General features: G+C 43.6%; 2 protein-coding genes across 2 annotated transcripts; both read left to right on the top strand.

Moving 5' to 3' along the window:
• The first annotated feature begins 31,343 nt into the window (after positions 1-31,343).
• LOC122540595 (transmembrane protease serine 2-like) lies at positions 31,344-84,965 on the top strand. Its single transcript, XM_043676509.2, has 13 exons — positions 31,344-31,526; positions 48,274-48,511; positions 51,299-51,409; positions 55,426-55,539; positions 55,672-55,801; positions 59,277-59,375; positions 60,684-60,727; positions 64,996-65,161; positions 69,225-69,403; positions 71,220-71,318; positions 77,007-77,149; positions 78,360-78,512; positions 82,862-84,965. The coding sequence occupies exons 1-13, from the start codon at positions 31,512-31,514 to the stop codon at positions 82,874-82,876; spliced, it is 1,506 nt and encodes a 501-aa protein (XP_043532444.2). The 5' UTR covers positions 31,344-31,511; the 3' UTR covers positions 82,877-84,965.
• Positions 84,966-96,549: 11,584 nt separating this feature from the next.
• Positions 96,550-139,345, top strand: LOC122540540 (FXYD domain-containing ion transport regulator 6-like). The gene is made up of 9 exons (XM_087976338.1): positions 96,550-96,722; positions 121,736-121,789; positions 123,072-123,095; positions 128,494-128,514; positions 129,642-129,716; positions 129,822-129,858; positions 131,176-131,225; positions 136,384-136,429; positions 138,740-139,345. Exons 2-8 carry the CDS (start codon positions 121,741-121,743, stop codon positions 136,413-136,415), a joined length of 288 nt encoding a protein of 95 aa, XP_087832464.1. The 5' UTR covers positions 96,550-96,722; positions 121,736-121,740; the 3' UTR covers positions 136,416-136,429; positions 138,740-139,345.
• Positions 139,346-144,179: the final 4,834 nt, after the last annotated feature.

The raw sequence follows: 144,179 nt of genomic DNA, 5'->3' as shown, positions 1-144,179 counted from the left end.
CACTCTCTCACATGCACACACTCTCTCACACACACACTCTCTCACACACACACACTCTCTCACACACCCACTCTCTCTCACGCCCGCTCTCACACACACACCCTCTCACACACACACTCTCTCACACACCCTCTCACAAACACACACACACTTACACACACACTCTCTCTCACACACTCTCACACACACCCTCTCACAAACACACACACACTTACACACATACTCTCTCTCACACACACTCTCTCACACACACTCTCTCACACACACACACTCTCTCACACACCCTCTCACAAACACACACACACACACTCTCTCTCACACACTCTCACACACACCCTCTCACAAACACACACACTCTCTCTCACACACTCTCTCACATGCACACACTCTCTCACACACACACACTCTCTCACACACCCTCTCACAAACACGCACACTTACACACACTCTCTCTCACACACTCACACACACCCTCTCACAAACACACACACACTTACACACATACTCTCTCTCACACACATTCTCTCACACACTCTCTCACACACACACACTCTCTCACACACCCTCTCACAAACACACACACACACTTACACACATACTCTCTCACACACACACTCTCTCACACACACTCTCACAAACACACACACACTTACACACACTCTCTCTCACACACACTCTCTCTCACACACTCTCTCACACACCCTCTGACAAACAGACACACACACGCTCTCTCATACACTCTCACACACCCTCTCACAAACACACACTCTCTCACACACCCACTCTCTCTCTCACACCCCCTCTCACACACACACTCTCTCACACACATTCTCTCACACACTCTCACAAACACACTCTCACAAACACACACACACGCTCTCTCACACACATACTCTCTCACACACACACACACATACACACTCACACACATACACACACACATACACACTCTCACACACACTCTCACAAACACATACACACCCACACACATACGCACTCTCTCACACACTCTCTCATACACACACACATACACACACTCTCTCTCTCTCTCTCGCTCTCTCATACACACACACACAAACTCCATGGATCAGGTTGTCCCTCGTTCTATGAGCCTTGGCGCACACAGCCAGGGAGGGCCGGAGCAGATGCAACCAGGTCTTGGATATTGACCTTGCAACATGGAAACTAATTGCTTGCTCGTCTTTTCAAAGATTTTATTTGAGGGTTAGACGCCAGCCTCCTCCTCCTCGTCTACCGACCCTTATCACAAAACAACTCCCATGAAAGCTTGCAAAGGATGATTTGCCCCTGATCTGCAGGGTCAGGACTACCCCAGCCTCCTCCGGAATTATATGGTGAAGATTAAACTTGCACAAAGTGAAAATGAAGTGTAGTGACTGCTCCGATATGAGGAATACAAGCAGCCAAATAAAGCACAGCATGATCCCACAACATTGCTATGATAATAGAGCACAGATAGAATACAGAACAGGACAGCGCAGGAACCGGCCCTTCAGCCCACGATATTGTGCTGAACACGATGCCGAACTAAACTATTTCCTTCTGTCTGTTCTTGCTCCATGTCTCTCCATTCCTTGCATATTCATGTGGTTATCTAAAGCCCCTAACGTATCTGCCTCCCCCCCGACCCCTGGCAGTGTATGCCAAACTCCTACCACTCCCAGTATTAAAGATTTGCCCCTTACATCTCCTTTAAACTTTCCCCCTCTCACCTTAAATGCATGCCCCCTTGTGTGAGACGTTTCAACTCTGGGAATAAGATTCTGACCATCAACCCTATCTATGCATGTCATCATTTTACAGATTTCTGATGATATAATCATCAGCTGTTATTGAAGTGAATTGGGGAGGGAGTGGGGTTTGTCAGGAGAAGATGTAGGCCAGGAACTGTGGAGAACTCACCTGCTCTTGTACAACCAGACAGCACAGCAAGAGGCCATTCCACCTGGACTCTTTGAGGGAGCTTTCCAATTAGTTTTATTGGCCTCCATCCTCAATATACTTCCCCTTAACTGAGCATTATTCCAAACCTCTTCAAAAACCCCTATGGAATGTGCTCCCAGGCAATGCATTCCATATTATTTGAAATGTCCATGAGACTGTTTACATCCAGCAGACAGGTTAGACAGGGCTACCTTGGCATAAAGCCTTGGCTGTGGTTGGCGCTGAAGACAGGGCAGCATTCCCTTTAAACTCCCTGGTGTAGATTCAAAGCCACAACATTCTGAATCAAAGATGAGAGGTCTATTCATTGATATTTCTCATTGACCATGCTCCTGATCACCAACCTAATATCTCCTCAAATGGTTCAATATCACACTTTGTTTTAAAATGATGCTGATAAGGATACTTCTTATGTTAATGGGTACGACACAAAGCTACTTAGCAGTGTGCAGTTCTTGTCCACCATACAATAGGAAACATGCAATTGCCCTGGCAGGGTTGCAGAGGAGAATCAACAGGATGTTGCCTGGGATGGAGCACTTTAGCTTTGAAAAGAGGCTGGATAATAGATATAGATATAAAATTCCTACAGTGTGGAAACAGGCCCTTCAGCCCAACAAATCCTTACTGACTCTCAGAAGAGTAACCCACCCAGACCCATTCCCCTATGCTCTACATTCCCCTATGCTCTACACCCAGACTAATACACACCTCTGAAAACTATGGGCAATTTAGAATGGCCAATTCACCTAACCTGCACATTTTTGGAATGTGGGAAGAAACCCACACAGACACGGGGAGAATGTGCAAACAGACAGTCACCCGAGACAGGAATCGAAACCAGGTCCCTGTCAGGCAATAGTGCTAACCACTGAGCCACCGTGCCGCCCCACATACTTGATAAGCTTGAATTGGAGCATAGAAGGCTGAGGGGGTTCTGATACTGGTGTATAAGATTATGAGGGGCATGGATTGGGTGGATAGAGAGCATCTGTTCCCCTTAGTTGAATGGTCAATACAGGAAGACATACTTTTTAAGCCAGGAGGTTTAGAGGGGATCTGAGTAACTTTATTTTTCATGCAAAGGGTGGTGTGAATCTGGAATGCACTGCATCAGAGAATGGTTGAGGTGGACAACCTCACAACCTTTAAAAGTATTTGAATGGGCACTTGAAATTTGTAACATTTAAGGCTATGGGAACTGGAACTAGTGTGGATTTACAATAGCTTGGGTAGTGCAGACTTGATGGGCCAAAGGGCCTTTTCTGTAATGTATGATTCTATAAACATAAGTTAATGCACACCACAACTGAGACCCCTTCACTGTGCTACTGAAACAAGCAGAGAAGGAAGCTATCTAGATCCATGCCCAGCAACTGCTGAGTAGATAGAACTAGCGTCCATACCCTGGGATAGAGAAGAAAAAGAATCCCACCTAGGAATTTCCTTCATTTTCCAGTGCTGATCCCGATCCAAAGAATTCTGCTGGAAATTGCATGGACACAGACACTAGGATTGGGGTGGATTCTGCTGCTTTCTGTGGCCAAGTAGCTGGCCAGAACTTCCTTTTAGACTCATATGAATGGAGACTGGCCATTGGAGCCATGAAGTAGTCCAGTAGGGGAGAATGTTTCTGATATCGATGGAAACATTGATATTGCTCATGGATTCTGGATCAGTGGTGCTGGAAGAGCACAGCAATTCAGGCAGCATCCGATGAGCAGCAAAATCGACGTTTCGGGCATAGAATCTGTTGTAGCTAATAGGGTTTAGTTTGGCTCAGTTGTCTGGACAGCTGGCTTGTAAAGCAGTGTGATATCAACAGCATAGGTTCTAATTCCCATCATCAGCTGAGGTTACCATGTAAGACTCTCCCTCTCAACCTCTCCCCTTGCTTGAGGTGTAGTAGCTCTCAGGCTAAGTCACCACCAGTCATCTCTCTCTAATGAGGGAGCAGCTCTATGGGCTGGTAAGATTATGATGACTTGATTATGGCTAATTTTATTTATTGGATAAAGAATGATTAATCAATACAGTTGTTAGGTCTGTAATTATATAGTTGTACAGTAGATGAATGTGCATTTTAGCTTTTTTTCTGTATTTGCGATAAAATGGTCCATTTTCCTAAAATGAAAACGATGCATTTTGGATCCTTGTGAGCACTTTATTTCATCAGTTACTGAATATCTAATTCATGTTTTTTAAGTAAATAAATCTAGCAGAAAACATTTATCTGGATTAAGTGCAAAATCTTGTTGGCTGGATTAAGTGCAGGTGACTGAAATGGTTTAACTAATGCAATACAAATGGTTAGTCAGCAATTGCTATTAGCCAACATTTCCAGATAAGGACAGCATCTCAAGCCATCGAGAAGGAGAGAGATTTTTGGAAGGTTCCAATTACAGGACCCTACAGGAAGTCAGCAGAACTAGAACTGGTCAAAGAGTTGTCAGGAATCAGATCTACACCTTCTTGCCTCTATCTATCTATGTTAATATTTCACCACAAGCTCTGACCTTGTTCAACACCACTGTTATTTATATTTTCCCTGAAACTTAATTCACTCTTCTGTATTTGTGATTGAACAGAGGCTGTTTTCATAATACTCACAGACACATCCCAGTTATACCACATGTATGGGGGAGGGGAAATGCATTTTCAAAACAGGATCAGGAAACTGGCACCTGGATAGATCCTGAAACCCAACTCCAAATGAATTGCATTTTTTGTCACAATGGTATTTGAATTGAATTTAATTTAATTTATTGTCACGTGTACCGAGGCACAGTGAAAAGCTTTGTCTTGCGAGCAATACAGGCAGATCACAGAGTTAAGTGGCACAGATAAGTAACTGATAGGTAAACAGCGACAAAACCAAAAACAAAGGTACAGGCGAATGTTTCATGTTGGTTCTCCTTCCTGGGGCAGGTCTATCAGATCCTCCATTTTCCGGCAGGTCCCAAGCCTGGGGCTCGCATAGGCTGCTTCCAGCTGGCCTGGCCTTCTTCTGGGGTGGTCGGATGGTCGTGGGCACCACGTGGTCTGTTGCGTTCATCCAGTAAGCCAGCTTTGAGGTTCGGAGGAGCTTCAAACCTGTGAGTTTAGATAAAACATAGTTATTAGTAATTTTTAAAAGTATACTATTAAGTTTAAAGAGTGTAGAACAATTGTAGGAAATAGGAAACTGAGATCTGCATGCAGGACCTTGCAAGGAATCATAGTCATAGAGCTAGGGGTGGCACGGTGGTACAGTGGTTAGCACAGCTGCCTCACAGTACCAGAGATCCAGGTTCAATTCCCGCCTCAGGCAATTGACTGTGTGGAGTTTGCACATTCTCCCTGTGTCTGCATGGGTTTCCTCCAGGTGCTCCGGTTTCCTCCACTGTCCAAAAATGTACAGGTTAGGTGAATTGGCCATGCTAAATTGCCCGTAGTGTTAGGTGTAGGGGCATGGGTCTGGATGGGTTGCTCTTTGGAAGGTTGGTGTGGACTTGTTGGGCTGAAGTAATCTAATCTAGTCATAGAGATGTACAGCATGGAAACAGACCCTTCAGTCCAACCCGTTCATGCTGACCAGATATCCCAACCCAATCTAGTCCCACCTGCCAGCACCCGGCCCATATCCCTCCAAACCCTTCCTATTCATATAACCATCCAAAAGCCTTTTAAATGTTGCAATTGTACCAGCCTCCACCACTTCCTCTGGCAGCTCATTCCGTATATGTAACACCTTCTGCATGAAAAAGATGCCCCTTAGGTCTGTTTTATATCTTTCCCCTCTCACCCTAAACTTATGCCCTCTAGTTTTGGACTCCCCCATCCCGGGAAAAGACTTTATCTATTTATCCTATCCATGCTCCTCATGATTTCATAAACCTCTATAAGGTCACCCCCTCAGCCTCCAAAGCTCCAGGGAAAACAGCCCCAGCCTATTCAACATCTCTCTATAGCTCAAATTCTTCAACCCTGGCAACATCCTTGTAAATCTTTTCTGAACCCTTTCAAGTTTCACAACATCCTTCCAATAAGAAGAAGACCAGAATTGCACGCAATATTCCAACAGTGGCCTAACCAATGCCCTGGACAGCTGTAACATGACCTCCCAACTCCTGTCCAATCCGGCGCCATCTTGCCTTTGGAAATAAAATAATAGGAGTTGCCAGACTGGCATCAGCAGCAGAGGTAGGCAGTGGGCACTTTGGGGTCTACCATTGCCATGCCAAGGAAAGCTGGAAGTTCTTGATGGGATCCAGACAGTAAACGTAGTGGAAAGTGGCCTTGGACACCAAGGTGAGATAGCATACTTGATCTGGGGCTAATTGATCCATCAGATTTTATGAATAAACATATATGGACTCAAAATCTATTCTGCCCAGAGAGCTTAATAACTATGAATTAATATCTTTGCATTCATCCAGAAAAAAAGGATAGAAATCTTTTTTTGTTCCAGTCTGGCCTCTTAAGAACTCCTGAAAGAGCTTCAGAGGTTGTTAATTGGCAACAAGTGTATTTCCTGTTCCGTCCTTACTGTCACGTCCTTGAGAATTACAAACTGTCTCGGAGATGGCATGATCCAAAGCCAATCTCTGAGAAAGGAATTTTCAAACCATAACAACGCGCATTACCATACCCCCACCCGACAATTGAAAATCAAGTTGGAGTTCTCGAAGGGGGTTTTTAGAAGACATTTCCCTCAAACATTTGGAGCTCATTTTTGAAGGTGAACTTTCCAGTCCTGCATTTTTGATCAAGAATTATTTTTAAAGATTTTTTTTTCTCATTTTAAATGTTGTCTCGTTGGCTGTGTGATTGAGAAGCCACTTGTCAAGCTCCTGTCCTGACCAATCTTGCTTAAGCCAAGCTCCTAATAAGGAATCAACTTGCTCTGTACTTTAAATCAATTCCACTCCTACATAGTTTCTGTTTCACTTCCTCTTCCTGTTCTTCTGCAGGTTCTCATTTCTAGTTCTTTAATACAGCATGAACTTTTGTGACCCTGTACCTGAAACTCAGAGTAAATGCAAACAATGCTGCATTAGAATTCAATAGCTGATATTCAATATTTTCAAATCAAGAAATAGTTGGACTAAATGACATGAGCATTCCTGACAAAGTTAAAATTATGTCATTCAATAAATCCAGACTAAAAACTAATAAAACACTCTAAAATCTGCTGTTAAAACCTAATGATAATTGTAAACTTGAGATTCGAATTCTCAATTGTTCTCCTGATCAGCCTGTTATCCTGCACTAATGTTCTCCTGATCAGCCTGTTATCCTGCACTAATGTTCTCCTGATCAGCCTGTTATCCTGCACTAATGTTCTCCTGATCAGCCTGTTATCCTGCACTAATGTTCTCCTGATCAGCCTGTTATCCTGCACTAATGTTCTCCTGATCAGCCTGTTATCCTGCACTCTCTTATGTTCTGCTGCTTATTCCTAAAATCCTCCAAGTGTTTGTAATGATGGAGAAGGTCTGCATCATAACCAAAATGACAGTGGAGCCCAATTTCAGAAGTTGTACTCCTGAATATTGCACCCAACATTTTCAACATGGAGGGAATGGGGGCATGGGGGTATTTTGCACATTTATAGTTTGCAGCAGCATCTGGGCAAGCTCGAGAACAGCTGTCTTCAAACAGATCCAGCTTTCACTATGGGGACGTTCAAAGCATGACCTGTGCAGTTTGCACTTTTCAGACCTTGCCATAAGGCCAGCAGAGTTACTTGGAGTGGTAAGGGCCCTTTTGGATAAGTCCAGGCACTTTGGAAGAGGTTGCAGTATCAGAAAGAAAATGCTTGTGATTTCACTGCTTCTGTTGTGATAATCCTGAAAGTTAGAGTTACAGATCATTCTGCTATAACATGACAGTTGTGTTCCTCTGCAACCTCATGCTATAGAAAATCACACTATGGGAAATCTCTATAGAAATCGTGTTGTAGAAGATTGCGCTATGGAAAACTTGCTATACCTGTGCATCAGAAAGTTTGTGTTATGCAAATAATGCCCACAATTCATCAATCACCTTATAGCCAATTCGCGCTGATGAAACTCATATTATAGCAGAACAATCTGTGCAGGATTTGTGCGACATCACTAATTTCATAACCTTAGATTATTACGGTGGGGTGCCTGTGAGCTTCCATTTTGATTCCCAATTTCAAGTATTTATCAAGACTTTGAAATGGGCACATGAATACGAATACTTGTTTATATGAGGGTCGATGTAGTTGAAGGAAGGCAAATATAGTCCTTTTTTAACAATAAAGTGTTTTTAAAAATGTTAATTCATAAATTGAATCTGAGAACTTGGATCCAAACTCAAGAGGACACTTAAAGAAAAAAGATTTTAAAAGATAACTTTGCACAGTTTGTTTTGTATTGATTAAAGCCTGTTTTTGGAAACTGGAGAGTTGGATGATTGATTCTGCTGAGAGATGGGAGAACATGCAATGAAATGTTAAAGAATATGTCAAAAATGATTTCCGACCTCACATTGCAGAGACAGTTATGTGTAATAAACACTGGCCCTTTCAGCAACAGCCATATCTGCAAAACAAATTAAATAATCACAGGGTTTGAAGATGGGACATGCCAAAACAATGAAGATTAACATTCGCTCTGCCTCCAATGCAATTATATCCTTCCTTAAATATGAAGGCTAAAACAACACAAACCTTTAACGGGCAAATGTATGCCTGGAGAGGATTAAAGTGATAATGCCTGGCCATACTGTGATTTTAAAACAAAGGTGAAAATTCTTAACAGCTGGCTTTATTGGGTGAGGAGCCAGCATAGGTCAGTGAGTGCAGGGCTGGTAGGTGAATGTGACTTTGACCTAAGTTCTTACTTACACATCGGGCAAATCCCCAGTTTTGGAAACCTGACGTTGGTGAAAATGCCTGAAATGGTCACATTTAACAACAACAGGTCCGATGGATATTAACAGGAGTCAGGCCTGCTGCCCCTGGAAAGGGTTTGGAGGTAGTCACAGAGGCTGTCTCACCAAAACTCTGTTTACTTATAGCAAGACTTCCTTATTTTGTACTCCCATCACCTTGCAATAAAGACCATCATGTCATTTACAATAAAGACCAACAAGCCGTTTGCCTTTCTGTTTTTGCTGTACCTGCGCATTGTCCTCCTTCGTAAAAGTGTGCCAAGTCTCTCCGAACATCAATGTTCAGAAGTGCCACATTTTCTAAAGATATTCTGCTTTCAGTTTGAATTGCCAATGTGAATAACCTCACACTTCCACCCATTAGTCTCTATCTGCTGCTTTGTTGCCCACTCACTTAACCTGTCTATTAATCTGTCTCTGTTTCTTTGCAGCTTCTTTCTGACTTCAACACTTAGGTTCAACCTAGTCTTGTATTAGCTGTAAACCTACGTATGTTAGTCTTGCCACCTCTTTCTAAGTAATTGTCATAGATTGTCCCAGTTCCAGTTCCAACCTTCCAGCTCAGCACTACCCTCATGACCTGTCCTACCTGTCCATCTTAATTCCCACTTATCTTCTCCACCCTCATCTCTGACCTATCACCATTACCCGCCACCTCCATCCACCTATCGCACTCTCCCCCCCCAGCCCCACCCTGCTCCCATTTATCTCTCCACTCCCTAGGCTCCCAGCCTCATTCCTGATGAAGGGCTTTTGCCTGAAACATCGATTCTCCTGCTCCTCGGATGCTGCCTGACCTGCTGTTCTTTTTCCAGCACCACAATCTCGACTCTGATTTCCAGCATCTGCAGTCCTCACTTTTGCCTCATGGATTGTAAACAGTTGAGACTTCAGCCCTTAACCTGGCAGTAGTCTGTTAGTTACTGTTTTCCAGTATGAAAATACCTCTCATCTCCTAACTAACCCCATATCACCCCATGAGGCTGCACTTTCCCATTAAAGCTTTCGTGTGGTATCTTATTGACCTTACGTTGACATTGCCCAAAACACCATTGGCCAATTCAGGGATACCCCTCAAAACACACATCAACAAAGGGAAACTCCTCCAGCTCAAACCCAGGATGCCACTTTCTAATCTTGTCTTCTACTGCACGGGATTGTAAAATAATGGAATTCACATCATGCCATTTGCAAACCCATCCTGTCTTGTGCCAAGTTTCTGAGGAGGCTGAGGTAGGAAGTACACATGAGGCTTGGCTCAAGCTGACAATTACAGTTCACTTCGTTAACACTTTGTCATTTTTGTGACCTTGTTCCTGAGGCTTTCATCGCACTGAGAGTATAGGATGTTTAAAATCATTTCTCTGTTTCTTGATAAGAATATTTTGCAAAGCAAAAACAAAAAGACATCACATTTGTGGGAAGTGTCAGTGTTAAGCTGCATGGGTGAAACTTTATTCCTTTAGTGTGTGTGTATACGTGTCTCAACATTGGGGAAGTGGATTCCACAAGAACTCGCCCACTACTTCCAAAACTGAACAACATCTGTTGCTCACTGTCTCGACTCACAATGGGGACTGATTCCTTAGATAAAATAGTGAGGAGTAGTCCATGACTGCATATCTTGTTCCTCATTAGTCATTTCTAAGGAACAGAGAGAGAGCAGAATGATGGAGGGAGAAGTAATTGTCCGCAGCATCTTTCCCCATTGAAATATTAAAAGCTGATTTTAAAAATAGGTTCCAGTCTAGAAAAAAATCTTTCATTTTACTCTGTCTTCTGGTCTCCATATACTACCTGAAACCACTGGCGACCTAGTCCTTGATCTCCACCCACTTTGTTTAGAAGAGCTTTGAGGCAGAAATCTAAATGTCTTCAGGTGACAACTCATTTTCATTGGGGTGAGCAGATCATGGTGAGAGATGGTTAAAAGATATCTAGGTTTTAGTTTATTCAAAATGATTTCAGGAATTACATGCCATTCTAGAAAAAAACAACAATATTTATCTGGTGAAAAATCTTCTGCAAAATTGCATTCTCCAAAATTACTTTCCATTGTTTCATTTCTCTGCAATTTTGACAGAAACAGACATTTCCTGTATTTTCTACGAAAAGAGGAATTCACTTCAACCAGGCAGAGTTCCCCACTGTTCTTCACACACTGTGGAAAGTTTCAGAATTCCTCAAAGCCCAACAAGTCACATCAACATGGTGAGAGAGAACTATATTGTTCTTGGGGCTATCAGCAGGATTAATCCCAACACCCTCAGAATCATCAACTGTCAGTGAAGTTGTTGAGTGAGCTAGACAATGGTCACATAGCTGATTTGATAGAGTAGGACTATTTACAGTCTTAATAATCATAAGATCTAATGGCAATCAGTAAACATGAGTTTAAATACAACTTGTGTTCAGTTTTGATAAAAGTCTGGGTATAAAAAGGCAATTTCAGTAGAAGTGGCCATGAAGATATTCGATTGTTGTAAAATCCCAACTGTTTATGAATGTCCCTCCAGTGAAGCAATCCTGCCAGCTTTAACTAGACAATCATTCATGGTGCTCAATCTCATTCACAGCCACAAGGAAATTTGTAACCTAGTGGAGAACAGGAGTCCTTTGTAGGACTCATCTGATTTTCATTGCAGTCCAAAAACAAAATTCAAATCAGCCTTGAAGTTCATGGTGTAGATCAACTCTGATCTAATTGATTGCCAGACCAAGATTGATGGGCTGAGTGGTCTACTCCAATTCTCACAGGGACTGTCTTACACCTTGTGCAGCCTCTATTGGCATAGCAGTGATTGGGAACTTTGTCCAGACAGAAGATTGTGATCTCTGCTGCTTGTGTCACCAGCATAGTTTGGTGTCAGCCATTACTCAGTTGATAGAAGTCTTGGCTTGGACTCACTCTGTGGACTTGAAGACCTCACCTAGACCAATACTTTCATGCCACATTGTTGGAAGTGCTTTCTTTATAATGAAATAGTAAAACAAAGTCAGAATGACATCAACAACACCATCACACCTTGAACAAGAGAAGCAGAGTACACCCTAGCATCTTTTTTCCTATCTGTTGGAGCTCACTGTGTGCAAATTGAGCCATTTCTTACTTTACAAAAGTGATTCCATTTCAAAAGTACTTTTCTTGGCTGTAAAATGCCATGGGATGTTCTGCAGTGATGGAAAATGAGAAATAAATTAAAGTCTTTCTTTTTGGATTTGCAAAAAATCAGAGTAACAGTTCTATTAGGAACTTGGCTATGAATCAGAAATGGATTGAAAGAGAACACAGTCGGGAAGTGAGGAGCAACAGAAATCTTTTTAAATGTGTGTGCTCTAAAATTACAGTGAGCAGCAGGTGTCTAACTTATAGCCAGTCCAGAATTTGAAGCCTGCTATCCAACACAGTCACGTGGCAACTAAAATTATCCACAGTTGGATTGAGAAGTGTCAGCAAATGTTGTTTGAATTCATTGTTGCCCTGGAGACAAAGCTTTCTGACCCTGCACAGAGCTGGCAAAAGAAACATATCAACATGACCAGGCTGATGAGTGTCCTCACGCACCCACTCCTCTCCTCTCACTTAAATGGCTCCCTGTTGCACTAAGCTCATGTTGTAACAGTCTCCTGCTCAGCCTCCAACTTCCACCCTCTACAAACCCAAGCTCATCCAAAGCTCTGCTGCCTATATCTCAATTTGCAGGAAATCTTGTTCCCCTATCAAGTTTGTGCTCGCTCTTTGCTTCCAGTCTAAAAACTCTTTGAACTTTTAAAAATCTCCATCCTGTTTTCAAATCTCTCCATGGTCTCTCCCAGTTCCCCAATTTCTGTTGCATCTTCCACTCTCCGAACCTTGGGAACAGTTAAAATTCTGACCTCTTGCACGTCCCCAATTTTAATTGCTACATTCTTGGCAACCCTCTTTTCAGCTGCCAAAGCCCTCAGCTCTGGAAATAGCTTTCTAACACTTTCAGTTCCCTCTCCTCCTTTACGATGCCCCATAAAATCAACCCCTTTAACACAGTTTTTATTAACCTGCCCTTATATTTCCATTTGCGGCTCCTATCAAATTTTGCTTGATAAATTTCCTTAGAAATGTCTGGGTTTTTTTAACTACTCCAAAGGCACTATGCAAATGTAGATTATTTTTGTTGTCTTGCTTTTCAAACGTGAGAACACCTCAGTATTGTCTTCCAACCTGGCAATGAATTCACTTTCAACAATACACATTGCTCTGGAATGCCTCCATTAGCGAACACAGGAGCTGTTTTTTTCAGCCTGGCCATTTAAACTCAACTAATACTTTTAATATTCAATTTCATTTCAACTCATTTGCAATACAAGTACAATTCCAGAGGTTCAGCATTCTCCAACTCTACTCTATCCTTTCTTTGAAAACCTCCTGAAATCATCCCCATCCAACTCCTTCCAATGCCACCCTTACCATTCTCTACTACGCTATTTGCCCCAACTCTACCCACTGCATTGAGCTCATAAAGCCCCCATCCCTCACAACCAGATACCCTCAGTGACATTTTCCCACACCATGCTACCCTCCCTTCCTTCAATGCCAACCTTCCTCCTTTGTAAATAATCAACTTGTACCCCCAATCCGTCTCCCCACCATCCTCAGAACCTCCAGCCAGGGTAACTTAGTTGTTTAATACTATTTTTTTCCACTCTTATTCTCTCCCAATTCCCTTCCCCTCCACCCCAGCACCAGCAATCATTGGCAGCTACACATGAATCCACACGACATATAATCTTTCTACTTGCAATTCTTGTCCACCAAATCAACCAGCAGGCAGACAAAAGCTGTATATCACTGTTATTACAGGTGAAATATTTGAATTTCTTCCATCTAGAATGCCAAAAACATACATGGAAACATGCAAGTTCACCTCTATGCCAGTTACCATCCTGAGTTTGAAATATATCACCATTCCTTCACTGTTGCTGTGTCAAAATCGTTTAGGAATTCCCTCCTTAAGGGTATTATGGGTCAACACACAGCAGGTGGATGCAGTAGTTCAAGAAGGCAGGTCACCCCCACCTTCTCAAGGGCAATTAGGGACAGGCAATAGATGTAGCCTTGGCGAAAGTGAGGACTGCAGATGCTGGAGATCAGAGTCAAGATTAGAGTGGTGCTGGAAAAGCACAGCAGGTCAGGCAGCATCCGAGGAGCAGGAAAATCGATGTTTCGGGCAGGAGTCCTTCATCAGGATAGATGTAACCTGCCAGTGACATCCACATCCCACAAGTAAATTTTTTAAACATTAGTTTGATCTTGTCATCCTAACATGGCATCCGACAAGGTAATTTTCGGGGCCACTGCTTTTAACATACGAACATAAGGAACGAGGAACAGGACCAGGCCATTTAGCCCTTTGAGCCTACTCTGCTATTCTCATCCAATTTCAACCTCAAATCTACATTCCCATCTACCCCTGCTAACCTTTCACCCCCTTTCTTAATGACAATCTATCCACATCTGCCTTAAAAATATTTAAAGTCTCTGTTTGCATCATCTTTTTCGGAAGAGAGACACAACTCTTTGGGAGATTTCTTTTGCTGAATCTCTCATTTAAATGGTAACCCCTGCATTTTAAACCATATTTCCAAGTTCTAAATACCCCCAAATGCTGAAACGTCCTTTCCACCTAAATGCAGAAATATTATTGTTTATGAATAATGTCTTTCCACATCATGTACACTCACGTGAGCCCTGGCTCTGGTGACAACATTCATTGACAAAGTTGGCTTGTGATCAGATATGATCGGTCCCAACATGAACAGTAATTCAGAACATTACCTAGATTCAGGAGAAGCTGGTTCAACACTTACACTTATAAAATGGCTTAATTTGAATAAGGGTGACCCAGTGTAATTGTGGGTACAGGCATGGATTAGTCTGCTGTGAATTTCAAATAAACAAATATTAGCACAGTGGCTCAGTGGTTAGCACTGCTGTCTACTCTCGGGCGACTGTCTGTGTGGAGTTTGCACATTCTCCCTGTGTTCTCCTCTGGTTTCCTCCCACAATCCAAACATGTGCAGGTTAGGTGAATTGGCCATGCTAAATTGCGCATAGTGATCAGGGATGTGTTGGTTAGGTGCATTAGTTAGGGGAAATGTCGAGGAACCCCAGGTCAGGGAATGGGTCTGAGTGGTTTTCTCTTCGGAGGATTGGTGTGGACTTCTGGGGCCAATGGCCAGTTTTCACACTGTAGAGATTCTATGAGAACTAAGACTAGTCATCGTTGGGATTGGTTGTTGCAAATTGGCACTTTTATGGGTAATTAGATCGCAGTAAATGGACAATCCAGGATCAATGTCTGTCCTGAAGTAGCAGGGTTAGACAGAGCAAGAAGCAAGTCCCAACATCAAGCATGGGACAAGATACAGCTGAATTTGAGCATAATCTGTGTGTCACTGGTGAAGAAAATTAATGTTGAAGGTAGTGCATGGGGTACCAATGATGTGGGGTGTGTTGACCTAGATGGTGCTGAACATTGAGAGTTATTAGAACAGCACTTATCCAGGCAAGTGGGAAATACATAAGGGAGGGAAAAGCCTAGTGGTATTATCACTGCGACTATTAATCCAGAGACCCAGGTAATGTTCTGGGACTTGAGTTCAAATTGTTATAGACCAGGCCAGATCCCTTCAAAACATTTCAAGAAAGTAGCCCAGACCTTAACTTTGCTAGTTGTTCTAAGCAGGTGTACAATACATTTTGTTTGTATTCCCAAAATGCAATATCTCACATTCATTCATAAAAACCTCCATTTATCACTCCTCAGCTCATTGACCCAATTGGTCAAGATTGCTTTGTAATCTTAGATAATTCGCTTCACTGTCCACTATTCCACCAATTTTGGTGTCATCTGCAACCTTACTAATCATGCCTCCTATATTCCAGGAGGGATGCAGCTGGTCAAACCACTTAATCTCAAACACAACAGAACTTATTTACAAGATTACCGATTGAAACACAAACAAAACAGAAAAGAATATCGAATAACTTAATCTGTCTGAAAACCCAGCACATTATCCCAACTTAATAATGCTGTTCCCAGTACTTGCAATAATTCCCATAATCACCCCTTGGCATAAACGGTAAAATCAAACACAGGGTCTTATAGGAGAGAAGCCAGAGAAAAGCTGAGCTGGGAGAACTGGCCACTCCCCTTTCATTGTACAAGTTTTGATTTAAACGTGAAAGCTTTTTGCCTGAGGCAGTATCTGTTAGGTATTATCAAATTGGCCCTGAAACCCTTCAGCTTAACTTTCAGAGTCTGTATCTGTTACGACTTCTCTGAAAACAATACCAAGGACAACATAACCTTGTTAAAGGAGCAGTGTAATCACAAAATCCTACCACAGCAGGTGGATTCAGTAAAAAAAATCTGGAAATAAGAGTCTAATGACCGTGAATCCATTGCTAGTTGTTAGGGGGAAAACCCATCTGATTCACTAATCTCCCTTTTGGAAAGAAACTGCCATCCTTACCTGTCCTGGCCTACATGTGACTCCAGACTCACAGCAATGTGGTTAACTCTTAACTGCCCTCTGGGCAATAAATGCTGCCCAGCTAGTGACGCCCTCATCCTGTGAAAGAATTTTTTTAAAGATTCCATCACACTCCTGATTTGTACCTTGTCAGTGGTGAACAAGCTTTGGTGAAGCTCAGAAAGTTAGCTAATCTCCACAGAATTCCTAGTTTCGGGCCTGCTTCTGTAGCTATAGAATGTTTTGTTAAATGCCAAGTTCTGATTTTTGGGTCCCTATGGGTTTGGGGTTTGTGCTTGTGCACTGGGATTACACTGACCTTTACAGATCTTGTAACCAGCTCTCCACAGCTGATGCAGAAATATATGCAGTCTAGTCCCATCCCAGACTGTTTTATAACAAAAGAGCAAAGCATTTAAAATATGTTGAAAGAAAACAGAACCAATGACTATTCAAATTAACTTTCTCCTGGGTTTTACCCACTACAGTTCCCTGGAGGTTAAATTTTAATTATTGGAGACTTCAAGGCAACTCTGATTAAACCTTCCCTCCCTTGCATTTTGTCATGGAGTCATAAAGCAAGGAAGCAGACCTTTTGGTTCAACCAGTCCACGCTGACCATGTTCCCAAACTAAACTGGTCCTATCTACCTGCACTTGGCCCATATACCTCTAAATCTTCTTCTTCATGAACTTAACCAAATGTCTTATAAATAATGTAACTGAACCCGTATCCTCCACTTTCTCTGGCAGTTCATTCCGTACAAGAACCAATCTCTACGTAAAAAAGTTACCCATGTCCTTGTTAAATCTTTCTACTCTCACCTTAAAAAAATTCCCCCAGTCTTGAACCCCCCTCATCGAGGGAAAAGACCCTTGTCATACACCTTATCAAAGCCCCTCATGATTTTAAAAACCTCAATAAGGTCACCCTTCAACTCCTATGCTTCAATTAAAAAAAGTCCCAATCTTCTGAGTCCAGTTTTATCTCTCAAACCCTCCATTCCTGGTAATGTCCTGGTAAATCTTTTCTGAACCCTCTCCAGTTTAATAATATTCTTCCTATAACTGGGTGACCAGAACTGCACAAAGTACTCCAGCAGAGTCCTCACCAATGTCCTGTACAACCTCAACATGATGTTGTAATTCCTGTACTTAAAGGTCTGAACAATGAAAGCAAGCATACAAAATGCCTTCTTAACCATCATGTCCACCTGGTGTGATGCAAATTTTAAAGAATTATATACCTGAACCCTAGCTGTCTCTATTCTACAACATTATCCTGAGGCCATACCATTAATTATGCAAGTCCTGCCCTTGTTTGTATTCCCAAAATGCAATATCTCACATTCATTCATAAAAACCTGCATTTATCACTCCTCAGCTCATTGACCCAATTGGTCAAGATTGCTTTGTAATCTTAGATAATTCGCTTCGCTGTCCACTATTCCACCAATTTTGGTGTCATCTGCAACCTTATTAATCATGCCTCCTATATTCTCATCCAATTTATTTATATAATTGACAAACAAAAGTGGAACCATTACTGATCCCTGTGGAACACCACAGGTCTCCAGTCCGAAAAGCAACCTTCCGCCACCACCCTCTGTCTCCTACCATCAAGCTAATTTTGTATCCAGCTAGCAAGCTCACCCTGAAGCCTATGTGATCCAACTTTATTAACTGGTCCAGCAAGCAGAACTTTACAAAGGCTTTTCTAAAGTCTAAGTAAACAATGTTTACCACTCTGTCATCATCAATCTTTTTGGTTGCTTCATTGAAAAAGTCAACCAAGTTTGTAAGACACTATTTTCCTCGTACAAAGCCATGCTGAGTATCTTGAATCATTCTTTGTCTCTCCAAATGCATGTAAATCCTATCTTTCAGAATCACCTCCAACAATTTACCCACCACCAATGTCAGACTCACAGGTCTGTAATTTCCAGGATTTGCCTTATAGTCTTTATTAAACAATTGCACAACATTAGCCATCCTCTAGGCCTCCAGTACTTCACTGTGTTTATAGATGATACAAATGTTTCTGCTAATGACCCTGCAATTTCCTCCATAATTTCCCACAATTTCTTGGGACACACTTGATCAGGTCCTGGAGATTTACCTACGTTTATGCTTTTTAAAACCTCTTCTTCTTCTGCAACGTGAACTGTTTTAAAAACATCAATATTTATTTCCCTGAGTTCTCTAGTCTCCATTTCTCTCTCAACAGTAAAAACTGATACAAAATATTCATTTAATATTGCTCCCATCTCCTGAGGTTCAGCACAAACACAACCCCAATGATGTTTAAGGGATCCTACTCTCTCTCCAGTTGCTCTCTTGCTCCTAATGTATTTGTAGAATCTGTTTGGATTATCTTTAATCTTATCTGCCAAGGCTATCTGATATTCCCTTTTTGCCCTCCTGATTATCTTCTTAAGATTGCCCCTGCACTCTTTATACTCTTCAAGATAGTCAGTTGTGAATGCTCTTTGTTTGAATGGGATTTCCCCACATTCTGAAAGGGGAATTTGACAGTGGATCCCAAGTAAGTGGGAAATTTTGTCAGCTTCTTATGAATAAAACTGATTTCCTTTTAGAAACAGTAGAATCACTGGGACCTTACCATGGCAAATAGTTTCAGGAAAGCACCTCTGGAGTTGGTGGCTGCATTGACAGGGCTCCACTTTTGACAGCTGTTTGTTCAGCTGTCCCACATTCTACAGTTCACTCCAGAAACCCCTTGGCCTCTCTCCTCATAAAACCGAAAACTTTCACCAACTTTTATGTGGCGAAGGAGTCCAACTTTGATTAACATTTTTTTTTGTGAAACACTTTGAGACATTTTACTTTTTAAGATGCAATATAATTGGTGTAATTGTTACAGAGCCAAGCTTGAATACAGTCTCATTCTGTGAGGTATAAGCATATAAGGAACATTACTCTGTATCTAACCCCGTGCTGTCCCTGTCCTGAGAGTGTTTGATAGGGACAGTGGGTGGAGAGTTTTACATTCAATGTAATAGTGTAAAGAAAGCTTTACTTTCAGTTTAAAATAGTAGAGAGAGCTTTACTCTGTATTTGACCCCTGTGTTGTCCATGTCCTGAGAGTATTTGATGGAGTCAGTGTAGCAGGAGATTTACTTTCAGTTGAGAAGAGCAGAGGGAGAGTTACTCGGTATCAAACTCTGTGCTGTCCCTGCCCTGGGAGTGTTTGAAGGGACAGTGTAATGGGAGCTTTAATCATTTCCTGTATTTGGCCTGAACATGCTTGACACTTTATTTGGAAAACCTCATATTCTGCATTGCAGAAACAAAATAGAAGGCACCTACCTGGAGGATCTAAATTAATTTGCATGGCAAGATGCTGAATCAGTTCTGTCTGTGGTCACTGACCGAAAATGCTATTTGGGATTTCCTCCTCCAATTATTCCAGTAATAATACAGGGAGACTTTTTACTGGGTAGAATGTGGGTGGTGTCCTTTTGAATTCTTCATACACTTGGCCCCCACCAGAGTGCATGCAGCAAGTACAACTCCACATGGCACATGCAGAGAAAATATATAGATCAGTCCCTGAACTCTCAGTTGGTATCTGTGCCATGTCTGGACTCTGCATATTATGGGAGCATGCCATGCTCAAACTGGCTGACACATTTTGTAAATTAGAACAGTGACTTCCCTCCACAAAGTACTTACTGGCCGTAAACCACTTTGTAACATCCTGAGGTGCAACATAAATACTGCTTCTTCCTCTTCTTTTTGCCAATACCCTACTCAGCGGTAATGCCCTATGTCTAAATCATGGGCAGATAATGAGTGGTGGTATATGCTTACCCAGGACATGAAACACCGTTGTGTCCTTATTTGTTATCCCATCCCCTTCCAACCAGGATCACCACACAATGATCAGGATCAAGAATTCACAATAATTTATTGATCACCTTTCTCACTGAATAGCAGAGCAGGCTGGAGGGTTGAATGGCCTGCTACTCTGTTCCTGTTTCTATGTCCTTATGTTCACCCTCATATCTCCCACCATCCCACTAGGCCACCAACTGTGGCTCCTTGAACTATGGCCCCAAGTCAGGCCAGTTTTGCAAATCCAGTTATAAATATCATCCTCTTCCACATTCCACCTTCATGTTGGGTTTGATTCACTTATTTCTCACTATTATCACTTCTCTAAGTCTACAGCTCATTCCAAATCAGCTAAGGCTGGATGGAAGTCTGTGAGGTTGTTATGTGATTGCCTTCATTTAATAATGGGCTCCAAGCCCCCCTCTGCCACATATATCCCATTGGCCAACTGACATAGTACCACTCAAGGGAGTCATGGTGGTCATAATACCCACAATTCTTTGCACCTATGAAACCATTCTAATCCATTGGCTTTAACTTTGCACTAAAGCTACACTGTATCCTGACACCATTGCATATTTAAGATACAAATAGAGTTATTTTTAATCAATCTGTTCAGACTGCTGATGCTGGAATCTGAAATACCTAGGCACTGGAACATCAGGCTGAGGGGTGACCTTATAGAGGGTTATAAAATCATGAGGGATGTGGATAGGGTAACGAGACAAGGTCTTTTCCCTGGGGAGTCCTGAACCAGAGGACATAGGTTTAAGGTGAGTGGGGAAAGATTTAAAAGGGACCTAAGGAACAACTTTTTCACGCAGAGGGTGGTGTGTGTATAGAACGAGGTGCCTGAGGAAGTGGTAGAGGCTGGTACAATTACAACATTTAAAAAGCATCTGGATTGGTATATGAATAGGAAGGGTTTGGAGGGATATGGGCTAAGTATGGGCAAATGGGAACTAGACAAATTTAGGATATCTGGTCAGCATGGATGAATTGGACCTTAGGGTCTGTTTTCGTGCTATACATCTTGACTTTATGACTCGATAGGCCCAAGACAAAGCAAAAACAAAGGAGGACTGGTGACACAAAACTACTTTAAGCAACCCTTATCAAGTCCCACATACTGGCAAATACTATAAAGGTATCAGGATCATCTGTTGAAATACCCCAGGACTGGAACTAGCTAAATTATTCTTGTAGAGAGCCAGCGTAGACACAATGGACCAAATGCTCATCTTATAGGCTGTAACCAATTTAATTAGCTCTGGGTCTCCTTGGTGACACGTGCCACCTGGTGGAGAGGATGGTGACTAACAATTACCAAAGCATTTTTTTCAACATTAAACCAAGAAAACCCACAACTGACAGCAGCTGCAAATGAATATCCCCGACCTTAAAATATTTTTAAAAACTCAACAGCACTGTCAAAAGATTAGATTTGACACACTGATAAACCTAACAGAAATTAATTACCAAACAACTCTGCTCTTTTACTAAGATATCTTTTTTTTAAACTTGTGTCTCACATTTGTGAAATGTTTACAATAACAAGAAAAAAAAGAGGGATTTAATCAGGCATTGCAATGATAATATGCTGATATGTTCAAGACAGGAATTATAATCTATGTTGTTTTCATGTGAATATTTTATTGCATTTCTACACCCTATCAAAGGTGTTTGAAGAAACAATGCACCTGAGACTGTCCTTTATTTCCCTTAAGCATCTTGATATTAACCCTATGAAATCAGTGTCCAGTGATATAGAAACCAATAGATGATATAACACTGAGAGGAATACTCAATTTTTGTTCTTAGTTATGTTACTTGACAGGGGAGGAAATTTCATAACTTCAAGGAGTGCTGCTCTGAGTGAGGGGCTAATACATATGTACACAAACGCAAGGTCCTAAAAATATCTAAATTGGTGAGACATTGGCATATGCCATGCTCATGAGAGGGCTGTTCATTTCTGTTCAGGTGAAAGAACAGCACTATCTGTATAAGTGAGAGATCTAATAGAGGGGAATTATGTCATACCTCTACAGGTAAGTGGTGTGTTCATATCTACAGTTGGGGGTGTATGCTTATATCTGTACAGGTGGGAGGTGTTTTCATCTCTGCACATACCTGTAGAGATGGGAGAGTTCCGTTGCCAGTGAGAAAAATGTTAATGTTGGATAATTGCACACATTATGGTCTTGCCCAAATTGATTCACAATTCAAATGTCAAACTGAGCAAATCTTTCCACTGTTTGATGTCTCCCTTTTCTACTTTTCAGTCAAGGCTCTTTTCTCCATGTATCGCTAACTGATAGAATTGATGCTTACTGGAAATTAGAGTCTTCTTGTCTCATTCCATAACAGTGCTGCAAGCACAAGCACTGAACTGCAGTTCCCTGGTTGGCTGACCTACTGATGCTGATTGTCAACTACCTGACCTAGTCCCAGTCCCAGACCCATTCCCCTAAGTACCTTCCCACCCCAGGCCAGTCCAATCCAATCCAAATGTGTGGACACTGGTGTTAGGTAGGTTTGTTATAGTTTCTGTGGTCAAATAGTAATCCCACAATTCCTACCTAAACTCTGACATGAAATACATTTGGAAAGGATGCTGGGGTCCATCCAGCTTCTCTACACCATTGGTAATTGATGTCTTTAATATGATGAATCTCATATACACTGAAGGTGGTGTTGGTTGGGGGGGGGGGAGCGTTGGTGGTGGTTGTATATTTGTTCATCTGCAGATGGATATGCACACTTACGTTACACAGTTACGTTACAAACTGCACACAACAGCTGACAGCAGCAAATTGATCTTGTTCTGATTCTAGTCCTCACATCAGTTGAGCTGTAAAATCCAATCAATTCTCTGAGACCAAGGGGAAGGATGAAAAAACACATTTCCGAGCCCTCATCTACAATCCCTGTCCCCCCCCCGAACCCCAAATTTCTGGACAGGTTCAGTTTTTTATTTAGCCTGTGGTTACAATGAGGAAATTCATTCAATTTCAAGTCGGGGCTGACCTTTAGAAAATTAGTGTCCTGGACAATCTTTATAGGACACCCTTTCTTTGAATTAATATGTGCAGTTATATTAACAAAAGAACTGTAAACTTATTACTGTCTAAACCAAGTCATGTCCACTCGAGTCACTCCGCACATAGGTTTGTATCTTTAGGTAAGTCTAACCTGCAACTGATGCTAAACACAGTGGCTGTAATTTGTTACAGATCCTGCTGAGAGATTCAGTTGCTATGGCAGCAAGTATATTTATCTGCATGTTGCAGTTTGGAGCCATGGAATTTCATAGAAGAAATTCCAATACCTTTCTCATCACATAACTGACCAGAAATCTCTGTTACCTACTTCCTCCCTCTGGTGTGTGTCAAAGGATTTACAGGTTTGGCTGCACCACCAATTTTCTATGGCCTTCACACCCTGGGTCTAGACTTTACCTGCCCCTGCTAGGTGTGTTTCTGGCAGGGTAGGACGTAACACTTAAAATAGGGCAGGTGCCCACACTCCCATGATTTGGAAAGTGGGCACATGCCAAGATCGGCAGCCCTCCTGCCAAATGTCAACAAATAGTTAAGGGCCGGTTGAACTTGTTGAAAGCTGAATTGACTCACAGAATTATAACAGTGCAGAAGGAGTCCATTCAGCCCATCGAGACTGCACCAGGTTTTCAAATGAGCATCTTTACTGAATCAAATCATTTACCTGTTCCCCAAGCCCTCCCCGCTGTGACAATCCAATGTCCCAGGAATGCCTCAATGGAACCTGCCTCCACCACATTTGCAGTCCATTCCATACCCCAACCACTCGCTGGCTGATAAAGCTTTATCTCATTGATTCTCATCAATGCTTAAAAATCAGGTTAAATCTATGTTCCTCTTGTTTTTTGTTTCTTTTATGAGCAGCAACAGTTTCTCCCTAAGTATTCTGTCCAGCCACTCATGGTTTTGAAAACCTCTATCAGATGTTTCCTCAGCCTTCTTCTCTCCAAAGAAAACGGTCTCAACTTCTTCAATCCGCCCTTATAACTGAAGTTCCTCATCCCTGGAGTCATTCTCGTAAACTACTTCTGCATTCTCTCCAATGAGTTCACATCTTTCCTGTAATGGGGTGCACAGAACCATACAATACACCAGCTGAGGTCTACCAAGCATCTTGTACAGGTTTAGCATTACCTCCCTGCTCTTGTACTCCCTGCCCCTATTAATAAAGCCGAGAAAACCGAACACTTTATTAAGTGCTCTCTCCACCTGGTCCTGCCACCTTCACTGCACAGCTTTTTTAGAAATTGAATTGGCAGAATGGAAGGGTTTGTGTTGCCCCATTCCCCCCTTCACCCAGAGGACAGTAACCACCTTTCCCTCCTCCTGTCAGGACCCTAAAAGCTAGACAGTTGCACCCCTCCCGGATCAAAGCTCCCTAACACCTGGGTCTGGGGATCTACTGGGGCCTTCACCCTGGGTCTGGGGATCTACTGGGACCTTCACGCTGGGGATCTACTGGGGCTTTCATCATGGGTCTGGGGATCTACTGGGGCCTTCACCCTGGGTCTGGGGATCTACTGGGGCCTTCACCCTGGGGCTGGGGATCTACTGGGCCCTTCACCCTGGGTCTGGGGATCTACTGGGGCCTTCACCCTGGGTCTGAAGATCTACTGGGGCCTTCACCCTGGGGCTGGGGATCTACTGGGCCCTTCACCCTGGGTCTGGGGATCTACTGGGGCCCTCACCCTGGGGCTGGGGATCTACTGGGGCCTTCACCCTGGGGCTGGGGATCTACTGGAGCCCTCACCCTGGGGCTGGCTGTAGTTCTGACAATGTCCACTACCAACCCTGGTGTTGCCAGGACTATTGGAGGTTTTGGCCAATCAGACTTGCTGGCAGCTCCAGAGGGTGGAAGTGCTGGGACTGAGGGGCAGCTCCCACTAGGCAGGACTTCAGTCCCCACAGGGTGTTACAGCTGTGGAGCGGGAGTGCAGGCAAGCTTCTCATCAGCCTATCAGTCCACCTCCAACCCTGCAGAAGGACCTGGATCTAGAGCTTTTGCCTCAAATGCAGGGACACTACCCAAAGGAAGAGCAGGTACTAACTTTGGAGGCTTCCCTTTGTGCCTCCCTTCCAAAAGGATAGTAAGTACGCTGTTCCTGCCTTGGCTTTAAAATCTATGTCTCAATCCCCTTGTACCTCTCTCTGAGGTGTTGAACCCTCTCTCCCCTACTACCGAAGCCAATAGATTAATAAGATACTGTCTCCCCTGCCACCCACAACCGTAACATATTGTGGAAACTAAACTCCTGCTGAGTGACACCTGCCAATCAGACACAGACCATCCAATAACCTTTAGTTTCTTCATCAATGACCTTCCCTCCATCGTAAGGTCAGAAGTAGGGATATTTGCCAATGACTGCACAATGTTTAGCATTTGTGACTCCTCAGATACTGAAGCTGTCCATGTTCAAATACAGCAAGTTCTGGATAATATCCAGCTTTGAGATGATGGATGGCAAGAAACCTTCACGACACACAAATGCCAAGCAATGACCATTTCCAACAAGAGAGAATCCAATCATTGTCCCTTGATATTCAATGGTATTATCAACACTGAATCCTCCTCTATTAACATCCTGGGTTACCATTGATTCAGGTCAGAATTGAAACAGAAATACTGCTCTTACAAAAGCAGGTCAGAGGCTGAGAATTGTACAGCAAGAAACTCGCCTCCTGACTCCCCCAAAGCCTGCCCACTATCTACAAGGCACAACAGGAGTGTGATGTAATTCTTATCTGGAAGTGTGCAGCTCCAACAACACTCAAGAAGTTTGACACAATCTAGGACAAAGCAGCCTTCTGAACTGGCACCCCAACTAACACCTTGAATGCTCGTTCTCTCCACCATCTACACTCAGAAGCGACATTGTGTACCATCCACAAGATGTACTGCAACAACTCACTAAGGGTTTTTGGACAGCACCTTCCAAACCCATGACAACTTTGATCTAGAAGGTCAAGGGCAGCAGATACATAGGAACACTGCCACCTGCAAATTCTCCTCCAAGCCACTTACCATCCTGACTTGAAAATATATTACCTGTTCCTTCATTGTTGCTGAGTCAAACTCCTGGAACTCTCCCCCTAACAGCATTATGGGTGCACTCACACCATCAGAACTGCAGCAGTTCAAGATGATGCCTCACCACCATCCTCTTCCAGGCCACAGGAGATGGGCAATGAAAGCTGACCCAGCCAGCAACACCCTTGTTTGATCAATGAATGACAAAAAGCAGAGTGACTCACTCCCACATTTAGATATATTTTGAAAGACTTCCGACCTTTAAACACGGTTCAGTGATCGTGTATTAAATACACAGTTCCATTTATTTGCTGTGTGAATTCATTTAGTTTCTTTAACAACCTCACTGGATTCACCTAAAGTCCACAGCATGCTTGTGAATTGTGGGCCTTGCTGATATTCTTGCTGGTCAGTGGTGCTGCACCCTTGGCTGGGAGGCACTGTACACTCTATTCTGTGCATGTTGTAATCACACTCTGCTCCTACCTTCAAGTTACTCGCCATCCCACATTCCCAACATATTCCGCCCACTCACAGCTACCCATGCAAAATGCCTCCAGCACATTTCACAAGTATTTAGATGAGCCATAGCCTGCAAAGTTATGGATCTAGTGCTGGAAATTGGGGTTAGGATAGATAGATGCTTGATGACCAACGCAGACACGATGTGCCAAAGCGTCCTTTCCCATGCTGTATAATCTCCACGACTTTTTATGACAGCAAGATGCCATTCTGCCCCTCATATCCATGTCAGTCCTAAAGAAAGAGCAATCCAGCCAAATTGCACAGCTCTTTCTTGATTTATGACAGTCAAGTACCTTTTAAAGTACTTTTTAAATGTAATGAGGGTAGCTGTAAGCATCACCTTTTCACCCAGTGAGCACCAGACACCCACCCACCACTGGGTGGAATGATTTCACTTCCATTATCCACTGGCCTTTCCACCAATTGCTTTAAAATCTATGACTGCAGGTTTAGACTCCCATGCAAATGGTGATAGGTCTTTCCTACCCACTCTATCTAAGTCTCTCATTGTTTTAGATGACTCAATTAAATCACCCATCAGTCACTTCTGGTCTGAAGCAAACATCCCCAACTTGTCCAGACTGTCGTGAGTTTGAGAAGATTTGTAGCTCAGGTTGGGGTTCTGGATATAGGTTTGCTCACTGTGCTGGAAGACTCATTTTCAGATGTTTCGTCACCATACTGGAAAACATCATCAATGAGCCTCCAGATGAAGCTTCATTCAGAGGCTCACTGAAGATGTTACTTAGTACGGTGATGAAACGTCTGAAAATCAACCTGTCCAGACTCTTCTCAGACCTAAACCTCTCCATTCCTGGTCACATCTTGTGTCAATCTCTTTTATATCCTCACAGGTCATATCCTGCCTGTAATTTGTGACCAGAACTATATGAAATACAGTACTGTAGCTGCAGAGTTGGTAAGTGTGGTGCTGGAAACACGCAGCAGGTCAGGCAGCATCCAAAGAGCAGGAGAGTAAAATTTTGGGAGTAAGCCCTTCATCAGGAATGTGCCCAAAACATTGACTCTCCTGCTCCACAGATGCTGCCTGACATGCTGTGCTTTTCCAGCAGCACACGATTCAACTCTGATTCTCCGGCATCTGCAATCCTCATCTTCTCCCAGTGCTGTAGCTGCGGCCGAACTGATGTTTCCTACAGTGCAATCTCCCTTCTCCAGTGTTACATGTCTTGTCTAATGATAACTCAAGAAGGCAGAATACTGAAGATGTTGGAAATCTGATGCAAAGACAGAGAATGCTGGTCAAACTCAGCAGGTCTGGCAGCAACTGTGGAGAGAGAAACAGAGTTAAATGTTTCGAGTCCAGTATGACTCTGCTGAACCAATTCTAAAGAAACATTATACCACACTTGAGATATCAACAAATAATAAAACTTGCAACCCCAGACTGGAATTCCGTGTTGAGAAGATGAGAGTCAACGCCACTTGCCAAGGTATTTGCTGCTCCCCTATTATTTACCATCTGTCTGAAATTAAATTACTGACTTCACTTTCTTTTAATTTGTCTTTTATTACCCCGCAATAATTTTTTTATGCAGCCTCCCACTCCCCACTTATTGGCACCCTGCATGTCAGTTGAAACAGAAGTACTGCACCTATAAAAGCAGGTCAGAGGCTAAGAATTCTATAGTAAGTCACCTCCTGACTCCCCAAAGCTTGTCCAGCATCTACAAGGCACAAGTCAGGGGTGTGTTGGAAAACTCCCCACTTGCCTGGATGAGTGCAGCTCCAACAACACTCAAGAAGCTTGACACATCCAGGACAAAGCAGCCATCTCAATTGACAGCCCATCTAAAACCTTGAAAGTTACCCACATCACCAATTCATTAGGTTAGCCCAGTCTGAGAAACAAAAAGAGTTTCCGTTTTCAAGAATGAATCAGTTTCTGGTCTGCATTTGTTGAGGGCCCCCTTGACAATCCAAGGATAGACCAACCAGCAGCAACCATGAGCCTGACCCTGATCCAGTCCAGTGGCACTTTACCTGATACCATCACATTGAGCCAATCCCTCCAGTTGTAGCTGTGACAATTAGCAGCCAGCCATAACTGCCTCTCAGTCAGTTGTCTGAGGGCAGGGGGAAGGACATTGATGTGAAGGCATTACACATGCAGAGAAAATGTTTCCACTTCTGTGGGGAAATCCGAAAGCATCATAAGTATTGGTCAGTTGCTGATACATCCAATGGGATCTTCAGGAGAGATTTCTTTTTAACCTAGAGAGTGATGAGATTGCAGAACACAGCCAATGGTTGAGTTGAATGGTGCTGCTGCTTTTAAGATGCAGCTTGGTAAACACGAGGCAGAAAGTAAAATGAATTGTTGAAAGGGAAAGGTGCTGATGATAGGTCATTGAACTGAAATATTAACTTGCTTTTTCTCTCCACAGATGCAGTGAAACCTGGTGAGTTTTGCCAGTACATTCTGCTTTTTCTATTTCAGATTTCCAGCTGCAGCAATATTTTGCTTTTGCATTATTGTCAAAGATTCATTTTTAGTGAAGGGGCTGCGGCTTTAGCTCAGCTGAGCTACCAGTCTAATATCCTCTCCATCTTCTCTGTGGTATCAAATAAAAACAGAAAATGCTGGAGAAACTGAGCAGCATCTGCAGAGAGAGAAACAGTTAACAATTCAGATCAATGACCTTTCATCAGAAACACTAACTCGGTTTCTCTACACAGTTACTGCCAGACCTACTGAGGTTTTCCAGCACTTTTTGTTTTTATTCCGGACCTCCAGCATCTGAGGTAATGTTGCATTAGCATCTGGATAAAATTTTCCAACTCCATTGATGCCTCAGCCCAACCTGCTGATAATATCCTTGTCCACCAGACTGGTGCTATTGCCTCCAGTCTGTATTATTCCAACACTGGTCCTGGATCGTAACAGATTTCCACCCTCCATAAACTGGAGCTTATCTAAAATTCTGCTGGCTATGTATTGGGCGGTACGGTGGCACAGTGGTTAGCACTGTTGCCTCGCAGCGCCAGAGACCCGGGTTCAATTCCCGCCTCAGGCGACTGACTGTGTGGAGTTTGCACGTTCTCCCCGTGTCTGCGTGGGTTTCCTCCGGGTGCTCCGGTTTCCTCCCACAGTCCAAAGATGTGCAGGTCAGGTGAATTGGCCATACTAAATTGCCCGTAGTGTTAGGTAAGGGGTAAATGTAGGGGTATGGGTGGGTTCGCTTCGGCGGGTCGGTGTGGACTTGTTGGGCCGAAGGGCCTGTTTCCACACTGTAATGTAATGTATCCTAATTCACATCAAGTTATCTTCAGCTCTGTTTCCAGTTGGGTTTAGAGGTCTCTTCCTCATGTTCAAATCTCTCCGTGGTCTCCTCTAATATACCCCCTTCCCTCCACAATCCAATCCCCTACATTAACAACCTCCTCCTGCCCTTCAAGAACTCAGAGTCCCTGCAATTCTGGCCTCTTGAGTGTCTTTAATTTCCTTCTGCCAACACTTCCTGTATTCACTCAGCCAGCCTCCCACATCACCACCACTGCACCCTGGGTATGCCCTTGTCTTCAGCTGCCTGGGTCTCTTACTGTATAATTTTCAGCCTATCCCTTTCTTTCTGGTCTCACTTAGAATTGGAAAGTTCCTTTCTGCTGCCTCTACCTTGTAATGGCAGGGACTGGGCTGAACAGAATGGTGTAACTGAGAAGTGTTGGGTAAATTCATTGCCACTGGTCTTCCTTATTGAGATAAGTCAACACTATTGATAGCAAAAGAGGCAGGATCCCCACATGAAGTCTTCAGTAGATGAACAATCTTATCAATCTTGATAAGCAGAATAAGTTTATTTTTTGGTACTTAATAACTAGTAACATTACATTGAGATCTCTTGTGGAGCCATCAAGCTTAACTTAAGTGTAAGTGAATATTACTGTTAGAGCTACACTGACTTAGAACTTGAACAGCTTAAATCGAACTGAATACTGTAATACGCTACTTCGACAACGGATTCACTCATTCCAATAATAGTCCTTTATACATATTCTCACTCAATCTGTTTATGGATATTGTTACACTGGAACAGGTGGGACTTGAACCCAGGCTTTATGACTCAGAGGTAGAACCCTTATGGATGGAAGTTATTTTGTGATGTTGGTTACTCCCTTCAGGCATTAACTCCCTTATAAACTAGCTGTCTGCTTTCAGATACTCCCAAAAATGTTTCTCTTCATCTGTCTCCTCATGCAATTCATTGCCAGACTCTCTTAGGAAGTACTCCTGTGAAAAAAAAGCCACAGGACTATTTCTTTACTGCTTTTTATATAAATATAAATATAATTTATCATCATTTAAAGTGTCTGGTGAATCTTGAACGCGCGTGCTAATTATCCTTTCCCTGCTGCAGCCACTCACAGGTAGATATTGAACAGGTGTGGCAGGATGTTCATCATACAAAAGCAAACTTTTCACGTCAAACTAGTTCATCAACTTTGATTCAGCTGTAGCCCAGGCTAGCAGCCACCTCTTTCCTCAGTCAGAGCACATTCTACAACTTGGACAATGCGGGACAAGACTCTGCAGTTCCTGAGCTTTACGTGAACCCTTAGAAGTGTTCGAGCTGCTGGGACTGACTCTGAAGCTGTACCCTCAGGTTTAACAGACAACACAACCTCAGGACTTCAGGAATGACTTCATACCCAGTAGGTGACTATGCTTGATCTGGGGTCTGACCACAGTGATCGTAATATTCTGTTTTTGAAAACAATGCTTTACTGTGAAATTCAGGAAGGCTTTGAAATGCATAATTTCTGGATTAAGAATTCATGGGGAGATTCCTACTAACAGGAGAAGTGTTCAGTCTGTCATAGTTCAATAAAGCAGGAACTGGTGTAATAAATGTAGGTGAATAGAGTTAAATATAACAGAGTTTGGACACAGGTCAGTGTCTGTGATAGAGAAGAGAGTTTGTTATTCCTGCATGGAATGTGGCTGTTGTTGGTTAGGCCAGCATTTGTTTCATTTACCTAATCGTCTTGAACCGACTACCTCAATCAGCTCTTTTCAGAGGGCGTTATTAATAGTCAAATATATTGCTGTAGGTCTGGAGTCGCATGTTAGCCAGAGCAGGGGAGGATAGCAGATTTCCTTCCCTAAAGGATATAAGTGAATCAGATTTTTAAAAAATATATTCATTAATGGGATATGGGTATTGCTGGCTAGGCCAGCATCTTTTGATTATCTCTCATTTTCCTGCAGAAAGCGATGGTGAGCTGCCTTCTTGAGATACCACAGTTCTTGAATTATGCATAATTCACGATGCTGTTAGTGAAGGCGATCCAGATGTTTGACCCAATAACAGTGAAGGAACAGCAAACTTCACCAAAGATCCTCAGACAGCACCTTCCAAACCCACGACCACTTCCATCTGGAAGGACAAGGGCAGAGGTACATGGGAACACCACCCCCTGCAAGTTCCCCTCCAAGCCCCCCACCATCCTGACTTGGAAATATGTCGCCGTTCCTTCTCTGTCACTGGGTCAAAATCCTGGAATTCCCTCCCTAATGGCATTGTAGGTCAACACACGGAAGGCGGACTGCGGCAGTTCAAGAAGGCAGCTCATCATCACCTTCTCAAGGGGCAACTGGGGACGGGCGATAAATGCTGACCCTCAAATACTTTAAAAAGTCATGGCCAAGTCTGAATGGTATGTGGCTCAGAGAGGAACTTGTAGGTAATAGTGTTCTGCTGCCCTTGTCCTTGGTGTTGGAGCTGGCAGTATAGAAGATGCTGGAAAAGCTCAGCAGGTCAGGCAGCATCCAAGGAGCAGGAAAATTGTCGTTTTGGGCAAAAGCCTTCCTGATGCTGCCTGACCTGCTGTGCTTTTCCAGCACCACTCTGATCTAAACTCTGATTTCCAGCATCTGCAGTCCTCACTTTTGCCAACTCACAGATTCGACAACTCACAGAATGAGAGAATTGTTACATTGCAAAAGGATGACATTCAACCAATCATGTCTGCAAGGGAACAAAAATCACAGGCTCCAATGCCGCTTCTGGTCTGGACCTCCAGCCCCCCTAGAGTCTCACACACCAGTCATTGGATCCTGATAGAAATCTTGGCACCCTGGGCCCACCCATCTTCACCTTCCCTCAGTGTCATTCTCCTGTCCTTTCCCATAATACTGCAGATTGGTTTGAATTAAATAACTAGCCAATGCCCTCTTCAATGTCTCACCACACGTCCAGGCAATGTAGACAAGACCCGACCCACATCTTGTTTGAAAATGTTTCTTCTCACACTTGCTTCTTATCCAGGATCTGTCCTTATGCTCTGTTTATGTGCAGAATAGTTGCTCCCTGACTGGTAGTTTTAAGGTCACCAAACTTGAGACTAGCTCATTCCAGACCTATTCATTAAATTCAAAATCTATTAGTTGCTATGGTGGGATTTGAGCTCACACTCCCGGGGCATCATCATCGTTATTGTCGGCAGTCCCTCACCGATGAGCATGATGCTCTTCCACTCTCAGGGTGAGTCCATAGGTGGCTGTACAAACCAAAAAAGGCTACTGCAGGCTCTGTTGCATTTGGGGCAGATGGTGGTCATGGGAACGGGGTGGCTGGGACATTGGTGTCGCAGCATGTTCCTTTTGCTGTCTTCAAGTGGCTTCCATTTTTTCACAATGATAAAGTTTGAGGTGTCCAGTGCTTTCCCGAATACTCCTCCTCTACTTTAGTTGGTCTTGGGCCAGTGATTCCCAGGTGACTGTGGGAATGTTGCACCCTTAGGGCATCATCCTGGGTGTCACAGGAATGCTAGTCCATTGACATAACCAATACATTGCATGGTAGAGAAGGACTGTGCTCTTAAGAATGTCTGTGCTCAGGAGAGTGATTGCGCACATAGGTTGGGTCCCTAAGCTTCACCAGATTTATACATCACTGTTGGGAATTTTACTTTAAATCCATTGTTTGGGCTTTCACTTAACATATTGGATGGGACACCATGACTTGTTCTTATCATGGGGCCCACTGGCTCCAGGACAGACCTTACCGCCTGCACATTTAAATCGCAATAATAAAGATCAAGAGATTTGGTCTCCTCATTTCAGTTCCCTATGATCTCAAACCTTCAGCTTTCATTTCTGACAAACTGAGATGGGAATGGCGAAGAGAGGAGTTAAAAATTGAGGCCAATACACAGACTAACTAAAATAAACCTTACCCTAGATGTGCTTTGCTTTTGGGGAATTTGTGACATTTTGATAAACAAACAGCAAACTTGATCACCTGAAGACCTCAATTGTTTAGTTTTGCCAAAGAGAAAGCTGGGGAAACAGCTGCTAAATCAAACTTTTCAAATGTTGTCGATCAGCTCCCTCCTGTTTTGAATCCTAGCTTCAACCAGTTGCCAATCTGGATGAGATTAGATTCCCTACAGTGTGGAAACAGGCTCTTTAGCCCAACCAGTCCACACTGACTCTCCAAAGAGTAACCCACCCAGATCTATTTATTTATTCCTGACTAATGCACTTAACACTAGGGGCAATTTAGCACGGCCAGTTCAGGTAACCTGCACATCTTTGGAGTATGGGATGAAACTGGAGCACCCGGAGGAATGCCACGCCAACACAGGGAGAATGTGCAAGCCCCATACAGACAGTGATCCGAGGCAGGAATCAAACCTGGGTTCCTGGTGCTGTGAGGTAGCAGTGCTAACCACTGAGCCACTGTGCCAGCCTAGTCTTCTTCACTGTCTGACATAACTCATCAAAGTTCAACTGAGGTATTCAAGAAGGTTTTAGAAGATCATTTAGATTGAAATAAGGTGTAGGGGTATTGGGGAGAAAGCAGGAAATTGGCACTAGATAGTGTTTCTTATTTGAAGGGCTGGCACAGAACAACAGACTGAATAGCCTCATTCAGCACCATACTACTTCTGGAGTTCTGTAAAACAGAAAGAACAGTCAGACCTTCACAACCCATGGGACATCACCAAGTGCTTTGTGGCCCAACCAAATAGTTTGTTTTGAAGTGGCGTCACAGTTTAATGTAAGAAATATATCAGGAAACTCCTTCTATAGCTTTATTGTAATGGCCAGCCAGCTTCATTCCGTGATGTTCATTGGGGGATCAATATTGGCAAGACCAGATTCCCTGTTCTTCTCTGAATTGGTATCATGTGTTCTTTTACATCTGCCTGAGAATGCAGATGGAAACTTAGTTAATATCCCATCTGAAAGATGGTATTGTATCTCTAACAGTGCACCCTCCTTTAATACTGCACTCGTGTGGCAGCTGTGAGTCTTGTGGCCAAGTCCTGTTGTGGGATTTGAACCCAATCTCCACTGAAGTGAGTTTGGCACATAAGAACAGGAGACTATTCAGTATCTCGAACCAATTCCACCATTCACTGAGTTCATAAAAAGACTACATTTGATGATCCCAGTATTAGACAAATTTTAATCACTCTTCATTGTTGGTCTTGTCTACGGTGGCCTATTTTATTCCCTGAACCTTTCCATCTCTGCCTCTCTACTTTTAAGACACTCCTCAAAATCTACCCCTTTGGCCAAGAACTTGGTCATCTGTCTCACCATCTTCTCACTTATCTTGTTTGTTCATGCTCCTTTGGATTATCGAACTGCTACATGAATGCAAACTGTTAGCTTACAATGAAATTCATAAGAAGTCATTAGGACAGAGTTTTAAGGAGGGCCTTAAAGATCATTGGGGGGGGGGGGGGGGGGGGGGGGGGGGGGAAGGGAGGGGGAAGAGAGAGAAAGAGAGAGAGAGAGAGGGGGATTGAGATGGTATTCCAGAGTATGGCCACCAATGGTGGAACAAAGTATATTGGAACGTTCAAGGGGTCAGATTGGGACAAGTATGGAGTTTGCTGTGCGTTGTAGGTGTAGAGAGGGTGATGACGATTTAGAGGACCCACATATCTCAGGACAGAAACCTGTTTTATGCAACTGACTGCTAGTGTTTTCCTCATCCTTGCCATGACGAAAAGCTGGCTTCTGAACAATGGAGACTGACACACTGTTGTGTGAAGTTGCTACATACGACCACATAAATAGACAAAAGGTTTGGGATTTTTGCAATATCCCCAAATGTGGGATATTTGACTGCAAATTTATGGCAGTGGGTCCTGCATATGCACCATAAGGGGAGCTTGTGGTGCCATGGTAGTTCCCCTAATTCTGGACTAGGAGGCCTGGGTTCAAGATCCACCTGCACCAGAGGTGAGTCATAACATAAGTGTACAAGTTGATCACAGAAGATATCTACCCTTTGACATTAAAGTAGAACATCATGTACTGACAGGGGAGGGAACCAGGAAGGGAAGCATTTGACAAAGACTGTATATCTCTCATAAATGGGCAGATGTCAGATGAAATGACATCAAAAACATTGGCTAGTGTGACAAGTCAATCTGCTTAATTAGCTGAAGTCATGATTAGATTCCTTACAGTGTGGAAACATGTCCACACTGACCCTCTGAAGAGTAACCCACCCAGTCCCATTTACCCCTGACTGATGCACCTAATGCTATGGGCAATTTAGCATGGCCAATTCACCTGACCTGCACAGTTCTGGACTGTGGGAGGAAACCCACGCAGACAGGGGGAGAATGTGCAAACTCTACACAGACAGTCACCCGAGGCTGGAATCAAACCTGGGGCCCTGGTGCTGTGAGGCAGCAGTGCTAACCACTGAGCCACCAGGCTGCCCAGTCATCTTGGGATCATAAAAAAAAATTAAATGCAGTGAATGTTGTAAATGAAAGCTAAAAATAATCAGCAAACTTTGAGAAATCTGTGGAGAGAGAAACAGGGATTAACATTTCAGGTCAAATAGGACTCTATTTCAGAACATTAAACTGTTCCTTCCTCTTCACAGATGCTGCCAGATCTGCTGAGTATTTCTGGCATTTTCTATTTTTATTATTGGTTCTGGAGTCTTTAGTTTTCCATCAATTCTATGTAGAATCTTTATTGATTTGCAATTTCCAATAGGAACATTTAGTTCTTTACTTTTCTTTTATCATCACAAATGTCTACAAAGATTATAGAACTTGAGGGGTGTCCAGTGTAGGACATGAGTGGAGCTGATGAGCTTTCTGTGACAATTGTAATGGTTGCCATTAGGCAAATTTTTGATGTAAAAATTTTATTGAATTCCAACTTCACCACCTGCCATTGTGGGATTAAAGCATGTGCCTGAGAACACAATGTGAGTCTGAGATTCTGCATCTCTGGTCTGGTGATGTTACCACCACATCACTGCCTCTGTAAAATTGGCTACAAAGTGCTTTAGACAATCGTGCAGCAACACATTGTTGTAGTAATGTAGGTCTTACCTATTTGTCATGAATGAAGCTGAAAGTGTGGGTTCTGAGATTAGGATCAGCATTCTGAGAGATATATTCAGTTGCCTTTGGGGCATCCTCTTGTTTCTGTGGTTTTGTTTTGCTTCCTTCCAGTCCCTATATTAGTGCTGTAGAGTCCGTGACTGAGTAAATGCCAGAGGATTTGAGCGCGGTTACATGTATTATAGCATTCCCTTAGTTTATATAACCTCCAACAATTTATCAAAGACAAAATGCAGCTTAAACAGTCTTAACAGTGTTTAATTAAGGAGTATAGAATTAAGGAGAGGATAGAGATTTGGATTACAAACTGATTAAAAGAGAAGACAGAAAATTGGAGTTAAGTATCTAAGGTTTGGAAACTGGGTCTCATAGGATTCAATCTGAGACCACCTGTATGGTTTGTTTATATCAAAAAGTTGGATACAGTAGCTGAAGGGTGTAGTTCCCAACTTGTAAGTTATACCAAAATAAGAGGCACAGTAAATCACTCTGAAAAATAAAATGGTTGTTGATCAGGTGAAATGTGACAAATATGCAATAGATAAAATTAAATGTCAGTAAATGTGATTGATACATTTTGTTTTAAAAATCAATAATTAATTATAACAAAAACAGAAAGTGCTGGAAAAACTCAGCAGGTCTGGCAGCATCTTTGAGAGACAGAGAGCAGAGTTAATGATCAAAGTCCAGTGACTCTGCTTCAGAACTGTCATTCGGTGCAGATGCTGCTAGGCTTGCTGAGTTTCTCCAGCATTTTCTGTTCATGTTTCAGATTTCCAGCATTTTAGTCAGGAAGTATACTTTGCTTGGAGGGGTATTAAAAGAGGAGAGCAAAAACAAAACATAAAGCAGCTGGTTTACAGGAATATCAAATTGGGTCAGGAATTGAGCAACTTCTTAATTTTGCAACAAATGCAGCAGAGCTGGCCATTGTCAGAGTGGGTCTTCAATATTAACGTTAGACCAATATTTGATACAGACCTGACCAGCAAGGTACAAACCTCATCTAACAAGATAAAAAGCTCCCATTTCAGGGGAGGTTCCTTCAAGTGGAAGATCACAGAGATTAAAGAATCGAGTTCATAGAATATTAAAAGTATCACCAAATCAAATAGATACAACCATTAAAGTAAACAGGAAAAATTTTGGAAGTTTCTGCAAAGGGAATAAAATATGGAATTGAGGAAGCAATGACAAATCCACATAAAATGTTCATCGGACACACGTGTGAACAGGTTTGGGTTCCTATTAGATGGTGAATGTTGAGGAATTAAGTGGCGGGGGTATGGTGCTGCACCCATTTACATGGGCAGTGCCTGGTCTGTGGAAATTCCAACACAGACATAACAAATTGAAGAGAATTCGGGGGGAGTTTGATCAAGTGTCTGGATTGCTTGTCCCATGACATTACCACTCCATCACCACACCTGTCAACTCCACACTGAATCTGCAGAAGCCACATGTAGCTGCTTTGTAGTCCTTAGCATACAGTCAATAATTATTTGGGGGGTACCTTTAAAATAGGAAAATATCACATAGGAGCATTATCAAATGAAATTTGACACGAAGCCAAATAAAGAAATATTAGGGCAGTTGACTAAAGACTTAATCAAAGAGGTTGGTGTTAAGTGGGGTATCCAAAAGGAGGAAAGAGGTAAAACATGGGGATTTGGTGACTATACTCAAATCATAAGCAGCTCAGGCAGGGACCCTTGCCTCTCCCTGTAGCTATAACTTTCTCCAGGCCTACAGCACCTTCCAAAGACACAATCTTGAAGGTAACAGATGCATGGGAACACCATCACCTCAAGGTCTCCTCCAATCCACACCACGTCTGGACTTGTAAATTAGATTAGCTCTATATCCCAGATATTGATCGGCTTCAAAATTCACCATCTATCACAATGGGATCTGAAGTAATATTCCCTGAAGATTGACACACTAGAAGAGAAATCGCTGGAGAAACTCAGCAGGTCAGGCAGCATCTGTGAAAGAAGAGTTGTTGTTTTGAGTTCAGTGATCCTTCTTCAGAACACAACCAACTGCAATTTCCCCTCACCACTACCTGATTTGGAAACACATCGCTGTTCCTTCAGTGTCACTAAGACAAGATCCTGGAATTCCCTCTCTAACAGCACTGTCAGTCTACCTGCACCAAATGGACTGCAGCAGTTCAAGAAGGCACTCACTACCACCTACCCCAAGGTCAGTTAGGGATAGTTATTTATTGGCGTACTAATCAGCGATACTTACATCCAGTTTGGACTTTCAAAGAACCTGCAATGTTTATTCCTGATTTCCTTTGCTGCATCATTGTGACACCACCTTCAGCTGCCTGTTATCTCAGCTCTGAAATTCCTTTCCTAAACCTCGCCACTTCTCTACCTCTCTTACCTGCTAAACGACTCTGCTTAAAACCTACCTTTTTGACCAAATTTTTATACACCTGTTCTAACATCACCAAAGTTAATGTGTCAAGGTGTATTTCATCACCCAGTTATACAGGTTCAACTTGCAGGTGCTAGATAATGTAAGAGCAGGTTGTTGTTTGAGTATCATATTTGCATAACCTCTTTGTATATTGCACAAGAAGTGTGGCCAATTTTCCTGTTAGTAGGTGAATCATACCTTGGTGTTGCCAAATGTAGTTAATTTTATTTCAGGTGGTTTAATTTCATGAACTCCCAATTCCAAATAGGCACACCCAATCCTCCCACCATCAGATTCACAAGGTATTGATACTCACAGCAATATGAGGAAACAACGAACTTATCTGTTAACTGATAGAATGTTTACTGATTGCATATGAAATAAAAATGATTTGAAAACCCCAATCTCAATGACTGCTTTAACTCCCCTTCTGCCTTTTGCTCAGAGTAGTGTCATCGAGATTAACCTTTAATTCTTTGGAGAAGCATCTCCAGGCAGAGTAGATGGGGAGAATCCTTTCCTCTTAGAAGCGTCTATAACCAGGGGACACAGGTAGGGAGTAGAAATTTATAAGGGATTTGAGTGAAAAAAAATCACCCATACGGATGTGGGTATCTAGAACTCACTGCCTGAAAGATTTGGGGAGGTAAGAATTCTCAAAATATTTTTAAAAAGTATTTAGGCAAAACATTTAAAATAGCATAGCATACAAGGTTATAGGCCAAGGACTGGAAAATGGGATTAGAATAGAAGGGTGCCTGATAACTAGCACAGACATGATGAGCCAAAGGGCCTCCTTCCATTCTGTAAAATCTCTGAGACTCTCAGATCTGAGGCAACCTGGGACAGTTGTAGCCAGATTATATTCATGTAATGAAAGACTGCAACATGACAAGGTTTATTACATAAATATCTGCATTTTAACTATGATGCACAGAGCAGGGTGTGCCTACATGAGACAATGGGAGGTATCACTTTGTAGCTACAATATAGAAAGGCCATCTACACATGGAAGGTTGTGAATTGTTTGTCAGTGTTGTGGGTGTTCTGCTTTGTTTAAAGTTACTAATGTTACGTTGAGGATCCCTGAGGAGTTTGAACTCCTGGTCAAATAGCAGCAGGTGTAACCTTCTATATACCTGAGAATTTTGGAAACGTTTTACAGGAATGAACAAAACTGATGAACTGCAAGACAAGTGCTGGTCATTGACATCTGGCCTGGTTTGTTTTGTTTGAACCTACTTTGCTTTGGAAGTTATAAGGGACTTGGCACAGGATGCGAGGATCATCTAGTAAAAGGTCAAACCTCTCCATCTACTGTCAAAACTGCTCATTGCTGGTTGACTAGTGAACTCTATCAGTTTGACTCAATAACACACCCTGCACTGAATCAGGAGATTATGAAGTTCACATCCCACTTCTGTGATTTGAACGTGTAATCCAGGCTAACTTGGCAAGTGCAGTAATATAGACATATTGGAGATTCTGTCTCAAATGATGTTAAACTGAGACCCTGTCTCTCCTCTAAATGTCAGGGCACCCATTGAAGAACAGTATTCCCGCTAACCAGGCCAATATTTACCCCTCAATCAACATCTTTTCAAAATAAAAATGATTTGGTTGTTGTCACCATGTTGTTTCCGGGAGCTTGCTGTGTTCCAATTGGCTGCTATATTTCCTACATAACAACAACAACTTCATTAGCTGTAAGCTGTTTTGTGAAATGCACAATGTCAATTCTATGGTGTGGGATGTTGGATGGACTTGGGCTTGCAGAGAATGCAGGATGAGAGATGTCCAGTTGAGATGATAGTGACCTTTAGAGATGGGCATATGCCATCATTCCTTGGTCTGGCCAAAATGGGACTCCAGACCCATAGCTATGCGCTTCACTCTGAGTTGCCTTCTGAAATGGTCTGTCAGGTCACTCAGTTCAAGGGTAATTCGGGATGGAAAATAAATGCTGGCTTTGACAGTGATGTTGCCACCCTCCCAAATAAAGAAAGAAAAAAAAACACAGCTGCAGTTTTTCAAATCGGGGTGGAGGTGGAACTGGATGTCTATTGTTCATAGAATCCCTACAGTGTGGAAGCAGACCATTTGGCCCATTGAGTCCACACCAACGCTCTGAAGAGCAGCCCACCCAGACCCACACCCTTATCCTATCCCTGCATTTCCCATGGCTAATCCACCTGGCCTGCACACATTGTTTTTTTTTTAGTATGGCCAATCCAACCAACCTGCGCATCTTTTGACCATGGGCAGAAACCAGAACACCCAGAAGAAACCCACTGGGGGGCATCATGCAAACTCCACCCAGACAGACACCCGAGGCTGGAATCAAACCTGAGTCCCTGCCACAGTGGCTAACCACTGAGCCACCATACCACCCATACGATTGGTATTGGGTGTTGAATGTGATAGGTATTGGATGCTTATTCCATCTGAACTTCAAGTCAGGGTAGAATGGAAGAAAAAGTGCATGCATTAACATAGCACCTTTCCCAACCACAGCTGCTTTTCCATCTGTGAAGTGCTTCTGAAATGCAGTCATAAGTTGCAATGCCATAAGATATAGCAGACAATTTGTAACAAGCCCCCACAAAGAACAAGGGGTTAAACCCTCAGTTAATCTAGTGACATTGTTTGAGGGATTGACCAGAACACCAGGGACAATTTGCCTACTCTGTTTCAAAATGATACCATGGTATCTCTGATGGTTCAGTATCTCAATTAGTGAACAGCACTCTCTGCAATTCATCACTCCCACAGTGTTGCACACTCAAGCTTCACCGAAATTTTCATGCTGTAGTTTCAGGAGTGGAACTTAAACTCATCCCCTGACCTTCAAACTCGGAGAGGCAGAATGTGTACAGGATGCATATGTATTGATTAATGACAGTGTGAGTTCCCTAACACTGTGAGCAGCAGTATTAAAGTGACCACCAGAGACCTGAGCAACAGTATTCAAAATAAACACAATTCCATTCTATAGAAACTTGACAAACACTCCCAATTTGTTTCTAAGGTCAAACCCAGAACAGCTAAATGTCCAACATACGTCAAATCACACCTTGTATAATAACTGGTACCTCCCTCCTCACTCTTACTCAGACCAGTGTTACTTGCTATAAATGGTTGACCTGTCATGGGTGTCACAGTGGAGACACTGTTTTAAGCAATTCATTTTAATATGAAAAGCATCTCACGCAGTAAAGGCATTTCCTCTGCACGTATTCAAGATTAGATTTCACCTGATTATGAACTATTCAAAAATGAGGACTGAGGTTGCAAATCATTGCATGATCAGCAATAGTATCCATTCTTAATTTTTCTAATTACTAATCAGAATGCACTGAACTAAACCTGGATTCACAATTAACCACATGTTGAATAATGTTCCAGACAATCCTACACTGGACTGCAAATTTGCCCTTTCATATACAGAATTAGATTAAGTCAATACTACTGGGGAGTGTTGCTGAACAAAGAGACCTTGGAGTGCAGGTTCATAGTTCCTTGAAAACTGAGTCACAGGTAGACAGGATAGTTAAGAAGGCATTTGCTATGCTTTCCTTCATTGGTCAGAGCACTGAGTACAGGAGTTGGGAGGTCATGTTGTCACTGTACAGAATATTGGTTGGGTCACTCTTGGAATATCGTGTGCAATACTGGTTTTCCTCCTATATGAAGGATGTTGTAAAACATGAAAGGGTTCAGAAAAGATTTTCAAGATATTGCCGGGTTTGAGCTATAGGGAGAGGCTCAAAAGGGTGGGGTTATTTTCCCTGGAGCGTCAGAGGCTCAGGGGTGACCTTATAGAGATTTATAAAATCATGAGGGACATGGGTGTGGTAAATAGACATGGTTGTGTCTCATCTAAAAGACAACATGTTTGTCAGTGCAGCCTTGTCTCAGTATTTCACTGGCTGTCAGCTTGGATTTTGTGCTCTATAGCGATTGGAACCAGATGGATCTTGTTGACCACCAGATCCTTGATTGGGGCTATTAACCCCAGTCAATCAGGATGTCCTGGCTGACCAATTTAGACAGGATATTGATTGCCTGCCCCTCTTCCGCGGTTACATCCGAGCCCTGGTGTCTCTGGAGAAGAAGCACATAGTGTCCACTAACACCCTTGAACTGTTCAGGGAGAGGTGTGCACCGCAGGGAGTGGAGTGTATTATTTACCCCTCTGACTCTATTTTGACTTAACCCCTGCCCTCCTCTTCACTGTTTGATCATGTAGCATTGTCCTTTGATGAGAAGGACACTGCTTGTCACTGGTCACCCTGGTGTTTTCTTCCATCCTCATGAATAAAGTTTTATGCACTCGTTGTTTATTCACTGTGTCTTACACCTGCACACACACACAAAAAAAGAAAAAAAAATGTAAACAGGGTATTTAGGAATCTCCTTACTTCAGGGACTGACTCTGAGCTGACTGGCCACAGCCAGTGTACTGTGAACAACTAAATAAAGGATGACTTGGCGAGGGGATACTGGCCTCTGTGCAGTTATTTTGTGCCCACTGTTTGGGGCAGGGAGAGGACCAACAATCTTTTGACCCAATGAACAGCTGCCCACCAATTCATGACTGGCACTGGGGCCTGTGTGAGGCCATGCTCACAGTCAGCCATGTTAACGAGCAATAGTGTGTTCATCTAACCTCTGCGATTAAAATTATAGTTGTGTCCATTTGTAACCAATCTCCTGTAGTCACTGAATGAAGATTCACAGACCATGGTTGCGATTTGCCTTTCTGAAAACACCACTTACACTGACTGATTGTTAGTGCTTAATGAGACGTGTGTATTAATTGTTGTTCATTACTCTAAGTTGCTGGTTTCCAGGGCAGCCAGAGGTAAGCAGATATTTACAGATAGTTACATTGCTGTTAAATGTCAGTGCATTCCCATCATACTGATTAGGCTCTAATCCTAAATGTTGCCTAGTCACTGCAGCAGTCATATCACCAGTTAAGCATACCTCTATTTCAAGTTCTCCTCAGTTTCTGTAATCTTCGGTAATCCTTCATGGCTAGATTGTGGAGCAAATCTTATGTGTGCAAAAATAATTTGAGTCATAAAATTCGTTGAAGTACGTTACAAATATTTTGACTTGAAATTTACAGGAAGTGTACTGTACAGCGTTTTAGGTGTCTTAACACAATAGTAGTATTCTTAATATTTAAAATATGCATTCCATGTCTGATATACAGCCAATGGGTACATCATTTCAAATTTAAAAAGACAGAAAATGCATGAGAAATAGACTTTTCTCTATAGACCATGATCCACGCTATAGTGCCCTAATATCATTTCAATAGTCTCTATGTTCAACATTGTACATTCATTGTTAGGCATACTTCTCAAAGAGTTCTACAGAACCCATCCCTCTGTTCACAATGCTTGAAAGGCCTGAGACAGCAATGTTTCTCCATTGTATCTACGAGGCATCTGTCCTAAGCTTTAGTGCATTGTCAGCGTGTTGTCCTGTAATTTGGAATGTGCCGAAATGCAACTCTTGGTCAAGGGTAATGCTTGCTCTGGAAGACTAGACATTTTGGGCAGAGCAAAGAGTATCTTTCATTGAGTTGATGGTCCCCCCAACTGCAGGTTATTTTCATCTCAGTGTGTGTCCTTGGGAACAGCCTGAGCATTCCAGAGTCCTGTGTCACAGAATGTAGGAATCTCCAATGGTCATGAGCCCCACCAGTCAATCAGTGTGAGTGTATCGTCATAGAATCCGTCAGCTTGAGGTTAATGAATGCTGTTCACTTGTGTTGATTCTCTTTGGGAACACTATTTTGTTCACAATGTATATTAATGATTTAGCTGAGGAAACTAAATGTATAATCGCCAGGTTTGTAGATGACACAAAGCTGGGCGGGAGAATGAGCTGTGAGGAGGATGCAGGAGGCTTCACTGTGATTTGAACCATGAGTGAGTGGGCAAATCTATGGCAGATGAGGCATAATGTGGATAAATTTAAGTTTATCCACTTTGACAGCAAAAACAGGAAAGCAGATTATTATCGGAATGATGATGGATTGGGAGAGAGGGAGGCGCGATGAAACCTGGCTGTCCTTAAACATACTCGCTGAAAGTAAACATGCAGGTCAGCAATGAAGAAGGTAAATGGTGGTTTGGTCTTTATAGTGAGGGGATATGAGTATAAGAGCAAGGATATGTTGCTGCAATTATACAGGGCCTTTGTGAGACCACACCTGGAATATTGTGTGCAATTTTGGTCTCCTTACCTGAGGAAGGATGGTCCCTTTATGGGAAATGCAACAAAGCTTTACCAGGCTGATTCCTGAGACTGCAGGACTAAACTAACTAAGAGAGGCTGAATTGGTTAGGATTATATTTACTGAAGTTTAGTAAAATGAGGGCTGTTTCATAGAAGCCTAGGAAATTCTAACAGGACAAGACAGGGTAAACACAGGAAAGATATTCCTGATGACTGAGGTGCCCAGAACCAGTGGTCACAGTCTAAGTACAGGGGTAAGTCATTTAGGAATGAGATAAGGAGAAATTTCTTCACCCAGAGAGCAGTGAGCCTGTGGAATTCTCCATCAACACCTTGAATATTTCCAAGAAGGAGTTAGATGTGGTTCTTAGGCTTAAAGAGATGGGGTATGGGGAGAAAATGGGAGTGTACTGAGTTGGATGAAAGGCCAATTAGCAAACTCCTGCTCCTTTTTTTTGATGTTTCTATAAATTAATTTGACCTACTCGTTGACATTGGACCTGCATATCTCAAACTCTGGAATTTGCCATTAACAAAAACTGATCTCAAATATCTCCACGATCACGTCAAACAAAATCCTTTGCCATGAGTGAACAAGGAAAATATTTTACATTTTTCAAAATTCCAAACAAGGGTGCACTCTGAAGCTGCAGGTGCTGAATTCAGGATCCACCCAAAAAGACGTCATTAACGCTACCTCTCTTTCTCTGCTGTTACTAAGAATCATCAGCCCACAGCACCAAACGGTTTTATTTGTAAAACAGCCTCACAGAAGCTGAATTGGAGCGTGGAGAGATATCATTTTTCAAGGAGTAGAAGAAAGTTTATATTTTTAATCAACTTGTAATACCACGTGTTCAAGGGAGATCTGCACCTCGTGGCTCAGAGGTAGGGATGCAACCAAAACATCACGAGAGCTCTGGGCTGTGGTCTATGTGACTACATCCAAGATCCCAAATGGTTTCACAACCAGTTAAATCTTCTTGAAGTGCCATCATTGATGTGATGTAAGAAAAGTAAGGGTCAAATTGCCTACAATTAGATCTCACAAAACACGTAAAGTGTCAGATTATCTCATGTTGGTTTATTGGTTAGGACATTGGCATTAGCAGGCTAAAGCCCCTTGCTGTTCTTTGAAACCTTGCAATGGGGCCTTCTTACATTCACTTAAAAGGTCAGAAGGCTTCTGGCTGAATGTTTTTTCCAAAACACGTCACTTCTGAGAGTTCAGAACTCCCTCAGCACAGCCCAGGGAATGAGCTGAAGACACTGTAATGGGATGTGAAATCACAGCTTTGAGACCTTAGGAACTAACCAAATTATTTTAACCAGCTCAAGTTCCATTTACTTTCACTTGGTGAGTGTTTGTTTTACCATTGTAACCTTTCCCATCTCTGTTAAATTGAGCTGTGATTGGCTTTAAGGAGGTGACTTATCGAAACCACACTGTACCTGACCAGCAGCAATTGGTTGATGTTGAGGCTGTCCGTCCACAATTGCATAATGTTCGATTTTGTCATTAACATTACTCACCTTGCCATTCAAAAATATGCACAATTACTTACCAATATTTGCCAAGAACTACTTTAATCCTGACAAGTATGTGGCAACTCTTTGTTTATTTGCATCTTTCCATCAACAAGCCATAATGCTAACAAAAGGCTTTGTCCAGAGGCTCACTGAAGATGTTACCTAAGGTTGTGACAAAACATCTGAAAATGAACCTTCCAGTTCAGCGAGCAAACCTATATCCACAAAGGCTTGAATGTAGGCCATTGTCCTAGTATTTATTTGCAACCTCAATATTTTCCTTTTGCTCCTGGGGCACTTACAGTGAGTTGAATTATAACAACCAACTGCAATTTATATGGCACCTTTGATATCAGTAAACCTCCCAATGTTCCTTTCAGCAGATGTTTCCAAGCAAAACCACATAAAGCTTTAAAAAGGGAGGACTGAGAGAAGTGAGAAGAGGTTTAGCAAGGCAATAACTAAAGATTAAAGGTAATACCACCATAGTCCAACACTTTCATTAGAAAGAGATAACCGATGGGGAGTTCAGGCTCAGGGTCACCATGCCTCTAGCGAGGGCAAGGTTAAGAAGGCAGGACCTCATGGTGACCTTAGCCAATGTGAGAATTAAACCTGCACTCACTCTGCATCACAGACCAGCAATGCAACCCAAATTCCCTGTCCAGACCTCCTCTGTAATGCCCAGGCATCAACACCTTACATTGGGCAATGAGATGGATATCAGTGTGAGATATCATTCTGACAGGCAACACATTCTGGCACAATGTGTTTCTGTCTTGCAAACAAGGGCCCAATAAGAAGACATTGAGAAAGGTATCTTTTAAAGTCAAATATCATTCTTTCATTGCAGAATATTTATGAGAATTACTTGCCTGAGAACGTTCAACCGCCTGCAAACAGTAACACACCAGGACCATATCCTCCGCCACCTTATCCCAACCCAGGAGGATACCAGATCCCACCTTATCCTGGCACTGGATCTTACCCAACACAGCCATACCCTAATGCAGGAGCGGGAACATACCAACCCTATTACATTCCTTCTGCGGGCCCCAAGCATCCTCCAACTCAAGTCATCCAGAGTAATGGTAAGTTATTGAATATGGATGTGGAAGCACCATCAGTCTATTTGTGTGTATGTTAATCTCTGTGTTTACTTATCCACTGGACATTGGTGAGGCCACTTTTGAAATACTGCATTCAATTCTGGTCTCCCTGCTATGTTGTGAAACTTGAAAGAGTTCAGAAAAGATTTTCAAGGATGTTGCCAGGGGTGGAGGGTTTGAGCTGCAAGGAAAGAGTGAATAGGCTGGGGCTGTTTTCCCTGGAGCATTGGAGGCTGAGGAGTCACCTTATAGAAGTTTATAAAATTATGAGGGGCATTGATAGGGTGAATAGTCGAGGTCTTTTCCCCAGAGTAGGGGAGTCCAAAACCAGTGGGCAATGGTTTAAGGTGAGGGGGGATAATTTAAAAGCAAGCTAACAGGAAAATGTTACACACAGAGGGTGGTGAGTGTGTGGAATGAGCTGCCAGAGGAAGTGGTGGAGGCTGGTACAATTACAACATTTAAAAGGCGTCTGGACGAGTACATGAATAGGAAGAGTTTAGAGGGATTTGGGCCAAGTACTGGCAAATGGGACTCGATTAATTTAGGCATGGATGAGTTGGACCGAAGGGTCTGTTTCTGTGCTGTCATCTCTGTGACTTTATGGTTAGTGCGGGTGTGTAAGTGCATGTTAGTTTGCTAATATAAGTGCATTAGCCTGTGCATGAATAATTCAGTCTGTGAGTGTTTAATTCTATCATTATCATGCATTGCTTTAGACTACAAAGCAGGTAAAAATCTACCTTGCCACAGAAGATCCAGATTTGCAGAGTAAACCGTAACATATCACGACATCTGTGAGTGTGTAACTGATTGTGTGTGCACAGAAGTGAGTGCTGTGCTTAGGTGAAGTAAAAGCTGGCAACTGTGATTATCGATATATTTTTCTAAGCAAGCACATCTCAAAACCCATACAGAGACTCCAAATGCATCACCCCACTGTAACAGCCCACTGTTTTCTGTAGGTTGCGTCTTTGTTTCCCACTTTAGCGTGTGTGGGAGTTACAGAATATTCTTGATGAAGATCACCCTTCGGAAGATGTGCTCATGAATGAAGTGTCCTATTTCTGGGATTTGCAAACCGAGATGTTCAGTGTGGGCATGAGTTTGTGGCTGGGAGACATTGAATGTCAGAAACATTATAACTCAAAACCAATCTTTCAGTCTCACAGTGAATTAATGCCACATACATTGTATCTTGCACTACTATCAAAAATTGACAGGTTCTCATTCCCCTGATGCACTCAGTGGCTAAGATGCAAAACAGATGATAATTATCAGGGAAAGTTGAACAAACTGGGGTGTTTTGGGGGCTCTTAAGGTGCAGTGCCCCTATCTCTAGACCAGGAGATCTAGGTTCAATACCTATCTGCTCTGGAAGTGTGTCATAACACCTCTGAAGAGGTTGATTTGAAGATATTCAAACTGGGTTCACTTCTTTTGAGATACAAAACTGACTAGCTAATAAAAACTGAGAATGCTGGAAAACTCAGCAGGTCTGTGGAAAGAGAAAGAATTACCATTCTGAGTCCAATAGGACTCTTCTCTAATGTGATCAGACTTGCCACGTTTCTCCAGCACTTTCTTTAGTATATGACTTTGCTTTTAGAAGAGTAACAGGTTACCTAGTAAGATTCTTAAAGGTTTGAGAGAGTTTGATAGATTAGATAGAGGGAAAATGTTTCACGTTTAGGTGAGGCCAAAATGATCATAAATATAAAACAACCAGTAATAACTCCACTTGCGGATTCAGGAGCAATTACTTACCTGGAGAGTAGGGAAAATATGGAACTTACTGTGACAGGAAGTAATAAAAACTGCATAACACATTTAATGGAAAGCTGGACAAATACATGAAGAGGAAAGGAATTTCTTAATAGTGGAATCTCAAAGGTAATAAACTGGAGATAATTGCCTGTCAGTGAACGTGCCATGGGCAGCACGGTGGCACAGTGGTTAGCACTGCTGCCTCACGGCGCCAGAGACCTGGGTTCAATTCCTGCCTCAGGCAACTGTCTGTGTGGAGCTTGCACGCTCTCCCTGTGTCTGCGTGGGTTTCCTCCGGGTGCTCCGGTTTCCTCCCACAGTCCAAAAATGTGCAGGTTAGATGCATTGGCCAAGCTAAATTGCCCGTAGTGTTAGGTGAAGGGGTAAATGTAGGGGGAATGGGTCTGGGTGAGTTGCTCCTTTTCGGAGGGTCGGTGTGGATTTGTTGGGACGAAGGCCTGTTTCCAAACTGTAAGTAATCTAAATAGCCTTAGGGTAAATACGATTGGAGAGGTGAATGTACACCTCAAAGGCTGGTGTTGAGGAAATGTGTTTTGACTCCTGGGGCACTGGCACCAGTACTGGGGTAAATACTGGGCTGTAATGTTTGGATAGCCTGAACTGTGCTGAGACCAGATTTTTTGATGAATTGTATAACTACAGCAGGAGAGAGGAACAAAAGAAATCCTGTTCCAATGTTCCTATGAATAGGCAGATTTAGGTGAAGTAAGATGGAAGAGCAAAGAAGCTGGGGGACAAATTGATTTCTTCTGTGAAGTAAATTCTGTTGATGATTTGGAGTTACCCTCCATAGACATTATGGGTGAATTTCTGTGGTAATCTCCCCTCTTGTCCACTGCAACCCTGCTTCCCAGGGTTTCTGTCCCTCCTATGTCAAATATACATTACAGACTTGGGAAAAGACCAATTGTGTTTTCAATGGATAGGGAATGGTGTGATTCCTTGCTGCATCACCATAATCATTGCTCCTTTTTTTGTCAGTCCCACACAGAAAGCCCGGAGGTATCTGTAATCCAAAGAGGAAGACTTACTGTTGTATCATTTCTCTCTTCTTGATTTTATCTGTGCTGGGAATTGGAGCTTGGATCATTTGTAAGTAACCATGGTAACTTGACCTGTTGGTGAGAATTGCAAATGTCAGTAGATGGCAAAGCTGCTAATGATGGTGGGGGCATTTGGGAAGGAGTTGGGTGTCAAATATAAAGTTTAAACACTCAATGAAAACTCAACCGTCACACAGATGCATTTAACAGGTACAGGGTGTCCTTGATTTGTGAATGCTCGTAGTTACGATGACAATCCCATACAGGGATGTAACTTTAAAGATCCGATATCCACCTATTTCCTATATATTATCCTATATTGTGTTCTGACTTGTGTATAAATCAAGCTAAGAATGGACTCAAGAATGGAACCTGTTCTCAACATGGCACTGCCTATACCCTATAACGGCAGAGAGGGATGGACTATAACCGTACTAACAGGTGTGATAAAATGTGCTTTTAACAGGGATTTGTTCTGTCCTGTTTCTCGAGCAGAGGGGTCTTGTAAACCTGGTGCTGAGATGTCTGCTCCATGGAAAGCAGAGTAAGAGAGCTTTGGGATTTTTAAAGTAGACAGAAGACAATGAGTGGCTCACACAGATCCAGGGATTTAGTTTTTCCTTTCGGTTGTTGAGTTGGGGTTTTGGGGTTGAAGCTGCTAAATACAGCTTCCTCTCTGCTGCTGCAAAAAGTTTGAGCTCTCTCTGTCTCTCTGCTGCTAGATCCATCTAGTTGGTGTTCTTTATCCTGGACTGGAGCAGATAGCAAGTGAGGGAAATCTGTTTTGCTGAATTTGCCTTTGGCAAGGGTGTGATTATGGAATGCTACTGTATTGGAAACATTGATGAGTTAAATAAAACATTATTTTGTTGAGTACTTTGATAGAGTCAAAGTTAAACTGTCTTTTCCTTTTGTATTCTAACCTCAGTGTAAGGATGAAGTGCATTTTGCTTTAAGCCTAGTAGCTTAACCAATCAAATCATATCTGGAACACAGCGCCTTACAATTTCCCTTAAACAAGATAAAAGTAAGGGTCTAGGCTACCTCCTGGATATATTTTGAGGGGGTTTGGTCTGGTCCAATACACAAGGGCCTTAAGTCTGTTCTACAATTCAAATGATCATACCTGATCAAAATTGCACTGACACCATTCATTTGAGCTCACATGAGCTGCCTGTTATAATTGTTTATGTGCAATTGCACTACATTATTTTATCCTTCTTTTGGGAACCATATGATGCTTGCTGTGAGAAATAAATTGACAAGGTGTCATCTGTACTTGTTAATGGAGATTTCAGAAACTCACGTCACGGTGGCAGTTGTAATCTGAAGAATTCCCTCTCCAAGGGCAACCCAGGGCAGGTGGTGGAAGAAGGCAGCTCACCACCACCTTCTCAAGGCCAGCTAGAGACAGACAATAAATGCTGGCCCAACCAGAGACTCCCACATCCCACAAATGAATATAGAAAAAACAACACTCTCATGCCAGACGGATATATTTACAGATAGGAGGAGGCCATTCAGCCATTCAAGCCCATTCTGCCATTCAGTTCCATCATCTTATCCGTGTTTATCTGCCTCTGATCCATAACCTTTACTGACCTCACCTAAAAATCAATCTCAGTTTGAAATGTTCAGTTGATCCTCAGCTTTAACAAATGTTTTGGGAAGAGGGTTCCAGGTTTCTGTTATGTTTATATGAAGATGATATCACAGCTTAAAAATGTGTTGCTGGAAAAGCGCAGCAGGTCAGGCAGCATCCAAGGAGCAGGAGAATCGACGTTTCGGGCATAAGCCCTTCGTCAGGAATGAGGAGGGTGTGCCAAGCAGGCTAAGATAAAAGGTAGGGAGGAGGGACTTGGGGGAGGGGCATTGGGAATGCGATAGGTGGAAGGAGGTTAAGGTGAGGGTGATAGGCCAGAGTGGGGTGGGGGCGAAGAGGTCGGGAAGAAGATTGCAGGTCAAGAAGGCGGTGCTGAGTCTGAGGGTTGGGACTGAGAAAAGGTGGGGGGAGGGGAAATGAGGAAGCTGGAGAAATCCGCATTCATCTCCTGTGGCTGGAGGGTTCCTAGGCAGAAGATGAGTCGCTCTTCCTCCAGGCATTGTGTTGCCATGGTCTGGCGATGGAGGAGGCCAAGGACCTGCATGTCCTTGGCGGAGTGGGAGGGGGAGTTAAAGTGTTCAGCCACGGGGCGGTTGGGTTGGTTGGTCCAGGTGTCCCAGAGGTGTTCTCTGAAACGTTCCACAAGTAGGCGGCCAGTCTCCCCAATGTATAGGAGGCCACATCGGGTGCAGTGGATGCAGTAAATGATGTGTGTGGAGGTGCAGGTGAATTTCTGATGGATATGGAAGGATCCCTTGGGGGATTGGAGGGAAGTGAGGGGGGAGGTGTGGGCGCAAGTTTTGCATTTTTTGCGGTTGCAGGGGAAGGTGCCGGGAGTGGAGGTTGGGTTGGTGGGGGGTGTGGATCTGACAAGGGAGTCACGGAGGGAGTGGTCTTTCCGGAACGCTGATAGGGGTGGGGAGGGAAATATATCCTTGGTGGTGGGGTCCGTTTGGAGGTGGCGAATGACGAAGGATGATCCGATATATCTGGAGGTTGGTGGGGTGGTAAGTGAGGACTAGTGGGGTTCTGTCCTGGTGGCGATTAGAGGGGTGGGGTTCAAGGGTGGAAGAGCGGGAAGTGGAGGAGATGCGGTGGAGAGCTTCGTCAACCACGTCTGAGGGGAAATTGTGGTCTTTGAAGAAGGAGGCCATCTGGGTTGTTCAGTATTGGAATTGGTCCTCCTGGGAGCAGATGTGGCGAAGGCAAAGGAATTGGGAATATGGGATGGTGTTTTTACAGGGGACAGGGTGGGAGGAGGTGTAATCTAGGTAGCTGTGGGAGTCAGTTGGTTTATAGTAAATGTCCGTGTTGAGTCGGTCGTCCGAGATAGAGATGGAGAGGTCTCGGAAGGGGAGGGAGGAGTCTGAGACGGTCCAGGTAAATTTGAGGTTGCGGTGGAAGGTGTTAGTAAGGTGGATGAACTGTTCAACCTCCTTGTGGGAGCATGAGGTAGCGCTGATACAGTCATCAATGTAGCGGAGGAAAAGGTGGGGGGTGGTGCCAGTGTAGCTGCGGAAGATGGACTGTTCCACATATCCAACGAAGAGGCAGGCATAGCTAGGGCCCATGCGGGTGCCCATGGCTACTCCTTTGGTTTAGAAGAAGTGGGAGGATTGGAAAGAGAAGAGTGAGGACCAGTTCAGTCAGTCGAAGGAGAGTGTCAGTGGAAGGGTACTGGTTGGTTCGGTGGGAAAGGACGAAGCGGAGGGCTTTGAGGCCTTCGTGATGAGGGATGGAGGTGTATAGGGACTGGATGTCCATGGTGAAGATAAGGCGTTGGGGGCCAGGGAAGCGAAAATCATGGAGGAGGTGGAGTCCTCACTTTCTCCTAGTTGAAGATGATATCACCCCTGAATGGCCCAACTCTCAGGTTAAAGTTATGTAACTGCTCGGTCTGGTCTCTCCCACTCCAGGAAACAGTTTGTTTCTATGAATACTCTTGAATCCTCTAGTTATGTGACAGAAGATCACCTTCTGACCTTCTGTCTGTCTATGTTTTTGGGGAATCCTAGCTTAGTCAGTTCAACCTACGCTGATGATTTAATCTTTTACATTACATTACATTACATTACATTACAGTGTGGAAACAGGCCCTTCGGCCCAACAAGTCCACACCGACCCGCCGAAGCGCAACCCACCCATACCCCTACCCCTACATTTACCCCTATACCTAACACTATGGGCAATTTAGCATGGCCAATTCACCTGACCTGCACATCTTTGGACTGTGGGAAGAAACCCACGCAGACACGGGGAGAACGTGCAAACTCCACACAGTCAGTTGCCTGAGGCGGGAATTGAACCCGGGTCTCTGGCGCTGTGAGGCAACAGTGCTAACCACTGTGCCACCGTGCCGCCCTGTTCTCACCCTGTTCTTTGTATAATCTCCAAGAGTGTACAGTCTCCAACTTGGTTATTGATGCCACTTGATGCCAATTGACGTTGTTTCCTTCCACCAGTTAAATTTGTGAAGGACATTCCGACTACCAACATTAGCCATTCGTGTTCATCCAGAGTGACCAGGTGTGATGGAGTCCGTGAGTGTACAGACAACAGCGATGAAGTGGGCTGTGGTAATGTTTCTCAATCATTAATAAAAATCTCCCACTTTAATGAAATTAAATGAATGTATTAATTTCCACCTGATTTTCTCTCCCTCACCCCCACCACCCTCCCCTCCACCTCCTGCAAACTCCACTATGCAGTGAGATTCCAAGGGTCCAGCTCACAACTCGAGGTCTATGGGTGGAAATCCCAGCAATGGTTACCCGTTTGTTACACAGCCTGGAACACATCTTTGGCAGACAAGACGTGTCGACAACTGGGGTTCAGGAGGTATGGGCATTCAGGGATTAAAGATGAGGTTTGGGATGTTACTGGCTTGAAAATTGGTGTGGGTGGTATGTACATTAAGAATCTGTAAGTGGTAGATGGTAAAGGAAGAAGTTCTTTTGATCAGATTGGAGTACAGAAGTGGATCGATTGTTCAGTCTTCATCTCTGCCCATTGGCCAATCATCGCTGCCGTGAAGAGATAACAAGATGGTCACTGTGCAGTGCCTCCTGCTGGAGAGTGTGTTTGCACACAGCCAATTAAGCCCTCCCAATTCTACCACTCTAACAATATAGACTGTGTCAGTTTACACGTGAAAATTATGTGTGTGGTAGACACCATGTGGTCTGAACCCAGCAAGGGTCTGTATATGTTCTAATGACCCAGATTTCCTTAAAGAATTGATTTTGTTACCAAATAAACACAGAAAACGTTGAAATGCAGCAGGTCTGGCAGGATCGGTGGACAGAAGTAGCATTAATGGTTCAAGTGGTTAAGACACCCTTAATCAGCAAAATATTAACTCAGTTTCTCTCCACACACACCACCCTCTGCATGAAGAAGCTACTCCTTGGGTCCCTTTTATATCTTTCCCCTCTCACCCTCAACCTATACCCTCTAGCTTTGGACTCTCTAACCCCAGGATGAAAACCTTGGCTATTCATCCTATCCATGTTCATTATTTTGTAAACCTCTATAAGGTCACCCCTCAGCCTTCAATGCTCCAAGGAGAAAAGCCTCAGCCTATCCAGCCTATCTCTCAAACCATCCAGTCCTGGCAACATCCTTTTAAATCTTTTCTGTACTTTTTCATTTTTAACAATATTCTTCCTATAGCAGGATGACCAGAATTGCACGCAGTATTCCAAAAGTGGTCTCACCAATGCCCTGTACAGTCACAACATGACATCCCAACTCCTATAACTCAATGTTCTGACCAATGACCACATTCCTGATGAAGGGCTTATGCCTGAAACGTCGACTCTCCTGCTCCTCGGATGCTGCCTGACTGCTGTGCCTTTTCTGGCTCCACCCTTTTTGACTCTGATCTCCAGCATCTACAGCCCTCACTTTCTCCCTCTGACCAATGAAGACAAGCATTCCAAATGCCTTCTTCACCACCCTGTCTACCTGCAATTCCACTTTCAAGGAACTATACACCTGCACTCATGGATCTCTTTGATCAATAACACTCTGCAGGATTCTACTATTAACTGTATATTCTCTGCCCTGGTTTGCCTTACCAAAATGCAGCACCTCACAATTATCTAAATTAAACTCTATCTGCCACTCTTTGACCCATTAGGGCATCTGATCAAGGTCCCATTTTACTCTGAGATAATCTTCACTGTCTACTAAATGACGTACTTTGGTGTCATCTGCAAACTTATTAAACATGCCTCCCATATTCAAATCCAAATCATTTATGTAAATGACAAAAAGCAGTGGACCCAGCACCGATCCTTGTCTGACACTGCTGGTCACAGGCCTCCAGTCTGAAAAGCAACCCTCTACCACCATCCTCTGTCTCCCTCCTTTAAGCCAATTTTGTATCCAATCTGCTAGCTCCTTCTGGAACCCATGTGAACTACCTTACTAACCAATCTACCACGCAGAATCTTGTCAAGCGCTTTGCTGAAGTCCATACAGGCAACGTCCAAGGCTCTGCCTACATCAATCTTCTTTGTCATCTCTTCAAAAAATTCAATCAAGTTAGTGAGCGATTTCCTATGCACAAAGCCATGCTGACTATTCCTAATCAGTCCCTGCCTTTCCAAACGCATGTCCCTCAGAATTTCTTCCAGCAACTTATCCACCACTGACATAAGGCTCACTGGTCTATAGTTCTCTGCTTTTCTCTTACCCCCTTTCTTAAATGATGGCACCACATCAGCCACCCTCCAGTCCTCTGGCATCTCACTTGTGGCTGTCAGTGATACAAATATCTTAGTAAGGGGCCAACAATCTTTTCCCTAGCTACCCACAAATTGGGTCCCAGGAATTTATCTACCATTATGTGTTTTAAGACCTCCAGTAGCTCCTCATCTGTAAATGAACTCCTTTCAAGACATCACTATTTATTTCCCCAAGTTCCTTAGCTTCCATGTCCTTCTCCATAATAAATATTGATGCGAAATATCTATTTGGTATCTCACTCATCTCCTGTGGTTCCCCACATAGATGGCCACACTGATCTTCAAGAGTGTTTATTCTCTCCCTAGTTACTGTATTGCCATTAAAGTGCATGTAGAACCTCTTTAGATTCTCCTTAACTTTATTTGCAAACATCTCTCCTGAGTAGCCCTTAATCTGGTTTCATGGTCAAAAAATGTGGTGCTGGATCTGGCAGCATCCGAGGATCAGGATGAAGGGCTTATGCTCGAAACGTCAACTCTCTTGCTCCTCGGATGCTACCTGACCCGCCATGCTTTTCCAACACCACACCTTTTGACTCTGATCTCCAGTATCTGCAGTCCTCACTTTCTCCTGACTCTGGTTTAATGTTGACTTGACCAAGATGCTGTCATCGGTAATAATAGTTCCTCTCTATCTACACTATCAATTCCTTTCTAAGCTCTAAAAACCTCAGTCAAATCCACTTCTCACCCTTCTGTACTCCATTGAAAACAAATCTAACATATAATCTCTCTTCATAACCTAGCCTATGGACCATGAATGATTTTCTGGTGAATTAGTGCTGGAATCCATTCAATGCTAATACATCCTTCGTAATGTGCGGTGCCCAGAACTGTACAAAACACTTCAGTTGTGGTCTGATAAGAGATTTATATCATAGCAAAGTTTCCTTCTTTATATCCAAGCCCTTGAGATGTAAATGTTAATGCTTTATTAACCAAAAATGTTTCCCCTCCTGTGATGGGTACTAAGCAGTAGGTTAAATTTAGGAAAACTGGATTATGTGAGAACTTTCTCACCCAAAAGAGACAGAGTTATGGAAAGAACTTTGAACTCACTGCATTAAAATGCAGCCTAGAGGAAAGTGGAAAGATAAAGAATTAAGTGTTGATTGATTGAAATTGAAAGTGGGATTTACGTTCATCCAGCTCTCTCTCAGTCATTTCTGAATCACTTGGTGTAGAACAGCAAGTGGTGCTAGAAACAATTCTGCATTTCACATATTGGGTGGCATGGTGGCTCACCGGTTAGCACCGCTGCCTCACAGTGCTAAGGACCTGGGTTTGATTCCTGCCTTGGGCAGCTGACTGTGTAGAGTTTGCACATTCTCCGTGTCTGCATAATGACTAGCAAGACTGATTGAACAAAGTGGCCAGTTTCTGTCTTCAATGTTATATGTGATTGCACTATTTGCTATGTTAAACACATTACATAGCTGATTTTATAAGCAGCTAATGTTTTTGTTGTAAATGAGAGGGACAGCAGTATTTTTGAGAAGCGAACATACTGATGTTTTGCCTCTTGAACTAGCCTTTGTTCATCTTGTGTAACTATTTGGCAGTTCTTTCCAGTCTGGGAAAACAATCAATGATCAGTCTTCAAGCCTTGTGGTCAACTCAACAAAATCAGGAACAAAAATACAAAGCCTCTTGAGCAGCAGGTATGTGATTGGATGTTAATGAGGTGGAGAAGCTGGTGTTGGACTGGGGTGGATAAAGTTAAAAATCACACAACACCAGGTTATCGTCCAACAGGTATATTTGGAAGCACTAGCTTTCGGAGCACTGATCCTTCATCAGGTAACTGTGGAGCAGGATCCTAAAACTCAGAATTTGCTATAATTTTTTCTTATGATCCTGCTCCACAGCTATCTGATAAACAAGCGGCGCTCCAAAAGCTAGTGCTTCAAATAAATCTGCTGGACTAGAACCTGATGTGGTGTGATGTTAACATTGGGTGTGAAATAAGACAAAAATTGGGGGTCTGGTCATGGAATAAGTTTCTACATCAAGGATGGAATTATAATAATAAATTAGATCAATAATTGCAAGATTAAATTATCTCTGTAAGAATCCCAGCACATGAGGGGTGTGGGACTGAGACACACATACCATGAAGCAAGCACTGTCTGATGCTTGACAGAGCTTTACAGCAAACAGCCAGGTTTAGATCCATTTGGGCTCCGTGCGGTACAAAGTGAGCATCTCCCAGACAGTACTCCTCCTCCAGGTTCAGAGGAATCTGATTCCATTTACTGCATGAGTGAAGACAACAGACAGGGGTTGCACCATGATCTGTGGCCCTTCTCCGCACTGGCTACATGTATGTATTAAATTTGAACTCAAAGAGTGAGGCAGATAACTGCAGCCCGTAGAGCTGAACTCCAGCACAATCAGGAGAGGAAGCAGGGTGGCAGGGTGGAATGGTGGCTCAGTGGTTAGCACTGCTGCCTCACAGCAGCAGGGTCCCAGATTCAGTTCCAGCCTTGGGTGACTGACTGTGTGGAGTTTACACATTCTCCCTGTGTCTGTGTGGGTTTCCTCTCACAATCCAAAGATGTGCAGGTCAGGTGAATTGGCCATGCTAAATTGCCCACTGGTGTTAGGAGGGAAATGGTTCTGGGTGGGTTACTCTTTGGAGGGTCGGTGTGGACTGGTTGAGCCGAAGGGCCTGTTTCCATGCTGTAAGTAATCCAATCTCATTGCTTTAGGGAAGCAATCAGATTTTTTTCCTAAGGGTAGATAATTTGGCAGAGTTTGAATGTAACATTTATCACTTATAAAAATACAGTCAGGTTTTCTCACTTGATTTAAATTTTTTATTAAAAGAACCCAAGGCTACAGCTCAATTATTTACAATGACCTATCTTTGTCAAACTGATTTGTAATGACTTAACTCTGTTACATTGATTTGAATGGACCTGTTTGTGTTTTGTGCTGATGTCATGTGAATTACCTTTGTGTTTCAGTGCGCAATGTTCTACCAGAGATACTGTTTCTCTCAAATGCATTGGTAAGATTTCCTCCTTCCAGCCAAACAACTGATCCTGCACTTGTGTTCATTTAGATTATTGGTGTTAGACAATTAGATCCTTTCAAGTCAGGAAATGCAGTTCCATCTAATAAACCCAGAACCCGTACAGCCTAGGATTATGTACGGAATAAAGTTCCCTCTGTACTGTCCCCATCAAACACTCCCACGACAGAGACAGCACAGGGTAGATACAGTATAAAGTTCCTTCTGCACTGTCCCCAACAAACGTTCCCAGGACAAGGACAGCATTGAGGTTAGATAGGGAAAAAAGTTCTCTCTGTACTGTCCCCAACAAACGTTCCCAGGACAGGGACAGCATTGAGGTTAGATACGGAATAAAGCTCCCTCTGCACTGTCCCCATCAAACACTCCCAGGACTGGAAACCACTCAGAATTAGACACAGAGTAAAAGGTCTTCTACAGTGTCCCTATCAGACACTTGCAGGACAAGGTCAGCACAGGGATAGATAAAGGGTAAAGTCCCCCTATACTGTCCTTTAGAAATACTACAAGGCCAATAATGTTCATAATATTATTTAGCAAGATATACAAAGCTATGGGTCAAATGCTGGAGAACTGTGGAAAGTTGTACTCGAGTAGAAAGATAGTTGATTTCACTGGCACGGACTTGATGGGGCAAACGGCCTTTGCCTCTGCTGCAGACGTTGAGGATTATAATATTGCCAGACCAATAGTTTTAATGATATGACAGAGCCAATCACCTTAGTACAATGGAAGCAATTGTACAGGTAATGCTATAGATTTGATAGTATAGATAAACTTTTCAATAATTTTGCACAGACAGTATTATTAATACTAGCAAGGTTTATTATGATTACCGAGCAATAACCGCAGTGGCAACATCCCAAACCCTGATTGATATTAACCTTCTAGACCTGGGTGTGCAAAGCACAATTTCAAAATATGCTGATGACATAAAATGTTGTGAGACTGATGGAAAGATGGCATAGCCAGGCTAGTGAAGTGGACAGACACGTGGCAGATAAAATATAAATCAGAAAAGAATGGCAGGGAAGCAGGCAGGAGGAATTAGTAGATGCTTTATACAGAGCTCCCTTCAAAAAAAGCCACCTGTGGGTTTACCTACACCAAACGGGTTCAAAAAGACAGCTCCCCACCGTTTTCTCAAGGGCAATCAGGGAAGAACAATAAACACAGGTCCAGTTTGTGATGCTCAGATCTCCTGAATTCATAATAAAAAAGGAGAGGGGTGCAGGAGCAGGGGTGTTTGCAGATATATGCGTTGAAATTATTGAGAGTGGGCAGGGAATTTTGAGAAATGCCCAATGAGGTTTGGTGGTGCAGGGTTTGGGGTGGGGGAACTGGGGATGTGTTGCCTGCTCTCAGAAAGCAGCATGCTCCTCACCTCCACGTTCCCAATGCTGATTCTCGATTTTCGGGATTCATGATCATAGTTACTTACTATAAGCAGTCGACAATTTGTAATAACTTTCTGACACTTTATTGAGTTTGTTAAGAAGCAGCAGTTCAGACATGATACATTAATTAATTAGATAAAGCAACTTTACAATCATGGCTTTACAATCATACAGATGGCTGACTGATACAGAGAACAAACAGAATGTGTTGGTCTCATTAAAGTTACAAAGGTAGCATCCTGCTCCCTCCCAGAAGTATTAGGGAACTCTTCCCTGGTTCTTTCACCTTTTCATCCAGTCCACGTTCCATCTGGAGAAGACCTGAGGACCTTTTGATGAAGATCATCCCCTGAGTAACATTACCTACAAGATGCTGATAAGTACTGCCCTCTGCCTGCGAGCACTTATTGTTCTAATTATCTTAAAGAGCAGGCCATCTCCTCTGTGTCAATTAATTGTCTGAACCATTTTGGCCAATAGACATGGGCAGCCAATTATGATGTTGATTGACTATGTCCTCTTGCCCATTTGCATGTGAGGGTTACTTTTCATTCTTTCTAAAAGTAAAACCTTCTCATTTATCTAAAACAACTCAGCAATAAGAAGGTTCATTTGATGCCTGATAAGCAGCTGACATTAGGTAATTGTGCATTTTGCTCTTTGTGTTTCTTCTGATTCTTCCCTTGCATTTTCCCGTGAGAGGATTTTGGAAGGTCACTTACTGCTGTAATAGCTATTAAATGAAATCTCATGATGCATAGTAAATACAAGGAAACTTCAGGTTTTAGGGGGACCCAATTTCCAACATGGGTCCCTTGATCAAACACTGCGGGTCAGTGTAACAGCCCCATCTGCTGGTCAGTCACTACCAATAACAGCAGGACAAGGCCCTTAATTGACCCATTGATTGGCAGCAGGAAGATTGTCCTATGGTCTTATGCTTCAGAAACAAATGAGCAGAATTAAACCATCAGGCCCATCGATTCTGCTCTGCCATTCAATCATGGCCAATATGTTTCTCAACCCATTCTTCTGCCTTCTCCCTATAACTCTTGACCCTCCAACCAATCAAGAACCTATCTATCTCTGTCTTAAAAACACTCAATGATTTGGCCTTCACAGACTTCTATGGCAAAACGTTCCACAGACTAATTACCCTCTAGCTGAAGAAATTCCTCCTCATTTCATTTCTCAAGGGTCATCTCTTCACTCTGAGGCTATGCCCATGGGTCCTAGTCTCTCCTCCTAGTGGAAACATCTTCTCCATAGCCTCTCAATATTCTGTAAGTTTCAATTAGATCATCCCCTCATTCTCCTAGGCTCCATAGAGTACAGACCCAGTGTCCTCAACTGCTCCTCATATGATGGGACTTCATCCCCAGGATCATTCTTTAAAATCTTCTCCAAGGCCAACATGCATCCTAATTGAGAAACAAGTAGGAAGGCAAAGCAAACCTCACCCATGACCCTCCCCTCTAACAAACTCACCATCAGAGAGGGCATTATATTCTGCCCTCTGATTCTAAGCTGGATGATTAGTGCATAAACCTTGAACAGAAACTGTATGGAGGTCATGGTGAAGGAACACATGGCCTTGGTTATTTTATACACAATGTCATGGAAAGGTCAATGGAACATAGGAACATGGGACAGGTCTGGCAGCATCCATGGAAAGAAAGCTGAGTTAACGTTTTAAGTCCAGAGACTCTTTATCAGAACTGGACTTGAAACAGTACGTCTGCTTTCTTCCCGCAGATGGTGCCGGACCTGCTGAGTTTCTCTAGTACTCTTTTTATTTGTCAGATCTCCAGCATTTGTGGTTCTTTATTTTATTAGTAAAAAAAAAATCACATAACACCAGGTTATAGTCCAACAGGTTTATTTGGAGTTCTTCCAAATAAGAATAGTGTTGGACTATAACTTAGCATTGTGTGATTTTTTAACTTTGTCCACCACAGTCCAACACTGGCACCTCCACATTATTTTATCAATGTAGGAGCAGGAGTAGGCATTTCAGTCCCTCAAGCCTATTCCACCATTCAACGAGATTGAAGCTAATCTCTAGCCGAACTCCATATACTTGCCCTTGGCCAATATCTCTTATTATCTCTAATTAACAAAAACATTATCTATCTCAGTCCTTTAATTTGGAAAGATAATTTGTGAAATCCTTGGCTGCCTCCAATCCTGTTGATGTAATAGGAATCTCCAGCAACAACAAACATAAACAACCTTTTATTTTTATTAAAACCAAAAGAACTGCAAATGCTGTAGACCAGAAACAAAAGCAGAAATTGCTGGAAAAGCGTAGCAGGTCTGGCAGCATCCGTGAAGAGAAATCTGAGGTAACATTTCGGGTCCGATGACCCTTCCTCAGAACTGATGATGGCTAGGAAAATGGAGGTTTGCATGCAGAAGATAGGGTGGGGAGTGGGGATAAGGAATAAGTGATAGACAGGGACAGAGCCCATAGTGGGAGAAGAACAGTTGGACAGACAAAGGAGTGGATAACGATTTGCTTGGGAGGGTGAATAGCTGTTAATGGACAGTGTTAATGGCTAACAATAGGTAGTGTTTAATGGCAGACTGTGTGATAACAAGGCCTGGTGTGCGGAGTAGGATGGCTAGGACATGGGAGAGTTCAGGCCCCAAAATTAGTGAACTCAATATTGAGTCCAGAGGGGCTGCAGGGTTCCCAATCAGATGATGAGGTGTTGTTCTTCCAGCTTGCGCTGAGATTCGTTGGAACTCTGCAGCAAGCCTGAGACAGAGGTGTTGGTCAGGGAACAGGGCGGTGCATTAAAGTTGGATGTCGCGTTCACTTCCAAACAACCTGTTTGTTTGCAGACTGTGGCAAGAAGATCAAAACCTCCACAAGAATTGTGGGTGGAGTCCCAGCTCAGTTGGGGGAGTGGCCTTGGCAAGTTAGTCTCCATTACAAGTCAAGACACGTCTGTGGTGCAACGATCATCTCACAGGACTGGATCATCACCGCAACCCATTGCTTCTTCGAGTGAGTAAGAACCTGGGCTCTTTTTGAGGAGACAGTGATTATGTTACTCTTCAGCCATCATACAAATGAACAATATTGTCCAAAGGGGATTGTGAGGGGTTGAGAAGGTGTGGGGAGGGGTTGGGGATGGAGGAAGCCCTAAGTTAAGTGAAAGGTCAACGGTGGGTTCTTAAAAAAAAATCATTCACAGAATGCGGGCATCATTGGCTCGGCCAGAGTTTAATACCCAGCTCTAATTACTCAGAGGGCAGTTGAGTGTCAACCAGTTGTTGTGGGTCTCGTGTCATGTGTAGGCCAGATCAGGTAAGGATGGCAGTTTCCTTTCCTCAAGGGCATTAGTGAACCAGATGGTTTTTCCAACAATCCACAATGGTTATGTGGTCATCATTAGACTCTTAATTCCAGATATTTATTGAATTTAAATTCCACCAAATGCCATGGTAGGATTCAAACTTGGGTCCCCAGGATAGTACCAGGGTCTCTAGATTAATAGTCAAGAGTGTGGTGCTGGAAAAGTACAGCAGGTCAGGCAGCATCTGAGGTGCAGGAGAATCGACATTTCCAGCATAAGCCCTTCATCAGGATTCCTGCCCTGCTGTGCTTTTTCAGCACCATACTCTCAACTCTGATCTCTAGCATCTGCAGTCCTCACTTTCTCTCTGGAATAATAGTCTAGTGATAATACCACCAGACCATCACATTCCCTCAGGTTGTGGGCCTGGATGAGTGTTAAAGGGAAACCCTAAAGAAAATTTCAAAACTGAATCTTTCTGAGTTATTTCTGGCCTTCAATCCAGACTGCAGGAAGTCTAGACTGGTGGGGATCATGCCAGTGATACCAAACATCATTCAAACCTTGGGTTGAAGTAGCAAATGAAGCTCGGGTGTGATTGGGTATGAGGGGAGCTCACAGCTGAGGAATGGGCATTTTTGTCAATGAGCAACATTGAGAGAGGGAGGGAGTAGGAAAAACAGGAGAGAGTCAGAGAAAAGAGGCAGCAAGCTGAGGAGAGGGAGTGAAGATCCTTGCCCTTTGTAAAACCAAAAGAACTGTGGATTTTAGCGAATTTTGATAAGAATTGTAGCTCAGGTTGAGGTTTTGGATGTAGGTTTGCTCGTTGAGCAGCAAGGTTCATTTCCAGACATTTCGTTACCCTACTAGGTAACATCTTCAGTGGGCCTCAGGCGAAGCAATGCTGAAAATTCCTGCTTTCTATTTATATGTTTGGGTCTCTTTGGGTTGGTGAAGTCATTTCCTGTGGTGAAGTCACTTCTTGTTCCTTTTCTCAGGGGGTGGTAGATGGGGTCTAACTCGATGTGTTTGTTGATAGAGTTCCGGTTGGAATGCCATGCTTCTAGGAAGCTGCATCAGAACATTATTTCATTGAGCCAGCACACACTGCAGCACAGAGGAACTACGCAGAGCAGAGAAAAATCACCTACACCATGTCTTCAAAAAGAATGGGTACCCAATGAACACAGTCCATCGATTTCTCAGCAACAAACCCAAACAAGCAGACAAAACACATCCAGAAACCCTAGCCACTCTCCCCTACATCAAAGACATCTCGGAAATGACTGCCAGTCTACTCAGACCCCTTGGCATCATGGTAGCCCACAAACCCACCAACACACTAAAACAGCAGCTAATGAACTTGAAAGACCCTGCACAGACAATGAGCAAAACTAATGTCATTTACAAAATACCCCGTGCAAGAACTGTAACAAATACCACATTGGACAAACAGGGAGAAAACTAGTCACCAGGATACATGAACACTAACTGGCCACGAAAAGACATGACCCTCTCTCACTAGTATCCTCACATACAGATAAGGAAGGACACCGCTTCGACTAAGATTGATGAGGGCAGAGCAGTAGATGTGATCCATATGGACTTCAGTAAGGCATTCGACAAGGTTCCCCATGGGAGACTGATTAGCAAGGTTAGATCTCACGGAATACAGGGAAAACTAGCCGTTTGGATACAGAACTGGCTCAAAGGTAGAAGACAGAGGGTGGTGGAGGGTTATTTTTCAGGCTGGAGGCCTGTGACCAGTGGAGTGCCACAAGGATTGGTGCTGTGCCCTCTACTTTTCGTCATTTAAATAAATGATTTGGATGCGAGCATAGGAGGTACAGTTAGTAAGTTTGCAGATGACACCAAAATTGGAGGTGTAGTAGACAGCGAAGAGAGTTATCTCAGATTACAACAGGATCTGGACCAGATGGGCCACTGAGAAGTGACAGATGGAGTTTAATTCAGATAAATGCGAGGTGCTGCATTTTGGGAAAGCAAATCTTAACAGGACTTATACACTTAGTGGAAAGGTCCTAGAAAGTGTTGCTGAACAAAGAGACCTTGGAGTGCAGGTTCATAGCTCCTTGAAAGTGGAGTCGCAGGTAGATAGGATAGTGAAGAAGGCATTTGGTATGCTTTCCTTTATTGGTCAGAGTATTGAGTACAGGAGTTGGGAGGTCATGTTGCAGCTGTACAGGACATTGGTTAGGCCACTGTTGGAATATTGTGTGCAATTCTGGTCTCCTTCCTATCGGAAAGATGTTGTGAAACTTGAAAGGGTTCAGAAAAGATTTACAAGGATGTTGCCAGGGTTGGAAGATCTGAGCTACAAGGAGAGGCTGAACAGGCTGGGGCTGTTTTCCTTGGAGCGTCGGAGGCTGAGGGGTGACCTTATAGAGGTTTACAAAATTATGAGGGGCATGGATAGGATAAATAGACAAAGTCTTTTCCCTAGGGTCGTGGAGTCCAGAACTAGAGGGTATAGGTTTAGGGTGAGAGGGGAAAGATATAAAAGAGACCTAACTTTTTCATGCAGAGGGTGGTACGTGTATGGAATGAGCTGCCAGAGGATGTGGTGGAGGCTGGTACAATTGCAACATTGAAGAGGCATTTGGATGGGTATATGAATAGGAAGGGTTTGGAGGGATATGAGCTGGGTGCTGGCAGGTGCGAATAGATTGAGTTGGGATATCTGGTCAGCATGGACGGGTTGGACCAAAGAGTCTGTTTCCATGCTGTACATCTCTATGACTCTATCTATGACTCTATGACTGGGACAACACACCCATCCTAGGACAAGCCAAACAAAGACACGCACGAGAATTCCTCATGGCATTCCAACCGGAACTCTATCAACTAACACATCAAGTTAGACTCCATCTACCACTCCTGAGAAAAGGAAAAGGTAGTGACTTCATCACAGGAAATAACATCACTACAGGAAATGACATCACGAACCCAAAGAAACCCAAACATATAAATAGAAAGCAGGAATTTTCAGCAATGCTTTGCCTGAGGCCCACAGAAGATGTTACCTAGTAGGGTAACGAAACGTCTGGAAATGAACCTTTCAGCTCAGCGAGCAAACCTACACCCAGAACTGTGGATGCTGTAAATCAGAAATAAAAACAGAAATTCCTGGGAAGGCTCAGCAAGTCTGGCAGCATCTATGGAGAGAAATCAAAGTTAAAGTTTCAGGTCCAGTGACCCTTCCTCAGAACTGATGGTAGCTAGTAAAATGTTGTTTTTTTTTACAGATAAGAGGGTGGGGGAAAGGCCATAAGGAGTAAATGACTGGATAGAGCCCAAAGAGAGAGAAGAATAGTTGGACAGACAAAGAAATGGATTACGGTCAGTCTGGGAGAATGAATATCCATAGTGAACGAATAATGGTTAACGAAGACTGATGTGTAATAGCAGATCACGTGATATCAAAGTCTGGTGTGTGTGTGGGGTGGGATAAGGACATTGGAGAAGGTGCCTCAAACCCTAACATTCTTGAACTCGCTGTTGAGTCCAGAAGGCTGCAGGGTCCCCGAGTGGAAAATGGTATGTTGTTCTTCCAGCTTGCTCTGAGATTTGCTAGAGCACTGCAGTAAGCCTGAGACAGAGATGTTGGCCAGGGAACAGGGTGGGGTGTTGAAGTGGCAGGCAACGGGAAGCTCAGGGTCTTCCTTGCGGGCAGATCTGTGAAGCGGTCACACAGTCTATGCTTTGTTTCCTTGCGATTTGTTCCTGAAACCGATGTTGCTTTGATTCCAGAGATGATAGCTATCAGCCGATTTATTGGAGAGTATACAGTGGTTTCATTTCCCAACGGGAACTATACAGAGCCACTCTCCGTTCTGTGTCGAGGATTGTTGTTCACAGCAGATACAGCTCAGACACCAATGACAATGACGTTGCTTTGATGAAGCTCTCAAATCCTCTGCAGTTTACAGGTACTGTTCATGGTAATGATCATTAGCCCTAACCAATGTCCAATCTATTACCATTCATGTGTCAGTGTGGTCTTGGTGGAGCAAAGGGCCAGTTCCTGTGCTAGACTATTCTTTGTTATTTGTTCTGTTATTACCAAGCCTCAGGACTAAGAAAACTCTGCAATGTGACACATTCACTGCACCTCCACACAAACCATTAGGTCTCACTTACAGAGGCTACCATCAATGATTCAAATTAGACTCATAGAGTCATTGAGAAGTACAGCACAGAAACAGACCCTTTGGTCCAACCCGTCCATGCCGACCAGATATCCCAGCCTAATCTAGTCCCACCTGCCAGCACCCGGCCCATATCCCTCCAAACCCTTCCTATTCATATACCCATCCAAATGCCTCTTAAATGTTGCAATTGTACTAGCCTCCACCACTTCCTCTGTCAGCTCATTCCATGCACATACCACCCTCTGCGTGAAAAAGTTCCCCCTTACGTCCCTTTTATATCTTTCCCCTCTCACCCTAAACCTATGCCCTCTAGTTCTGGACTCCCCCAGCCCAGGTAAAAGACTTTGTCTATTTATCCTATCCATGCCCCTCATGATTTTATAAACCTTTCTAAGGTCACCCTGCAGCCTCAAACACTCCAGGGAAAACAGCCCCTGCCTATCCAGTCTCTCCCCATAGTTCAAATCCTCCAACCCTGGCAACATCCTTTTCTGAACCCTTTCAAGTTTCACAACATCCTTCTGATAGGAAGGAGACTAGAAATTATGCTTAGAAATGCTTTCCATCACCAAGAAGCAGAAATGTATCAGTCTCAGTGAAACGAGGTTTCCTTCTAGACTGTCATCATCTTTAACACAAATTCAGTGAGGCATGGGTTCAATGCAGAACACGTTGCCTGCTACACTGTCCCCATCAAACACTCACACGACAGGAACAGCACAGTGTTGGGTGTAAAACACAGAGTAAAACTTCCTCTACACTAACCCCATTGAAATCCCATGACAGGAACAGTATGGGGTTAGATACACAATAAAGTTCCATCTACTCTTTTAAACTGAAACTAACACTCCCTCTACATTGTTGTCATCAGCATTCCCATGACAGATAAAGCACAGGGTTAGATACAGAGTAAAGTTTCCTCTACTCTATTAAACTGAAAGTAAAGCTTTCTCTATCCTTTTTAAAACTGGAAGGAAAGCCCCTTGATGCTGTACCCATCAAACACTCCCAGGAACGGGACAGGACAGGGTTAGGTGCAGAATAAAGGCTTCTGTCGTCTTTTAAAGTTAAAGCAAAGCCTGCTCAACACTCTTAAACTGGGTGATATAAAAACTAGGGGGTTTTTTAAGTGAGTGAAGAAATGATTTGAAAAAGACATGATGGTCAACTTTTTTATACAGAGGGTGGTTCATGTGTGGAATGAACTTCCGGAGGAAGTAGTGAATGTGGGTACAGTTATAATGTTTAAAAGACATTCCGATAAATACATGAATAAGAAATCCTTGGAGGGATATGGGCCAAGCTCAGGCAGGAGGGACTAGTTTGGTTTAAGTTTATGGCTGGCATGGATTGGTTGGACTGAAAGATTTGTTTCCGTGTTGTATGACTCTATGGCTGCAGGTGTACACGTGACTGCGTGTGTACATGTGACTGTGTATGTACGCATGACTGAGTGTGTACATGTGACTGAGTTTGTACACTTGACTGAGTGTGTACACGCGACTGCGTATGTACTTGTGATTGTGTGTGAGCAGAATTATTTGGTTGCTTGACCCTAATTTCCATGATGTGACTGGCCTTATATCTTTTCTAGATAAAATTAGACCTGCCTGTTTGCCAACCTATGATCAACAATTTCCAGACGGGATAGGCTGTTGGATTACAGGATTTGGTCACACAGAGGAAGATGCACGTAAGTAAGAAAACGTCAATCGATGGATCAGAGGTACTCGGAGGCTGGGTTATGTGGGTCAGTTAGTGTGGTTGGCTGGATGGCTGGTTTGTGATATAGACTGATGCCCAACAGCCTGGGTACAATCCTCACATTAGCTCAGTTTGCCATGAAGGTGCCTCCATCTCAGCTGCTACCCTCACCATCAGGTCAGAAGTGGGGGTGTTCGCTGATGATTGCACAATGTTCAGGACCATTCATGATTCCTCAGATACTGATGCAGTCCACGTTCAAATGCAACAAGATCTAAATAATGTCCAGGCTTGGGCTGACAAGTGGCAAGGAACATTCATGCCACACAACTGCCAGGCTACAACCATTACCAATAAGAGACAACATAACCATTGTCCCTTGACAGTCAATGGTGTTAATATCGCTGATTTCCCCCCCAAACTATCAAGATCCTGGGGATTATCATTGATCAGAAACTCGATTGAACTCACAACATAAATACAGTGGCTACAAGAGTAGGTCAGAGGCTATGAATACCGCAGCAAGTAACTCATCTCCTGACTCCCCAAAGCCTGTCTACCATCCACAAGACACAAGTCAGGAGTGTGATGGAATGCTCCCCACTTGCTTGAATGGGGACAACTCCAATAGCACTCGAGAAGCTTGACACCATCCAGAACAAAGCAGCCCACTTGATAGGCCTCAAATCCACAAACATCTACCTCTCCACCATCAACGCTCAGTAGCAGCAGTGTGTGCTATTTGCAAGATTCACTGCAAGAATCCACCAAAGATCCTCAGACAGCACATTCCAAACCCACAACCACTTCCATCTGGAAGGACAAGGGCAGCAGATACATGGGAACACCACCACCTTCACGTTCCCCTCCAAACCACTCACCATCCTGACTTCAAAATATATCGCCATTCCTTCAATGTCGCTGGATCAAAACTCTGGAATTTCCCTCCCTAAGGGTATTGTGGGTCAACCAACAGCAGGTGGACTGTAGCGGTTCAAGATGGCAGCACACCCCAACCTTATCAAGGGCAACTAGGGACGGGCAATGCCAGTGACACCCACATGCGGCAAATGAATTTTTTAAAAACTGAGGTGTGGTGACCTGCAGATTAAACTCACCACCAGCCATCTCCCTGAGAGAGTGGACCTAAGGTGACTTTCCCTTTACCCTTCCCTAGTGTCCCGGAGGTTACACAGACACAATCCCTTTCACTAAATTTAACACCAGTACACATCAACTTTAATTCAATGAGACAAACATTGTTTACCTACAGTTTTTCTGTAAAGGAATAGCCACATTTTCTTTCAATTAGCCTAATTTATTTTAAATTATCTCCTCAAAATATTGTTTGAAAGGTTATAGTTCTCTGCCATTGTGACAGAAGGTATTACAATTCCTGTGGATCTGTAGCAAACCCTTGCTTCCTGTCATCTCCATTAGATTGGAACTTGCATCTCACATCTTCATTGCAAAATCCACCTTTTTGTTTGGCGGGTGATCAAAGTTTCTGGGTGATGACCATGGCATTGACTTTGAGTAACTGACAAAAGAAAAATGTACTGAGAGCCTTGGTTGTAAATGTTTTCACATCAGAGTAAAGTCATGAAGGCATGAGGTCATGAGGTCATGAAAAGTGGCAGCAGGAACAGGCCAGTTGGCCCCTCAAGCCTGGCCACTATTCAACAAGATCATGGATGATCTGCCCCAGGCCTTAACTGCTCTTTCATGCCAGCTCAGTACAGCCATCAAATTCTTGATCTTTCAAAACACTATCTAACTCCTCTTTAGATGCACTATAGTCATGTAGCCTCCACAACTCTGTGCGATAAGTAATTCCAGATATTCACTTCCCTCTGGGAGAAGAAATACCTTCACATCTCAGTTTTAAATGTTTGTCCCATTATTCTTTGAGATTCTTCCACTAATGGAAACATCTTCTTAACCTTTCCTCTTCAGAATTCATAGAATCCCTACAGTGTGGACATAGGCCTTTTGACCCAACAAGTTCACACTGACCCTCCAAAGATTATCCCACCCAGACCTAGTCCCCTACCCTATTACTCTACATTTATCCCTGACTAATGCACCTTACCTATGCATCCCTGAACACAATGGGTAATTTAGCACGGCCAAGTCACACGACCTGCACATCTAGGACTGCGGAAGGAAACCGGAGCACCTGGGGGAAACCCACACAGACACGGGGAGAACATGCAAACATCACACAGACAGTCACCCAGGGCTAGAATAGAACCCATGTCCCTGTCAATGCCATGTAGCAGTGCTCACCACTGAGCTGCTGTGTGACACTATTTAATCCTGACTCTGTCTTCTGTGTGTTAACCAAATCTCAATCTGTGCTAATACATTAACTTCAATGCTATGAGCTCCTATCTTGTGCAATAACCTTTTATATGGCACCTTATTGAATGCCTTCAGAAAATCCAAATACACTACATCTACCGACTCTCCTTTATCAACTCTGCCTGTTATATCCTCAAAGAATTCTAGCAAATTTGTCAAACATGATTTCCCTTTCACAAAACCATGTTGACTGTTTTTAATTGTGTTAAACTTTTCTAAATGTCCTGTTATTTCTTCCTTAATAACAGACTTTTGCTTTTCCCCAGTGACAGGTGTTATGCTAACGGGTGTATAGTTTCCTGCTTTCTGTCTTTCTGCCTCATTGACCAGAGTGTCACGTTCACTATTTTCCAATCTACTGTCACTCTCTGATCCACTGAATTCTGAAATATTTTGTCTGATGCCTCCAATACTCTGCAGCCACTTCCTTTCAAAGCCTTGGATACAGACCGATAGGTCCCAGTGATTTGTTGTCAGTCCTATTAGATTGTAAAATACTGTCCCTCATGATAAAGATTGTTATAAGATCGTTCCTCCCATTGCTTATTTGTTTTCTTTTGGATGTTTATTGTGTCCTCCACCATAAGACCAATGCAAATCTTTGGTGCAAATTATCCATCTATTACCTGTACCCCATTGTTAATTCCCCAGTTGTATCTACCAAGGGTCCGATGTTTTTCCTTATGTATCCATAGAAGCTCTTGCTGCTTGTTTTTATATTTCTTACCAATTTACTTTCATCAATTTTTTTCTTCATGATCAAATTTTAATCATCTACTGCTAGATCCCACAAACTTTCCAATCTTCTTGCCCATCTCTCATTTTCGTTGCTTTGAAAGCTTTAGTTTTTGATTAGATTCTCTCTTTGACCATCTTTGTGAACTGTAGCTGATTCATCCTCTTATCAAATCATTCTTCTTGACTGAAATGAATTTCGCTGATTATAATTAAATATCTGATGAAATGTCTGCCTCTGTTCATCCACTGACTTTCCCCTTAGTCTACTTTAGATAGGTCTTCCTTTATACCTGGGTAGTTTTAGTTTTATTCATGGGAGATGGGAACTGCATTTATTACCCATCTCAAAGGGCAGTCAAGAGTTAACCACATTACTGTGGGTCTGGAGTCACATAAAGGCCCAGACCAGGTAAGGATGGCAGTTTCCTTCCCAAAATGACATTAGTGAACCAAGTGGGTTTTCCACAACAATCAGCAATAGTTTCATGGTCATCATTAGACACTTAATTCCAGATACTTATTAAAGACACATTCCACTGTCTATTGTGGCAGATGGTGGGATTCAAAACTGGGTCCCAGAACATTACATGGGTCTCTGGAATAAGTGTCTAGTGCTAATTCCACTAGGCTATCGTTTCCCCAGTAGTAAGCTGCTGTTATTTAAGTTGGAAGTATTAGTTTGAGACCCATGTTGCTCTCCCTCAAACTGAATTTGAAGTTACAATTGTTGTGAATATTATAATTCTTAATTTATGAAATCTCATGATACTCCTACCTCATTACACAATTCTAGGTCTAAAATAGCATGTTTCTGGGTAGGTTTGAAAACTTTCTGCTCTATTAAGCAATTGCTGATATGTTTTAGAAATTTGTCTTCCATGTAACCTTTGCTTGTCTGATTCATCCAGTCATTAAAATCACCCATGACAATTGTAGTGCCTTTCCCGCATGGCGCCATTATTTCCCAATTTAAACCTTGTCCTCCAGTGGGAGAAATCTTCAGGAGCCTATGGACAGCACCTAGCTGAGACTTCTATCCCTAGCTATTCCTTATTTCCAGTAAAACTGATCCCATATCATGATGTATTAGACTGATATCATTACTCAGAATCACACTGATACTGTCCTTTGAGTCATAGAGTCATAGAGATGTACAGCACGGAAACTGACCCTTTGGTCCAGCCCATCCACGCTGAGCAGATATCCCAACCCAATCTAGTCCCACCTGCCAGCACCTGGCCCATATCCTTCTAAACTCTTCCGATTCATATACCCATCCAAATGCCTTTTAAATTTTGCAATTGTACCAGTCTCCACCACTTCCTCTGGCAACTCATTCCATACACATACCACCCTCTATGTGGAAAAGTTGTCCCTTAGGTCTCTTTTATATCTTTCCCCTCTCACCCTAAACTTATGCCCTCTACTTCTGGACTCCCCCATCCCAGGGAAAAGATTTTGTCTAATTATCCCAATCCATGCCCCTCATGATTTTATAAACCTCTATAAGGTCACCCATCAGCCTCCAACTCTCCAGGGAAAACAGCTCTGGCCTATACAATCTCTCCCTATAGCTCAAATCCTCCAAACCTGGTAACATCCTTGTAAATCTTTTCTGAACCTTTTCAAGTTTCACAACATCCTTCCAATAAGAAGGAGACTAGAATTGCACGCAATATTTCAAAAGTAGCCTAATCAATATCCTTCATTAACAAAGCTGCCCTGTCTTGTAGAGCTCTCAGTGTTGGTCACCTTGAAGACATGGAACTTCACTTCTCCAACACCCTGAGAACCTGCACTCCTCCAAAACCCCTCTAATGCTGCACACTCAAACATAGAACCAGAGAGTCATAGAGTCATACAGCACAGAAACAGACTCTTCGGTCCAACCAGTCCGTGCTGAACATAATCCCAAACTAGACTAGTCCCACCTGCCTGCTCCGGGCCCATATCCCTCCAAGCCTTAACTATTCATCTACCTATCTAAGTGTCTTTTAAACGTGGGAACTGTGCTCACATCCACCACTTCATTCCACATGCGAACCACCCTCTGTGTAAAAAATTGCCTTTCATGTCTTTTTAAAATTTCTCTCCTCTCAGCTTAAAAATATGTCCCCAGTCTTGAAATCTTTCCAATCATGTATCCAACCAAATGTCTTTTAAGCATTGTAATTGTACCTGCATTCTCCACTTCCTCAGTACGTATCTGAGTTTATTGTGCTACCATTGGTGTTTGTGCCTCCAGTTGCCTGGGCCCTAAGCTCGGAGCTCCCTCCTAAACCTTTTTTCGTCTCAACCTCTTTCCTCCCTTTAATGGCTCCTGAACCTCCACCTTCTTTGATCCAGCTTTTGGTCACCTGGGCCAAATATCTCTTACTATTGCATGGGAAGCATCTCGGGATACTTTGCTATGTCAAAGACCCTAAATACAAGTACTTATGGTTGTTGAGAACCCCTTCCTCCCAACTATTGTTTAAATTTCAGACCTTGTAGGCCACGTCATTCTGAGTCTGTGGCTGAATAGCAAATCCCATTGTAACATCCTGAGCTTAACCTTTCATGCAACGTATTTCAGGTTTGATCTCCGACAGACTTATGGAAGCTTCAGTCAACATAATTGGCACTAGGACCTGCAACCAGAGAAACCTTTACAACGGCGCAATAACAGACCGTATGGTCTGTGCTGGTAGAATCTCTGGGGGAGTTGATTCTTGTCAGGTATGTGACAGTCAGAAACCACAACATCTGTCTACTCATTTCTGGGACCCTGGGTTAGAATCAATGGACTGGCTGGATTCCTGCTCTGTAAGCCTTAAAGATCCCAAATGAACTGAATAACCTCGAACTAATTGTGATAGGAACAAAAGATGCTGGAAATCACAGTGGGTCAAGCAGCATCCACAGAGAGAGAGCAAGCTAACGTTTCGATTCCAGATGATTCTTCACCAGCATCTGCAGTAACTTGGTCCTAATTGCAATGGGTGTTTCCTGAGCTGGCTGCAAGTGGGTCATCTCATTCACAGAGTTGGGCATGCAATGAAATGCTGACTCCATATGTGATTGGCGTAAGTGGTATCGGTTGGGGCGGAGGCTATTGGTTGGGAGGATGTTTTGGTTTGATTCTTCACCATAAAGGAGACAGCTCCGACATTGCAGCACTCACTCAACACTGCAGGCTAGATGCTCACCTCTGGAGCAAGGAAGGCACATTCTTTGAACCCAAACATGAGGGTGATACTTACAGAGCATTTCAGTGGAAGATCCATTGAAGTTTTTGGCTCAAAACTGAGATGGCTCTGACCAATTTGTAGAACACCTTGATTTGCCAGGTCTAAGAAATGAATTTTCGGAAAGTGAGGATGGCTGTTAACTCAGCACCAATTCCCCACGTGTGAATAGGGCGGCACGGTGGCACAGTGGTTAGCACTGCTGCCTCACAGCGCCAGAGACCCGGGTTCAATTCCTGCCTCAGGTGACTGACTGTGTGGAGTTTGCACATTCTCCCCGTGTCTGCGTGGGTTTCCTCCGGGTGCTCCGGTTTCCTCCCACAGTCCAAAGATGTGCAGGTCAGGTGAATTGGCTATGCTAAAAATTGCCCGTAGTGTTAGGTGAAGGGGTAAATGTAGGGGAATGGGTTTGGATGGGTGCGCTTCGGCGGGTCGGTGTGGACTTGTTGGGCCGAAGGGCCTGTTTCCACACTGTAAGTAATCTAATCTAATCTAATCTAATCTAAAAAAAGCCTCCCAATGTTCCTCCAGTTCTGTGCACTCGCGTTCCACAATAAACATTCCAGGATAAACATTCCTGTTATTCCCAATTAAACAAGTTGGCTGGTGCTTTGAGGGTAAACCAAAGCTTTGCACTGGGATTGTGGGTCTGTGTTCTAAGCAGTTTCCATTTCACTGTGAACTATTTCTCTTTAAACCAGGGTGACAGTGGTGGGCCTCTTGTATGTGAAGTATCTGGTACTTGGTACCTGGCGGGAGTTACGAGTTGGGGGATTGGCTGCGCTCGGATAAACAAGCCAGGAGTTTATGCCCGGGTGACGCAATTCACCGACTGGATCTTCTCACAGATGGAGGTACCAACTCATCCTTGTTACTGTGGCAACTAGCAAGAATATTTTGCGATATGAACAATCCAGACAATAAGAGCCCACAGTTTAGGACCATATTTAATGTAGGGAAATGCCCTGAGGTGTTTATAGGAATGAAGTCGGATGATGGGACAGCAGAGGGAGTCAGAAAGGCCAGACTGGGAGTTGCATCCAGAGCTCAATGGGTTAGAATAAAGATCAAAGAACATTAAACCACAGGAACAGGCCCTTTGGCCCTCCAAGCCTGTGCTGACACATGGGTTGTGGGCCAGAGAAAGTTACAAAGATTGAGAGGTGGAGATACTGTGGAGGGATTTGAAAACAAGGAGAACAATTTAAAATTCAGGTTCTATTATGTCACCTTAGACAGTAGGTGCGATCCTGGTTTAATGACTCATTTTGAAAGTCACATGCTGACAGCGCAGCATACCCTGTGTTGGGACCACAATTTTTCACTTTATGGATATAGGTTTGCTCGCTGAGCTGGAAGGTTCCTTTTCAGATGTTTCATCACCATACTAGGCAACATCTTCAGTGAGCCTCCAAATGAAGCACTGGTGGTGTAGCCCGCTTCCTATTTATACATTTGAGTTTCCTAGGGTTGGTGATGGTGAAGTCAAAGGGATTTTTTGCTTTGGATTGACTTGGATCCCATTTACAACCCCCAAGAAAAAGAACAGGAAATGACATCACCATATGACATGATGTCACCACAGGAAATGGTGTCACCAACTCTTAGAAACTCAAACATATAAATAGAAAGCAGGCTACACCACCAGTGCTTCATTCGGAGGCTAACTGAAGAAGTTACCGAGTATGGTGACGAAATGTCTGAAAACGAACCTTCCAGCTCACTGAGCAAACCTACATCCAGAACCTCAACATGGAGCTATAAATCTTCTCAAAACTCCATTTTCACTTTATACATTAATGATCTAGATGAAGGAACTGAGGGCATTCTGGTTACATTTACAGACAATACAAAGATAGGTAGAGGAACAGGTAGTATTAAGGAGGCGGGGTGGCTGCATAAGGATTTGGACAGGTTAGGAGAGTGGCAAAGAAGCAGCAGATGGAGTACAACTTGGGAACGTGTGAGACCATACACTTTGGTAGGAAGAATAGAGACATGGACTATTTTCTAAATGAGGAGAAAATTTAAAGTCTAAACTGCAAAGAGACTCGCAAGGTAAACTTGCAGTTGAGTCAGTGGTTAGGAAGGCAAATGCAATGATGGCATTTATTTTGAGAGAACTTAAATATAAAAGCAGGGAATTACTTCTGAGGCTTTATAAGGCTCTGGTCAAGTCACATTTGGAGTATTGTGTGCGGTTTTAGGCCCCATATCTCAGGAAAGATGCACTGTCCTTGGAGCGTGTTCAGAGAAGGTTCACAAGAATGGACCCTGGAATGAAAAGCTTCACATATGCGGAATGTTTGAGGACTCTAGGTTAACACTCGATGGAGTTTAGAAGGATAAGGGGGGATCTAATTGAAACATATAGAATACTGAATGGCCCAGACAGAGTAGATGTTGGGAAGATATTTCCATTGGTAGGAGAGACAAAGACCCAAGGGCACAGCCTCAGAATAAAGAGAAGATCTTTTAGAACGGAGATAAGGAGAATTTTGTTCAGCCAGAGAGTGGTGAATTTGTGGAATTCATTGCCATATAAGGCTGTGGAGGCCAGGTCATTGAGTATATTTAAGACTGAGATAGATAGTTTCTTGAGTATCAAGGGTTATGGGGAGAAAGCGAGAGGAAAGGGTTGAGAAACTTATCAGCCATGATTGAATGGCGGAGCAGACTTGATGGGCTGAATGACTTAACTTCTGCTCCTATGTCTTATGGTCTTATGAAAAAGCCTGTGTTGGTTAGAGAGCACAGGTGTTGATGGATGAATGGGGCCTTGAGGTAATGATGTGTGAGCAGCAGTGAGTTAGATAAACAAGGTATGAGAGTAAGGAATGAGTCTAGGTTAAGCCTTTGGAGAGCTCTCATTGCAGACTCCCTTGTCTTGTACTTATGCAAACCTAAGACATCGAAACAGAAGTAGGCCATTCAGCCCCTCAAGCCTGCTCCACTATTCAATAATTTAATGATAATGGGCAATCTGTTTGTGTTTTGCATTTCACGTACCTACATACCCTGATAATCCTCAATCCCCCTGTCTAAATCAATCTATTCACCTGTGACTTAAAAATATCCAATGGCTCCAAACTCCATCACCTTCTGAGGCAGAGTTCCAGAGACTCTGACAGAAAACATTTCCCCTCATCTCTGTCCTAAAAGGGTGACCCTTAATTTTACAACTCTGAGCCCTGGTTCTGTGCTCATCCACAAAGGGGAAACATCCTTTCCACATCCACTTTGTCAACTATTCAGGATCTTATACACTTCAATCACTCACTCACAATCTTCTTAACATCAGTGGAAAACAAGTCCAGTTTATCCAACCTTTCCTCAAGGCAACCTACTCACTCCAGGTATTAATCTAGTAAACCTCCTCTGAACCATCTCGAATGCATTTACATCCTTCCAATAAGAAGGAGACCAAATCTGTGCACAGAATTCAAGATGTGGTCTAACCAATACCCTACATACATTGGTTAATGCACATATTTCTAAGAGTCAGCAGCATTAAGCTGGGCTGCAAACACATTAGTATTTCCATTTTACACCTTTTATCACCCACAGCTATCAAACCAGAGAAATACATTTCGAACAATAGTCACTGTCATAATGTAGGAAATGCCATGCGAATGCTCACGAACAGCAACAAGACATCAACCAGAAAGCCGGCTTCACCGATCCTGATTCTGGTTGAGGGAAAAGTACTCTGCTCTTATTTGAGAAGTGCCAAGGGATCTTTGACAGAACCTTAGACAGCAGGAGGGACTCATCTTAATGGTTCATCTTAGAAGTTGAACTTCTGGCAGTGTAGCATACCCTCAGTACCATACTGGGAATTTTCACCTCAATTTTAGCCTCCACATCTAGGAGTGAGTCTTGAAAAAAAATCTTCCGACCACGTTTTCTTTTGACTATATTCAAGTTTTGTGCCACCAAGTGTCTGTAAACTTTCTGACTCAGCAATAAGGGTACTGAGCCATGAATGGCACCTCCTATAGATGGGATATCAAACTGTTTCCTTAGTTATTTGAGAATCTGGGTCATTGTTTGAATAATAGGAGGATTTCCTCCAGGTTCAATACGTTGGTTCAAATAGGTTCAATATTTTCCGGGTTAATTTGAAACACAAAGCAACATTCATCTCACTGGTGTGCAATGGCTGTCATAGTTACTTAAGTAACATGAATATACTTGCGAAAGCCTTCAATATCTTTCAATGATATATCAAGCATTACATAAACAGAAATATTTATTATCGCCACTTCAACAACTCTCCAACTTTAGCTGTTCAGAATAAATTGCCAGTGTATTGCCCACACTACAAGGTTAAAAATTTATCTCATGATGAAATTGGGAGACTTCATAAAGTCACCCTACAGTGTCAGCTTAGGCTGAAGCCCTTTACATTTTAATTGGGGATATACACAGAACAGGGAGAAGGCTATTCAGTCCCTCAAGCTTGCTCCATCATTTAGTCAAATCATGATTAATCTCTTAATACCCTATCCCAGGCAAAACAATTTTTATTCTCTGTGTTTGTGTAAATTGCTTAAGCATTAATCTTGACATGATATGCGGCCAAAAATCATGATGAAGGGAAGACCTTCACTAATGTCTAAAGCAAGCATGTCTCTAATTTATGTGTTAATTCCACAAATAGGTAAATGTGAAAGGTTGGTTTTCTACCATGAAGTGTTACAGAGGTAATGGATAACCAGAAGGTGAAGCCATTAGATTTCAAATAGGGCTTGGGGTGGAGGAGCCAGACCCTGACTTGTTCAAGAGATGAGTCCTGGTGATTGCACTGTTGTCCCATGATTTACAACAACAACCCGCATTTACATAGACCTTCCAATGTAGTAAAATGTCCCAATCCATTTGGCAAGACAGAGCATTACTAAACAGGTTTTGACACTGAGCCAAAAGCAGGGCAATTAGGGAGAGACAGAATTCTAGAGTTAGGATCTGTGTCAGAGGTCACCAGTAAAGTCCATGTTTGTGGGAACACAACTCTGTTCCATGTACTGACAGATTTGGAAACCATTGGCCCAGACCATAGTGAGTACCTGCTGGATATTGTTTTGTGTGACCTGCCTACTGCCAATCCATAAGAATGAGACCAATTTCTAAATAATGGTGAAATTGATGCTATAGAGTGACATTTTCCTCAGATTTAATGTCTTGTATTTGCCTTTTACAGGCTAACAGCAACTAATGAAAAGGATGGGCTTTGACCACACATTGGGTGTGATTGAGGTTGGCGCCTCTGATTTATGCTGCTTTTCCAAAAGACTGTCACTGGGGATTTTGGATTTCCCCCAAAGCTCGTTAAAGTACTGTATATGTTTAATGAAAAATAGAGATGGTAACTGTATAAAATGTGTATTTGCTTAGTCAATATAGAGAAAAATGATTCATTAATCATTAGATGATACAGATCTCAACCCAGTCTTAAGATAATCAAAACTTTCCTGACCATGACTATTATCTTAAGTCGTGTTATTTCAGGAACTTTCTCAGATCCTCATAGTTTCTGAGGGTTAAAATCTCAAAGACTCTGTGTGTGCACTGGCTGCACATTAAGTTAAGATTACAATTTAAGAATTGCTGCTTTGGGCTCAATCCAATGGCAGTATGCACCCAAGATTGCACCTGGTTTGCAAAATGTATATATATCTAAATATATATTCTCAGGTTTCCATCAAATGTTGCCAAATTTAAAAAAACACCCTGCTGTGAACAAATACAATCTGGCAGGAATTTTAAAAAAATGTTTGCTATAAAAATATTCCTTGATTTATTTAATAATTGAAATTTGGTGCAATTTGGTTACTGAAAATGTGTTGCTCACAAACCAAAGAATTTTTAATCAGGTTATCCATCATCTGTGAATAACCTGATTTTTAAATGAGCAAATATGACTGTTAACTTAAACAGGAACTACTTGCTTGACGCTTTGGGGTACAGTAGTCAGTTTCTTAGTTTTTTTTAAAAAAGTAAATATTTTATAAAGTTTCTAAAATGTGCAATTAGTATTCTGCACTCAAAAGAACTATTTAATTGCTGTAGCCACCTTGAAATCTCACAGTGATGCACAATTGACAGCAACTTGCCATGGTGATACCTTAGATCTGGGGTGTGGCCAACGTCATGTAGGGGGTAGGTGTTGTTTGAGCTGGTGCAAAGAAAACTCACAACAAACCAATTTGTGCTTAAAGTTCTGCCATATTTTGAGAACTTTAAGCGCAAATTGGTTTATTGTGATATTTTTTGCTAACATGTCGTTGGCCACACCCTAGATCTAAGGTATCACCATGGCAAGTTAATTTCAGGTGAAATGCATTTAATGAAGAGAAAGGAATCTTATAAAAACGTATGAATATTCTGCCAGCACCACCCTCTTAACATGTCATGGCAATGCCTAATCCCATTCCAATTATGTTAGTGCGATATAATTAAGCTTTACAAGTTAAACAATTACAATAGAGGAGGATGGAATTACAGAAACAGGAGGAAGCCATTCAGCACTTCAAGAGAATTCATTAATCAATGGGTGATACAGATCTCAATCTGGTTTTAAGGTTATCAAACCTCTCCTGACCAGGACCATCATCTCAAATGATGTAATTTCAGGAATTTTCTCGGATTCTCATGGTTTCTGAGGGTTAAAATCTCAAAGATTCTATATGTGCACATTTAGTGAAATCCTGAGCTGTATCTTAACCCCATTTACTCACCTCAGTCCTATACCTTTTAAGAATCTTAGCCTGCAAAAATCTCATAATCTCATTTTCAATATTTATTAATTGAGCCAGCTTCTGCACCTTTACCATCCCTCACATGAAGGAGGATTTAATCTCTTCTATCCTAATGGCCTTGCTCTTATTTCATTGACAGTCCACTCCCCTCGGGTTAACTCAAGTCTTCAATTTGGCGCACTTAGCTAATGTACTGAGAAGTATAAAATCTACAACAGATTATGCACTAATTTTGTTAAGTTCTTTTGAGGTATTTCCCTGTGATTTCTAATTGCTGAATATAAGACAGAAAAGAATGTTTTCTTAAAAGAAATGGAAGAATCTAATGATTGGAGGTTGAGTCCTTGGCCTCTGAAAACAGTTTATAAAATACTGATCTGCATCCATCGAGTGCCAATAACTCCTGGAAACCAATCAGAACAATATGTTTGAAGTGAATCTGATCAAACATGAATAAGGATATAATTCTGTTTTTTTTTATTGTAATTATGAAGATGGTGCATTGATTTGTGTTTTTCACTGAAAATAAAGTGAGATACGTTTTAATTCCTATTTCAAAGGGATTTTTGTTCATGGAGCAGAATAAAAATATTAGATGGGTGTATGCCAGTAAGAACAAAGCACTTCCAATTCCTTTTGCATTTTTTCTCCCTGTCCTTTTTCTCAAGTGAAATCTTCAGTGTCTGACCATTCCCAAAGCCTTTGGCCCTGCCTTGCTATTAACCTGGTGAATGATCCATAAGTGACCATTCAGCCCATCAAACCTGTTCTGTTATTTAGTTAGATCATGACCAATCAGTGTTTTAATTTCACCTACCTGCCTTGATGCTGCAATCCTTTCTCAACAAAAACATATCAATTGCAGTTTTGAAGTTTTTAGTTGATCATTCATTTTTAGTAGCTTTTTGCAGGTAAGAGTTCCAATACATTCTGAGAGAAACACAACTTCTTCCCATTGCTTCTGAAAGACCCAGCTCTAATCTTTAGGTTAAACCTCAATGTTCTGGACTCTCCAGGGGCAATATTTTCTCACTATCCACCCTAGCCAAGTCCTTCAATGAACTTAAACACCCCATTTAGATCATCCCTTTGTCTTTAATACTAAGATGTAGTCAATCCAACATGGATTCACAATTTAATATTATTTTGTCCCGTTATCATTCTGGGGACTATGTGCTGCTTTGTAAGGCAAGTATACCCTGAGTTCAGAATTGATTGCAACGTCCACATGGGGTCGCTCCAGAACACTGCACATTACTGAGTATTACAATCTCTGATTTTCAAGGTTGCTATTCCATCCATCTTTTGAATTGTAAACCTACCCGTCCTCCAGCCTTTATTCATTTTGTATCTAAACTCCCAATTCTCTCTGCACCACCAATTTCCAGCTTGTCAATATTTACAGGATGTTCTGACTTGTCTTTCTTAGATCCAAAGTTATTCACCTTTCCAGGCAAATTCAGTAGAGATATGGTGTATGAGGTCATGGTTCTGAAAAGGTTAACGTTGGGGACTGCATTAGGCTTTACTTAATCTGATGGATGTCATTCAGGTTCACGTAGCGATAAGGCAGACTATTTTCGATTCTTGAGGACTGCAGACCAATATCCCCAGTCTTTCTAATATTTTCTAACAAATGAATGTAACTTGTACCCATTTGCCATCATGCAATGAACTACACCTTGTTCAGACAAGGCTAAGATTCACTTGTGGATGATCTGCTATTGCTGGAAACCAATGAGACACTGAGACCCAGTCAAAGGGAAAATAATCTTTCTCCCCACAAACAGCACATGTTGCGTCTCACTGCCTTCCTGAATTGTACACCCAGAGGCAGGACTGAAATGCATGGGGTCTTTGCACACTCGAATTGTACTTCGAGCTGAAAACAAACACAGCAGGTCTGGCGGTATCGGTGGAGCGAGAAACAGAGTTAATGCTTCAAGTCTAGCTGTTGTGTTGAGGGCAATATTACATTCATGTCCAATTCTGATGTAAACCATAATGGTGCATGCGCTTTGATGGTAAACCTGTCACTGTGGGCGGCACTGAATCTCTGGCCTCTTTGTTATTGACAGAGACTGAGGTGACATTGAATAAATTGGTTGGAGATTCACCCCCACCCCACAGTCACAAATTTCCTGACAGATGGCTTTGGGGTTTCGCCAGCAGAGATGAGGTTGAACTTGTCCAGACATCCTTCTACGCTCTGAGTAAGGTGTACCTTGCCTTCTAGCTGAGCCCTACATTTGGAAACTCTCTCTTTAAACCTCCCAGCTTTTCCTTTAATTCCAGCTCCTTGACCAAGCTTTTGGACATCTGTCCAAATGTGTCTTTTTTTGACTCAATGTCATTTTAAAACAGAAAGTGCTAGAGAAACTCAGCAGGTCTGACAGCCTCGGTGGAGAGAGAAATGGAGTTATCATTTTGAGTCCAATATCATATTTCTTCAGACCAATTTCATATTGTCTGTTTACACTCCTGTTAGGTTCTTTGGGACATTTTACAATATTAGCAGTGCCTATATATTTACACACATATGTTGTTACACCACAGTAGTGAAAAATATCTTATAGGACAGGAACAATAAATAGAAGCAACATTTGGTCTGTTAAGTCTGCTCCTCCAATAACATCATGGCTGACTTTCTGACTTCTTCACTCTCTAACTCGCCCCACCTATCCTTTGATACGTAGACAAACCAGAAATCAATTAATTAATCACAACCCTTGAACTCACTGACGATCCACAACCCTCTGTGTTTGGGAATTTTAAAGATTCATCACTGTCTGAGTGAAGAGATTTCTCGTCACCTTAGTCCTAAATGATCGGTCCCTTATCCTGAGACTGCGGTCCCAACCCATCCTGTGTCCCAGATTCTGTAGCTGAGGAGAAATAACCTCTCAGTGTTGATTCTGTAAAGACCTTTCATAGCTCAATTTCACATTCTTCTAAATGCCAAAGAATAGACAAAAACTCCAGTTCACTGTAAGAACCAGGCTCTCCATTGTTTGCACCTGGATTTTCCACACTTCTTTTATCATCCAAAGTGTGGGGAATGAATTAGGTTCTAAGCAATACATGGCTGACAGAACTTACACAGCACAGAAACTAGCAAGTTATATTCAAAGCCAGCATTGGGTGATTGGCAGACGAGGCAGCACTGACAGCTGAAGGCTGATGTCTGTTTGTGCCAGTGTTGTTGCAGTATATAGCTCAGAGTGATCTGTTTGGCAGGCAATCTGTTTAACCCATTCCCACCAAAAGAAAATGGCCTTCCCAGAGCTGCAGGAACTCATTGGCAACGCCATTGTTCTCAACTTGTTCCAGATCCCAATGAATTAAACAGAGTCATTTTGATAGATGAGTGCGTGCTTTAAAAATAGATAAAAGCTTTGAGGCTCAAAGGGAGATTATTCTGCTGGAGGAGTTTAAAACCTCACTTCCAGAGATGATAGGAATTCACGTGGAGGAACAGAAAGTTCAGGAAGTGAGAAGGGCAGCAGAATTAACAGATGAATATATGTTGGTACATAAGACAAGCTTCCGGCCAGAATTTCATCCTGTGAGGGATAGAAGTTGGGAGGTGGGAAGATTCTACACTACTAAACCAAGAGTAGAGAGCACTGGTAAAAATTCACCACAGGTTAAAAAAGATGCCCAAGAGGGTGGACAGGAGGTGAAAGGCCTCAGGTGTTATCGCTGTAATGGAGTGGGGCACAGAAAGTTACAGTGCCAGTAGTTTCAGAAGACCACTGGGAAAAGGTGTTCTTACTGTCAGAAAGTGGGACATGTAAAGTCACAGTGCTGGTCGTTAAAGAAAGGCACTGTGGGAAAAGATGTGATAAAAGAAGCTAAGCCGGTGACATTAATGAAGGTAGTAAAGGAGACCCTAAGAAGCGCTGAGGAGCAGCAGGAGAGTGCACAGCCTCGGCAGGGACTGGGTATGGAGTTAGTACCTGATCTCTCCAAAGAATTCGCCTCTGTGGGTAAAGTTTACTCAAAAAGAACAGGGGGAGAAGGACAAGAAGTTATAATTTTGAGAGATACAGGATCTAACCAGTCATTGATAGTAAGGGAATGAGCAAATATACACTCTTTCTGATCTGTCACCTGACAGTGTGGTAATTTGTGGGATAGATGGACAGAAATTTAGCGTTCCCCAATGTAAGATCAGGTTGGAGTGCCAACTCAAGATTGGGGAATTACAGTGGGAGTCAGTCCCAGGAATTCAGTTTGTTCTTGGGAATTATTTGGCAGGATCCAAGGTGGGAGTGACACCCTTTGATGTGGAGAAGCCCAAGGAAGACTAAGAAACTGAGGAATTAAAACAGAAATATCCTAATATTTTCTCAAACTGTGTGGTAACCAGACCCCACTACCATAAGTCACAGCACGAAACGAAAAGTAAAGAGAAAGATGAAGGAGTTGAGGATCAGTTAGTGAACACCCTGTTTGATGTAATAATGCAGGAAAAACCTGAACAGGCAGAGGGTCAGACAGAAGTGTTTAGTCCTGAAAAGCTAAGTGACTTGCAACAGCAAGACAAGATGATAAAAGATATACATGTGGATGCATACTCCAAAACGAAGGCAGAGAATATTCCAGAGGATTATTATTTGAAAGATAGAATCCTAAAATGGGAATGGAGACCACAGCAGGTTAGTGCAGAGGAGAAATGGGCCAAAATGTACCAGATTGCGTTGCTGATTGTGTACAGACAGGAGGTGTTATGGGTAGCACATGAACTACCTGTAGGAGGTCACCTAGGGGTACGAAAGACTCAGGATAAGGTACAAAAACATTTTTACTGGCCTGGAATACACAAGGATGTGGTTAACTTTTGCCATACATGTCACACATGCCAAATGGTAGGTAAGCCACAGGTGGTAATAAAACCAGCACCTTTATTGCGAATTCCTGCATTTGAAGAACCTTTCATGTGGGTTATAATTGATTGTGTAGGTCCCCTTCTGAGAACTAAAAGTGGGAACCAGTATTTGTTAACCATAATGGATGTGTCTACCAGATTTCTGGAGGCAATTCCATTACAGAGCATCAAGGCAAAAAGGGTAGTACAGGAGTTTCTTCACACGGTATGCACTACCCAGAGAGATTCAGTCAGACCAAGGGCCAAACTTTACTGCTAGTCTGTTTAAGGAGGTTATTGATAGCTTATGTATACTACACTTTAAATCAAGTGCATATCATCCTGAATCCCAGGGAGCATCAGACCTTGAAGACCATGTTGAGAGCATATTGTCAGGATTACCCGAATGATTGGGATAAGGTATCCCATTTGTATTGTTTGCCATTAGAAATGCCCCAAATGAATCTACTCAGTTCACTCCCTTTGACTTAATAATCAGGCATGAAACAAGAGGTCCTTTGAAATTAATTAAAGAAAATTGACAAGACCAAAGTCGGAGATCTCACACTTAGATTATGTATTGGAGGTGAGGGAGAGACTAAATCGAGTAGATGAGTTGGCTAAACAACATCTAAAGAGGGCACAGTAAAGAATAAATCAGGTGGCAGATAAAAGCTCTGAGATTTGGATGTTTTCCTGAGGGGATGACATGTTAGTACTGTTACCAGTGATAGGAGATCCCTTCAAAGCCAGGTTTAGTGGTCCCTATCAAATTGAGAAAAAGTTGCGTTGAAAAGTGTGGTGCTGGAAAAGCGCAGCAGGCCTGGCAGCATCCGAGGAGCAGGAGAATCAATGTTTCGGGCATAAGCCCTTCATCATCCGCAGTCTTCACTTTCTCCTCCCTCAGATGAACTATCTAATAAAGATGCCAGATAGAAAAAAAAAGCTACTGGGGAATGTCATGTGAAGATGTTAAAACCGTATTATGCTAGAGAGAAAAAATTGGAGAAACAGGTGTTAGTTACTGCCCCAGAGTAAGGAATCAAATCCAGATGATGTGGATTTTAATGTGCCTCAAAATAAATTTAAAAATGAAGAAGTCCTTGAAGAGTGGGATAGGTTAGTAAGCTATCTGTCTCAGGAGCATAGAACACAGTTGAAAGATTTGTTACTCAAGTATAAGGACATATATAAGAATCAGATGGGGAGGACAAATGCTATTGTACATGAAGTAGACGTAGGGAATACTGCTCTGATAAAACAACACCCCTATCGGCTTAATCTTTTCAAAGCCAGACAGGTCCAGATGGAGGTGGAGGCCATGCTCAATGAGGACATCATCGAACCAAGCCAGAGCGAGTGGAGTTCGCTGATTGTCTTAGTTCCCAAACTGGATGGGACTCAATGATTCTTTGTGGATTATCGGAAGGTCAACGCCATTACAAAATTGGACTCACATCCACTTCCTAGATTGGAGGACTGTATTGAGAAAGTTAGACAAGCCAGTTACATCATCAAGTTGGACTTAATGTGTGGTTACAGGCAAGTACCTTTATCAGAGACAGTGAAAGAAATTTCTGCGTTTGTAACCCTAAATGGGCTATATCAGTTTAAAGTGATGCCCTTTGGAATGAAGAACACACCCGTCGCATTCCAAAGACTCACGAACAGAGTTGTGGCTGGGTTAACAAACTGTGCAGCCTTTAGTAAGTCCTGGAAAGATCACATGGTACAGTTGGCAGAGCTGTTCGAATGACTACAAGAAGTAAAACTGGTGATAAATATAAATAAAATGGAATTTGCGAAAGCAGAGGTGATGTTCTTAAGACATAACATCGGTCAGGGAAGGTTGAGCCCATGGAACGTAAAAACGAAGGCCTTCGAGGAATTTCCACAACCAACCTTGAAGAAAGTGGTGCTTCAATTCTTAGGACTTAACGGATTGTATCGGAGGTTTGTTCCAAACTTCAGCAGTGTAGTGGCATGGTTAACCAATTTGCTGAAGAAAAACACAAAGTTTCGGTGGACAGAACCATGCCAGAAGATATTCGATCTTTTGAAGCCTATATTAACCACCAAACCAGTTTGAGCTACACCAAACCTTTCAAAATATTTTAAAGTTGCCATCGATGCTAGTGACGTAAGAGTTGGAGCTGTACTCCTACAGGAAAATGAGGATGGGATTGAACTGCCGGTTGGTTTCTTTTTGAAGAAGATCAATATCCACCAAAGGAAATACTCCACGAAAAAGAGCTACTGAGCTTGGTCCTGGCCTTACAACATTTTAATGTGTATGTCACAAACAATGTTATGTTGTTCTTATATTCCTTGAACGCTTTAAAGACAAGAATATGAGACTATTTCGTTGGAGTCTTATGTTACAGACTTTTAATTTTAAAATCATCCATGTTGCAGGTCGTAAGAATGTAATCGCTGTTGAGTTATCACAGATTTAATTGGTAACGTTTATGTGATTTGTATTTATTTAAATATACACAGTTGCATGAGAAGACGTTAAGGTGAACTTAGATTAAAGTTATCAGTATGTTAGGGTATTGTGTTTAAAGAATGGAAAAAAATGTGCAGCTATCTTTTCATTATGATGGTTCATTTATTTCTTGAGGGGGGAGGTGTTCTGAAGATGTGGGTGTACTGTACTTTTAAGAGAGTTAAAAGCTAGCAGAACTACTTGACAGCACCAAGTTTAACCCATGTCGTAACAAGGGTAAAGTGGGTGATGTGGTGTATATGGGTTTCAGTAAGGGGTTTTTTAAGATTCCCCATGGTAGGCTATTGCACAAAATAGAGGCATGGGATTGAGGATGATTTAGCCGTCTGGATCAGAAATTAGCTAGCTGAAAGAAGACAGAGGGTAGAGGTTGATGGGAAATATTCATCCTGGAGTCCAGTTATTAGTGGTGTACCGCAAGGATCTGTTTTGGGTCCACTGTTGTTTGTCATTTTTATAAATGACCCGGATGAAGGCAAAGAAAGATGAGTTAATAAATTTGCGGATGACACTAAAGTCGATGGAGTTGTGGATTGCGACGATGGATATTGTAGGTTACAGAGGGACATAGATAAGCTGCAGAGCTGGGCTGAGAGGTGGCAAATGGAGTTTAATGTGGAAAATTGTGAGGTGATTCACTTTGGAAGGAGTAACAGGAATGCAGAGGTAATGATAGATTTTTGGTCGTGTAGATAAGCAGAGAGATCTCGTGTCCATGTACATGGATCCCTGAAAGTTGCCACCCAGGTTGATAGGGTTGTTAAGAAGGCATACGGTATGATAGCTTTTTTTGGGAGAGGGATTGAGTTTCGGAGCCACAAGGTCATGCTGCAGCTGTACAAAACTCTGATGCAGCCGCACTTGGAGTATTGTGTACAGTTCTGGTCACCACATTACAGGAAGGATGTAGAATCTTTGGAAAGGGTTCAGAGGAGATTTACCAGGATGTTGCCTGGTGTGGAGAGAAAATCTGATGAGGAAAGTCTGAGGGTCTTCTGAGGGGTCTTGAAGCTGTTTTCGTTAGAGAGAAGAAGGTTGAGAGGTGACTTAATTGAGACATATAAGATAACCAGAGGGTTAGATTGGGTGGACAGTGAGAGTCTTTTCTACGGATGGTAGTAACTTGCACAAGGGTACATAGCTTTAAATTGAGGGGTGATAGTTATAGGACAGATGTCAGAGGTAGTTTCTTTACTCAGAGACTAGTAGGGGTGTGGAACGCCCTGCCTGCAACAGTAGTGGGGGACTTCAAGGGCATTTAAATAGTCATTGAATAAATATATGGATGAAAATGGAAGAGTGTAGGTGAGATGGGCTTCAGATTGGTTTCACAGGTCAGTGCAACATCGAAGGCTGAAGGGCCTGTACTGTGCCAGAATGTTCTATGTTCTAAGTAGAGTCGAGACTGAGCTGAGACCAGTCATGATTCTAAAGAAATGGTAAATGGGACCTGAGGGACTGAATGGCCTATTCCTGCTTATGGTTCTTATGTTCGGGGGTTCTTAAACATGCAATATAAATGTAAGAGCTTATTGTTCATGTGTGTATCTGTCTTCAAGGTATCAGCATCTTTAATGTACAGTCCATTTATCTGAGTTACTAATGGTATCTCACTCAATGGACAAATCTCAAGTGGAAATAAGGGTGAGCTGTGAGACTGTTTTGTCATGATGGTGGGGGAATTTCTGCCTAGTTCAACTCTGTTGTCTCCTGACACCCTCCTGCACTCCTCCTTGCCATTCGCTGTTCAGAATCAATAACTTTGGCTGATTTGTGTTGTCCTGTCCAACACTGCCTAGGCCAGCAGTGCAGAGGCTGTTTCACATCGTCATACTGGTTCAGATCAATCGCCCCCTCACAAACTGTAGCACCTTCTTGGCCTTCTACAGCTCAGTTTCCACACTATTGCATTATGTCACTGAGACAGAAATCAAGGAAATAAAGGATTAAGGCAAGCTCTCTGGAGCATCTTGGGCTCAATTGTTTAGCAGTTGTGTTGTTGGACTAGTGAAATAGAGACTGAGATTCAAATCAGTTCAATTTCAGCTTCCATAAGCCATAAAACTGATATTATTTAAGTGACTTTGAGAATTTGTAAATACCCAATTGGTTGATTACTGTAACTTACAGGAAGGAAACCTGTCACATTTACTCAGTCCTCTTTACCTATGACTCCAGTCCTTCATTAAAATGGTTTACTCTTATTATTCTCTGAACGAGGTTAGAAAGTTACTGGTCATATCAATCGCTGCTTAAGTTGGAGATTCCTTGCTACCTTCTCAAGGCAAAAGTGCCTTTGATGAGGAACACTGACTTGAGATTAACAGTGGAATTGATCACTGCTGTTTAGAGACTGTTTCATTTGAATGTTTATATTTGTTTCACCAGTGAATTTAACTTGTCACTCTGGGAGTAATTTAACTTGTCTCTCTGGGAGTGATTTAACTTGCCGCTGGGAGTGATTTAACTTGTCACTCTGGGGGTGATTTAACTTGTCTCTGGGAGTGATTTAACTTATCTCTCTGGGGGTGATTTAACTTGTCTCTGGGAGTGATTTAACTTGTCTCTCTGGGAGTGATTTAACTTGTCTCTCTGGGAGTGATGTAACTTGTGGCTCTGGGAGTGATTTAACTTGTCTCTGGGAGTGATTTAACTTGTGGCTCTGGGAGTGACTTAACTTGTGGCTCTGGGAGTGACTTAACTTGTCACTCTGGGTGTGATTTAGTTTGTCTCTCTCGGAGTGATTTAAAAATGCAATAATTGGTAATCTTCAGACTGGGTTGATGAAGTGTTATTGGCTTGTATACATATGGCTCTGAATCAATCTGCTGATAACCATCCCATCAGTATGACCTTTGATGGTCATTCCAGACCTAAGTGAGTGTTTTGTCAAAGGAATGTCCATCTTGTGGATGGTCTACCCCTGGGCTGGGAGGCTAAAGATCAAAGCTCATCCATTCCAGAGACATGTAATAACATCTCTGAACAAGTTGATTAGGAAAAGGAAAGTCACTTAGCCCCTCAAGACTGTTCCAATAATCAATGGATTTGTATCACAACTGTACCTGTATCTCAACTCCAGCTACCATCTTTGACTCCAAACCCTTGGTACCCAATACACGTCTATCAGTTCTGATCTCTTGAGTTAGAACATAGAACATAGAATAGTACAGCATAGTACAGGCCCTTCAGCCCAAAATGTTGTGCCAAGAATTTATCTTATCTAACACCAACCTAACCTACACACCCCTCAATTTACTGCTGTCCATGTGCTTGTCCAGCAGTCGTTTAAATGTCCCTAATGTCTCTAACTCTCTACCATCGCTGGCAGTGCATTGCACACACACACCAGTCTACCTCTGAACTCTCCCCATACCTTCCTCCAATCACCTTAAAATTATGGCCCCCCATGACAGCCATTTTGGCCGTGGGGGAAAGTCTCTGGCTAAACACTCTATCTATGCCTCTCATTACCTTGTACACCCCTATAACATCAGCACTCTTCCTTCTTCTCTCCAGTGTGAAAAGCCTGAGCTCTCTCAACCTCTCTTCATAAGACATGCCCTCCAATGCAGGCAGCATCCTGGTAAATTTCCCCTGCGTCCTCTCAAAAGCATCAACATCCGACCTATGAGGCGACCAGAACTGGACCCAATATTCCAAGTGTGGTGGAACCAGTTCTGAAGAAGAGTTTATATTGGACTCTTCAAAAGACCTGTTGAGTCTCTCCAGCATTCTCTATGTTTGGTACAAAGCTATCAATGTCAGTTTTGACATTATCGATTGACTCAGCTTCAACAATTTTTTTTTTAACGAAGACAGTTCCAGATATTCACTACCACCTGAATGAACAAATGCTTTTTCAAATCAGTCTGAAGAACCTAGCTCTAGTTTTAAAGTTATTGTCCATCCTTCGGGATCCTCACCAGAGGAACCAATTGCCTCTAACTACCCTGTCAAATCCTCCATTATCTTAAACACTGGAATCACACCCTGGACAGATCACACCTGGAGTATTGTCTGTGGTGCTGATGATGCAGAAGAAGGTAGATGATGAAGAAGATCTGCCTGCACACAAAACAAAACTTTTCACTGTACTTAGATAGTCAAATCAAGATATAAAAGTGCTGGAGAGGTCATAAAGACAGTTTCCAGGAATTTACAGGAATTAGACCATGAATGTATGGGTTTATTGATCAGGAAGGGATTGATCTTGCCCGTGTCTAAAATATGAGGCTGTGGAGTAGAAGTTTTTATCCAGTGGACCCAAAGAGAATGTTTCCATTTGCGAGGGATAGCAGTATGTCAGGTTTTCATAAAATAGCCCACAAGAAATGAAACGTCCAAATTTGAGAGAATTTGCTGTGAGAATGTGGAAGTCGCCACCAAAGGGAGGAGTTGAAGCGATCCGATTGAATTTAGGGTGAAACGACTCAAGCGTAGGCGGGAGACGGGAACAGATGGGGGATTGAGATGCGGAAAGATGAGAGAAGACAGGAGTAGTACCCAAACACCAGCACGGGCTGTGTGGGCAGAATGGCCTGCGGTACGGTTCTGAGCCTTATATCCCGGGTTAATCTCAATTGTTTTGTTTTCTCGAGGGAAGAAAGGCATAATGCAAAAAAACCCCAAAAAATGACCTGACAGCAAGGACAGACTATCTCCGGATAGGGTGGGAGTGGGAGTGGGGTTAATCATTGACCATTTCCTGGGAGTCTCCCAAAGAGGAGCAGCAGCTGCAGAGGTCGCTGCTATCGGTGTCTGTCTCTCTCAGTTGTGTGTGTGGGATGGTAACTCCACATGCAAGGCACCCAGTGAATCCCTGTCCAACGGGAAGGCGAGGAGACTAGATCCCTGTCCCTGCGTGTGCTCACACAGCACAGCCTGCCCTGTTCCCCAACACCAATCTCACAGCGTGCAGCAGGTAAGCCCCTCTGGTTTATATTAACAGGGAGGGAGAGAGAAAGAGGAGGAGGTGGGGAGTAAAACATCAATTAATGGCCAAGCACCTTTCATCGAGAAATGGGATTTCAGCAACAGTGAAGTTTGGATTCGACGTGGATTTGCCTGAACGTGACATTCAGCAACAGGGACTCAGATTGTAAACTGACCGCCTGTAATTCGGGGTAAATGTCTCTGAAATGTTGCAGTCGGTGCTGATGTCGGGTGTCTGGGGAGGGGGTCGCTTATGTGAGGGTCGGATTGTCAAGGTTCTAGGAATTTCGACATGAAATCCAGCCGTGATTATTTCACCGTCTTTACCCTCTGTTCGAGATGACATGTTTAATCTTACATTCAGTTCAGAGACACCCCCCTCTCCCCCCAACTGCCCTAAAAGGGTGTTGTCTGGAACACGCGGTGTAAACAAGGGCGCTCTCTGCTCCTGGACATAACTACATTCAAATAAAACAGGAATGTGTGCTGCTCCGGATCACGTCTTGCCCCTTTGTGTGTGTGTGTGTGTATAATTCTCTCTCTATCTTCCCCCATCCCTCTGTGTACGTGCCTGGGCGCTGGGTGTGAGGGGGGACCCCAGGGTTTGCCACTGAGTTAGTCAGACCTGGTGCCCCTCACATTGCCCCTGGAACAGATTCTCATTGTGTTGATCTCCCGTTTCATTGAAGATCAAGCGATTTTTCCACCTCCTCCCCCTCTCTGTAGACAACCTGTTCCTTTTCTTTATCAATAGCCTTCCTCGCTCAGCCCCATTTTCCTCCCCCTCCCGCATTTTAATACGAGATGTGCCTTGAATGAATAATAAGACAACACGAGATTTTTCTTTTCCTTGATTTGGGAAATATGGCATGCCAGGAGGGGAACAATGTCACCATATTGCCCTCTCTCAGTATGACGTGCGTGTTTTGAAATATTTCTCGGTGTTTGTCAGGTGCTGAGGGTCTGTATTTTGGGGAAGGCTGAACATATTTTCACTGGAGTGACCTGGTGTCATTGAGGACCCCAGTGGGAAAGCTTTTACATTGCATTAATTCCAGACTAGGATTAATGTCTACTTTCAGGGTTTAATATCCATCAGTGTCTAGCTGAGAGTGCGCAGTGCTGAGAATGAGAGAATTTCCACAGGATGTGTAATGTTGATTGTAAAAAATGAGTGAATATATTTTATCAGCACACCTTTGAAGATCGATTCACAGTTTTTGAACTGAAAAGGCTGGAGCGGATTTCCCAGGTGCTTTTTGAGCAGATTGTAAGATTAGTTCAACGGGCAAATGGATGCTGGAAATTTCAGCTTCAGCCCCTCACACTTAACCTTCAGTTTACTCCACTCCCTCCACTCCACCCTATGCCCTTCCCTGGTGAGCCTGTTACTGTCCCTGGGTTCTGCAGAGTGCAATGTTCCCCTGTACTGCTGCACAGTCACAAGCTCTCACCCCTCCCTCCCTCTCTCTCCACATCAACAACAAAATATCTCCATACCTACACACCCAAAATAACTGTCCTCCCGAAACAGTCCCAAATGCAACCTGGGATTAAGGTACAGAGTAGAGCTTTGTCTATTCTTTTATCTACACAGTCTCCAACAAATACTGTCAGGACATGTACAGCATGTTTGATACAGAGTAAAGCTCCTTCTACACTATCCCCATCAAACATTTCCAGGGCAAGGACAGTGTGGGGTCAGATCCAAAGTACATCTCCTCCAATTCTTTTAGACTGAAAATAAATCTCCTTCTACACTGTCCCCATTGAACACTCCCAGGACAGGTAGCCTGGGATTAAATACAGAGTAAATCTCCTTCTACACTGTCCCCATTGAACAGTCCCAGGACAGGTATAGTCTGGGCTTATATACAGAGTAAATCCCATTCTACACTGTCCCCATTAAACAGTCCCAGGACAGGTATAGTCTGGGTTTATATACAGAGTAAATCCCATTCTACACTATCTCCATTAAAAAGTCCCAGGACAGATAGCCTGGAGTTAAATACAGAGTTTGTAGGACAAACAGGAAGACAGCTAACGATCCGTATCCATGAACACCAACTAGCCACGAAACAACACGACCAGCTATCCTTACTAGCCACACACGCAGATGACAAGCAACATGAATTCGACTGGGACAACACTACCATTATAGGGCAAGCCAAACAGAGAACAGCCAGGGAATTCCTAGAGGCTTGGCACTCATCCACAGACTCTATCAACAAACACATCGACCTGGACCCAATATACCGGCCACTACAGCGGACAGCTGGAACTGACAACCGGAAGCGGCAGAGACAGGCCACTATAAATGCCGGAGGAAACATCACAGAAGCGCTTCACAGGAGGCTCCCAAGCACTGAGGATGTCACCTAGACAGGGGACGAAACGTTTGCAAGACAAATTTTCAGCTTAAATATAGAGTAAATGTCCTTCAACACTGTCCCCATTAACCACTCCCAGGACAAGTATAGTCTGACTTTATATACAGAGTTAAGCTTTCTCTACTCTTTGAGAGTAAAGATCCCATTACTCTCTTAAACTGAAAGTAAAGAATTTTCTACTCTTTTAAACTGAGAGTAAAGCTCCCTTGACAATGTCCCCATCAAACACCCCCAGGCCAGAGACAGCATGAGGTTGGATACAGGGTAGCATTTCTTCTGTACAGACGCCATCAAACACCCCCAGGGTCAGGTACAGTACGGGGTTAGATGCAGACTAAACCTTCTCCTACTCTTTTGAACCGAATGTCAAACCCTCAGCATCACACTTTTCGACTCTGGTCCGCAGCATTTGCAGTCTTCACTTTCTCCTAATCGCTCTCCACTGTCCCCATCTTATACTCCCAGAACAGGGACAACATGGGGTGAGATTCAAGGACCTTTTAGTTTATCCAACAAGTTTGAATTTTAATTTTTTAAAATTTATTCAGCATTTATTACCCATCACTATTTTCCACAGTAGTTTTTGAGTGTCAGATATCAGTTCAGGTGTGTTCTGAGACATATAGTTCAGGCCAGATGCCAGAAAATATTGATTTACGCCAAAGGTGATCGATAGCTGGAATGGGTTTGCAGACATGGAACTTGATGTTAGGATACTGTCAGACAGAGCTTAATAAGGAGCAAGTTCAACCTGGAGTTGTGGAAATATCAAGGGATTTAGAATTTCATTTCCCTTGTCGGCTAGTTCTCATGGCCGATCTGAATGGTTTTGACAATTAGAGAGATAAGGTGTTCCTTCAGAATCATGAGTCAGTTCACACACACACACACACACACACACACACACACACACACACACACACACACACACACACACACACACACACACACACACACACACACACACACGAAGAGAGACTGCTGTAAGGTGATGGAGAGCTGCCTTAGCTTTCACTGAGTCCTCTTTACTAGCCATTTCAGAGGGACTTTAAGGGTAAGCCAATTACATTTAGACCAAACTGTTAAGGAAAGATTTACGAGGATGTTGCCAAGGTTGGAGGGTTTGGGCTATAGGGAGAGGTTGACTAGGCTGGGGCTGTTTTCTCAGGAGCATTGGAGGCTGAGGGGTAATCTTATAGAGATTTATAAAATCATAAGGAGCATGGATAGGGTAAATAGACAAGGTTTTTCCCTGGGGTGGGAGTGTCCAGAACTGGAGGGCATAAGTTTAAGGTCAGGGGGAAAGATTCAAAAAGGGACCTAAGGGGCAACGTTTTCACACAGAGGGTGGTGTGTGTATGGAATGAGCTGCCAGAGGAAGTGGTGGAGATGGGTACAATTACAGCATTTAAAAGGCTTCTGGATGGATATATGAATAGGAAGGGTTTGGTGGGATATAGACCAAATGCTGCAAATGGGAATAGATTTATTTAGGATCTCTGGTCGGCTTGGATAAGTTGGACCAAAGGGTATGTTTCCGTGCTGGACATCTTTATGACTCTATGACAACAGATTTAATTCCCTAAAGGGCACCATTAAACCAGATAAGTTTTCCAAACCATTCAATAGTTTCATGGTTGTCATTACCAAGACTAACTTTTTGTTCCAATGAACTGAATTTAAATGCGCATTATGATAGCAGTATTTGAAACTCCTGCCAACCAATCCTTAGACCCAAGCCTCTAGATTGCTGGATTGTTAAATGAACAACTGCTATCAACTGTCCAAACCTATTCAGTCAGGGTGCATACTTGTTTTTGGGTGAGCTGAAAAAGGAGTGTTTCCTCCCAGTTGCCTGATTTTGAAATCGGATTCTCATGTTAATTGGAAAGTGATCCCACCCTTCCATTCACATTTTATATAAAAATATCATGCTGGCTACATAATCTATTTTTACCAGGATCAAGTTCTGGACTTGCAAGGTTTCTGTTACCAGTTCAGTTCTGTTCTGCTAACATTTACAAACTCTGTACTGACATGTCTCCGAAAACCAAGGGCAAGTCATTTTCAGTAACCTACTGCTGAGGCTAACACTTCCCCCTTCCCCAGTCTTTCCGCTTGCAAATCTATATGAAGAATTGCAAACTGGCAAGACAAGGAGATTTGCCCAGTACGATATGAGACACACTGTTCCTCCCCTGTACTCTGTTGCCCCTCATAACACATGCACACGGATAGCAGTGAGTTTAGGGGTGCGTAGGTTAAGTTATTATAACTTACATTAGGATTAAATCTCGGCACAACATCTTGGGCGAAAGGGCCTGTTCTGTGCTGTACTTTTCTATGTTCTATGTTCTATAACCTGACTGTGTTACAGAATTCAAGATTGTAACAGGACAGTAGATTGCATCATAGCTTGGTTTAGCTCAGTTGGCTGGATGGCTGGTTTACAATGCAGTATGGGTTTAATTCCTGCACTGTCTGAGATTACCTTGAAAGGCTGTCCACTCATCTGAGATGTGGTGACCCTCAGGTTAAAGCACCACCACTTGTAAGTCTCTAATAGGAAAGTAACCCTAAGGTCTGTTAAGACGTATAGCAACTTTGGCAGCATGGTGGGACCCAAGTTCATTTCCACCCTCAGGTGATCTGTCTGTGTGGAGTTTGTACATTCTCCCCGTGTCTGCGTGGGTTTCCTCTGGATGCTCTGATTTTCTCCCACAGTCCAAAGATGTGCAGGTTAGATGGATTGGCCATGCTAAATTGTCGAGTGTCCAAGATGTCCTATAGGTGGATTGGCCATGGGAAGTGCAAGGTTATAGGTTGGGATGTGGGGTCTGCTCTTTGGAGGGTTGATGTGGATTCAATGGGCCAAATGGCTGGCTTACACACTGTAGGGATTCAATGGTTTACCTTTAGCTGAAAGACAATGTGCTATGAAACTTTAACCTTTAAAGCAGTCACAGATTCTGTAGAGTATATTTAATTGATAAGTTAGACTTGATTTATAATCTTTGATATTTAAAAAGCACCAAATCACTTCAAAGGAACCATGTTGTTAAACTTTTTAAAACTTGTTTTTCAAATCATTGGGTCCCATGAGAGAATTCTGTATCTTTAATTGCTCCAATAGTGTTGGCTGTGGAATTCCCTCCCTAAACCTGGTCCCTGTCTGGAACCTACCAATATGACCATTTGACCATGATGTTGTGGTGTGGTGGCTCAGTGGTTAGCACTGCTGCCTCACAGCGCCAGGGACCCAGGTTCGAATCTTGCCTCAGGCGACTATCTGTGTGGAGTTTGCACATTCTCCCCGTGTCTGTGTGGGTTTCCTCCGGGTGCTCTGGTTTCTTTCCAAAGACATGCAGGTTAAGTGAATTGGCCATGCTAAGTTGCTCATAGTGTTTAGGGATGTGTAGGTTAGATGCGTTAGTTAGAGGTAAATGTCAAGTAATAGGGTAGGGCAATGGGTGGCTTACTCTTCAGGGGGTTGGTGTGGACTGGTTGGGCCAAATGGCCTGTTTCCAAACTGTAGGAATTCAATGATCTTAATATCTGCCCTTATGTTTAGTTTTGCTTTCTAATGCTCCTATGATGCACCTGTAGATGTTTTATTATTGTTCAAGGTGCTTTAGAAGTACAAGTTACTTTTTGTTATTGATAGGATGTGGGTGTCACTGACTGGTCCCAGCATTTAGTGTTCCTATTAATTGCCCAGGGGGCAGTTAAGAATCAACCATGTTGCTGTGGGTCTACAGTCACATGTAGGCCAGACCAGGTAAGGATAGCAGATTTCTTTCCTTAAGGGACATTAGTGAAGCAGGAGGGATTTTTCAGGAATGGAAAAACAATGAGGGGACAGGGTGGTGTAGAGACAACATCACTAGACTAGTAATCCAGACACCCAGGCTAATGCTGTGGTGACCCTCTCCTATGATGGCAGATGATGAAATTTAAACTCATTTAATAAAGTCTTGAATTAAAAACTAGTTTAATGGTTACCATTAAAACTCTAAAAAAAAATCTGGTTTGCTACATTCCTTTAAGAGAAAATTTACATCCTTACATGTGACTCCAGGTGTGGCAGATGCTAACCTACCCTCTGCCTTGGCCAACACTTAATTCAGGACAATAAAGGTTGGACAATCAATGCCCCAGTGCTAGAAAACAATAAAGAAAAAAAAATATATAAAATACATGTTTTTCTCAGTTCCTTCATTCGTAAAGGTAATGTGCAGTCCAGCGTTACAAATTGGCAATAAATCAGTGCTTGGCAGGAGTGAGGAAAGCAAATCTGACAATGTTTTATAAGGTCATGATAGGGCTGAAAGAGTGAGGTAATGTGCCACTTTATAAATCATGGATGTAACTGCACTTAAACTAATGTGCATACTTCTCTTTGCCACTGTACTAAAGCGGATAATGCAGTTACTAAAAGGATCACAAGCAAGAGCAGCCAGAGTAATTGAAGGGATGGAGGGATCCATTGGTTTGAAGGAGTAATTATCATCCAGCAGGGGACCCTTGATAGTGACCTAGTTTAGTTAACATCCCCTCTCCCTAAGACCAATAGCTTGTATTTGTCTAACCTCTTCAACACAATAATATTTTCTAAGGTGCCTCACTAGAGCACTATTAAGCAAAATTTGACATGAAGCCACACAAGGAGATATTCAGGCAGGTGACTGAAATCATGATCAAAGTGGTTGATTTTGTCTGTTCTTGATGCAAAGTCGCAGGGTCTGAAATATGAAATCCATATATTGCTCTACAGCTGCTGCATGGATTGCTAAGTACTTTGAGGCTTCATTTCAGATTTCCAACATCCATTTTATTTTGCTTCAGGTTAAACTGCCACCAGTTGTAAGCCTCTAATAAGAGAGTAACCCTATGGTCTGAAAAGACTATGGCACATTTAGCTTGAAGACAATGTGCGATGATATTTTCAGATGTCACATGACACCAGGTTATAGTCCAACAGGTTTATTTGAAATCACAAGCTTTCGGAGTGCTGCTCCTTTATCAGGTGGACCTCCACTCAGGTGAAGCTCCGAGAGCTTATGATTTCATATTAGTTAGACTATAACCTGGTGTTATGTGACTTCTGACTTTGTCCACCCTAGTTCAACACTCACACCTCCATATCAATGATAGTTTAACCCTTAAACAACTAACAAACAGCAAGAAGCTTCATAAAGGAGCAGAGAGGGTTACAGAAGATTATAGATTGATGAAAATCTTAGATTTGACAAGTCCGTAAAATTGGGAGTGTTTGAGGACCTCAGAGGACTGTAGAGCTGGAGGAGGTTATGGAAACGAAACCATGAAGGGATTTATAAATGGGGATGAGAATTTCTGTGGGGAGAAAGTGAGGACTGCAGATGCTGGAGATCAGAGCTGAAAATGTGTTGCTGGAAAAGCGCAGCAGGTCAGGCAGCATCCAAGGAGCAAGAGAATCGACGTTTCGGGCATGAGCCCTTCTTCAGGAATGAGGAAAGTTTGTCCAGCAGGCTAAGATAAAAGGTAGGGAGGAGGTACTTGGGGGAGGGGCGTTGGAAATGCGATAGGTGGAAGGAGGTCAAGGTGAGGGTAATAGGCCGGAGTGGGGGTGGGGGTGGAGAGGTCAGGAAGAAGATCGCAGGTTAGGAAGGTGGTGCTGAGTTTGAGGGATTTGACTGAGACAAGGTGGGGAGAGAGGAAATGAGGAAACTGGAGAAATCTGAGTTCATCCCTTGTGGTTGGAGGGTTCCTAGGCGGAAGATGAGGCGTTCTTCCTCCAACCGTCGTGTTGCTATGATCTGGCGATGGAGGAGTCCAAGGACCTGCATGTCCTTGGTGGAGTGGGAGGGGGAGTTGAAGTGTTGAGCCATGGGGTGGTTGGGTTGGTTGATCCGGGTGTCCCAGAGGTGTTCTCTGAAACGTTCTACAAGTAGGCGGCCTGTCTCCCCAATATAGAGGAGGCCACATCGGGTGCAGCGGATGCAATAAATGATGTGTGTGGAGGTGCAGGTGAATTTGTGGCGGATATGGAAGTATCCCTTGGGGCCTTGGAGGGAAGTAAGGGGGGAGGTGTGGGCGCAAGTTTTGCATTTCTTGTGGTTGCAGGGGAAGGTGCCGGGAGTGGAGGTTGGGTTGGTGGGGAGGTGTGGATCTGACGCGGGAGTCACGGAGGGAGTGGTCTTTTTAGAACACTGATAGGGGAGGGGAGGGAAATATATCCCTGGTGGTGGGGTCCATTTGGAGGTGGCGGAAATGACGGCGGATGATACACTGTATATGGAGGTTGGTGGGGTGGTAGGTGAGGACTAGTGGGGTTCTGTCCTGGTGGCGGTTGGAGGGGCGAGGCTCAAGGGCGGAGGAGCGGGAAGTGGAGGAGATGCGGTGGAGGGCATCGTCGATCACGTCTGGGGGGAATTTGCGGTCTTTGAAGAAGGAGGCCATCTGGGTTGTATGGTATTGGAACTGGTCCTCCTGGGAGCAGATGTGGCGGAGACAAAGGAATTGGGAATATGGGATGGCGTTTTTACAGGGGTCAGGGTGGGAGGAGGTGTAGTCTAGGTAGCTGTGGGAGTTGGTTGGTTTATAGTAAATGTCCGTGTTGATTCGGTCACCCGAGATAGAAATGGACAGGTCTAGGAAGGGGAGGGAGGAGTCAGAGATGGTCCAGGTGAATTTGAGAATTTCTGTGGTCAAGCATTGCTACACAGGAGAGCAGTGCAGGTCAGCGGGTGAAACAGTGACTGGGACCTAACAGCAGTTTGAGAAGGTGAGAGACAGCCTGCTCTCTGTCCCAGCTGAGATTCCAAGACATTGAGCCCCCGTTACTCTAAAGACACAGAGATTACAAAAACACTTGGTTTCATTTTGAAATGTGCTTCATTACATTGTGCTAAAAACAGGTTCCGATTCCATTTTGGGGCTTGGTATTGTATCTGTGAAAGCATTGGATGAATTTGGTTGCAAAGAAATGTATCACTAATTGGCAATCAGAACAGGTGAACACCTAACGGAAGCTTGTTTCTGAGAGCCAAAAAAAGGATTCCAATATCTTATCTTTTTGCATTCTCCATTCCTGCTCCACTCCAGACCAGAGTCTGCAGTGAGACAGGCAGCAAGGTTACTGCAATGACACTGAATCTTTCACTCGCAGACACTGGATGAAATGATTTGCTAATTCAAGCACTAAGTCTTTTTTATTGTTTTAATTCTACATTTGTGAAGGGCAATAAAATTCAATAGATATGTGGTTCAGTGATGTTGCAAATTGTCTAGACAGTCAGCGTTTCCTATTAAACCATGGAGATAGTACTAATGTCATGCATTTCAGTAACCACTTGCAGCTCTACAACCCTCCAAGGTCTGTGTGCTGCCCCAGTTATGCTCACTTGTCCCGAGTGTAAGTTGCTTAACCATTGATGGCTGTGGCTCCTGCTGCCAAATCCCTCATGTTCTGGAATGTTCTTCCCTGAACCTCTCTACCTCTCTTATCCATTAAGACAATCTTCAAACTTTTCTCCAATTAAGATTTTAAAATCAAGATATCCTGCTGTGGGTTTGTTTCAAATTTGCTTTGTTAATGCTCCTTTGAAGCAGCCTGGGATGGTTAACTATGAAAGGATGCTAAATGTAAGTCATTTTATTAAAACCTTCTTCTTAATAATCTCCCTCATTAAAAGCACTGCTTCTTCAGCTGTCAGCTTGGCTCAGTAAGTGCCGCTGAGTCAGAAAGTCATGGGTTTGATTCCCACTTCGGTGCAAAGTCAAAAAAATCTGTGAAATGTGATAAAATACATTTCATTTTCCTCATAATCAGATTAAAATGGGGGAGGCTGGTGATGAGGAGGTAATGTAACTGGACCAGCAACCCAGAATCCCAAGCTAATGCTCAAGGGACATGTTTACAAAGTTCACCATAGCAACTGATGGAATTTAAAATTCAATTTGTAATTCTGGAATTGAAAAATAGTCTCAGTAACTATAGTGATTGGAGCGAGGTAAGCCAGGTGTACCTCGTAGAATATGAGTTCCCTGATTGAGGCTGTTAATCTGGTCCAAGCAGGGAGCCCTGGCTGGCAGATAAACAGGTGTGTCAGGGGTTCTGCTCACTCTAAGAGCCAGCTCTGAGCTAGCTAGGTCAGTGTCATGTACTGTGCGCACGTAAATAAAGGGTTACTAACCTCCATGGGGTTATTTCCATAACTGTGACCGTAAAACTACCATTGAATCTTGCAAAATCCCATCTAATGTCCTTCAGAATAGGACGTCTGCCAGCCTCCTCTGGTCTGACATACATGCGATTCCAGACCCAAAGTAATGTGGTTAATTCATGACTGTCCTCTGAAATGGCCTAGCAAGCCACTTACTGGATCAGTGGTGCTGGAAGAGCACAGCAATTCAGGCAGCATCTGAAAAGCTTCGAAATCGACGTTTCGGGCAAAAGCCCTTCATCAGCTTTTATTCCTGATGAAGGGCTTTTGTCCGAAACATCGATTTCGAAGCTTTTCGGATGCTGCCTGAATTGCTGTGCTCTTCCAGCACCACTGATCCAGAATCTGGTTTCCAGCATCTGCAGTCATTGTTTTTACCTAGCAAGCCACTTAGTTCAAGGGCAATAAAGAACAGGCAATAAATGCTGGCTTTGCCAGCATCCAGTGAAAAATAAATAAATAAAATAATTAGATATTATTGTCATGACAGGAACAAAATATGGACTGCCAATTTTCTGCTTCCATCATGTGATTTTTATCCCCAAGGCTCTCGTGGACTACAATGGTTTGTAAAAGGTAGAAACATAGACCTAAAATGCCTGCAATGATCACCTGATCACCGATTGAGGCATGTTCAAGAACCTATCATGCAATAAATGAAGCCATCTGAAGTAAAATTTACCATTTTATCAAAATGTATAGCAACCGGTGAATTGAGTCAAGGGCCAAGAAAATTGTATGTTCTGTTTTAATTTACACAAGAGAAGCTGTTCATTTTGGAAATGAAAGAGTTTCCTGCAACCATGCAACTAATAAAGACAATGAAGAAAGATTTGGGATTACACAAATGAACTGTATTTCAGTGGCAGTTTGCCAGAGGAGTATACAGAGAGAGAAAAAAATGGTTTAGTAATAACATGGACTGGAAAATTCTAGCATTCTCCCTGTTTTTCCCCATTAGCTCAAAACTCTGCAGTGGTGATAGAACTAACAGAGAAACATCCACTCACTAAAAACCCAATGATTCAACACATTTCATGACTGCTGAGGATACAAGACATCAACTGAACAGCCTTGGGCTCATGTTCGACTGTAACAACTCAAGGCTTCTTGAGAACTTTTAGAACTGAATATTCTCTATCTTCCTACTGAATTAGCCCCACCCTTTTTAAACTTTCTATCCGTGTTTGAAGTATTTTTATTATTTTTCTTGGTAAGTTGTAAAATTCCTCTTTGTTTTAATCAAGGAAATCTTGTAACTGACACCTTAACTTTGGTTGATGATTGTGTTTTAATTAAGATGTGATTTAACTGTGGGCTGAAAACAAATTAAAACCTCTGTGACCGATCAGTTTGGTTAAAAAGATAGGAGCCAACTCTCCCCTTCTCATCTGGTAACACTGTATTTTTGTTCAAAGAGTTTGGACATGGTATCTCATCAATGGTCAGGTGAGCACCATGCCCCAGGAGGTGAGGGAACCCACAATGCTTAATGCATTCTTGTTTCATGTTTGTACTCTTCATTCCTTCTCTCTTCCACACCAGGCTGGTCAGTCCAGACCAGTGTGGCCAGGTTAAGTCTTCCATTGGACCCTTCCTTAGAGGTGGCCTATTTATTGATTGGGTCAGCGGTCATTGCTGATTTTAATCCGTACTCTGTGACAGACAGGACAGAGAAGGCACTGGTTCTAGTGTACATGTGCATCAGCCAGCACTTGGTCTGAAGTATCACTTTTATTCTATTCATTTGCCAGTTTTGTTTGCTTCAGGATCTGCAGTACAGAAAGCATTTGCACAGGGACTGTCTGAAATAAGACAATGCTGTTGATCAGCCAGGTGTCAAGCGTGTCTAAGATGGTTGAATAGACTACAACCAACTGGGCATTAAGCTGAGTGATATTACAGAACAAATCAATAACCTGCTTAAGGACTAGAGCCAGGAATTCTACCAAACTGACAGTGCGTGTCTAATGTGGAAAATATCCTCCGCCCTTGAATTAGTACCATTTTCCTTCGCATGGATAAAAGCAATAAATGTTAGCAATTCTTTGGAATTATCCTTTATCTTAAACCCATCAAAGACTCTAGCTTTGGTCTGTGAATTGATCCTGCCTTCAGCTTTGTGCATTACTTTCTTGGCACTTGCTGTGTTCTTGTTATCAGCATTTCTGCAGCATCGGCATGTGACTTCAACACAAGAAATTAGATAGTAAAACCTCGACAAGTCCAGGAGTGTGATGGAATACAGTCCACACACCTGGAGAGATGCAGCTCAATCAATACTCAAGAAGCTTGACACCATCCAAGACAAAGCAACCTACTTCATTGGCACCATATCCACCACCTTCAATATTCACATCCTCCTCCACTGGCACACTGGCAGCAGTGTGGACCATCTACAAGATCCAAAATGGAGGATCCTTGACAACACCTTCCAAACCCATGACTTCTAGCACCTAGAAGGACAAGGGTAATGAGTACATGGGAGCATCACCAGCAAGTTCCCCTCTGCATCCCACACAATTATGACTTGGAAATATACCATCATACAACTTTACCACTGATGCTGGGTCAAGATTCTTATGAGCTCCCAAACAACTTAAAGAATTCCCTCCTCAACAGCATGATGTGTGGTATTTAGGTGACATAGCCTGCAGCAGTTCAAGAGGGCAGCTCCACACCATCACCTTAAGGGCAATTGGGGATGGGCAATAAATGCTGTCCCAGCCAGTGACACCCACATTCCATGAGTGCCTAAATAAAAGAATCAATATTTGAATGTCTTAGATATGAAAGAAACCAGCAGATAGGAAGCTCTTTGAAAACAAATATCAGTTTGTCTTCATCAACTCCATCTGGACCAGGACATTTATTTTTTGGCTCTGCAATTCAGGAAGAATGTATTAGCTTTGAATATTCACCAAAGTGACACTGTGAATAAAACTGTTAAATGATATGAACAAATTGCATAGAATATTCTTCTATTCCCTTGAGTTAGATGGTTGAAGTGGTGATCTAATTGAGGTCTTTATAGCGATATTAAGGCATTAAACATGGTGGGTCCAGAGAAATTATTTTCTCTGGAGGGTTCCTGACTAAAAATTAAAATTCCTGTATTAAAATTAGAGTCAGGCCATTCAGAGATAAAACACTTCTTCACGTGAAGGCGAATGAAAATAGTTCACTCCAAAATGATTACAGATTCTGGGAGTCAATTGCAATCTTCAAGAATGTGAGCAACTGATTTTTTGTTTGTTCAGTTGAAGTTATAAAGTCATAGAGTTGTACAGCATGGTAACAAACCTTTTGGTCAAACTAGTCCACAATGACCATGTTCCCAAACTGACCCATATCCTTCCAAACCTTTCCTATTCATGTACATGTTTTAAGCATAACTGTACTCTCAGTCACCCCTTTCTCTGACAGTTTGTCCCACACACTACCCACTCTGTGTGTAAAAACTGTTGCTACTTTGTGTCCTTTTTAAATCTGTCTCCTCTCATCTCAAAAATATGCCCCAAGTTTTGAACCTCTCCACCCTAGGGTAAATACCTTTGCTCGTCACCTTATCCATGCCTCTCATGATTTTGTAAACCTCAATAAGGACACCCCTCAACCTCCTTCACTCTGGTGAAAAAGTCTCAGCCTGTTTTTTATTATTCCCAGTAACATTCTGGTAAATCTTTTCTGCACCCTCTCCAGTTTAATAATAGCCTTCCAGTAACTGGACGACCAGGACTGCACACTGTACCCCAGAAGAGGCCTCACCAGCATCCTGTACAACTTCAACATGACGTCCCGACTCCTGTACTCAAAGGGCTGAGCAATGAAGGCAAACGTGCTACACACCTTTTTAACCACACTATTTACCTGTGACACAAATTTCAAACAATTACGTGCCTGAACCCCTAGGTCTCTTTGGTTTCCCCAAGAGACTGTCAGATTCACATTGTCTATGACAGGCACGTAGATGTACATAAACACAGACACAAACACTTCAACACTCTTTCCTCTTTTAAGACACTTTTTAAGTTGTACCTCTTGGTCTGCCTCCGGCAACTGTCTGTGTGCAGTTGGCACATTCTCCCCGTGTCTACATGGGTTTCCTCCGGATTCTCCGGTTTCTCCCACAATCCAAAAGATGTGCAGGTCAGGTGAATTGGCCATGATAAATTGCCCGTAGTGATAGCCGGAGTAAATATAGGGTAGGGAAATGGGTCTGGGTTGGTTACGCTTTGGAGGGTCGGTGTTGACTTGTTGGGCCAAAGGCCTGTTTCCACACTGTAGAGAATCTAATCTAATCTAGTTGTGCTTTTGCTCAGTGTGATTTCAAGATAGAGAGAAAAGACTGGGTTTGAGGTATGGATCAGTTTGAGCCAATTAAGTAGTAGGACAACTCAAAGGGTGGAATAACATTGTATACTTGAGTGGACTTTGAAGAAGAGAGAGTCTGAAGACTGATCTGATATTGCTGAGTGATTAGCTTTTACTAACCATCCTGTGTGGATATGGAAGGAGAAAGTGAGGACTGCAGATGCTGGAGATCAGAGCTGAAAATGTGTTGCTGGAAAAGCGCAGCAGGTCAGGCAGCATCCAGGGAACAGGAGAATCGACGTTTCGGGCAGGAACCCTTCTTCAGGAATGAGGAGAGTGTGCCAAGCAGGCTAAGATAAAAGGTAGGGAGGAGGGACTTGGGGGAGGGGCGTTGGAAATGGGATAGGTTGAAGGAGGTTAAGGTGAGGGTGATAGGCTGGAGTGGGTGTGGGGGAGGAGAGGTCAGGAAGAAGATTGCAGGTTAGGAAGGTGGTGCTGAGTTCGAGGGTTGGGACTGAGACAAGGTGGGGGGGAGAGGAAATGAGGAAACTGGAGAAATCTGAGTTCATCCCTTGTGGTTGGAGGGTTCCTAGGCGGAAGATGAGGCGTTCTTCCTCCAGCCATCGTGTTGCTATGATCTGGCGATGGAGGAGTCCAAGGACCTGCATGTCCTTGGTGGAGTGGGAGGGGGAGTTGAAGTGTTGAGCCACAGGGTGGTTGGGTTAGTTGGTCCGGGTGTCCCAGAGGTGTTCTCTGAAATGTTCCGCAAGTAGCCGGCCTGTCTCCCAAATATAGAGGAGGCCACATCGGGTGCAGCGGATGCAATAGATGATGTGTGTGGAAGTGCAGGTGTATTTGTGGCGGATATGGAAGTATCCCTTGGGGCCTTGGAGGGAAGTAAGGGGGGAGGTGTGGGCGCAAGTTTTGCATTTCTTGCGGTTGCAGGGGAAGGTGCCGGGAGTGGAGGTTGGGTTGGTGGGGGGTGTGGACCTGACGAGGAAGTCACGGAGGGAGTGGTCTTTTTGGAACGCTGATAGGGGAGGGTAGGGAAATATATCCCTGGTGGTGGGGTCCGTTTGGAGGTGGCAGAAATGACGGCGGGTGATACGATGTATCTGGAGGTTGGTGGGGTGGTAGGTGAGGACCAGTGGGGTTCTGTCCTGGTGGTGATTGGAGGATCGTGGATATGGTGGCGATTGTGGATATAGAGGTACGAAATCCCTAGCAGCTGCTTTTCCTCCTGCTGTAACTTTGCAAGTGCATCGTAGAAACGGGTAGGGAATTTAGTTTCAGCTACCCCTCGTTTGAGGTCATTCCTAGCAGAGTGGGATTGTCTCGGTAACTGAAACTTCTCCCCATTTGAAAGATCACATTAACCTGTTCCGATCGCCCTTTCAAACTGCGCATTCCAGATTACAACAAATACTTGTGCAAAATGTTTCTTCTCTCTATCTGCCGCTGGTTATTCTGACAATTATCTTCAATCTATGTCCTTGATTTCTGTTGCACTTCCCACTGGACACAGTTCCCCTTTGCACATGATAAGAATCAGAATACCACAGCAGTAGGCCCTTTGGTCTGTCAAGCTAATGATAGCACCCTGAAGAGCAAGTCTATTCCCCCACTAACCATGTAGTCCAAAGTGCTTACTTTTCTCAAGTGGAGGCTAATTCCCTTTAGTCTGTATGTTTGTGTATATGTGTGAGAGACAGTGTCAGTGTGTGTGTGTCTGTGTATGCGTGAGAGTGTCTGTCTGTGTGTGTATGTGTGTGAGAGAGTGTCTGTATGCAAGAGAGTCCATGTCTGTGTGTGCGTACACACACGAGAGTCTGTGTCTGTGTGTGCGCGCATGAGAGAGTCTGTGTGTGTATCCACACGGGACAGTCTGTGTGTGTGCGCGTGCGATAAATGTGTGTGTGCGCGCAAGAAAGTCTGTATCTGTGTGTGCACGTACGAGAGAGTGCTTCTGTCTGTGTTTGTGTATATGTGTGAGAGACAATGTCAGTGTGTGTGTATGTGTGTGCATGAGAGTGTCAGTGTGTGTGTCTGTGTGCGTGAGAGTGTCAGTGTGTGTGTGTTTGTGTGTGTGTCAGTGTGTAAGAGAGCATCTGTGTATGTGTGCACGCACACGAGTGTGCCTGTGTGAAAGCGTCTGTGTGTGTGTGCATGTGTGTGTGAGAGCGTGTTAATGTGTGAGAGAGCGTCTGTGTGTGTGTATGTGTGTGAGAGACAGCAGCTGTGTGTGTTTATGTGTGTGAGAGAGCGCCTGTGTATGTGTGAGAGAGAGCATCTGTGTGTGTATGTGTGTGTGAGAGATAGATCTGTGTGTGAGAGAGAGCATCTGTATGTGTCTCTGTGTGTGTGAGAGAGCACGTCTGTGTGTGTGTATGTGTGTGATAGAGAGAGTCTGTGTGTGTATGTATGTGAGAGAGAGGGTCTGTGTTTGTATGTGTGTGTGTGAGAGAGCATGTGTCTATGTGTGTGAGAGAGCTCTGTGTGCGTGTATGTATGTGTATGAGAGAGAGCATCTGTGTGTGTGTATGTGTGTGACAGAGCGTCTGTGTGTGTGAGAGAGAGAGAACATCTGTATGTGTGTGTGTGAGCAAGCATCTGTGTGTGTGTATGTGTGTGAGAGAGAGCGTGTGTGTGTCTGTGTGTGTGTGAGAGAGCGCATCTGTGTGTGTGTCTGTATGTGTGAGAGAGCGTCTGTGTGTGTGCATGTGTGTGTGAGAGGTTGTGTTAATGTGTGAGAGAGCGCCTGTGTGTGTGTATATGTGTGTGAGAGAGAGCGTCTGTGTGTGTGTATATGTGTGTGTGCATGTGCGTGAGAGAGAGTGTCTGTGTATGTATGTGATAGAGAGGGTCTGTGTGTGTACATGGTGCGTGTGTGTGAAGAGAGGCTCTGTGTTTGTGTGCACGCATTTGAGAGAGAGGGTCTGTGTATTTGAGTCAGAGAATGTGTGAGAGAGAGAGGATATGTGTGTCTATGTATCTGTTTATATGTGTTTCTATGTGAGTATGTTGGATTACGTATTTCTGTCTCAAACTGCCTCCATTTATAACTCACACCACTGGCTGTTGAGGGAGAATATTGGGATTGGATACAAAGACTGTGTATTAACCAGCCCCACTGCCAGCTGGCTCTGCACCAGAGATTTTACACAAACCGTGAAAATTAGGCTTGTGACAGGTGATTGACATATTGGAAATCAACAAGAAATACCAAAATTGGGACAACAGCAATTTGATTTGTACCTGAAAATTCAACTGTTGGTGCTACAATGGCCGGGGTCAGGGCTGGGGGAGGGGGGTATTCAGTGAGAGGGAGGGAGACTGGGTTATTCTGGGAGGAGGAGGGGAGAGGGGGGAGTGGGTTATTCTGGGAGGAGGAGGGGAGAGGGGGGAGTGGGTTATTCTGGGGAGAGGGGAAGGGGGCAGTGAGGTTATTCTGGGGGGGAGAGGAGGGGCAGTGGGTTATTTTGGGGAGAGGGGAGAGGGAGGAGAGTGGGTTATTCTAAGGGGGTGAGTGGGTTATTCTGGGGGGAAAAGGGGAGGGGGGAGTGAGGTATTTTGGGGGTAAGGGAGAGGGAGGAGTGGGATATTCTAGGTGGGAGGGGAGTGGGGAGAGTGGGGTATTCTGGGGGGGAGGAGGAGGGAGTGGGTTATTTTGCATTGATTTATTTTTCGTTTCAAAATTGAAATTCGTCTCTTGAATTTTGATTTCAGATGATGGGATTTAGATAAAATACTAAATAACCCAACTCTGTCTCTTGATGAACTGACAGTGTAGGATTAAGGCTTCACGAACAGCATTTCCTGATATGATCTCTCTTTTATATTTTGTCCTTTTACTGCCAATAGCTGGTGTCCTCCACCATCCTCCTGCGAGAGACTGTACTGTCACAACAGCAGGAAGAACAGCACGCAGGCGGCAATGTACATTGTCACACAGAGCGATTGTTTCCGGAGTTATATTCACTAAACATCATGTTCAGATTTTCGGCTGTAATGGAGGGGGCAGGGATGTCATCTTGTTTGTGCAGTTCAGCTCAGATCTCTGCCTTAGCATTGAACCTGTTTTGTCAGAAGCCTTGCCACACAGTGTGGTCCCCAGCTGTTACATTCAGAAAGATCCCTTTTATATCTGCGATGGTTTAGAGCACAGTCCTAGTTGCTTTGAGATGTCCAGTCACTGTAAGGGAGGCTGGATCCAGTCTTATATAGAGTATCTGTGGATATTAGGGTGTAAGTGAGAATATGGGATTGAGACCACAATCAGATCAGCCATGAACTTATTGAATTGAGGAACTATAAGGACTTTTCCTGCTCCTTATTCAGTGATAGTATGATGCCAAATGATTTAATTTCCTCTTGCTGTTTTGCCAACTGTGATGTCAATAGCATCAACCATCCATCTACAGAAACAGATGGGCACAGAGCAAATCAAAACTGTTGAGAAAGGGGCAGCTTCATGTCATGGCCTTGTGCTGATGGGCAAGGGCCAGTCTAAGAGATTGGCAAGTTCTGCTACAAGGCCCAGTTGTCGTAGGTTTTTTTTTCAATATTGGCCTTTGTTGCCAACTCATAAGCACCTGTCATCTCAGATGACTGCTGCAGATACTGGAGAGACTCAGCAGGTCTGGCAGCATGTGTAGAGAGAAAAGCAGAGTTAATGTTTTGAATCTTCACAGTTCTGAAGAAGATTCAGACTGGACTCAAACCCATAGCTCTGGTTCTCCCTCCACAGATATTGGTTGCTGCAGCACTATCCAGGCCTGTCTCATTTCACACGATCAGTTTCAATACAATGTCTGAACAGGAGCATACAAATCTGACGACAGCTTACCACATGAGCCACATGAAATATGAGAACAGTTGACCAAAACCTTGATTTTGGAGGTAGGTTTTAGCATGTGTCTTAAATATGGCAAGGTATGGAGAGGTTTAAGGAAGGTGTTTCAGAGTTTGAGGTCCAGGCACAGCTGCCCATGGGACAGTCAATTGCAAACTCCACTGTTTAACTGGCTACACAGCCACGATGTCGGTGGAGGGGGATGACCCCTTGCAGGATTCCAGTATCAGATGTTAGTCTTTTAATATCAGGGAATGTTAAGGGTCAATCGAAGATTAAAAACTGGGATTTGCTATTTCTGGTTGGTTTCTGACCTTCATTCTTGCATCCATCCATCTACAATCTCACTGCCTCCACATGGGTTGTTCAGTACGTCCATCCTCATGGCTCTAGACTGCTCAAGGTGATTTGGATGGGATCATTTTATGACTTTCAGTTTTTGATTTCATTTATTATTGTTACATATACCTAAGTACAGTGAAAAGGGTTGTTTTGTGAACAGTACATGCAGATCAAAACATACAAAGACATACAGATCATAGGATGATTGAACAAAGTGAGGCATACAGTATTATGGCTGCACAGAAGCTGTACAAAAGCAATATCAACATTAGATTTGAAATTTGAGAGGTCAATTAAGCATCATTATTTCCCCCTGACTGCAGTGTTTTTAATGCCGAGAGAGAGACATTTTTAAACAAGAACTTTACTTTATTAGTGTTGCTTTGAATTTTCCTCCCAAATGTTGCTTGTAGCAGTGTCCAGGAGATCAATTTCCATTACTTGAAGAGGCTGGGTCCTCCTGGAGGGATGGTTGCTCTATTAACATGCCACAGACGAGGACTGACTATAATGGGGGCACTGAACTGAAGCAGCTTTATCATTGAATTAAAACTGGGCAGACAGCCAAATCATTTTTCTTACTTTGAAAAAAAAATTGATGGTGTCTTTGGAATGTGCTGAGGAGCCTGTTCCATCACACAAAAATCACAGCATTATAATTCAGTACTTCAAACGCAGTCAAGTGAAGACATGAGGGTCTCACAGCCTAATCAGCCTTTTCATACACACAAATAGATTCTCATTGTAATTTCCTGCTGTGTCCTTGATGCTGCTTCTCTGTAATTTGAAATGTCCTTTTGCAAATGGAAAAAAAAGTACCCAGAACATTCTAGAAAGCTATATTTTGCTAAGTAGTAAGAGAAAGCACAATATAGGAAATTACACTGATGTATGTGTTTATTTGACTTATTACAGTGATCCCATTTGAAATAACTCCACAAGAGCCAGTATTTCATCACCAAATCACCCTTTATTGACCCTGATCCAGCTCCTGCAGAGCCAGCTCTGAGTGAACCAAACCTCTGACATTCCTGTTCACATCTGTCAGCCAGGGCTCCCTGATTACACCAGGTTAACAGCCCCAATCAGGGAACTCATATTCTGTGAGGTCCACTCGGCTGACCTCATTATAATCACTACGTCCTTCCCTCTCTGAGCCTGAGGACACAGGCTGGCTCTTCTTCTAGTACTGGGTCAGGTTCCTCCAACCCTCTGTCAGATATGGGCAGCGTGTAAAGCAAAGGAGTTTACCTCTTACGTACAGACCATCTCGGGAGAAATTTACTCTCTTTTTTGATGCAGTGAGATCCGCTGTGTCCATCTCAGGTTCTGAGGTCTTTTCAGTGCTAGACGGAGGGGAGAACCCATGGGTTCCTCAGTCTTTCCGACTGTTCTGAGGAGTTGGGCATGTTTTGCTCCTGCACTGTTTCTGAGTTTGCAGCTTTCATATGGTCCGTGTGCTTGTTCAGGACCAGCACACCAACCTGAACTTTATACGTCACTGAACCTGACCTTGTGTTGACCATGCCTCTTACCCATACAGGGCTATTCCCGTGGTACTTACACATACTTGGTCCCCTGTAGTAAACTGTCTCTCTCGCTTAGCGGAGTCTGGTGTCCAGCATTGGTATTCCTGATGGCATTTCGCCCTCCCCACCCTAGGTCTGGGAAAATCAGATTTAACCTGGTGCGGAGACTTCTCCCCATTAGCCACTCTGCTGGAGCTATCCTTGTGGTTGTGTGAGGGATGGTCCTGTAATCAAACAGGAACTGGGGCAGTTTGGTATCAAGTGAAGCTATAGGCTGTTTCTTTAAGCCTGCCTTCAAAGTTTGGACTGCCCTTTCTGCCAGACCATTGGATGATGGATGGTATGGATTTGCCATTACATGTCAAATGCCGTTTGACTTTAGAAAGTACTCAAATTCCCCGGTGATAAACCATGGCCCAACATCAGTGACCAACACCTCTGGGAGGCCATGCATTGGACAAGATGCACGTAGTTTTTCTAACATCATCCCTGTGTTTGACAAATGAACTCTATCCACATCCAACCACTTTGAGTGATTGATTAAGAATGATTAAGAGTGTTGAGCCTATGAAATGACCTGCATAGTCAATGGAACCAAGTCCGGGGTTTACCCAGCCCACTCCCAGAGCTGCTGGTGGTAATTTTTGTCCTTGTTGGCACTCTGGGCACTGCCCCACCTATGTAGCTATGTCTGCATCATATCTGGGCCACCAGACATAACATCTCGCGAACGTCTTCATTTTGGAAACCCCTGGATGATGCTGGTGGAGTTCAGCCAGTATCTGGCAGGGTCCTTTGCTCAGGACAATCACTCTCGCTCCCCACAATAATATGCCATGCTCTCCTGTGATCTGGTCTCTCAGGGTCTAGAAGGTTTCAATTCTGGTTGCGGTGGCCCTTTAGCTTCCCCATCACGACCAGCTGTTTCAGTTTTGCCAGGACTAGATTTTTCTGCGTCCAAAGTCTGATATTATCAGCTGTGACTGGAAGTGTGTCCAGAAAATTTAAAACCATTACAAACGTTTCCAGTGGCAGTACCATCGGATGTGTATCTGCCAGCATGTTCCCACTTGATGTGAGAGCTGGGCCACCTTTGATCACCTTCGCTTTATCTTCCAACGGGTACATGTATCCCATGTAGGTCACTTGGGATGCCTGAACACACACATTTTTCCCTTCTAAGACATACACCTGCCTGGGAGAAATGTCTAAGGACTATGTGCTCCATATCGGTCTTCCCTGTCATTAGCATGCCATCTAGATAAATGGTGACCTGGAGTGGACTTTGTGAAATATTCTCAATCATCCACTGAAAAGCTGTACAGGCAGTACTGCCAGAAGGCAGTCTCGTTTATTGATACAAACCCTTACAGTTATTAATTGTAGGATGCACATGGCTCATAGAGTCATAGAGGTGTACAGCACGGAAACAGACCCTTCGGTCCAACTCATCCATGCCGACCAGATATCCCAACCCAATCTAGTCCCACCTGCCAGCACCCGGTCATGTCCCTCTAAACCCTTCCTATTCATATACCCATCCAGATACCTATTAAATGTTGTAAATGTACCAGCCTCCACACTTCCTCTGGCAACTCATTCCACACACATACCACTCACTGCATGAAAAAGTTGCTTTTTAGGTCTCTTTTGTATCTTTCCTCTCTCACCCTAAACCTATGCCCTTGAGTTCTGAAATCCTCCACCCCAGGGAAGAGACTTTGCCTATTTACCCTCATGTCCCTCATAATTTTATAAACCTCGATAAGCTAACCCCTCAGCCTCCAACACTCCAGAGAAAACAGCCTCCCATTCCACAAACTGGACTGGTTTGTGTGGGTTCAATGGGCCAAATGATCTGTTTCCACACTGTAGGGATTCTATGATTCTATATTGCACCACACACCATGAGTTCTTGCTTTGCATCATTACCTCTGGCATAACACTTTGTCAAACACCTTCTGGAAATCTGAGTACGGGACATACCCTTCATCAAACAAATCTACAATAAGTTAGTGAAACTTGATTTTCCTTTCACAAAACCATTTTGACTCTGCCTGACTGAATTTTAATTTTCTAAGTGCCTCAATATTCCCTCCTTTCATATACGATTAAGTATTTTACCCATAACAGATGTTAAGCTAACTGCCGAGTCGTTTCCTGATTACTGACATTCTCCTTTCACGATCAGATGGGTCACAAATATTATTTTCCAACCTGATGGGAATAAAAAGAGATTTTAGAAAATTGAAACCAATGCGTCCTTTATTTCAGCAGCCACATCTTTTAAAACCTTCAGATTAAGTCCGTCAGAAGCTGGGGTTTTGAGTTCTACAGAGGCATTTAGTACACTTTACCCGGTGTATATAATTGTTTTACATTATTATCAGAAGGTATTAACCCTTTGTTACATTTCCCCTCAAGTCTTTGACCCTACCTATTACATGATGGTACGTCTCATCATATCATTTACATTTCCTTATCACACATTTTAAATACATGTAAATTATTTTTAAATAGCTGTAAATTATTTTTAAATACCTGTTTCAGGTTATTCCCCCGATTTTGCATCTAGCAGGTGCTGAATAATAATCTTTAATCTCGGGAGCATTAGCAACTTGAATTGGAATTTGTATGGGATGAGGCATTTCAAACCAATCTGCTAACTATCGTCAAATGTGGACCCACGGTGAGGGGTGGCAATGGTCTAGTGGTATTATTGTTGGACCCAGGCACCTGATTTCAAATCTCCCATGGAAGATGGTAGTATTTGGATTCAGTAAAAGTCTAAAGTCTAATGATGAGTATTGTTGGAAAAACCCATCTGATTCTCTGATGCCCTGATGTAGACTTGGTTTGGTCTATGTGTAACCCCAGACCCACAGAAGTATTCATCTGTCATAGAATAGTGCTCATTGATTATCTTTTTTAGTGCAGTCAGTGATGAGCAATAAATGCTGACCTAGCTAGTGACTCCTACATCCTGAGAATGAGTCTTGCGTTAATCCAAACCATGTGAGAATTAGGGATAGCGGTAGCCATTCAGCCCCTTGAGTCTCCTCTGCCATCCAGTAAGGTCATATCTGATCTAATTGTTGCCTCCCCACTCCATGTTGGCATCCACCCCTTAACTATTGATTCCTTTCTTAGTCTAGAATTCACCCACCTCAAAGACTCTGCCTCCATTGTGCTGTGGGGTTGAGAGTTGCAAAGAGCTACAACCCTCAGAATTTGCTTTCGTGAGACCCGTTGAATCATCCAAAAACTACCAAGATGCTGCAGGCTTGGCCTATAACTCAGTCAGGGATAATTCACCTGTTCTGGAGATGCTTTAATTTTAAAATGCCAATATTTTATTTATTTTTTAGACACCATGGAAGCGTGCATGTTGGTTCTGTGCTGCGGACTTGTTCATCTGGCTGGTAAGTGCGAAATTCCGGTAAGTGCATGGTCTCTGCTTTAATTGGTCTTTGTTGTGAGGACTCAGCACATGTCCCACCAGTTTGGGTTTCCATTTGCACAAGAAATTTCCAAGCAGGTGGTCTCTGAGCACATGAACATTTACACAGCTCCCTTCGCCTGCACAACATCTCAATAATTACTGTCCAGGTTTCATTTCATAACATTGACACTTACTAACATGGCTGTCACATTTCGAATCAGACTGTGGGCTCCCAAACACTGAGAGATAGAGCCTTAGAGGGAGGGAGATAGAGCGTTAGAGGGAGGGAGATAGCAGAGCGTTAGAGGGAGGGAGATAGCAGAGCGTTGGATGGAGGGAGATAGCAGAGTGTTGGAGGGAGGGAGATAGCAAAGCTTCAAGGGGAGGGCATTATTAGAGTGTTAGAGGGAGGGGTTCAAGGTATATCACTCTTGCAGTCTGGGGTTGATTTGAGAATACCATCCGTTAGGTGAATAAATGTGAATCTACATTGTCCAACACAATATGAATTCTGAACTTGTAACACTGGATCTGATTAGTTTAACTGTGACACATTGTCACATCTGAATCCAACCCTCTGCTCATCTGTTTCTCTGTATGTCTTCACATTCCTCTTTCTCTATTTTTCTGTCTCCTACTCTCTTCTTTTGGCTACTCCGTATCTCTAGAGTCACACTCATCAGTTCTGGGCTTATGTCACTGGAAATATACTCAGCTCAACAAATGGCTTTACAAAGAGTTTTGAGTATTGTGGGTGCATTTCGGAGTGTGGTACCTCCAGGTGCTTGTCTCTCTGTCTCTGTGATACCTCTATCACTCTATATCTCTCCTTCTGTCACTCTATATCTCTCCCTTTCTCTGGTTCAACATCATTTCAGTTTTGCTACAATGAATTGCGTCACGCACCAGTGAAATAGCCACTCAGCTCTCATGAGCTGACCCTTATGTAAGTATTTTTGATGTGCTTTACATAATGACACATGGGTATGATGTCCTGTCTCTCTGCTTGTCTGTCTTTGGATAATTTCAGTAAATAAATTCAAGTAACACAATAATGGGCTTCTTCAAAAATGCACTCATTCCTAATTTCATTGAAATCTAAGTACTTATCTATCACATCGAATAACGCTCATAGATTATCTCTGTTTTTAATTGAATTTCTGCAAGGATTCCTTCTAAAATTAAATTCTGTTGAATTAAGTTCACAATCTATGTTCAATTCTATTGATGATAACTGATGATTAATTCTGTGTCTTTTCCAGTTGCTGGAAATTCTACTAATATGGGTAAGTATTCTCTTAACTTTTCACTGGTTACATCTTGCGCCACACATCTCTCAAACCCTCCACAAGCAGAACATGGCTGGGGAGGTGGGGGGTGTAGGTGTGGGGTTGAGAGAAATGTTCCTGTCTACCCGATGACCTGTGCCTGTTAACAAGGAGATCTCCTGTTAATTAATTTAAGATGAAATAATATTTCAGTATTCTTGTGACACTGCCCTGATGAGTCCAAGAAAAAAAAGTTTTCACAGCATGCATTTTATTCAGCAATACTCAAACTAGATCCAGTTAAGGAATAGGATGCTTTCCAAATGCTGAAAGCTAGAAATCCAAAGATACATGAGCTGGGTTGAGAGGAGTGGAGGGTGTAATCGAGGAACATAGATCATTAAACTATCAGATGCAGGTACAGAAAATAATCAAGAAGGATTTGGAATGTTGGCTTTCATGTTGCAAGGCAGCTGTAAAGGGGGATAGAGTCGCTGGACAGACCACAGCAGGTCAATGCAGTGGAAAGACAAGTTGGTCCGGCTTTCTGCTGCTCTTACCCAGCCCAGGTGTCCCTGAAAAGGCCATGCTGTGTTAACTGATTCACTTGGGGCTTGCTGTGTTGAGCGGGATCCAGTTGGACTGCAGTGGATCGTCATTGCCTGGAGTACCATGAGAACACAAATAGACCAGAGGAAATAGGAACAGGGGTAGGCCATTTAGCCCCACGAGCATGCTCCACCATTCAATATCATCACGGCTGCCTCACGGCCTCTTTCCTGCATTTGCCCCATAACCCTCGATTCCCTATTGATCAACAATCTATCTTGATCAATAATATAACAAGGACTCTGGAACTCCTTGCCACAGAGAGCCATGGGGCCAAAGACTCACAAGCTTCTGAGAGAAGAAATTCCTCCTCATTTCAGTCTTAAATTGGCATCTGTTTATTCTGAGACTGTGGCCCCTGGTCCTAGACTCTCCCATGAGGGGAAACATCCTCTCAGCATTTACCCTGTCAAGCCCCTTAAGGATCCAATATATTTCAATGAGATCACCTCCCATTCTTCTCCACTCCAATGGGTAGAGTGCCAACAGGTTTAACCTTTGCTCATAAGCCAATGCCTCCATACCAGGCAGGGATCATCCTAATGAACCTTCTCTCAACTGCTTCCAATGAAATAATGTCTTTTCTTAAATAAGGGGACCAAAACTGCTCGCAGTGGTCCAGATGTGGCCGCACCAGTACCTTGTATGGCTGCAGTAAGATTTCCTGACTCTTAAACTCCAACTCCTTTGAACTAAGGGCCAACATTCCACTAGCCTTCCTGATTACCTGCTCCTGGGTGCCAGCTGTCTGTGTTTCATGTATAAAGATGAAACTTTATTGCTGGAACAGCACAGCAGGTCAGGCAGCATCCAGGGAACAGGAGATTCGACGTTTCGGGCACAGGCCCTTCTTCAGGAATGAGCAGAGAGTGTTCAGCAGGAGAAGATAAAAGGTAGGGAGGAGGGACTTGGAGGAGGGGAGTTGGAAATGTGATAGGTGGAAAGAGATCAAGGTGAGGGTGATAGGTCGGAGTAGGGTGGAGGCGGAGAGGTCAAGAAGAAGACTGCAGGTCAGGAAGGCGGTGCCGGGCTGGAAGGATCCGGCTGAGACAAGGTGGGGGGAGGGGGGATGAAGAAACTGGTGAAGTCCAAGTTCATCCCCTGCGGTTGGAGGGTTCCCAGTCGGAAGATAAGACGCTCCTCCTCCGACCGTCGGGTTGTTGTGGTTTGGCGGTGGATGAGTCCAATGACCTGCATATCCTCGGTGGAGTGGGAGGGGGAGTTGAAATGCTGTGCCACAGGTTGGTTGGGTTGGTTCGTCCGGGTGGCCCAGAGGTGCTCCCTGAATCGCTCCGCAAGTAGGCGGCCTGTCTCCCCAATATAGAGGAGGCCACACCGGCTGCAGCGGATGCAGTAGATGATGTGGGTGGAGGTGCAGGTGAATCTGTGGCGGATATGGAAGTTTCCCTTGGGGCCTTGGAGAGAAGTGAGGGGGGAGGTGTGGGCGCAAGTGTTGCACCTCCTGCGGTTGCAAGGGAAGGTGCCGGGAGTGGTGGTTGGGTCGGTGGGGGTTGTGGATCTGACAAGGGAGTCGCGGAGGGAGTGGTCTCTACGGAAAGCTGATAGGGGAGGGGAGGGAAATATATCCTTGGTGCTGGGGTCTGTTTGGAGGTGGCGGAAGTGACGGCGGATGATGCGCTGTACATGGAGATTGGTGGGGTGGTAGGTGAGGACCAGTGGGGTTCTGTCCTGGTGGCGGTTGGAGGGGCGGGGCTCAAGGGCGGAGGAGCGGGAAGTGGAGGAGATGCGGTGGAGGGCACCGTCGACCACGTCGGGGGGGAAATTGCGGTCCTTGAAGAAGGAGGCCATCTGTGTTGTACGTATTTTGAACTGGTCCTCCTGGGAGCAGATGCGGCGGAGACGAAGGAATTGGGAGAATGGGATGGCGTTTTTACAGGGGGCAGGATGGGAGGAGGTGTAGTCCAGGTAGCTGTGGGAGTCGGTAGGTTTGTAGTAGATGTCCGTGTTGATTCGGTCGCCTGAGATAGAAACAGAAAGGTCTAGGAAGGGGAGGGAGGAGTCCGAGACTGTCCAGGTGAATTTGAGGTCGGGGTGGAAGGTGTTGGTGTAGTGGATGAACTGTTCAACCTCCTCGTGGGAGCACGAGGTAGCGCCGATGCAGTCATCAATGTAGCGAAGAAAAAGATGGGGGGTGGGGCCAGTGTAGTTGCGGAAGATGGATTGTTCCACATACCCTACGAAGAGGCAGGCATAGCTGGGGCCCATGCGGGTGCCCATGGCTACTCCTTTTGTTTGGAGAAAGTGGGAGGATTGGAAAGAAAAGTTGTTCAGGGTGAGGACCAGTTCGGTCAGTCGAAGGAGGGTGTCGGTGGAAGGGTACTGGGTGGTACGGCGGGAAAGGAAGAAGCGGAGTGCTTTGAGTCCTTCGTGATGGGGGATGGAGGTGTACAGGGACTGGATGTCCATGGTGAAGATGAGGCGTTGGGGACCGGGGAAGCGGAAATCCTGGAGGAGGTGGAGGGCGTGGGTGGTGTCACGAACGTCGGTGGGGAGTTCTTGGACTAATGGGGACAGGACCGTGTCGAGGTATGCCGAGATGAGTTCGGTTGGGCAGGAGCAGGCTGAGACGATGGGTCGTCCGGGGCAGTCAGGTTTGTGGATTTTGGGCAGGAGGTAGAAACGGGCGGTGCGGGGTTGTGGGACTATGAGGTTGGAGGCGGTGGATGGGAGGTCCCCTGAGGTGATGAGGTTATGGACGGTCTGGGAGATGATGGTTTGGTGGTGGGGGGTGGGGTCATGGTCAAGGGGACGGTAGGAGGAGGTATCTGCGAGCTGGCGTTTGGCCTCAGCGGTGTAAAGGTCAGTGCGCCAAACTACTACCGCGCCTCCCTTGTCAGCTGGTTTGATGGTGAGGTTGGGGTTGGAACGGAGGGAGTGGAGGGCTGCGCGTTCCGAGGGTGAGAGGTTGGAGTGGGTGGGGGGAGTGTGGGAGTTCAGGTAGCGGTTAATATCGCGGCGGCAGTTTGCTATGAAGAGGTCGAGGGCAGGTAGGAGGCCAGCATGGGGTGTCCAGGTGGACGGGGTGTGTTGGAGGTGGGAGAAGGGGTCGTCAGAGGGTGGGCGAGGGTCTTGATTGAAGAAGAAGGCACGGAGGCGAAGGCGGCGGAAGAATTGTTCGATGTCACTCCGTGTATTGAATTCATTGACCCGAGAACGTGTGGGAACGAAGGTGAGACCTCTGCTGAGGACTGATCTTTCATCCTCAGAGAGGGGCAAGTCTGGAGGGATGGTGAACACACGGCAGGGCTGGGAGCTAGGACCTGGTGTGGTGCTGGAGCTGGATGTGGGGGCGGGGTTAGGCCTGGGGGCGGGGACAGAGGTCGGCTTGGAGGCGGAGTTGGACATGGTGATAGAGACCGGCGGGGGGGCGGGGTTAGTCGCGGTGACGGAACTCGGCCGGGGGGCGGAGTTAGGCGCGGTGGCGGAACGCGGCGGGGGGGCGGGGTTAGGCGTGGTGACGGAACGCGGCGGGGGGGGCGGAGACACATGCGGCGATGTGGTCCAAACGTAGATTGCTGACGTCACTGGGGGCGGAAGTAGCTGCGGCGACCACGCAGACAGAGACCACTCCCTCCGCGACTCCCTTGTCAGATCCACAACCCCCACCGACCCAACCTCCACTCCCGGCACCTTCCCTTGCAACCGCAGGAGGTGCAACACTTGCGCCCACACCTCCCCCCTCACTTCTCTCCAAGGCCCCAAGGGAAACTTCCATATCCGCCACAGATTCACCTGCACCTCCACCCACATCATCTACTGCATCCGCTGCAGCCGGTGTGGCCTCCTCTATATTGGGGAGACAGGCCGCCTACTTGCGGAGCGATTCAGGGAGCACCTCTGGGCCACCCGGACGAACCAACCCAACCAACCTGTGGCACAGCATTTCAACTCCCCCTCCCACTCCACCGAGGATATGCAGGTCATTGGACTCATCCACCGCCAAACCACAACAACGCGACGGTCGGAGGAGGAGCGTCTTATCTTCCGACTGGGAACCCTCCAACCGCAGGGGATGAACTTCGACTTCACCAGTTTCTTCATCCCCCCTCCCCCCACCTTGTCTCAGCCGGATCCCTCCAGCCCGGCACCGCCTTCCTGACCTGCAGTCTTCTTCTTGACCTCTCCGCCTCCACCCTACTCCGACCTATCACCCTCACCTTGACCTCTTTCCACCTATCACATTTCCAACTCCCCTCCTCCAAGTCCCTCCTCCCTACCTTTTATCTTCTCCTGCTGAACACTCTCTGCTCATTCCTGAAGAAGGGCCTGTGCCCGAAACGTCGAATCTCCTGTTCCCTGGATGCTGCCTGACCTGCTGTGCTGTTCCAGCAATAAAGTTTCAACTTTGATCTCCAGCATCTGCAGACCTCACTTTCTCCTTTCATGTATAAAGACCCCTGGTCTCTTTGTGTTGCAGCTTTCTGCAGTTTTTCTCCATTTAAATAATATTCTGCTCCTTTGTTCTCTCTTCCAAAATGAACAATTTCACATTGTCCCACGTTATCCTGTATTTGCCAACCCCTTTGCCCATTTACTTAACCTATCAAATACTACTTTAATTTTGGGCTTGTTAAGGTTCCTTTGTGATTTTGCTTTTTATTTTGTTACAATTTATTAGTTACCAGCTCATAACTAGTTAAAAACTCAACGCAGGGTTCAGAGTTGGTCCATATTTGCACCACATCTTGAGAAGAATATATTGGCCTTGGCGGGATTGTTTATTCTGGCAGCTCTGAACACATAGACTGACATTTTGTATTCTTTTCCTTGCATTCTACACCTGAAGAAAAAGATGAGTTTTATTATGGTGAGTGACTTGTTTATTTATTCCTCAGTCTGTTTAGCCAGAATGTTTGGTTCGCCGTCTTTCAGGTACTGTCCCTGCATTTTCTGCACTCGACTGGTCCCTCTGGAAGATTGCCATAACTTCTTCTTAATCAATTTTAAAATAACAGACCTTTAGTTATCTGCTTTCCCCCTTCCTTCTTAAATAATGGAACACGATTAGCAATTTTCCAACCCAGCAATTCCTGAATATTGAAAATGTTGGATGTTTGGGGTGACTGCATTTGTAATCTCCCTGTCTGCCTCTGGATTGGAAGGCACCAACTTTGTAATCGAGGATGGGAATTCTGACTGTAACTCCCAGATTGATCCTCGTTTTAAGCTAATTCCACGGATTTAACACCTTCCCATTTTATGTTGAGGTTTAGCATCCTGTAGGAAATTGAAGTTACCTTGACAGTGTTGGGAAGACGCCTTATTGTTTTTGTTCCTCCTGAGTGTGCCCACACTGTCGCGTTGTTCTGATCTGGACAGCACTGAGATTCATTAGTTAAAGGGAAATAGACAAAAAAGGGTTTTGTTTGGTAGGGCCATGGGACTAATTGAATATCTGAACTAATTAATAAGATTGCACAGACACAATGGGCAGAATGGTCTCCTTTTTCACTGCATCATTCTACACCCACAGTCACATATATTTCCCCACAGCTTTTCTCCACCTGCAACACCCCCTTTCCTGATGAAGAGCCTATGGCCAAAACGTCGACTTTCCCGCTCCTGAGACGCTGCCTGACCAGCTGGGCTTATCCAGCGCCACCCTTTTTGACCCCCCCACCCTCCCCACTTTACTGCATCTCCCACCCCGCAGTGCCTCACCCCTGCATGACCTCTCTCCCCTCCGCTCCCTCCCTCCCCACCCTCTTCTCCCTCACCCTCTTGCTATACCTGCCACTCCCTTCCCCTCGACATCCCTTCCCCATCACAGCCTCTCTCCCACACCCCCCTCCCCTCACCCTGTCTCTCCCAAATCCCTGCAATCCCTCACAGAGCCTTATCCCCTCTTCCCCCAAACCGCCTCCCCCTCCTGTCATTTAATGGGCACTCATCTGGATTGTTATAGCGTTGAGCCAGTTGTTGTTGTGTTTACAGATTATGAGACTCTGCGGATTGGAGGCCTGGTCTTTGCTGTCATACTCTTTACTCTTGGGATCCTGCTGATCTTGAGTGAGTAGGATCCGATGATGCTCACACTAATCCGGTTGTAATTCTGTGTGACACATAATCCCTCACCTTGATCCTACAATCTCATAATTCTGTCCTTCCTTGCAGGTCGGAAATGTCGTTGTAGCTTCAATCAGAAGGCCAGGTAATGGCATAGAAAGAATGGAGAGGGTTGGAGTTGAGTAAAGGGGGCACACACTCAGCCTGCCCTGAGAGGGCAGGATTCGGCTACAATCAAAATGCATCAGAACATGTCCCAAGGCAGGGACAGCAGAACACTCCCAAGGCAGGGACAGCATGGGGTTGGATGCATGATAAAGCTCCCTCCACCTCTAACCAATGGTAGTAATGGAGCATCAACATGAACTTATCTTGCATACAGGACTTTCATACAATGCAGAAATAAATCAAATACTTTGAATGAATGCATTTGATTTATTCCAACACAGTTTCACTGTGTCTGATCGTTTGCTTATGTACATGGTTGACTGTTTCCTCTCCCATGGGGAGCACAGAACAAAGGAGTACTAAAGATAAAGTCAGGACTGTCTACAGGATTGCTGTCTTTTTAGAGAGAGAGAGACGACTGGTGGTGGTTTCTCCTGATGGTCACCAGCCCTCAGGCGAGGGAATAGCTTCAGAAGGTGAACTCAGCCAGTGATGGGAATGGAAGCCACATTGTTGGCATCACTCTGTATCACCAACCAGCCATCCAGCTAACTGAGCTAACCGACTAACCCCCTGGAAACAAGCACTGCCTTAAAGCTAAAGCTGGTTTATTTGGGGGTGATGTTAGAAACATTTCTTCTGACAGAAAGCAAAGCAGAAATCTGGAGCATCCACCCACGAAATGCTGTGGATGTTGTACATGAAGGACTGAGATCTCACTGAAGATAAGAGCAGCGAGGGACAGAAGATAAAAGGACAAAACTGTCCCAATGATGTCTGATCTTGGATTAAATCAAATTCATTCATTCAAAGTATTTGATTTATTTCTGCATTGTATGAAAGTCCTGTATGGAAGATAATTTCATGTCGATGCTCCATTATTACCATTGGCTAGAGGTAGAGGGAGCTTTACCATGCTGTCCCTGTCTTGGGAGTGTTTGATGGGAACAGTGTAGAAAGGACTTTGCCCTGTATATAACCCTGTGCAATCCCACTCCTGTGAATTTTTGATGGGGATGGCGTAGAGAGAGCTTGATTCTCTGTCGAACCACGTGCTGAAGAGTGGGAGTGCTGAATTTGACAACTTCACAAATGCAACAAATAAATATATTTTATAAAACGCAATGAATCTAGGAACAGCAGAACATGTCCCAAGACAGGGACAGCAGAACACTCCCAAGGCAGGGGCAGCATGGGGTTGGATGCATGATAAAGCTCCCTCCACCTCTAGCCAATGGAAGTAATGAAGTTAGAGTGTTCTAACAGCTTTTTGCATTCCTTTCCTTTCCTTTAGATCTCCCAGTGATGAGGAGGCCCAAGCAGAAACCCTGATCACCAACAAAGGTGAGACAGACATACCTGGAGGAGACAGTATGGTGCAGTAATTATTGTCCTTTGATTCATCAGAAGATATGTGTTTAAATCCCACTCCAACACTCAATGGCCATGGAAGTTGCATTTGTAAGCAACCAATCAGGCTGAGTGCTAAGCAGTAACTTCTTCCCTCACCTACCAATGGCAGGGGAGAGATTCCTGGCCAGCCAATGTTATAGAACATAGAACATTACAGCGCAGTACAGGCCCTTCAGCCCTCAATGTTGCACCGACCTGTCATACCAATCTGAAGCCCATCTAACCTACGCTGTTCCATGTACGTTCATATGCTTGACCAATGACGACTTAAATGTACTTAAAGTTGGTGAATCTACTACTATTGCAGGCAAAGCATTCCATGCCCTTACTACTCTCTGAGTAAAGAAACTATCTCTGGCATCTGTCCTATATATATCACCCTATGTCTCTATTAAGTCACCTCTCAACCTTCTTCTCTCCAACGAAAACAGCCTCAAGTCCCTCAGCCTTTCCTCGTAAGACTTTCCCTCCATACCAGCCAAAATCCTAGTAAATCTCCTCTGAACCCTTTCCAAAGCTTCCACATCCTTCTTATAATGTGGTGACCAGAACTGTACGCAATATTCCAAGTGCGGCTGCACCAGAGTTTTGTACAGCTGTAGCATAACCTCATGGTTCCGGAACTCGATCCCTCTATAATAAAAGCTAAAACACTGTATGCCTTCTTAACAACCCTGTCAACCTGGGTGGCAACTTTCAAGGATCTGTGTACATGGACACAGAGATCTCTCTGCTCATCTACACTACCAAGAATCTTACCATTAGCCCAGTACTTTGCATTCCGGTTACTCCGACCAAAGTGAATCACCTCACACTTGTCTGCATTAAACTCCATTTGCCACCTCTCAGCCCAGCTCTGCAGCTTATCTATGTCTCTCTGTAACTTACAACATCCTTCATCACTATCCACAATTCCACCGATCTTAGTGTCGTCTGCGAATTGACTAACCTACCCTTCTACGCCCTCATCCAGGTCGTTTATAAAAATGACGAACAGCAGTGGACCCAACACCGACCCTTGTGGTACACCACTGGTAACGGACTCCAGGATGAACATTTCCCATCAACCACCACCCTCTGTCTTCTTTCAGCAAGCCAATTATTGATCCAATCTGCTATATCTCCCACAATCCCATCCCTCCGCATTTTGTATAGTAGCCTACTGTGGGGAACCTTATCGAACGCCTTGCTGAAATCCATATACACCACATCAACCGGTTTACTCTCATCTACCTGTTTGGTCACCTTCACAAAGAACTCAATAAGGTTTGTGAGGCACGACCTACACTTCACAAAACCGTGCTGACTATCCCTAATCAAATTATTATTTTCTGGATGATTATAAATCCTATCTCTTATAACCTTTTCCAACACTTTACCAACAACTGAAGTAAGGTTCACTGGTCTATAATTACCAGGGTTGTCTCTACTCCCTTCTTGAACCGGGGAACCACATTTGCTATCCTCCAGTCTTCTGGCACTATTCCTGTAGACAATGATGATTTAAAGATCAATGCCAATGTTCGGCAATCTCCTCCCTGGCTTCCCAGAGGATCCTAGGATAAATCCCATCCGGCCAGGGGATTTATCTATTTTCAAACTCTGCAGGATTTCTAATACCTCTTCCTTGTGAACCTCAATCCCACCCCCAGTCTAGTAGCCTGTATCTCAGTATTCTCCTCAACAACAATGTCATCTTCTAGAGTGAATACTGTCGAAAAATATTCATTTAGCGCTTCCCCTATCTCCTCTGACTCCACACACAACTTCCCACTACTATCCTTGATTGGCCCTAATCTTACTCTCGTCATTCTGTTATTCCTTAAATACCTATAGAAAGCGTTAGGGTTTACCCTGATCCTATCCACCCACAACTTCTAATGTCTCCTCCTGGCTCTTCTGAGCTCTCTCTTTAGGTCTTTCCTGGCTACCTTGTAACCCTCAACCTTCACATCTCATCCAAACATAAGCCTTCTTCTTTCTCTTGACCAGAGATTCCACTTCCTTCGTAAACCATGGCTCCCACGCTCTACAGCTTCCTCCCTGCCTGACAGGTACATACTTATCTAGGACGCACAGGAGCTTTTCCTTGAATAAGCTCCACATTTCTAATGTGCCCATCTCCTGCAGTTTCCTTCCCCATCCTGTGCTTCCTAAACCTTGCCTAATCGCATCGTAATTGCCTTTCCCCCAGCTGTAACTCTTGCCCAGTGGTGTACACCTATCCCTTTCTATCACTGAAGTAAACATAACAGAATTGTGATCACTATCACCAAAGTGCTCACCTACTTCCAAGTCTAACACCTGGCCGGGCTCATTACCCAGTACCAAATCTAATGTGCCTTCGCCCCTTGTTGGCCTGTCTACATACTGTGTCAGGAAGCCCTCCTGCACACACTGGACAAAGACTGACCCATCTATAGTACTCATACTATAGTGTTCCCAGTCAATATTTGGAAAGTTGAAATCCCCCATGACAACTACCCTGTCTCTTTCACTCCAATCGAGAATCGTCTTTGCTATCCTTTCCTCTACATCTCTGGAACTATTCGGATGCCCCAAACATCCTTTCTGCAACTATGATACTGTCCTTGACCAACAATACCACACCTCCCCCTCTTTTACCATCTTCTCTGAGGTTGGAGCCTTCCCCTCAATACCCACAGCTCCAGACTCCGAGGTGCATGGGAAATGTGCCATTCTGTTCTTTGCCAGATCTAAGCAGCAGTTCCACCACGTGATGTGCCCTCTGCAGAAATGAAGCTCTGAGCATGAGCGTGCCAGAGATTCATTCGCCACACAGCGGAAAGGTTTTTAACATTTGACAAAGAGAAGTTGATTGGTGTCCCAAAGAGACTGTCATTTTCTTTAAGTTTGTCCAATATTTTTAACGGGAAGGCTTTGCTCTGGTTGGAGCTTTGTCCTTCTGAGTCATGAATCCTTGCAGTGATCTCCTAACACACGTGAATCTTGATTGTACTCTGGCAGCTGCCACTACACAACAACAGCTTGCATTTGTGTAGCATCTTTGACATAGCAAAACCTTCCATAGGACCGATTCTCAAACAGAAATTGACATGAAGTGACATAAGGAGCTGTTGGAACAGCTGACCAAAAGCTCGGTACTTCGTTTTAAAGAAGGTCAGGATTGGAGACATTTAGGGATAGAATTCTAAAGCTGAGGTAAAAAGCAGCTGAGGAATAAGATTGCTAATAGCAAAGTGATTAAATTCATGAATGCGCAAGGAACCAGAGGACTACTGGCCATTCAGCCCTTCGCACCATCACACGCTCTTCAAATGCACATCATTACCTTGAGCCAATCTCCTGTCTTTCTTCATAGCTTTGCACAGTATTTTTATACATATAGTCATCAAATGCCATTGAGAGGCAGTGCATTCCATTTTGAAACACAGGAGAACTCGAGAGCCCATTGTTTCCCCACTCCTGATGGCCACAAGAGGGAGTTCCAAATGGAAAATCACTGGGTACTCCAGCCTTATTTCTGCCAGGCCTCACATACGCCATTTTCCGTCTTTGTCCCTCCTTTAGAAGTTAACAAAGCTGGATTTTTTTTTTGGCTTGTTATGGGTGAGCATTTATTGGGCTAGCATTTATTACTCTTGAGCTGAGTGGCTTGCTCATCTATTTCAGGGGACAGTTAAGAATCAGCCAAATTGGTGTGGGTCTGGAGTCATGTATAATTGTAGGGCAGGAGGAGGTTACAATAATCTCATTTGAGACTGGCAGACAAGGACATAGAACATTGAACATTACAGTACAGTACAGGCCCTTCGGCCCTCAATGTTGTGCTGACCTGTGGAACCAATCTGAAGCCCATCTATCCTACACTATCCCATTTTCATCCATATGCCTATCCAATGACTATTTACATGCCCTTTAAGTTGACGAGTTTACTACTGTTGCAGGCAGGGTGTTCCATGCCTCTACTACTCTTTGAGTAAAGAAACTACCTCTGACATCTGAACTATATCTATCACCCCTCAATTTAAAGCTATGTCCCCTCGTGCTAGCCATCACCATCTGAGGAAAAAGGCTTTCACTGTCCACCCTATCTGACCCTCTGATTATCTTAAATGTCTCAATTAAGTCACCTCTCAACTTTCTCTCGAACGAAAACAGCCTCGAGTCCCTCAGTCTTTCCTCATAAGACCTTCCCTCAGGCAACATCCTAGTAAATTTCCTCTGAATCCTTTCCAAAGCTTCCACATCCTTCCTATAATGCGATGGCCAGAACTATACACAATACACCAAGTGCGGCTGCACCAGAGTTTTGTACAACTGCAACATGACCTCGTGGCTCCGAAACTCAATCCCTCTACCAATAAAAACTAACACACCGTATGCCTTCTTAACAACCCTATCAACCTGGGTGGCAACTTTCAGGGATCTATGTACGTGGACACCAAGATCTCTCTGCTCATCTGCACGACCAAGAAACTTACCGTTAGCCCAGTACTGTTTATTCCTGTTGCTCCTTCCAAAGTGAATCACCTCACACTTTTCCACATGAAACTCAATTTGCCACCTCTCAGCCCAGCGCTGCAGCTTATCTATGTCCCTCTGTAACCTGCAACATTCTTTGGCACTGTCCACAACTCCACCAACCTTAGTGTCATCCACAAATTTACTAACTCATCCTTCAACGCCCTCATCCAGGTTATTTATAAAAATGACAAACAGCAGTGGCCCCAAAACAGATTCTGGCAGTACACCACTAGTAACTGAGCCCCAGGATGAACATTTCCATTAACCACCACCCTCTGTCTTCTTTCAGCTAGCCAATGTCTGGTCCAGACCGCTAAATCACCCTCAAACCCATGCCTCTGTATTTTGTGCAATAGCCTACTGTGGGGAACCTTATGAGTATTGTCCAACATCTGCCTTCAAACATGGTCTGAGTATTCACTTGGATTGAAGAATGCATATTGAGCCGGGGAGGAATGGGGTGGATTGGAATATCAATGGAATATGGTTGCAGAGTTTATATAGTTCTCTTGCCCCCATCCCCGACAGCATTATGATGGTGCCACATTAACATTTGTTGTATCTCTCTCTTTGTTCACAGCAACAGAAGCAGCAGCCAAAGTGGAGAACTGATGAGTACCAAACATGTAAGACTTACACTCTGCTCAAGCACCTGACCATCCAGTGTTGCCTTTGGGTGCCACCTTGCCCCGGTTTCTGTGCCACTGTTCACAGCAAAGTACCTGATCTAGCATGACCCTGATTCTCTGGACAATCTGCAAATCAGAGGGTTGGGTGAGAGGGGATGAGGTGTGGGGGGGGGGGGGGGGCTGGTGGTTGCAGAAGATGCAAGCTGAGGTGGGGGAAGGTGGAGACCAAATGGAATGAGGAGAGGGAAGCAACCCAGAGGACACTGTCGGAGCACCATCTTTCAGAGGGGATATTAAACATGATGCCAATATCTGCCCTCTTCGCTGGATGCAGTGGTTAGCACTGCTGCCTCAAAACGCCAGGGACCCAGGTTCGATTCCAGCCTCTGGTGACTGTGTGGAGTTTGTACACTCTCCCAGTGGCAGCGTGAGTTTCCTTTGGATGCTCCAGTTTCCTCCAATAGTTCAAAAATCTATAGGTTAGGTGGATTGGCTATGCAAATATTGGCCTCCTCCTCTGCCAAATCAAATTCACCTGCCAATTGGAGAACAAACGCCTCATCTTCCACCTTGGGGCCCTTCAAACACACGGCATCAACATCGACTTCACCAGTTTCCAAATGTCCCCTCTCTCCACCTCATTCTAGGTCCAATCTTCCAACTCAGCACCACCCTCTTGACTTGTCCTACCTGTCCATCTTCCTGCCCACCTATCCATTCCACACTCTCCACTGACCAATCACAATTACTCCCCACCTGCATCCACCTATCACCATCTCACCCACCTCCCACCCCCATCCCCATTCTCTATTTATCTCTCAGCCCCCACCCCCACACCCACCCCCCTCATATTCCTGATAAAGGGCTTATGCCCAAAACGTTGACTGTCCTGCTCCTCGGATGCTGCCTGACCTGATGTGCTTTTCCAGCACCATTCTTTTTGACTCTGACCTCTCCAACATCTGCAGTCCTCACTTGCTCTTGCATGCTAAATTACCCCATAGTGTCCAGAGATGTATAGGGTAGGTGGGTTAGCCATGGGAAGTCTGGGGTTAAGGGGATATGGTGCGGAGTGTAGGTGTGGATAGATTGTTCTTCAGAGGGTCAGTCCAGACTCAATGGGCCAAACGGTCTCTATCTGCACCGTAGGGATTCTATAACACAGCATGGTTCAGAAAATGAAGCAAAGCAGGAAATGTGTTTGTTATCTTAGATATCCTCAGCTTTAGTACGATGTATAAACTCGTATTCATGAGCTCAGCAGGAGTAGCAGAAGAGAAACATTTTCACCCAGAGAGTGGCGAGACTCTAACTCTGCAACAGGGGGGGACATTGATGTCAAACATAAAGAGATTAGAAAGTAATGAGGAAGAAGGGCAGAGGTTACATGGATAGATTCGATACAATGAATTTGCAGCATTAAGACTGACCAATGATCTGTTTCCATGTTGTAAATTCTACCTAATTAATCATTGAAAAAAATGAGAACAAATCAGTCTCCCTTTCCCAGTATAAACTGACCACAAGTTGACACAGGGCACTGTACTGTCCAAGTACAGACTGTGAAAGGGCCATTTACCCAATAACAGAGACCCACTGGAAATACAATAACACTACAGCTCAGCAAGAGAGACACTGAAGGATAGTGAGGGAAAACAGTGAAAATAATTCACAAAACTAATGCCTCATATAATCACCCCCTTTTGTATCTGTTAGCTCCTGATTACTCGATGATTTTCAAACACACAATTGCCATGTTTCTTTCTGATAAACAATGTATTTATTTGATGAGATGATGTAGTTGTCTGGGTCTGGTTTTGTGCAGAAAGTTGTAGCTGGCATGGGAGGGTCAGTTCCTTCCACACCATCTTCCAAACCTACAACTTCTATCATTGGTGGGGACAGGGACAGCATGGGAACACCACAAGCAGTATGCTCCCTCCAAACCGCACACAATCCTGATTCAGAAATATATCAGCCATTTCCTCACTGTCATTAGGTTAAAATCCTGGACCACCTTTACTAATGAAATCATGGGCCTGCTAACACCAAATGGACTGCTGTGGTTCAAGAAGGCCGCTCTCCAACATTTTCCCCAGGGCAATTGGGGACGGGCAATTAATGCTGACCCAGCCAGCGATGTACGTCCTGTGAATGAATTTTGAAGAAAAGCTAATGAAATAGTAAAGCAGGGGGCATACTGTTACCTTCACATCCTATTTATTATAAAATGCTTATGAATGTGAAATGAATGAATTATTTATTTTATAGTCTTACATTCCACTTATCTTTGCTTTACTTTGACAGGAAGACATCGACATGAGAATTGAGGCCATTGAAATCTTTGACAGGTTTTCAAAGACCCCTCCAGCATCGCTCCCGACTTGCTGCACGAAGAGTTGAAGCTTCGTTCAGTTTGTCTCACGGTTATTGAATTAAAATATACAATATCGATAGCAGTGAATGATGTACGAATCTTGTGATGTGCCATTAGCTTGTTGCACTCCACTTTGTGTTGGTCATTGCAAAGATGTATTGTTGGGTAGTAAGTAATGTTTGTGTTAGTTTGGTATTCTCCAGTCTTGCTAGATGGTAGGTCTGTACCAGTGAATGAAAGTATTTGTGTATCTGTGTGTGTGTGTGTGCAAACACAGGTGAGTGGCTGAGGATATAGTGGAACTCCATTACTCTCAGCCCTTCACAATCTGGTGTTGCCATAGTAATGTCTCTGTGTCAAAAGAGTATTATTTATTATTCACGTATAGCACTATGAATTGGTTGCTGTATCTGCTCATGATCAAGTCACTCAGTCAAACAACTGATGTGAGAAAGCAGTATTGTAAAATAAATAATCAATAAACAGGACTGTTAGTGATACCCAGAATAATAAAAGAAAGAATTGCTAAACTGGGATGAATTGGCAACTGTTTGTCTTGTTTGGATCTGCTTTAGAACATGTTGGGAGCAGGACAACTTTACAAATGTCCCGTTTCACAATGCTCAAATAGAAACATTTCTTTAATAATTGGTGTAGAAACTAAGTCAATGACAGTCTTGGGCAATTAGCAGTGGGTAACAAATGTTGGGCCAGCAAGCTAGCAATGCCCACATCCTCTGAATGAATTTAAAACGTTCAAAATCATTCAGATGAAGAATTGTCTCAAGCCCCCACTTGTTGATCAGTAACTATTCCCGTATTCCCACATTATCCAGTGATCGTGTAGGAACATGAGAGTGACCGATGGGTTGCATCAGTCTTTGAAAGGAAGAGGGTCCCAATTTATATGAAAAAAATCGTCAAACCTTTAGTGAGTGTCACAGTGTCATGAACATCCTTCTCCATACACCAGAAGATTCAAATGTGCTCACACTATTATTTCCCCAAAGATTGTTTCTACATATTTTTAATGCAAGCATGACCACCCAGACCCCCACTTGTTGTTCTCATGCCCAATTCCATTTTTAAACCAGGTTACCCCTCTATGTAATCTCTGTCTGCACTCCATTCAATCCAAGAGTGACCTAGCCAGGCTGATCGAACCAGTAATTGTTTATAGATTATTTCACAATAGGCAACGTTCACGTGGCTTTCTAGGACTCGTACTATTAAATCAATGAGTTTGAATTCTTTGTATCCTGGAATTCTTGCCACAACCTTCGAACCAACACTGAGATTTTCCTTATGGAGCTTCTGTCTGCTTTGTGCTGATAATGTTGACAGAAGCCTCCTCTGATTTCCAATAAATTTCCACTGGAGAGCAGGATGAATTCCAAGGAAATTCCCTTTGGGAGTTCCCATTCTCTCCATGGCACACGTGTTAGAGAGGAAGAATAATAGCAAATATCCTCTATGTTTATAGGCCCTATCAAGGGTCTGCTTTGCTTTTGTTTTCTTAGGTTTTCCAAGAAACCAAAATAAATGGATATAGGTTTACTCGTTGAGCTGGACGGTTCATTTTCAGACAGTTCGTCACCATACTAGGTAACATCTTCAGTGAACCTCCGGGTGAAGCACTGTTGATGATTCCTGCTTTCTATTTATATGTTTGGGTTTCTTTGGGTTGGTGATGTCATTCCCTCTGCTGATGTAATCTCCTGTTCTTTTTCTCAGGGGGTGGTGAATCAGGTCCAAGTCAATGTGTTTGTTGATAGAGTTCCGGTTGGAATGCCATGCTTCTAAGAATTCTCACGCGTGTCTCTGTTTGGCTTGTCCTAGGATAGATGTGTTGCCCCCAGTCAAAGTGGTACCCTTCCTCATCTGTACATAAGGATACTAGTGAGAAAGGGTCATGTCTTTTTGTGACTAACTGATGTTCATGTATCCTGGTGGCTAGTTTTCTGCCTGTTTGTCCAATGTAATGTTTGTTACAATTCTTGCATGGTATTTTGTAAATGACATTAGTTTTGCTTGTTGTCTCTATAGGGTTCTTTCAAGTTCATTAGCTGCTGTTTTAGTGTGTTGGTGGGTTTGTGGGCGACTATGGTGCCAAGGGGTCTTGCTTCATCCGGAGGCTCACTGAAGATGTTACCAAGTACGGTGACAAAACATCTGAAAATGAGCCTTCCAGCTCAGCGAGCAAACCCAGCAAGAGAACCTCAATCTGAGCTACAAATCTTCACGAAATTCGCTCACCAAAATAAATCTCCAGAACATCCTTGATCTTGCCTGGAGGAATCCTTCAAAAATAAGGAAATACCACACAGTTTGGTTTGATGGACCAACAGCATAAATGTACGGGGTAAATCTGCAAATGTGCATTTTACCCTCTGAGCAGGGCCAGCTCAGCTAGATGTGTTTGGATGCACTCCACTTATTAAAGGTCAGCTGTTGCTGTGTGGATTGTGCTCTAACCTTGCTGTCAGAAGATTGGAGGTTCGAGTCTCACTCGAGGTATGCACATGTAAACGGCTCACTTTCTGGGGTGTTCGTGAGGGAGTACTGTACTGCCCTCTTGTGGATTTAACAGATTGGTTGATATTTATTGCTGAAGCAACATCACAGAGGGCAGGTGACCTGGTCCTGATCTCCACACTGAGATCTTGCTTTGTGCAAGTTTGTTGAGTTTTTTTTTAATTATTAGATTCCCTACAGTGTGGAAACAGACCCTTCGGCCCAACAAGTCCACACCGACCCTCCGAAGAGTAACCCACGCAGGCCCATTCCCCTACATTTACCTGACTAATGCACCTTATACGACGGGCAATTTAGCATGGCCAATTCACCTAACCTGCACATCTTTAGATTGTGGGAAGAAACCAGAGCACCCGGAGGAAGCTGGGAGAATGTGCAAACTCCACACAGACAGTTGCCCGAAGCAGGAATTGAACCTGGGTCCCTGGCACTGTGAGGCAGCAGAGCAGACCACTGAGCCACCGTGCTGCCCATAAATCATGGAAGGCTCTTTGTGCATGTAAGTTTTTTTTTATTCTTACCTTTCCCATGTCAAACACAAACTAGGGGCCTCTGTCTCTTAGTGAAAAAGCTAGGTATTTTACAACATTCCATCAGCTTCATTAATGTCCTGGATCCAGATGTTCAAAGATGGAAAATTGGTATTTTATAAATTTATAAAATGATTCCAAACCAGAGACGTGGGAATAAAGATGAAACTGAATCTGAGGAAGACGACATAAATCAATTTAATGGATTAACATACTGTCATGGGACGGTATGTAAATGTAGAAATTAAAACTTAATACAAATGAGTGTTAGATACCAGAAGTAAAAATGGGCAAAGTTCAGTGGATAGTGTCAAAACAGCAAAAGGTGAATTTGAAAGAGATACAAAGCTTATAGTTGTGTAATCTGTACAGTCACTGCTAATCGAAATCAGTATAGCTATTTTTTAAAAAGGTTTAGCAGTGACGCTGCGTCTGAGGTTCTTCTCAATTTATGTTCCGGTCAACACTTGTCTGAAATGGTAAGTCATCTACAATCAAAATTCAAATCATTCACAGAAACCACCTGCTACAGGCTCATTAATAACTCACTGAATTGACAATACAGAGCGAGTTAATCAGAGTAAGATGGGCTCCTTTGTTTCACTGAGGGAGACCTTATGTGAAACATTAACCTGTCTCTGAGCGTTTGGTGTATTGGTGTACCAGCTTACAACATAGTCTGAGCTGCTGCTCATGACAACGGTTACTATTAGCTTTAAAGTCTAGGAAACTACAGGGTCTACTGGATTCAATGTGGGAGAGGACATCCACTTCCTGGTCTAACTAGAAGAGCATGTGGAGGTCATTGAATGTTAGCAACTAATGAAAGGTTACATTGAATGGTGGAGCAGGCTTGAAGGGCTGAATGGCCTAGTCCAGCTCCTATTTCCTATGTTTCTATCCTTAGTTGGAGTTTTTTATGACCTAGTAACTTGTTAAGCCACTTCAGAGGGCAGTTATGAGCGAGTCAATTAATGATTTGACCTGGTGAGGCCATCAGGTTTCTCAAAATAATTAACTCGTAAATATTTCTGTAACCACAGTAATTTCTTTTAAAATCGGTTTTTGCAGCCTGGCTGTAACACACATAAATCCCATATTTTATTTTTCAACATCACTACTGTATTCCTGCAATTAGCAGGTATGTGAGAGCTCTCAAATTTGGCTTATATCCACAGATCAGAAAAACTCAGGGATGGGAATGAAGGTCAGAATGACACAAATGGTACAATAACGTTGGGTTGTAACGTGGATTTAAGTCAGATTGGGGAAGTCCATGATGAGGTGAGCTGAGTACAGGAACACTTTTATTGAATAGTTGTGCTCACTTTGGCGGATATTTGAGGTTTGATTGAAAAACATTTCCACATCCCGAGATAGTACACAAAAGGGAGGAGGTTGTGCTGGAGCAGAATGAATAAGCAGGCAATGGAGATTTGAGCAGAGTTATTGAAAGAGGAAACTTCAAGTTGCAACACTTGATTGATGTGACTTCTACAACAATCACCAAACGAACTTCTATTAACAGAGCCTCACTATTTGTGTCACATGATAGAATGGGGAATGGTAACATAATGTTAATCCCTTAGAAGAGTGTACACCTCTGAGGAAAAGTGAGAGAGGAGGGAGCACAGCAGAGGAGGGAGGATGAATACTGGATCTGTATGGTGAGATAACATCACCTCTGAATTGATACAGAGTAAGGTGTGTCATTGCATATCGCATGAGAATTCTTAGAGGCATGGCATTCCAACCAGAACTCCATCAATAAACACATCGATTTAGATCCTATCTACCATCCCTTGAGAAAAAAAGAACTGGAAATGACATCATCCATCTTAAGAAACCAAGACCTATCAATAGAGAGGTGGGACATGCCACAGTGCTTTACCAGAGACGCTCATAGATTATGTTACCTAGTATAGTGACGAAATGTCTGAAAACAAACCTTGCAGCTCAGCGAGTTAACTTACATGTTTAGATTTCACCTGTCAGCTCCACACTCTTAAAGAGTGATGACTGACTGAACTCACCAACAACTTGCTCAGAGATGTTATTACGCACCTCTGGAGCTAGTGGGATTTTAACTTGGGCTTCCTGGCTCAGAGGTAGGAACATTACCATTGTGTCACAAAAGCCCTAAAATAATTGTGCTTTTTCATCATCTCTGCTCCTGGACACCCCTGTAGGAATTTCTCAGGATCGATGTTTCTAATCAGCCTATTCGGATGTATTTTGATACAACTCTGAAGCAGGTGGGACTGGGGCCCAGGCCTCCTGGTCCAGAGATTAACAAAGTTCAAGG

The sequence above is a fragment of the Chiloscyllium plagiosum genome, unplaced genomic scaffold (genome assembly GCF_037043375.1).
Source record: "Chiloscyllium plagiosum isolate Xiang-an unplaced genomic scaffold, Cpla_swu_hap1 HiC_scaffold_29, whole genome shotgun sequence".
NCBI classification, from domain to species: Eukaryota; Metazoa; Chordata; class Chondrichthyes; order Orectolobiformes; family Hemiscylliidae; genus Chiloscyllium; species Chiloscyllium plagiosum.
The sequence above is the reverse complement of the archived record's forward strand: the minus strand, read 5'-3'. Positions and strand labels throughout refer to the sequence as shown.

What these genes read in the sequence shown, in the direction of transcription:
- LOC122540595 (XM_043676509.2), top strand. An exon ending in AAATCCTCTGCAGTTTACAG is followed by an intron (nt 69,404 to 71,219) that starts GTACTGTTCATG and finishes TATCTTTTCTAG; the next exon opens with ATAAAATTAGACCTGCCTGT. An exon ending in TCACACAGAGGAAGATGCAC is followed by an intron (nt 71,319 to 77,006) that starts GTAAGTAAGAAA and finishes AACGTATTTCAG; the next exon opens with GTTTGATCTCCGACAGACTT.
- LOC122540540 (XM_087976338.1), top strand. Translation starts at nt 121,741, where the DNA reads ATGGAAGCGTGCATGTTGGTTCTGTGCTGCGGACTTGTTCATCTGGCT. An exon ending in CGGACTTGTTCATCTGGCTG is followed by an intron (nt 121,790 to 123,071) that starts GTAAGTGCGAAA and finishes TGTCTTTTCCAG; the next exon opens with TTGCTGGAAATTCTACTAAT. An exon ending in AGCTTCAATCAGAAGGCCAG is followed by an intron (nt 129,859 to 131,175) that starts GTAATGGCATAG and finishes CCTTTCCTTTAG; the next exon opens with ATCTCCCAGTGATGAGGAGG.